This window comes from Diabrotica undecimpunctata, chromosome 10, assembly GCF_040954645.1.
Source record: "Diabrotica undecimpunctata isolate CICGRU chromosome 10, icDiaUnde3, whole genome shotgun sequence".
Taxonomy (NCBI): domain Eukaryota; kingdom Metazoa; phylum Arthropoda; class Insecta; order Coleoptera; family Chrysomelidae; genus Diabrotica; species Diabrotica undecimpunctata.
In genome coordinates, this window is record NC_092812.1 from 44930319 (window position 1) to 45074337 (window position 144019).

Below are 144019 nucleotides of genomic sequence, written 5' to 3' on the forward strand. Positions count from 1 at the left end.
GAGAGAGAAAGAGAGAGAGAGAGAGAGAGAGAGAGAGAGAGAGAAAGAGAGAGAGGGAGATAATATCCTACATTCTCGCCTCATCTATGTAACTATGTGTAAAGAGAGAGGTCCAGTAGGGTCTCCACAGCTGCCGTTGGTGTGTCCCTTATAGCGCCTGTAATTCCAAGGTAAGCAAGCCCTTGCACCTAGCTTAGTTTGAGTATGGCACCTTTGCTGCACCTTGGTATATATAGGAGAATGTATAAAAATAAAATATAAATGCAACAAATATATCTATTTAATATCTACATGATTGTGTAAATGGCATTACCTTAAAACTAATATAGGTATAAAAATCATCCACAGCCCCATTCTTGAAAAATAAAACTTAAAGTATTGGGATATGGTACTTATATGCACAATAAATATTATATTGATATAAATATATTGAATATCACGATCGCGTTTCTATGATATGAACATATAATTGTATGATCAAAACAATCAAAACAATTTATAAATAAATAGTAACAAAAATCACTGCAATTTTTACGCTTAATATATTATTGAAACAAAATTTTTACTAACGGAACATTCAATTTTATAAAATTCAGTAAAAACTAATGTAAAAGAATTGTTTAAACAGTTTCAGTTTCCAATAATTTTATTTGTCACTTTTTAGCACAAGTTTGAAACAAAATTAGTTACTTTTCTTCGAAAAAACTTGTTTTATATTTAGTTATATGTTTTTTGACAGCTCTACCTTGTTGATGTTTCTATCAACATCGTTTTTTGTAAATTTTAACAAATTATTAGTTTTTTTCCTAAGGAAATTTGTAAGAACTATAAGGGACAAATAAATACAGTGAGAAAAGCTAGGAGGGTCAACACTGTTCAAAAGTAGTTTTAGGTATGTAAATATCTTTTGAAATAATTGAAAAACTACAACGAAAAAACATACTAGACAGAAATTCAGAAATAATTAAAAATAAATGAAAATAACAATTTACAGTTATAGAGCAGTACAGTCGTGAGTTCGTAGAAGCCATTTTTAATGTGAATCAAAACGTGTTTTATAAACTAGCTCTACTGTATTACTTTTCATATTATAAGCAGACATATAAATCTCTATTGATACAGTGTACACTAACAAACGAAGAAATATATTTTCTTGTGCGCTGCTAATGATCGAATCCACTATTTTCGAGAATCCATGATTGACACGTGATTTTGTTTACGTTTGACCAGTTAGGAGGCGTAACTTTGGATGAATAATTTCATTATTTGTTTGCTAAGTTGTTAGAAGTTATGGTGAAACAAACACCTGTACTATAACTGTCGGGCAGTGGTGGAAGGGGGTTGTTAACGAGCTTGGGTTGTGACTCAGCCTTAGTTTACAGTTCGTTGACTCAATATTGTGAGACATTTTAAAACAAAACGACCTACTTCTTTCATTTTCGTCAATGTCAGAAGGCTCTTCTGCTATGAAGAAAATAAAAACAATGAAAACCTAGTCTTACGTGGAATTAAAGACGGAGTTGGTAGAGTGGATAAACCAAGTTCATAATATAGGTACACCCATATCAGGTTCAATAATTGCTGCAAAAGCAAAACAGTTTTTTGACGGAGGAGATTTTGATGCATCATCTGGGTGGTTCATCAAATGGAAGCTGAGGAATTTAAACGTGAGCTAGAAGAGTTTTTTATGATCTAAGCTACGAACAACTTTATAACACAGGCGAATTGTGAGGTTTTCTGGAAATATCTTCAAGGTCGGACGATTGCTTGTGTAAGTAAAGTTAAAGCAGAGAGCCATAAATCAAACAAAGTATGGATCACTATTCTGTCCTGCAGCGCCTCAGAAAGTAATAAACTGAAGTTAGCGGTTATTGTTAAAGCAAAAAGCCTAGATCTCTTAAATGCATTAGACCAAAAAAAACTACCTGTTGATTACTTGAACGAACAGAAAGGGTAGATGAGTAAAAAAATATTTGAAGGTTACAACACGAAGCGGCCTTGTGTCACGCGAATGAACTTCTAGAGATTTAGACGACCAGAATGACCACTCGCTGAAAAACTGATGCTGTGTAAACTGCACTGTAGCATTAGGAAACACGTTTTCCAATCAAAGAATCAGAAACAAGTGACAGTCTACTTAAAAAAGACTGTAACTTATTTATGTGTTCTTGTTTTAAAGTTCATATTGGAGTATCGAAAACACGCAATATCTTAGAGCTCCTAGATACTGTCAGTTTTAATCTAAGATCTTCGTTGTAGAGAATTGCTGCATTTTTACAAACGCATTTTTTGCTATTTCTGTTGTTTGATCATTATTTACTGAAATTCAGGTTCCTAGGTACTTGCATTTTTCAATTCTGTCTATATGTTGTTAGTATGCTTGTTTTTTTTTGTTGTTAGTATATTATACTTATATTTTTTTTATATATATATTTTTAGTCCATATTTTACACATAAGTCATTTGTCTTGTTTAGTAATAGTTTTAATTGTTCGGCAGAACTTGTAACAATTTATGGTGCCATCTGCGTATATTTTGTTTTTGATAATGTTGATAGTTCTTTCGTTAACTATTATTACATCACTTTCAGATAGCAACACTTCTCCAAACATGGATTCACTGTACGCATTAAATAGTAATGGGGACATAATACATCCTTGTCTTACTCCTCTTCTGATTTCAATATCTGACCTGGGTTAATTATCTATTACAGTTTGATCTCTTTGGTTCTAGTAAAGGTCTGTTTCTGTTCGTACATTTTTTCCTTTTTGGCTTATCTTGTCAAACGTTTCTCAAAATAAACGTAAAGATGCAAATCTACATTAAAACAACACCTCTCTGGTTCCTAGTACGTTTCTGAATCCAAACTAACTATAATCCATTCCTTCATCCAGTGTTTATACGACTATGCATTACTTTCAAAAACGATTTAAGAACATGCCTTATTTATGACGTTGTTCTGTATTCACTGCAGTTTTTAATGTTGGCATTTTTAGGTATAGCGCAAAAGGTGGAGAGCAGTTATTGTTTTGGTATAAGACTTGTCCTGTATATTGTGTTAAACAATTCTACTAGTATATCTAAGGGTTCGTAATTTATGTATTTTAAAGTTTCTATTATGATTTGGCCTCAGCCTACTGCTTTGCCATTGGACAACTTCTATTCTACTTGCCGTGGCCCTACTTTTATTTCCATTTGTTCTGTTTTATTGTTTTTAACTAACTCATTAATGCATTATGCCCCTTTCTTTAGTTTTTCGTTAGTATTCAACACAACATTCGCATCTTTCGATATTCTTGTTATACTACTTCTATGATTTTTCTTCTGTTGATGCCTATCTTCTATGGATGCTGGCAATCATGTTGACGTCTGCTCTATATAAATGCACTGTCGTCATTGCCGCCCCGTGTCTGATATTCTTCAGTCGCTATGTCGCCCTGCTCGAAGGACCTGATGCAATCTGGTTTCTGATAAGTTTTTGAGCACAGTCTATGTACAAAGTATTTGAGGCGGTAATATGACAGAACTATACGAGTTGATCTTCTCTATGATTCTTTATCCCAATCCAAAGTGCCCTATAGTATTGTCTATGACTCCCTTACCCACTTTGGCGTTAAAGTCTCCCATCAAGATATTTTCTATTGTTGATTTTATATTGGCTGAATATCTTTGTTATCAAGTTGACGTCTTTTATCCAATAAATCTAAAATTGTGAAATACAAAAGTTTTCAATTAGAAAATCAATTTGGGTGTATCCTCCATTTTTGTTTGTAAGCTTTTTCCGACATAACAGAGAAACACTTCTGAACAGTCCTGAACACTCAAAAATTGACAACCGTAATTTGAACTTTCATGCCTCATTGTAAGTTTCATGAGAAAGAGAGAGAAGGAGAGAGAGACAGAGAGCAAGCGTATGTTGTCATTAAAGTGCACCAAAGAAGTATGAGCACAGTATTAGTTGTAACATAGTTCCAAAATATCATCAATTAAAGTAAAACAGAGCGCCTCAACTAGTAAAACGACGTAATACGTAGCTAGTAAGAAACGAAGATGTAGATCAAGCAATAAAATAAAGAAAGGTAGAGGTGTTGAACCATATGAGTCCTAGAGAAGTATGGACAGTGTTTGGGAAAACAGGAACGACGGTGGTGAATGAAGAGTAAAGATAAAGAAAATACAAAAGGTAATAAGTTATAGAATAGGAAAAATACTAGATATTAGAAGATAGCAAAGCAATCATAATCATATCTTAACCACTAGATAGTTTTGGCTATTGTGAATATAATATATTAAGTATGTCATAGTTTAGGATCAGTTTAAGTGGTATTCGGGACATTTCGAAAATATATTTCCTTTTATATTAAAATTTTTTAACCAAATATATAAATAGGTAGTTTGTGCAAATAATATTTTTTGCACATTTTGTAGGACTCTAACTAAATTTATTCCTTAATAAAAATATTGCTTCAATAACGTATAGTAAAGGTGCACAACGACTGAAACAACTAACTTACGCCATTACGTTCATTTTTCACCGTAATGAACATAAAAATAATTTTTCTTATAAAAAAATAAATTACTTTATGCACTATGTACAATTCAAATGGACTTTCCAAACAATTGCCATTATATAGCGTGATAGTTTCGTAAGTAAATAACCTGCGCAATATTTTAAAAATATAAACAATGTCAGATTAGACTAGAATTTTTTTGAGCATTACGAGGTTTGAATTATTATATTTAACCATATCTAGAGGCAGCGACGGTTCATTTTTCTTTGCCTGTGTATGCCATACCAAGATCTGAAACAAAAAATCTCGATTAGTAAATACTCAACAAAGTCATTCTCGAATAAATTTTCTTGTAACACATTAATACGTAGTTAAACAATCACTGTTACATAGTCTTTAAAGAAAATGCCAAAGTATCAGCGGAAGCACGCTGGATTTAGAAGTAATAGAGGTTTAGGAAGAAGTAATAGAACAAGACCTTAAGTGGGCAGATAATGGAGTAATGGCCAATCTCACTACTTAACAGATAAGAACAGCTTCTTAGAATTTGTAGGAACCAAGATTCCTGAATAGAGAAGAAAGAATTTACTACCTAGAAAGAAGAAATAAAGAATTTGAAATAAGATATTTAAAATTGTCTAAGAATAAAGATGACAATCAAGAAAAGAATTGAGAAAATATATACGATAATAATGGAAAGCTTAAAGGTTAAAATTGAAGACGTTGAAGAAACTGAAAATTACATGGACGAATTCGGTTGTCGTGTTAAGACGCGGAAGATTTGAAGCCCTGGCGACTTCCTAGAAAGCAACAAATGCTATGAGCATACGCAGATAGTGACCTCCAAATGGTTAGAACCAAACTTAGGATTAAGCATAGTAAAAATAAAAGCCAGTTTAGGAAAGCTTGTAAATTGACGGCGAGTTCAAAAACTTGAAATCAGTAAAATATCGTGGTATATAACTCAATCCACAACAAAAATAGAATAAATAGAGGCTACTAAGTATAAAATGATGAAAATCTGACTTACCTTTGTACAATTAGACGCAAGTAACTCAACGTCAGCGGGCTCGAAGGGAGACAGACTTTTTAAAAATCCGTCCTCTTCAAATCCTGGTTTGAAAGGCATCGTAGCTTTAGGGCGTTTATATAGAAACTCTACAGAAACGGCAAAACCTGCCATATCTACAGCAAATTTCCTACCACCTATCCATCCGTCGTAAAAACCAGTAAAAACTCCGTGTTTAACAATAGGAGAACTTACTCCTGCTTTCGTTATTAAGCCAACAGGAAACATAGAAACTCTTTTTGTATATCGTATCTAAAATAAAAATATAAACATTGACATACCATTACTCTATCATATATCTTAATATACAGGATGTCCCACTAACGTTAACCACCATTAGGGAGTCATTTGACCCAACATGAATCACATATAAAGCAATACTATAATATGTAATAACCACTTTACTTAACTTTAGATTTGTCACCTCTGTTCTAGTCGAAATGTACGGTGTTGCAAAAAAAAATAATCTATATACCGATCTAACAGATACGAGGTACTTGAAAATGATAAACCTCGTGAAGAGGTTGAAATGCTGGGAGACCAAAGAGATGAACAGCCGCCACCTATATTTATACAAAATGTCGAGTATTTCAAACAATTACAGGAATTACTACAGCAGATAACTCGAGGTAAATATACTTTAAAATGTCTTGCTAATAACCAAATTAAAGTTCAAGCTGACTCATCCAAAAACTATTCAGTAATCGTAAAATCTTTAGCGGAAAAAAATACTCAGTACTATACATACCAAGTAAAACAAAACCGTGGATTCCGAGTTGTCATACGTAATTTACATCATTCAACAGATCCAGATGATATTAAAAATGCGTTGCTAGTGCACGGACATACAGCACTGAATATCTCCAACATTAAGAAAAGAGGCACAAAGAAAGATCTGCCACTATTTAATACAGAACTGTATATTCACAGTAATAATAAAGATATAAATGATATTACGAAATGAATTAACTATATTGTCACAGCTAAGGCATCGCATCCGAAAAGTGAACTACCCCAATATCAAATATGTCAACATTTTGGCCACACACACAATTATTGCCACAGGAGTCTGCGCTGTGTAAAATGCGCGGACGATCACCTATCGTCTCAATGCCCAAAATAAAAGAATATAAAAGATGTCCAATGTGTAAATTGTCTAGAAAATCATCCTGCTAGCTACAAGGAATGTTCAGTATACTTCTTCTTCTTTAAGTGCCGTCTCCCGATAGGAGGTTGGATATCATCATCACTATTTTTACTCTATCTACTGCTGCTCGGAAGAGTTCTATAGAACTGCAACCAGTCAAAAAACAACAACGCAAGTCAACCACCTCGTGCTGCGATAATAGAGACAACAACTCCTTAACACAATTCAACTAGTAGTACATAAGTTAATGGAAAGAAAGGATAAGATGTTTGATCTCAAAATCTCTCTGATATCTAAGCTTAACCTTCAATACGAAACTAAAGATATGCTGTTGGAATGCCAATGGCTTAACCAGTCATTTCCACGAAGTTAAAGCCTTTATTTACTCTCATAATCTAGATGTTATGTTTATTTCCTAAACACACATTACTAATAAGAGCCATTTCTATATTACCAAATTTTTAACCTATGTAACTCAACATCCATTAGGTAAATCACACGAAAGTATGGCAATTATTATAAGAAATATCATTATGCATTATGAAATAAATAAAATTAGTAGAGTTAACATCCAGCGACATCAGTGTCGATCGAAGATTCACAAGGCCCGATTATTTTATCCGCTGTTTATTGTCCACCGAATAAGATAATTAAAGCTGATCATTTTATTGAATACTTCAAGATGCTCGGACACCGTTTCATTACTGCTGGAGATAATAATGCCAAACATCATAAATGGAGCTCCAGAATTATAACGGCACCTGGACGAGAATTATTAAAAAATATTAATGAGAATCATTTAATTCCTCTCTCTACTAGACAGCCTACTTATTGGCCCACTAATAAACAAAAAATTTCTGATCATATTGATTTCGCTTTAGTAAAAGAAATATCACATATCTATGTCCAAATTTCTCATTCATTTGACCTCTCATTAGATCATTCCTCTTTCTTCATAGATCTACAAAGCCAAATTCGTAACTGTCCTAAACATTTAACACTTTCGAATAAAAGGACAAACTGGAACAGATATAGAGAGAAATAAAAATATCCATTAACCTAAATTTGCCTCTTAAAAGGGATAGCGACACAGAAAATGCAGTTGCACACTTAACTATAGTTATTCAACAAGCTGCTTGGACGTCCAACCCAGAAATTAAAAGACAATGGAATAAAAAAATATTTAAAGAACCTCTCACCTGCAGATGATATAAATTATTCGCTGTGGAAACTAACAAAAAAATTTAAACACAACGAACATATGAATATGCCAATCAGGAAACAAAATGGCACCTGGGCTAAAACTGACATAGATAAAATATATACTTTTACAAATTATCTATGTGAGGTATTTCAATCGCATCAGAGGGAAGTCTTAGTTGAAGAAGAGGAAGTTATTTATGAAGTCGTAAATACACCATATCAAATGGCTCCGCCAATTAAATCTGGTAGGAAATCTGAAATCGTGTTTAGGAAACAACGTGATACCGTCGAAAAAATTGATAGGGTGTTAAATACTATCAGAAATTCACTCGAACACAAAAATTACTGTAATGCTCTGCATTTCTAGATGTCTCTTCTCAAGCATTCGACTGTTTGGCATTTAGGTTTTATCTCCAAAATTAAATCCATACTTCCTCATCCCCTAAGTTCACTTTTAAGATCCTACCTGACAGATCGATTTTTTTAAGTCAAAAGGGGTGGGGAAGTCACTAACCTCTTTCCAATATGTTCCGAAGTTCCACAAGGAAGCATACTAGAACCCACTCTCTACTTAATATGCTCATCAGATCTCCCAATCACTACCAATACAACAATCGCTACATATGCCGATGACACAGTTACCATGGCTCCAAATTTTACAGCAACTGAAGCATCCCAGGTATTGCAAAAACACCTGCTTAAACTGTGACAAGTCCAAGTCAACAGTTTAAAATCAACACAAATATCATTTACTTTAAAAAAAGGTGGAGCGCCCCCAGTTTCTATAAACAACACTCCACTACCAGTTAATTCCGTTGTTAAATACCTGAGAATTCATTTAGATAGCAAACTTAATTGTGGCATCCACATCTGGAAGACATGCCTCCAACTTAGCTTCAATCTACAAGAAAATGTATTGGTACATGAGTCGAAAATCAAATCTTGCCTGGAGAACAAACTTATGATTTATAAATGTATTTTAAAACCGATATGGCTATATGCAGCACAAATCTGAGGTACAGCAAGTAATACCAACATACAAAAACTTCAACGATTTTAATCGAAAGTACTGCGCTAGATCTGCAATATCCCTTGGTATATTATGAACCACAGATTATAACACGATCTATAGTTACCAACAGTTAGCGAAGCAATATCTGCTATAAACTCCGCATACAAGATCAGACTATCTTACCATCCAAATTGGCTGGCCACGGATCTGCTCAACATTTCACACGAAAGAAGATTAAAACCTTAATTTAACATAAAACGTAAAATGTTTGATGTAAAATTCTATTATTCTGTTATTTTGTCAAATCCTATTATTTATTATCCTGCTGATATATTTATTTTATTTAATATTTCGTTAATTATTAACTTTAGTTTAAGGTATTTTATACCAAAATTCAGAAGTATTAATGTTTTTGTCTATTTTTTCTTCGTTGCCTGGAGTAATTGCTTTAAATCAGAATTATCAGATATATATTATATCATATCATATGATCATAACAGTCAAGAACCCTAGCCGTGCCGTTGTTTATATAACAATTCAAAATTGACAATTATATTTTTTGATAGATTTAATCAATCAATGTTTTCAAAAGTGAAATTTAAAACAAATTAGTTAAATTGGGAATCTTCCAGCGTTCTGTGTTTCTATATTTTTTGCTGTTATATTTATTATATTAATTTTTTGATGTTTCTTTGCAATAACAACATTGTAATGCTACAGATCTTTTAAAGGTAAGATCATTTACTTAATTGTTTTTTCATATTAGATGTATCGCTAATAACACTCTTTTAGATGAACTGATGATGCTTATTGAACAATAGGCGAAACGTCTTCAATAAATAGATAAAGTAGCACAACTCTTGTCTTTTTTATCTCCAGACCGATAACATCCCATTCACTTACGAGTGCACATTTTTATATATATATATATATATATATATATATATATATATATACATATATTAATAAATAATATAAACAATAAAAATTACTGCTAATACATGTATTAGCAGTAATTTTTACTAAACTAATTTTTATTTGGTAAGTTAACAAAAATTGTTTTTTCTTTTTAGTTCAACCTTGTAAGTATTTTGTCTTTTTTAGCTCTTGATAATAATTGTAAACACAATTGAAAGCTCGAGAATAAAAAAATAGTTAACCAATAGCCCTTTGTCACAAGTACTTCTTTTTTCTTATTCTTATATATATATATATATATATATATATATATATATATATATATATATATATATATATATATATATATATATATATATATATCGATTTGAAACTTTGTGTATGAATGCCGTACTGTGTCAAATGAAATGGGGAAAACATTTTCCGAAAATAAAAAATTTTCTCTGCTCCTGGTACCAATATTTCTGTACCGCATTAAGTCGTAGGCCATTATTTTTGTATAACCTACGTAAGTTATAAATGCCGTACAAATATGTTTGGCCAAAAGGTCCCTCCTCAGTGAGTGGTAAGTTTGTCTTACCTGTGACTCATCTGTACTGATAAGAACTGACGACATAGTTTCTAAAGTTATTACATATTGTAGTATTGTTTATGTGATTCACGCTGGGTTAAATGATCCATTAATAATCTCTCATAAGCTTGTAAACTATAACTATAAAATGTTAATCACTGATTGTAATTTTTTTTATTGTACATATTTTCATGTTTTCCTATTTTATTTTTACAGAAGCAATTTATAAATTGTTCTTTCTTAATCCTTCAGTGAAAATAATAAATTGATCATTTAAAATCGACATATACTGATTAACGTATTATCGATAAACTTAAAGCACAATTACTGGTAGTAAATCCTTTAATCTTTAATCTTTATCATAGTACAGTGTCAACAAATTATTATACAATGTTATCTATGCAATTTGGGAATTTATAATTGTAACGATTATTTACTTACTTCGTTGAATAACTCTAGATCATATGTATTGTCATCATCAGCAAAATAAATAACTCCAGTTTTTGCGTTTTTCCGTATCCATTCGATACCTTTGTTTCTATTTGATACTCCCCTGGGCTTTGCGCCTTTGGTTTTATTTTTAAATTCTGCAGGCATCGGCGCTAAAACAGTATTGAACATTGAGTATCGCAATGGTTAACATTCATTCTTTAAAGTGAAGATATACGTAAATATCTTAGTAGTAAGGGCAGCAAGGTAATATTTGAAGTAAGAAGCAAAACTAAACCAAAACATCTGAAAGGACCACAAAAATCAAATGGTGAATGTTAAAATTTGAGAAACAAGATGTTTTCAGTATTATTTATCTACTGTATTTAATGAAAATAAATCACAATTTTAAATGAAAATACGTTATAGTTGACGATTCCATTTCTACCAGGAAATCTAAATGTATTTGCAATTAAAATTGTGTTTTATTTCCATTAAATAAAGCAGATGACAAACTTAAATGAATAAGTTCAAATGTAGGATTATTTTGGTGGTGGTTAAACAAAGTTAAAGAAAAATGTAAAAGTGGAGAGAAAACTAGAGTTATAAGAAAATATATCTCCAAAATTATAAACTCAAAAAAAAAAATTAAAAAAACTCAAAGAAAGGCACTTTACATAGCCAAACATAGAAAAAGAGAGTAAAAGATTTTGGTCAGATTAGAAGCACCGAAAGAAAAAGAAACGAAGGGTTTGGCACATAACCAGTCGAGTCAGCCAGAGACAGTTGCTTTATTGTATTCATAAATACTTTGTTACTCTATTAGACTGAAACAAATACAGTATACAACAGTGGTTATAATAATATATTTACCAATCATGTAATGATATTTTATCCCCGACTTTTGCAAGACTTCATTGATCAAGTCGTTGGTTTTGTGGGCATCTTCGATCACTAACCACGTCAGATTCGGCACTAACATAAGAGTATGAGATAGCCTAGTCAATTCAGCTATTTGTTCAGGTCTCCTATAAGTAGGAGTAATGATATAGAGGGGTGGTAACTCAGACCCATCAGCTGTTGCTAAAATATAACACTGAAAACCAAAAAATTGTATTAGGAAATGAGAATTCTAGCTATTATTTAAAGATGTTAAAATGTTATTATTTTATTAAAAGTATTAAAATCTTATTATTTTATTATTTTATTTTATTAATTTGCATTGCACTGTAAGATACCAGACGCATGGAGAAACAGCTTAATGATACCAATATTCAAGAAAGGAGATAAAAAGACCCCCCAATTATAGAGGTATAAATCTACTGAACACCGCACTTAAGGTTACCACAACAGTCCTAACCAACAAAATCAATAAACTAACAACTTTATCAGATGAACAACAAGGATTCAGACCCGGAAGATCCTGCGTAGACGCCGTATTCGTACAATGACAAATCACAGAAAAAGCCATCGAGTACAATCAACCAGCATATCTATGTTTTATAGACCTGTCAAAGGCTTTCGATTGCATCCAAGTCGAAGACGTCTTACACATACTGTATAAAAGAAACATACCAATCAATATCATACAAACCATCGAAAACATCTACATCCATAATCGAACACATGCAAAGATAAACGAAAAACTAACACAGTGTATACCAGTACAAAGCGGAGTCAGACAGGGTGACTCGTTAAGCTCACTTCTCTTTAATATAATAATTGACGAAATAATACAAGAAGTACGTAAAGGTCATGGTTGCAGAATGGGGAACAAAGAAATCCAAATATTATGTTATTCAGACGACGTTGCATTAATCGTCGAGACAGAAGACGAGCTCCAAAGACTAACACACATCTTCAAGACAACAGCCAAGAAATACAACGTCTAATGACAACATCTAAATACCCACTACGATGTTAAATCGAAATTAATGGGAAAATAATAAAGCAGGAAACAGGGTTTAGATACCTGGGAATAGATATAACTAGTTACGGAGATGTTGAAGAAGAAGTACGACAACAAAGCTTAAAAGCAAGTAAAGCGGCGGTATCTCTTAATGACACAATCTGGAAGAACAAACACCTAAGAAAAGACACAAAAATAAAAATCTATAAAGCAGCAATTCGACCTATATTAACATACACGGCGGAGACAAGACCTGCCACATCTAAAACGAGACGACTACTAGAAACAACAGAGATGAAAATACTTTGACGAATATCAAGAGAAGCGAAAAGATAAGAAGAGCATGCACTATAGGAGACATAAATGGATGGGTGCCAAAACGGAAACAGAAGTGAAACGGACACATTAGTAGAATGGATAGGATAGTACGAATAGCACGAGATAAGTCACCAAATGGACGAAGAAGTATTGGCAGACCAAGAAAAAGATGGTGCGATAATTTAAACAATCTAGGAGGCTAATATTGAGAAACACTCAATATATATATATATATATATATATATATATATATATATATATATATATATATATATATATATATATATATATATATATATGCAATCCTCAGCGACTCAAGCCGACCGATGACCCAGAAGCAGACTCAGCATAACCGAACCAATAAATAGGCTGCAATATACATTTTTCAACGTTCTTTTTAATTTGTAACTCAATTGTTAAACAAAAGTTCCATAATTTGTAATTTTGTGATTTTAAAATATAAGTTTAAGTGTTCCCAACAATCTAGGAGGCTAATATTGAGAAACACTCAATATATATATATATATATATATATATATATATATATATATATATATATATATATATATATATATATATGCAATCCTCAGCGACTCAAGCCGACCGATGACCCAGAAGCAGACTCAGCATAACCGAACCAATAAATAGGCTGCAATATACATTTTTCAACGTTCTTTTTAATTTGTAACTCAATTGTTAAACAAAAGTTCCATAATTTGTAATTTTGTGATTTTAAAATATAAGTTTAAGTGTTCCCAACATTTCTGGCGATGCGAACAGGATTCTTCGTAGAGAAACCACCCGTTTCCTGGTCAACTTCAGTTGTTAGAAGAGAATCCATTGAACCTGGGATCAGAAGGAACAGCATGCAGAGAACATCGTCACTGATCGTCATCCTGTAAGTCAATATTCCTTTTTTCCTTTATGAGCATTTTAAACGATATTTCTAGAAATAATTTAGAAGTTTTATTTGAAAATCTTATCTTAGATACTACTAGTTTTAGTTCTAAATATAATATTGGTAATTCTAAAAAATCATTAAATAAATCAAAAATGCCTATGTCAAACGCTGATATTTCTAGCCTATGCGCTACTTTGCCTGAGTTTTCTACTGGAGATAATCTCTCCACATTTATTAAATCTGTTGATAATCTAATTGTATTTTTGGGTACACAAGATATTACCCAGCCACAAGAATTTGTAAATGAAAATCCTGCCACAGTTGCCTTAAAAACCCCTTATTTTAAGAATATTGCTCTTAAAACATTTTGTACCGGCATAAATGACCCCTATTGTGAATATTTGTCTCATTTTCAAATTAACTCTCTCGAAGAAGCCCTCCAAAAATGCATTTCTTATGACAATCATAGAAGTCAACAACAGTACATGAATTTCTTAAAAGGTCAACAAAATAAGCGACCTAATACATTCAGACAAAAACCAAATAATTCAAATCAAAATAATTCAGATAGGTTTAATAATAGAACTAATAATCAGCACAATTTTCAAAATAACTTCATGTACCCCCCTCGTAATATGCAAGGGCCCACATTCAATTTTCCGCGACAACCTAATTATACCTTACCAGAAAGAAATCCTCCACAGGCTAATCAATCCAGCCCTCCTAGAAATTATTCTCAGCCCAATAACTTCGGCAATAATCCAAATTTCAGAAAACCTCCCCCAAAAAATCTGTATAATAGACGAAATATTCCAAATCAAAATCAAAATTATACTTCCCCTATGAGTGGTGTACAAACAATCTCAAGCAATCAACCCATGACTGTTTCTACAAGAAGAACTCACAATTTTAACATAGATACTAATATTGACGAAAATCCCGAAAATTTCACACAAAACGTCGAATCAGATAGTTCTGAACATTCTCAGGATTTTCAATACGGCCTTTTCAAAGACGACCCACCTCTTCTATAAATTTAAATAATATTAATAACTATCCCCGATTACCACATTTTATCATGCCTAAAACTGGATTGAAAGTTTTAATCGATTCAGGAGGTTCTGATACAATTATTTCCCCTCAAGCTTTAAAATATTTGAATCCATCTCATATTTATGAAAAACCATTTACATTAACTTCAATAAATGTGACTCGCAAATATTTTTAAAATATAAAAACTCCTTTACTCAAATGTATGAACGTAAATTATATTATTGATGCACGAATTGCTGAATGGAATCGCGAATTTCATATTTTACTCGGCAATCGTGATTTAGAAAATTTACAAGCTGTTATAAACTATCAGACAAAAATGTTGACCCTTAAGAGTGTCGGTGTCATAATTCCATTTCAAACACTGTATAATAAAATTCCAGTAGACGTTGCGGAAGGTGAAATTTTATTCCCTGAAACCAGAATTAATCACGTAGTTATACCAGAGTCCATTCACATGGATAAAAGTATCCAACTAAGTTTTCCAAATCCTGACCATGCTAGTCTTGCTCTTCTAGTAATTTCCGCACTTTGGTTCTCTTTGTCAAGTTTCAGGATTTGGCCTAGGTAGATACATTCCTGGATTTGTTCTATCTCACTGCATTGATAGTTATACGTCTGGGGTCATCTGTGTTTGTCATTATTTTTGTTTTTTTCATATTCATTTTTAGGCCGACGTATTGGGAGCTGGCTGCTAGTTCCCCCATCATAATTTGCAGTTCCTCGAATGTGCTCGCTACAATCACTATGTCGTCAGCGAATCTGAGGTGGTTTAACTTGTTGCCATTAATGTTAATGCCATAGGTTGACCAATTTGTAGTTTTGAAAACGTCTTCTAGGGCTAGGTTGAAAAGCTTTGGCGATATTACGTCTCCTTGTCTCACTCCTCTCTTAATGGGGATGGGATTTGTATTTTCGTCTAGTTGTACTATCATAGTTACATTTTCATATATATTATGTATTAGTTATATCTCGAATCTATTCTACAATTATTAATAGCTTGTTCTATGGTCCACATCTCGATACTATCAAACGCCTTTTCATAGTCGACGAAGGCAAGGCTCACAAAGGATAATACAAATAATATCCTCACTATCATTCTATCTGTACAACCTTGCGTGGGTCCTAGCCTCCTCAAGAATTTCTCTTCAGTCGTCCCTATCCATCATCTTCCTACGCCAAGCCCGTATTCCCATATTTCTCATGTCTTTATCGATGTTATCAAGGAATCATGTTCTGGGTCTTCCTCTTATTCTCTAACCAATAAGTAGGTCTATCAAGGAGGGTTTTTCTAGCTGGGTCATTTTGTTCCATCCGAATTAAATGCCCTATACCAAATATACTTTTGAAAATACTAGACGGAAAATTGATACGGATGATTCGTCTTTCCAACTGACATTCTACAAGGGCATGCCTAACACTGAGTGGAACATTACAGTTTTCACATACAGGTAAGTTATTGTATCCAATTATTCGGGTATGTCCTAACACGAAGTTGAGTATCATAACTGTATGAGTTTGGTTGGGATTTTGATATTTCCACGGTTCTATGTACGTTTTCACTTCTCGAAGTTTTGAAGTTAAAACCTCTTACTTGTTTTGCCAATTTTCGACTTTCACTTAGCAAATGATTTACGATCAATTAGCACTGCATTTCTTACTTCACTCACGGTTTCACTAGTTCTTGCTTGTTATGCTATGCGATTCGCTGCTTTATTTCCTTGGAGGCCAGTGTGTGAACAAACCCATATAAGTTTCACAGTATGATTGACATTTTGTATGGTAGCTAGTTGTTAGGAGAGTAATTGGATGTGTCGTGTAAAGCGGATTAATGGTATTTGTGGAACTGAGGGAATCGGTAATTATAAGAGCATTGGGTTATATTACCGGAGTTAATACGAGCAAGATCTAGATGGCACATACTACTTAAGTATGATAGTTTATACTCAATTGTAATGTTTAAAGTAACGACAGCTGCCTCAACCCCAGTAGTTGTTTTGGAGACAGCCGTTTATATGTAGTAGAAATCATAAAAATTTTTCATTTTGTTGATAAAAATATATTTTTATTAAGGAGTAGGTAGTATCGTATTTTCTGAAAATATATAGGAACTTTGACGACGAACTCCTATAGAGCTGGAATATGTACTTTTTTATATCTATATTATAAGAAGGCCATCCCTTCGATATATGTTCTCAGAGAAATCGTTTGTGCTTCAAGTGTATGACTAAAACGACAAACATAAATGACCATTCCACCACTTGATTCTTCCTGATCATGTATATTCTTATAACAAATTGAAAAGTTATTTAAAGTATGGTAAAAAAAACGAGAATACACCACAAAGATAAAAGTTGAAAGCCTGAAGGATGACCCAATAAGGGGTAGATATCTGTTGGATGAATGGATGGACTCAAATAAGAAATAGTAAGTATATGTAAGTAAATGCATACTTACTAATAGAAATATTGAAAGAGCTAAGAGAAATGAGAAATGAAAATAAATAATATAAAGAAGAGATAATTGAATTAAGAATAATTAGAAAATACAAAGCACCACCTAATTAAGATTAGAAAGGCTCGAAAAGGAATCGAAAAGAAACAATATTGTAGTAACTGGATTAAAGATTAATGCAGATGAAGAGAAAATAAAAGAAGATATGTAAAATTTTATAAAAACGCTTCCAAATGAGTAAGTAAATATAGAAAGAGCAATAAAACGAGGACAGAAAACTTGTTTCTTACAAATAAGAGAACACGTGGAAAAAATAGAATTATGCAAGAAAGAGTCAGCTGAAAAAGTTAAAGGGTGAAAAGGTATTCATAAATGATGATCTAACAACCAAAGAAAGAGAAATGAGAAAAGACATAACTAAAAATTTTAAAAACTCTGTAGGTTTTAAAAAGATCATAGTAGATAGAGAGGAATGGATCTCGGAAAAGAGGCATTTTTAAAAATATTAGGATGCGAAAAACGGGAAATAGCTGAGAACGAACAGAAAGAAAACGAAAAAACGAAGACAATTAGTGACAAAAAACAAAGAATATGATAAAGGCAAAACTTACAGTACCTTGGCTATGACAACTGACATAAATAAATTAAATCAGAGAATAAAAAGCATATAACACATAGACTAATCAAGTAAGAAAACAATTTTTTGGCAAATTGGAGCGTGGAACATAAAAAGCATAAATGGTAAAGATACATTTATAGTAAATAGAACTAGTAGAGGAGCTTCAGGCTACAAAATTAAGTATACAAGCGATGTATTAGACCAAGAAATAAGGACAAGAAATAGTAAAAATGGAAAATAATTATACTTTAATATATAGCGGAGTATAAGCAGATAAAAGAGCAGCTGCAAGTGTAGGTTGTATAAAACATAAAAGACTGGAAAAACAGATATACTTCTGGTAAACATGGTCAGAAAGAATATTACTAATAGAATTGAATAATAACGAGTATAGCCGTAATAAAACTATTATAAAAGTATATGGACCAAACGAAGATGATACCGCACAAAGCAAAGATAAATTTTGGGGACAGTTAACGTTTGCAACAGAAACCGCAAGAGGAGAAATATACATTGCAGATAATTTTAACAGTAGGGTCCGAATAAAAGACAAAATCTGTACTAGATATATAGGACTATATGGAGAAATGACCAGAAACAACGATGGAAGGATATTGCTCTTTAAACAACATGACAATAACTAATATATTTTTTAAACACAAGGAAATCCACATGAATACTAGAGAAGTAAAAAGTCGAAATAAAAAATTCATAATTGACTATATACTAGTTGAAAGCAATGATAGAAGAAAAGTAATGGATAAAAAAGTACACAGAGGACCCGAAATAGGCAGCACTCTTCACATGGTAGTAACTAAGACACGAGAAAAAATAAAAAACAAGAAAAATACTAGCACAGAAAAGTAAAACTAATTAAAAAAGAGACGAGAAAAACGTGTATACTAAAAGATAAAGAAATGGCAACAAAATTTGAGAAAAAAGTAAACAAACAACTTAGAACAATAAAAGAAACAGACTACATTAATGATATAAACAACCGATGGAACAACTACAAGGACATGCTACTGGATGCAGCTAAGGAAGTATGCGAAAAAAGTAAAAAAAACTTAACAAAGGAACAGACAGCGTGGTGGTCCAAAGGAATAAAAAAGCAAGTAAAAGTGAAGAAAAATGCATGGAAACAATATCTGAAAGACAAAACAATCCAAATTTACAATAACTATAAAAATGAAATGAAAAAGGTAAAAATATTAGTAACCGCAGCAGAGACAATTGGAAAAAATTCGGAGATAAAATGGAAAAAGATAGCAAAAGTAACCAAAAGCTATTCTACAGAACCCTGAAGACGATAAGAATACAAAAAACATGAAATATGTAGAATTAAAAATAAAAATGAAGAATTAATAACAAAAACAAAAGTTAACCTAGTTAAAGGATGGAAACGACATTTCGAAGAACTGCCAACGGATTTAAACCAGAATGACATTAATGAAAAACAAAATAATATATCAGAAGATAATACAGAAAACTCAATAAATGGGAAAAAACTAGAAGAAACCATAAAAACGTTGAAGTATGGAAAAGCTCCTGAAGAGGATATAATAACAACAGAAATTATAAAACAACATGGGAAAAAATGGAGAACAAATATTACTAAACATAATGAATGAAATATACTGGAAGGTTGGAAAGTGTCACTAATAGTACCCATAAGAAAATATACGTTTCGTATAGTATTAGCATTTCTTGACATAGATAAAGCCTTCGATAAAGTACCAAGACATAAACTATGGAAAATACTAAAAGAAAAATGAATGGACAACAAGTTACTAAAAATGATACAAAACATAACAATGTGAACAACAATGCTGTAATTAGTAATAATACAATATCAGATACTTTTACAATAAATGGAGGCTTAAGACATGCATAACAAGAAAGCACTTGATAGACCTGTCCTGACTTAGCAGCGAATCATAGGTACTAACAGAACGGCAAACGAGCAAGATACTGGCTATAGAGATATAGTTTTTAAGAAGAGTTAAAGACGTTACCAAAATGGATAGAATAAGGAACACAGACATAAGGAACGAACTGATAATACAATCTACATTGGAGTTTATAGAACAGACACAGCTGAGTTGGTGGGGCATTTACAACGGATGAAGGATACCGTACAAGTGAGACGAGTGTGGGAACCAACAATATTGAAACAAAAAAGAGGAAGACAAAGACAGACATGGGTTGAAGTAATCGGGAAGATTTTGGAGAGAAGAGGAGTGACATGGACAGGCTTAAGGATGTTGACACGAAACCGAAAAGAATAGAAGAAATTTGTTAAGAAGTACATTAAACTTTACACCATCATATGGTAGAAAGGTTTTTGATTATATATATATATATATATATATATATATATATATATATATATATATATATATATATATATATATATGATTATCTACATGTTAAAATTTTCTTATCTTCATTGTATTCATCACTTCCTTTATCCTGAGTTAGCCGTAAGGATGATACACCGTCTTAAACACTATTCGACAAAATTCACACTATATGCGTCAAACAGACCAGTCACAGTCACTATCAAAAAGGAGATCGATCTTCCACTATAATATATTCCACCAATTTAGCACCACAACACCGAAAAATACTTGTATCTTTTTTCAACATATTTATTTATTAAATGCTCGTTACAATATGGTGATGAGATAATTCACTTTTACAATCAACGACACATTTACAACTTCATAGAAAATATTCATAAGAAGTTTGTCCTACTTACCGGCACTTGTGACTTTTTAGCAATAACTTCTTGTCGTATATCGTCATTACTGTTAAGAGTAGGTATCACCCAAGGATTGTAGATATGATATTGTACTAATATGATAAATGTGCACATAAATACTATAAGGTAAAGTTTAGTAGATATCCTCATAGTTTTACGAACCAACTTTTACTGAAACAAAAAAAAAACAAATAAAATAAAGATACTTTATACAGATTCTGCACATTCCTGCAGAATCTGTATATAAAGTCGTACGATTATATAGTCATTTATTTGAACTTTTATGGTTTATACGTCGATAATAAACTTCTGTCTTCCTTGCCATAGTAGGTTTTATTTGATATTGTGTAATTTGTTACTACATTGTTTGCCAATTTTTTAATCAAAAATTAATTAAATCTCCTATTTATGGTGAATAACAAATTCGATAATTTGGTATAATTTAATTGCCACTAAAATACGAAGATAAAAATAACGAGTTGTATATAAATATACGAAATTTTAGTAGCGTTTTCAAAGGATACTAGTTTTTATCAAACGAAAATAATTCAGAAAGTGTCAACAGTAATGAAAAATAACTCTGGTGGATATGTTATTCCCGTTAAACCTCAGAAGCAAGAAATGAAGAAATTGTATTACTTGAAGAGATTAGAAATGTTTAAAGTGGAAGGTTAGTGAATTTTATTTAAAACAACGGACTTACATTGACGGCAATTTTAAGCGAAGATAATGATGATCCGGATAGGGTAGATATAAGTTATTTTGTTATAAGTACATTTCGGCAAACACCTCGAGACAAAATGTAATCTCACAGAAAAGGCACAAAAATTCTACACTTGAAGACAAGAAGCAGATAATTTAATGGAAAAGAAGTGGTCTTAGAATAATATCCAGGAATCGTTAAGTTTTCTTGGAAAAGGTATGTACTTCAATTGAAATTCTAACAGTCAAACGATTACAATTACAATTAGGAAGTGATCCTTAAGTTTTGACTATAACTAGTAATCGGAATATGGTGGCACCTATAGACTTAATAGGTATAAAAAACTTTTTTAAACACAGTGACGTTTCAAAACAGTTATTCCAACACACTGAAACTTTAGTTAATTCCTATCGCACCCCTATCAGAAAAAAATTTCAAGTCCTCTTATCTGTAGCCAATGATTGTAGCCAAAAGATTTATTTCATAACAATATCTTCTGTTACAATTAACTTCCAATTAGTTCAGGGAAATATGCAAAAAAAGTACCCTGTTTGTGACACAAACGACAGCTGTTCTGAATAGTATGGACCTTCATAGCAAGAAGCTATTAGACAAGGCGAAAAGCTCGGGTTCTTTCGGAAAAATATTCCCATGAGATTTTTTTGCACAATCACTTTCATGAGATACCCTAAAATAATGATCAAGGGGTTACCCAGGCGAAAAGTAATTAAAATTTTTTTTTTAATTTTTTGGATAATTCTAAACAAAATAAATCTGCCATAGTTTTTCTATTAACTGGATCGTTTTCGATTTATAAATAATTTAAAACTGATAAAACCGCAAAATTACTATTTTCGAGGCTCAAAAACACAAGTAAAAAACATTATTTTTGCATTCTTCAAGCACCTAAATTCAAGATCAAACCTTGTTATATCATTTTCCGAAAGAATTTTGCACCTATTTTATTTTAAAACATTGTTTTTTAATCAGCAATGAAGCGCTTGTGATAGGACGGGCGCTCGAGCTGCGGCGTGTATAAGAGAGAAACAAGATCTAGGGCACACATTTTTGCTGGTTTAAATTCTCATCGTACAAATGAGCGCCTGCGCTGCCATACGAGCTTTACTATCAATTAAAAAACAATGGTTTAATAGTTATTTACGCGCCAAGGGTGTTATTAAGATGATTACGACCAGAGAGTATCATAACATAACTCGGGACAAAGGCCAGAGAGCCTTTGGCCCGAGGGATGGATGTTGCTCGATGAACCCTCTCATCTTAACAACCCTCTTGGTGCATAAATAACTATTAAACCATTGTTTTTTAATTGATAATGAAGCTCGTATTGCAGAACGGGCGCTAATTTGCACAATGAGAATTTAAACCAGTAAAAATTTGTACCCTAGTTCTTGTTTTTCACCCTTATACATGTCCAAAAATAGGTCCAAATATTTTTCGGGAATGGATAGAACAAGGTTTGAACTTAAATTTAGGTCCTTGGTGAATTCAAAAATAATGTTTTTTACTTGTGTTTTGTACACTCATGAAAGTGATTATGCAAAATATCTCATGGGAATATTTTTCCGAACGAACCCGAGCTTTTTACCTTGTTTATGTGTTTCCTGCAGTAGATTTTTTTGACTTAATTAGTTATTAACAAATTAAGGTAAATTTTTGCTTTTTTCGTCTTTTACCAACAAGTGAAGCATTTGAAACAAATTTGAGAGTAATAAACATAAGTCAAATAAAAACCTTCAAATCGCGTTTTTTAAAATGTTTATATCCGTATTTGTTGCTTATAAAATTGCAAAATAAGTTAGAAATTTCGGTTTTTTAATAATATTAATAATTTTTTAAAAAATAAATTTAGAAACTTCATATTATATGGAATTTTGGGACTTGTGGTGCTTAAAATATGGTCAAAATTTCCAAGCGAGTAGTTTAACAGTTTAAAAGTTCCTTTATTTTGTTGATCCCAAATTAAATTTGTTTACAACAAAATAAGTCAGAAAATAATGAAGCTACAGTAATTATACGGATAGCATATGAACACAGATTTATTCTATTAAGAAAAATAATTTTAAACCTTGCAAAATCATTTTGCAGAAACATATCGATTTTTTGCTTATAAACAATAAGAATAACTTTTTAATATTGCCTACAGGATATTGCCTGAATTTAATATTTTTGTTCATATTTGAAAAGTTTCAATTTTTTACAAATTTAAAAAGAGAAGTTGTCCCAGGTCAATTAGGATCGAAGTTAGTCCTGTTTTTATTTTACAACAGCTTTGTTTATAACAATTAAGAGATCTAGTGTGTATGTGTGTGGTATCATGGCATCAGACATAATCTATTTGCCACAAAACATGAAAATTAACTATTTGAAATGTTTCATGTTGTCTATTTATTTAAAGTGTACCACTATTTTTACTAGTCTGATAAAATTTATAATGAAATCAATATATCTTATTAGCACCATTTGAAAGAACATACTTTAAAGTTTTAAATGTGCCAAATTCGAAAAATTGCCTCTCAACGGAATATTTCAACAAACCTTTAAAATGTTCTCCTCAAAATGGGCCGGCTTTGAAGCTCGCGGGGGCGAAGGAGCTGTTAACTTTATATCTGATTCTTGCTTATGGATTTCGACGTTTATTTTTTTAATTTGTATGTAATTTTTGCGTACAGTACGAAATTTCATTATTTAAATAAATGACGTGTTAAATATACCATATAATTTGTTTAAATATTTTTTCTTCAATTTTTAATTATATTCAATAACATTTGAGGTAATTTTAATGGTAAAACATAAACATTTATTATTAATATATACTTCTTTAATAAACTTCGTAAATAATTTATATAAAAAAACACAAATCATCCTTGTCCATTGTTTCTAAAAGTAGTATTGGTTTATGTTGCTTTGGAAATAAAAAATCTCAAATAATCTAGGATTTATTTCTTGCTAAACATGCTGTAAATGTTTAGTAATCGTTTTCTTTGAATCTTTGAAAGGAAACCATATTCTATTCATACATAATTTCTACCCAATATCTTAAACCTATTATCTATTACAATGTAAACTTTTTTCACTGAATTTGTTTACACACAAATTTTTACCGTAAAGTTCCTTTTAATGTTAATATGTGCAACCTAATATTATGTGCTTATATGTAGAAATAACAGTCTTTGTCAATTTTCCTTTTCTCTGAATTTTAAAACCCCCGTGTATATTTTCAAATCATAACAATATATATATATATATATATATATATATATATATATATATATATATATATATACATATATATATATATATATATATATATATAGGTTTGTTTACATAAAATAAAAAAAACTAAAATTGTACATAATATTTTATTATTATTGTTTTATTACTATATTATTTCCTTACAACTATAAATATTTATTACATTATTAAATTTGGCATATTTAACAAAAAAAAACAATTTATTTTGTTAATTTCACTTGTTTTAAATAAATAAATAAAAAATATACGAAATTATAATGCTTTTACCAATAATTATATAGAATAGCTTGTGGTTTAACATAAAACATCACAGTTATCAATTATTTATAAGTTATTATAAATTCAAGTGTAAATGATGCATTCCTATGTTTTCCAATAAAAATCATCCTAAAAATATCGTAAAAAATTTCCAAAAATTGTTTAAACAATTTACATGGTTAAAAAAAATTAAATTTATTAACAAAAGACATATTCGTAATGTACGCAAAGAGTACATACAGTTTAAAATAGGAAACATCAAAATCTATCAACAAGAACCGAAGATATAGTTTATAGTTAGCTTGAGTTTTTCCCCCGTCACAACTCCAAGCAGACCCAATTTGAGCTCCGCATTTTGAAGCTTTGTAGACGAATCTGTTCATAGACACAATATTACCTTTATGCAAATAAGTTGTGCAATGTTTGAAATGGATTTTTCTCACGTCTTTTAAATTCATTTTATAGAATAACTCTCTCTCTTGCTTATTAATTATTTATAATTATTCATGTCTATTTTTCCGACTTGTTATTCCAAAAAAAGTTCTTCTTCTTCTTCTTCTTCTTTTTATATAGACATGAATCTGTCTGTTTTTCAATGTGCCTCCAGTAAGTTGTCGTTTCATCGTTTTCGTGGCCTTTCTAATGATCGTCTTCCTATTGGGAACCGTCTCTTGCCGTCTTTACTACTCTATTTGTTGTCATTTGGCTTATATGATCGTTCCATTCTACTCTTCTATTTCTTACTCTTCTTTTGATTATTCCTAGAGGTATCTCCCTTGCATACAGTAAGTGGATAACGTCTTTTAATTTGACCATGTCAAATGCCTTTGTAAGGTCCACGAAACATAGATATGCTGGTTTGTTGTATTCTAATGATTTCTCTTGCACTTGCCCCATTATAAATATAGCGTCGGTGGATGATCTTCTCGACCTAAAACCTTATTGTTCTTCTGCTAGTGTTATAATTTTATTCAATTTATTTGTTATCACTTTGGTTGTTAATTTTAGTGTGTTTAATAAATTAATTCCTCTGTAATTTTTCGGGTCCGATTTGTCTTCCTTTTTGAAGAGAGGTATTAGGATGCTTGATCTCCATTCTTGAGAAATTCTGTTTTGTTCCAATATTTTTTGGATTAGTTTTAACAGTTGTTTGGTCAGATCTGGTCCTCCGTACTTTAGGAGTTCATTCGGTATTTTGTCCTCTCCTCGTAATTTTCTATTTTTTAATTTCCTTAATGCTTCCTTTACCTCTTCCTCCTCAATATTTATTTCTTCGTTTGTCGTCACCTCTGGTGTTGGTGGTTCATTATCGTCAGCTTTAGCAAATAGGGATCGAAAGTAGTCTACCCATGGGTCCTTCTGAATGTGTTTTGTTTTTATTAGTTCGTTCATCTTTTTTCTTTGTCATCTGATCATTCTCCATATTTCTTTTTGTGTTCCGTAGAAATCGTGTTCCATCTGTTTTGAGAAACTCTGCCAGTGTTCCTTTTTTTATTTGTCTTACTAAAGTATTCGTTTAATTTCTGATTCGTTTATAGTGGTTATATGCATATTGTATTTGTTTTGTTCTGTATTGTAAAAAGGCTTTCTTCTTTTCTTCACATTTTGTTTTCATTTCCTACATTAATTATGTTATTTTTGAGTTTTTTCCAGCTTTCATCGATGTTATCGTTTTAATATATTAAATATTATAATATAATTTAATATTTCATTCTCAGCGATCTTCTCTGATATTCTTTTCCTGTATAAGTATTCCGTGAATTCCGTATTTAGTCCTTCGACTTTGATTTTTGTTTGTGTTGGCGCCGCTCTCCTGGGTGGAAAGTATTTCAGGATGAATTTTATTTTACATAATACTATAGTGTATTTTTATGTATGAGAGAGTAATAAAACAATAAATTATGTATGCAAATCCCTAAACTGTTGATACGGGTGACTCAATGAAAAACAGATATTTGTCAACAAGTTTACAGAAGTATATAGGAAAACAATTTTAAATTGAGTATGACCACCAGGTATAAAGGTTGGAGCAGAAGAGAATACAATAGTTGTGAGAGTTACTAATCCCTAAATAAGGTTGCCAGTGTCGGAGTGATGGAGGTTAACAGGTACTAATGAATTTGCAAGAAATGTAAGATGTTTATTTTATTGGTTATATATAACCAATAAAAGTTTAATAAGTACCTACCTATTTGCAAAATAAAGTTTAATTCTTTAGATAAAATAAAACGTTTTATTTTATCTGAAATGAGTGCATTCCACGAAGTAAGGGTTTCAACAATCAAACATTTAATTCTTTAATTCCAGGAATCTACGACAGTAATTGACTAGATAATTACCTTCTAAACTTATTCCACAGAAAATGTGATAGTGGGTTTTTCCATTTTGTAGGAAGGTCCAAGTGGCGTATTCAAAATTCTTAACAGTTCACTAAAAGTAGGTACTTCAGTTGCAAGGTGCAGTTTATTGTGTATACTAGTGTTATGGAAAATTTGGAAGTGCCGTGTAAACGCCGAAAAATTGGTCCTCTAACAGTTAATGAAAAAACATTAATATTTAATTGTTTTAAATCATTTACAGACAAACGTTTATGTGAAAGTGTTGATGAGACCGTTGAGTTAGTTAGCAGTATACTTGGTGTTGGGAAATCTACGATTTACAGAGTTATTAAAGAAGAGAAATGTGGTAGTTTTCAAATGCCACGTAATGCTCCAGGGAAACCAAAATTTCAAATAGAATATCATTTTAAAGAAGGACTTCGACGGAAAGTGCATGAATTCTTCTTTAGACAAGAATTTCCAACATTGAATAAAGTTCTTGTCTCAGTTCGAGATGATAAGGATTACCCAGAAATGAGTCGAAGTACGTTATGAAAACTTTTAAAAGAAATAGGCTTCCGCTGGAAAAAGAATCCCAGAAAGTCTATTTTATTAGAAAGAAGCGATATTGTCATATGGAGAAGACATTTTCTAAGAACCATAAAGGAAATGAGAAACCAAAAAAGAAAAATATTTTATCTTGATGAAACATGGATCAACGAGGGTCATACACCAAATAAATTTTGGCAGGATGAAACTGTTACAAGTCAAAGGCACGCTTTTGTAAATAACTTATCTACTGGTTTAAACCCACCATCAGGAAAGGGACGCAGGCTGATAATACTACACATTGGCAGTTCAGACGGTTTTGTTGAAGGTGGTTTATTAACTTTTGAATCAACTCGTACCGGTGACTACCATGAAGACATGAACGCTGATGTTTTTCAAGAATGGTTCGAACAAATGATAGATCTTCTTCCTAAGAACTGTGTAATAGTAATGGATAATGCAAGTTATCACTCCAGACTTATAGAAGGACTGCCCACAACCAAGTGGTTAAAAAAAGACTTGCAGAATTGGCTGAGTTCAAAAAATATTACGTACCATTCCGGATCTATAAGAAAGGAACTTTATTCGTTGTGTGCCCTTCATAAAGAAAAATTTAAAAAATACGAAATTGATGAAATTGCCAAAAATCGTGGAATGACAGTACTTAGATCCCCACCATATCATTGTGAATTAAACCCGATTGAACTGGTATGGGCACACATAAAGAGTGAAGTTTCAAGAAAAAATACCACTTTTAAAATTCATGATGTTAAACAGTTGTTTTTGGAGGCCGTAAATAATGTAAAACCTGAAAACTGGGAAAAGGCAGTAAATCACACTATTAAAGAAGAGGAAAAAATGTGGAAGCTGGACAATATTACTGATAAAATGATCGAGCCAGTTATTATAAATCTTGGTTCTGAAAGTTCATCTTCTGAATCTGATTTGGATTTGTAACAAGTAGCTGTAAGTTTTATATTAATATTTTTATTCATCTATTTAACATACCTTAGACGGTTTTAAAAACTCATTTTCTCTTTTATAATTTTTAAAAATTAAAAAAAATGTGAATTTTTTAAAACCCTTTTTAATGTAGGCCAGTCAGTTCTAATATAGTGTGTGATAAAAGAGGTCACTTTTGTTTACATACACATAACACTTTATAACACTGAAATAATTCATTTATTTTTTACAATTATTCAAAGTAATTTTTCAATTAATCTTGAGCACGCCCATGGAGTGGTCGGAGATACCAGTTAAAATTATGCTAATTACTCTCTCGTTCATAAAAATAAACTATATATAGGCTATGGTCACTATCTACATCTGCTGAGGTAAGGCATCTTACGTCGATTATTTTCGATGGATGTATATCTCTGTTGGTTATAACATTATACATCATAGCTCTTTGTCCACGGGTGTTATTAAATGTATATTGGTGTTGGTCTTTGTGGTCAAAAATGTGTTGTTTATTCTTAGTTCGTTATTCGTGCAGAACTTGATCATCAGTTCTCCATTTTCGTTTTAAACATTTTCGTTATGTTTTTGTTTAATGCCGGGTATTACTTGATTGCCTATTCGAGCGTTAAAAGCCCCCAATATTATCATCTTTCCTCTGACTTGATCTACTAATTGTTGTAATTGGTCGTAAAACGCTTCCCTTGTTGTTTGAGGCTTGTTATTTTCTGGGCCGTATACTCCGATGATGTTTAGGTCTTCCTTATCTATTCTTATCCTTGCTGTTACAAAAAAAATTTGTTTGGGATAAACAAATTAAATATGTTTTAAAGTAATCGATAAATCATTCTGAAATTTCATCCACATTCTTAAAACTATAAGATTTAATTTTCCACACAATATCAAGGTTACCTTTACAATATTTATTAACGATTATTGAAACTTAAAAATTCTTAGTTCCAATGTCACCGAATTGGAACTCCACATTTTGAAGCTTTTTTGACGACTCTGTTAGTAATCAATATTTTTTAAACTTTGTACATTAAAACTTCAGTAAAAATGCAAGCTTTCTAAATAAGAAAAATAATTTTCCAGAAGCCAATGTTTAAAAAGTTCTTCTAATTATTTATAAGCATGTATTTGCAAAAATCATTTTGCAGTATTTAAACTTATTTCTTCTTATGTTTTTTAATAATATTGATGAACTGTCCCTTCATTATTTTTAAACTTATTGTTGCAAAAAAAATTAGATTGAGATAAACAAATAAAATAAATTTTAAACTATTTGACCGATCGCTTTGAAATTTTATCCATATTTTAAGCACCACCACGTTTTTTGCCTTAATTTGTTAATAACTAATTCAAAAGTCCAAAAAATCGACTGCAGGAAACATCTAGTTTCTTGCAATAGAGGCCCATACTACTCAAAATAGTGAAGTTTGCCTGGAGGGGTCAGTGCCACAAGAAAAATTTTATTTCCCTGGACTAAACATAAAATTAAAAAAAAAACAATTCCAGCAGCATGAAGCAAATACTGCACGAGCAATATGTACTGCATGAGCAAAGAACAAATTAGACTCCTAAATGTACAACTTTTATAATATTTGGTATTATGCATTTGTTAGGATGTAATATTTATTGTCACTATTTTTTTTTTGTTGTATAACGTGACTATTTCCTTAAATATTTTTTTATAAAATTATCATCCACGTCAATCATTTACCCCCTGTTTTAAATTTAAACAAATCTTGAAATCAAATAATGTTATTTGTATTGCTTACCACTTTTAATATACCACTAATTTAAACATGAAACTAAGTCACTTATCCTAAAAACAGTAAAAATCGTGAAGGACTTGTTCTAATCACTTTACTACTACTCACTTGTACGGTCATTCCAATCTAAAATAGAATTGAAACAACCGATAATACTGAATAAAATTATACTATATCCTTAATATTACTTATCGTTTTGCTTCCCGTCTCACTGAGATCGTTTTAACTCGTAAACGGACAACATGTAACTAAAAATCACTTTCATTGATGCGGAGGAAGTAGTTGTTATTTGGCACTTTGCAAAATACACCAATAAAAATTAACGCAGTTTTAACTGCAGTTTGTAGTACTAGCAGAATTATATTTTTCATGTACCTATAGTGCATCTAGTCCTAATTGAACGTGCGATATAGCATACCGCTGCCGGTGCTTTAATGTAGTAGCATGTTCAGCGGCGTCCACAATTTTTTGTTGGATTATTGTTGGAAACTTTTTTTAAAAGTTGTAAATAAATATGACTTAAATAGAATATTTTATATACAACTTTCAAAATATAATCCAAAATATAAATTTGTGACAAATTGAAAGTTTTGCGAACCAAAAAATACTTTAGTAAAATGATTAAGACTGTAATGGCGTGGATATCCTAAAAAAGCAGAAAATTCTTTATGGGAATATCCCAGAAATGGAGTCAAAAATGTGTTAAATTTACTTTTGACAGCCATCAACAGCGTCTGCTCCGCAAAATAACATTGAGTTACAATTATAGAATCTTGGTTGAATTTCAATTAAAATTTTATTGCTCTTTTCATTTTTCGTTGATCTATTTCCATTACCACCTCTTTACTTAATTTTTCAGTCCATTTTTATTTCTGTTAGTTTTTGTAACATCCCACAACTTGGAACTGTAGTGTCAGCGAAGAGAGTTAAATTTTGGCATTACTTCTTTTTATACTTATTCTTCATCGTTTGAGCGCTTTCAAATAATTTCCGAACATTTACAGATTCAGTGATTAGCTCCAAACTTTTTCCTTCGAACCTGTATATTTATTCTATTTCAGTCGTTTAATTGCTTGTTCCACTTTTTTCACCGATAGAACTATCCTTAGTATTTCACTTTTCTCTTCTTCTTCCTCTTTATTGGTGTTGACACTGAGGAGTAGGAAGATTGAAACCTCGGTGCCGTTTGACGGTTCTTGTATTTATACAGAACACGATACTGGTACGTCACGACTGAGGAAAGTAGGCAGATAGGGACACCGAACTCGAACGGAACCGTATCCCTCTTTATAATAGCTCTAAAATGGGTGCCGAAACGTCGAGTATTAAATTCCCAACGCGGTTCTTCCCGAGAACTTAGTAATTTTCATTAGGGAGATTATGTTCACTGTAATACCATAGGGGTCATTCAAGTATTATGTTATGTAACGCAATTTGGGGATTTGTAAAACGTCACTGTGCGTTATAGGGATGGGAGGGCCGTTCGAAAAACGCGTTACGTAACATTGTTTTTTATTTAAATAAAAAACCTATGGAATTAACATCTCCCAAGTTTTCAATCCTTTTCGTTTATGTTTTACGGGGAATCTCTCGGTTGTAATTTTGTTCCTTTTGTTTATGTTTTGCGGCGAAACCTCCGACTGTATTCTTACGTCCTTTTTATTTTGTTTTCGTTGTTAGTAATACACAGAAACACGTTGCTCTAGTCAGTGTTGACAACTTGAAAATTGACAACTACTATGTTTCAGCGGAGCATAGAAAGCCTAGACATAGCTTGCAGGACTCTTAGAATCTAATCTGATATGGTATAGCACTCACGTCCGAGAATCGCAATATTTCTTGTAAGTGATTAAATGCTAGATCTATTTCACATCGCACAATACTGCATCCTTCAGCGACTTGCTACCAAAAGGGCAATGAGAGCAGGGCATACCCTAGAGCAGATATTGGATATGATCACAACTCTTTAATTGCCGATGCAAGAGTCGGGCTAAAATAAATAGAGATAAAACATCAACAAAATAATTTTACTACTTTAGATGTCAACAAAAGTATTTCGTGAACAGATGACGAAAATAATAGAAGAAATAATATACCTAATATATTCAGTGAATGACGAAAGAAATGCTAGATCTTATGTAACTAAGAAGATAATACAAGTACAAGGCACACAAACACATAAGAAAACAGAGAGCAATAAAACAAATAAAGAGATGTTCAGAAACAAAACAATTAGAAAAGAAGCACATGTTCAATTTGCAGCACAAGAAAGTTCGTAAAGTTGCTGGCCTGGAATAAGAAAAACATCTTAATAGAGATTACAGAAAAAATTAACATGGAGTAACTATATAACTGAATTGTTCCAAGGTGACAGGCCAAACATACAGAGCAATGTAAATAAAGAAGGACCTAAAATTTTAAAATCTGAATTTCTCCATGAAACTGGACCAGACAACATCCCAGCTGAACTCTTAAAAATAATACATGATGACCACATCAGTGCTCTAGTTTAGCTTTTTAATGATGTATATACTACTGGTATAATACCTGAGGAGTGGCTGAAGTCTGTTTTTATAGCCATTTCAAAGACACAGCGGACAAAAAGATGCTACGAATACAGTTAATTGGTCTGATGAGCCACACATTCAAACATTTTTTTCTTCATATTATTCATTGCAAAAGAGACCTAGGTGAAACCCAGATTGGATTTAGAAATGCGATGGGTACCCGTGAGACACTTTTTGGCTAAGGAAAACGTAAAAAATTGTTAAATTGGCAATACAAGTTTATTATTGCGAATTAGAAATCTCTTGTTTATTTATTATTACCGCAATTACTTTCCGCAACGTAATTGTTACTTTTAGGTAAAAATGATCACTTGGGTGTTACGTAACGTTAAGGTAGGTGGAGGGGTGCAGAAAAACGTTACGATGCGTTACATGGGGGGAGGGGAGTTACACATCTTCAAAACTTGCATTACGTAATACATGAACGCCTCCATAGTTACTACGACGCGACGTTGCTTTTGTTTGGTGTTAATATATTTTGTTATTATATGGTTAGTTTCGTATTTTTCTATTTTTACGTTTGGAATTATATTAAAAGAAGTAAAAATTAGAAGTAAAAAATTGAGACGAAGTCATCGATAAATGATGAAATAACATGGTCCGAAGTTGAAAGAAACATGAGACATCTATTTCTGTTCCTTATAATGATATTACAGATTTATCGTTAAAAGGTAGTGCACCAACAAGAAAAACTGAGGAGTCCTACAAGTATTGCACGCATTTATTTAAATTTATAATCTGACGACAATTTAACACTTAATAAAAGTAGCAAGGTCAGTAATAAATATATCAGTGGTAATGGATATTCACGGTAATAAGAACTAAAGTTACGAGGGCACGCAGGAGACGACATTATATTACATAAATTGCAAATAACTATAGAGAACAGTATTACAACTACGTATTTAAGGAAATAATCAATAGTAATATATGTTTATAATTCAACAATGAGCGTATTGAGTTGTGAATCGTATCTTAAGAAATATTATTCTAAAATGTCTAAATAATGACAACATCTCTCAGTAATACTAATTTCTTTGATTTTATTATATCTGGGATTATATTTCAAAACCGCGTTTTAAATGCAAATTTAATGTTTTTTTAAGCAAACCGTAGAAATGAATGTAATTATTTTCGATTTATTACTATTAAATAAAGCTTTCAACATGTATACAGTCAATAACGATTTTCTAATATTTTGAACAGAAAATAACAAAAATTATTACAATTTCAAAGTGACCTAAATGTTATGCTGGATAGCTTATTTATAGTCTAGGTGCAAGGGGAGATTGAGTATGCACTTTTATATCCAATCGGTATCTTGACGTTTTTTTTTTTGGTTTTTGGTGCGTAGATTCGATTTTTCGAGGTTACCAGGCTGAAACTTCGTCAGATAATTTGTTGTTAATAATTTAATTGTTTAGTTAATTGTATCTCCTTAAATATTCGAGATATTTAATAATACCAAAATGAAAATTGTTCCTTTTGAAAAAATTAACAAAATAGCGTTTGGTAAACTTTAATCCCATTGTTATATCAAATTTCGTGAAAAACAATTCCAAAATCGACATTCGATGGGGCTTTTCCAAGAATAACTTAGCTTTCATACGTGCGATTAACTTCCAAAACCCTCGTTTAAAAGGTAAGTGTTTCAGCTTTAAAAAAAACTTTGCAAAGTTACTATTAAAAAAGTCATAACAATTAAACAAACATTTCGCTATAAACTTTAAAAATCTGGAACTTATAGGACAACTCAAAAAACACTTTAAGCTTTAGTAAATGTTTCTATATTAAATTTTGACACCGATGTAGAACTTTCACTTACGCGCTCTGAGGCGTACGCTCAGCTCGCAGCAAATATGAATGCAAGTAAACCGAACGCGTAAATCAATTTTCAATATCTCGGCAAAAAATTAACATAGAAACATTTAGCAGAGCTTAAAATGTTCGTTTTTAATTGTTCATTTATCCTCTTTTAAGTTTCTATAGTTTCTAAACTACTTACTAATCTAAACTATTCATTTTTATATAATTTTAATACTTTTTACGGCGACGTATGCTGGATAAATTTCTGTAAGACATGTATCTAAGTGTTGCTACGGCACTGGTAGCAATTAACTTACACGTCTTAAATTCTACCTAGGTAAATTCTCCAGCAAATTCTCATAAAAGCCGAAAATGTATTCAAAAGATATTTTTACCCACAGATTAACTTTCTCCGACCAATTCCAAAAATTTCCCTGTTAGAAAAGAATTCAAAAGTTGGGTTTTACCTACCTCTGTATAGAAATATCGAAGTTGTCCTCCGTTCCCCGCAAATTCCTTGCAATAGTCAGGCATTGCAATCAGAATTTTAAGTATAGTATAAAATTGTATCCCAGCTGAGCTGGTCGCTTCTTGTTTAGAGGTTGAACTCTCGCATATTAGTTATTGTTACATAGCTTATGTCGCTTGTTTTACATGCCGCTAAGATTTTTATGCGAATAAATTATAACCGAATTCACAATAAGTGTGAAGAATACCGAAGTCGTTCTCAATATAGTTTTAGAAAGGGTACAGGCACTAGAGAAGCAATTATGGGATTGACACTGATGGCAGAAAGGTATCTTGAGGTTCAAAAACGGCTGTATGTATGCTTTGTCGATTATAGAAAGGCCTTCGACCGCATCAAACACGAAAAATTGATTAAGGTGCTAAAAGAAGTAGGGTTGGACGGACACGACATAGCTATCATAAGTAATACACACTGGAACCACACAGGATGCGTTCGAATAGAGAACGGAAACACCAAGTACATCAACATAGAACGAGGAGTGCGTCAAGGGTGCATTTTATCCTCCCTATTATTTAATATATATGCCGAAGATTTTCGTGAAGATCACCCTGAAGGTGCCACAGCCAATTGAATCATCATTAACAATATAAGATATGCCGATGACACCGTAGTATTAGCAGAAACAGAAGACCAACTAAAAATATTGATGAACATATTATCAGAAGAAAGTCACAGGCTGGACTTGGACATTAACTTTTCCAAAACCAAAATTCTGGTATTCCACAAAAACCCCTATGAACAAGTTACACCTAACATACAAATAAATGGTATCACCCTTCAGATTTCCCAAAGCTTCATATACCTGGGCAGAGAACTAAATAGTCAACTATACCACTCAAAAGAAATTAGAAGACGCATTGAAATAGCAAGATCTGGTTTCATGAATATGCGTAAAATGCTCTGTAACCCCAAGCTATCAGTCTCAATAAGATTGAGAACACTCAAGTGTTATGTGTGGTCTCTATTACTATATGGCTGTGAGACCTGGACATTAAAACAGTATGACGTCAAAAAATTAAATTCATTTGAAATGTGAATGTACCGCCGAATGCTAAGAATAAGCTGGACCAGCAGAACTACGAATGAAGAAGTACTGTGAGCAATGAACACATGTCCTCATCTGGTCAATACTATCAAAATTAGAAAGACGTCATATCTAGGATACATAATGCGCCACAGGGAATTTGAGCAGCTCCAGGTAATATTAGAAGGCAAGATTGAAGGTAAAAGGGGCATAGGAAGAAAGAAAAAATCTTGGCTACGAAACATCAGAGATTGGACCCAGAACGTCAAGCCCAGAACAGACAGAAATTTGCCATATTGGTCGCCAACCTCAACAGAGAAGGCACTTAGGAGGAGGAGGACATAGCTTATAATTATAAGCTGAACGCTCATTTTTAATCAAGTATTCTAATATTGAAGAAAACATCCTTAGTTGAAGTGATAACTATTAGTAATATTTTAATCTGTCTCAGTGCGCGTGTAGTGTGTCGCTGGTGTAAGGTGGACAGTGATCGGCGGTTTCAATAAAAGAACTTGCGCTAAAACTTTGGCTAGATATTAACTTAGTTGTAGTAACATTCAATGATTAAACTACGTGTTGTTTAAACTGCTTGTGTTCTTATTTCACACGCCAGTGGGTGGTCCTTCAACTTGGAAGTAATTACATTACTTACTACGCTCTAAATGGTAGGAAGATCGCCATCCTAATTTGTTGAACAAATGTCCGTTTAATTCTACCATATGCTAAACATCGAATGCTAATTATATCTATAGGTTATGTTCATTGCCCCAAACTCATATTTAACCGAAAAGGTTATAAAATAATAGTAAACTTAAATACTTATGTATTACAGTTATAAATAATATCTTTTAACACTAAATTTGCCACAAAAAAAATTTATTTGAACATCAAATATATACGTGTTATTATTTCTTAAATTATGCTTAATATTTTTACAATTACTTTTTCTTAAAAACAATCATTCAAATATATTTTACACAAATTAATTCTTATAAACTTTGTATAATTATAAATAAAAAGTATGGAAATAATCTGTATATATAATTAACATATTTTAATTGATGTACTTAATTTTACTATTTTTATTTATAATTATACAAAGTTTATAGCAATTAATTTGTTTAAAATATATTTATAATGTTTTTTTAGTCAAGAACGGTTCTTTGTAAAAATAATAAGCCTAATTCAATAAAAATTATTACGTATAGATTTGATTTTCAAATAAAATAATTAATTCTCTTGTAAAATTTATTTTAAAAGATATTTATAACTTAATACATAAATATTTCAGTCATCAATCATTTCATAATCTTTTCTACTAATAATAACGAGAAAAAAGCAAAATTTTGCAAAATAAATATTTATTTTAAAATTTTTAAACAAATTACTCGGTTAAATAAACAATTCACAAATTAACTAATTGAATTTTTATAATCTATGCAAAAAGTCACACCGAATTAAAAAAACACCAATTTTCGTTGATTAGAACCGGAGATATTGCGACTTAAAGTTGAATTAATGAATTCATTGAATTAATAAATTCAGTTTTTAAAATAGTAAAATCGAGAAATAAGAAAAGGACTAACTAGGGTTTAAAGATAGGTTTAAGGGTAGGTAAAAAAAATTCAGAAATTCCTCTGATTGTAAAAATTGTTTGTCTTTAAATTTGTCTGGTTAATTGGCTCGGCCAAGGCCATCAATATAAAAAAAAAAAAAAAAAATTCAAAAATTCGTGTAAAAATGTCAACATTTCGAATAAAAAAATTAATTTCTTATATGTTGATGCGTCTGTGGTATTTTAAATGTATATAAGCTTATAATCACAGTACTTTCGTAAACTTAATTACAAATATTTTACATAAATTTTTTAATTGTTAAAAATAAGCCTTTCTCTTCAATTTGGTGTTGTCAGAATTCATGCAGACCTAATAGTTTTTCGCATAATAACGTTGTAGGTATATATATATATATATATATATATATATATATATATATATATATATATATATATATATATATATATATATATATAATAACATAAGTTCAGTCTGCACTGAACTATTTAAAATGGAAGAGGAACACACCACACAGCAATACATGAATTGAGAGAATTATTTTTTGTAATTTTTCTATTTTACTCGATATAAATACAATGCCGTCTGCTTATCAGAAGTGATATGGGGTTTGCCCCTTTCAGTTGATACTTAAGTTGTTTCAGTCTTGTTTTTTAAATATATCTTCAAGTACTCTGTTCAACACTTTTCAGGATACGATATCTTCCTGTGTGATTTCAGATGTATTGTAATGGGTTCAATTTTGAGTGAAATTCTGAGAGGTTCGATTTTTATTGCTGACTTCTTCTCTCAGTATTAGTAACCAGACCTGCTACGTTCTGATGATGTGTTTGCTACACATTTTTCTTCATTTAGTAAGATGAGGACTGCTTCTTTGATTTATTTTCGTTTTGCTGTCTATTTCCTCCATAAATATTGGAAAAAATAAGTATATACAAGGAAGAGCAAGACTTCTTCATTCTTTTTTGAATTCTTAAGGACCTTAAAAGGATAACCATTGAAGAACCAGCTTTAAATATATTAAAATTGTTGGGTAATAGGTAACTAAATTTCTGTCGAAAACATAGACACCAATCAAGACTTATCACATAACTTAGATATGTAAAGGATCCCATAGTATCCTGGTTGTAGACAGCCTCCTTGTAGTTCTAATGAAGATATGTCTAGATATACTAATTCCTGGAAAAGATTATTTTGTTTTCAGACTTGATATATTATTTAAATTAAATATGTTACTCTCATACGAATTTAGATTCATATCACGTATTTGTGGCTTAAAAAATGTTACAATTAGCGAAACAACTTCATAAAGTGATGGTTTAGTGTTTTCTAAGGGCTTAAAAGATTGGTGAAAATGACGCTACACGGTCTGTTGTTACATTCAGGCCTGCAGCTCACATCCCTTTTTGAGACTTAACCAATTAAATTTTGTATTAAAGATTATTATTTATTGATAAATGAAGTGGAACAGCATATTATTGCATATATATATTTTAGATTTCGCAACGCTGTGTCTGTAATAAACATTTGATTTTATCTCTTACATAAACAGTAAATTGTGCAGTAAACAAAGTTTAAAATTTAAATAATGTATGTGGAACAATTTTAAAGGTTAACTACTGACGTAAAAATAAAAACAACAATAAAATAAAAGTTTGCTAAAAAATAAGACAAAAAATGGTAAGTCATAAAATCACAAATAGGTAAATAGGTTAGATGATAACGATATATCATTCGGCTAGAACTTCGGACGAATTGTAAAGTTCTGTTGCCGGCCTTATAAAATATAACGGGAAGAGAGGAATATAAAAAATATTCAACAATTTGAAAAAATGGAAAAAATAATATAAAATAATATTTGAAAATTTTTTAGACATCCACCTGAACCTAAAAGTAAGTGAAAATGTGCATAAAATAGTCTATAGACACTGTCATACGGAAATAACTAATGGCAAAGAGAGAATATTTCTAAATAATGATTAAACGACAGAAGCAAGAATCATATCTGCATATCTAATCACATTAAGTAGTTCCCCGTTGATTTTTATTCCATATGGTTGTATCTCAAGTGCCTTTTTAAATAACTGGTCCGAGTAAACATTGAACAATGTTGGCGACAAAATGCAACCTTGTCTGACTCCTCGTTGTATGAAGATTTTATCGGTGTAGTTATCTCCAATTTTTACGATAGCAGTTTGATTCCAGTACAAATTTTAAATGACATGAATATCCTTGTCATCTATTCCGATTCTTCAGTATTTGCATTAATTTTACATGCTGTACTTTATCGAATGCCTCTTCGAAGTCTACGAAACATGCAAATACATATTTTCTTTGGTCACGGCATTTTTGTAATAGGATGTTAAGCGCAAAAAGTGCCTCCCTGGTTCCCATAGTATTTTTAAAACCAAATTGGGTATCTTCGAGATCTTCTTCGGATTTACGTCTAATTCTGTTGTGAAGTACTCTTAGGAAAATTTTAAAAGTGTGGCTCATTATGCTAATTAATCGATATTCTGAGCATTTTCTCGCATTGTGTTTTTTAGGTATTGCGACCCAATCTGTGGGAATCACTCCGGTGTTATATATCGAATTAAATATATGTGATCAAATTGTTAATTTTAGCTGTGTAGACCGTCATATTTTATTAGCCAGGAGAAGTAATGTTGTAATGATGTTATTTTTCATTAATTTCTTTATAGCAAAATTAATTGTACCACTAAAACAATAAAATTATTTAATTTTCAATTTGAATTATTAATATTCTCTATGTTTAGACGTAATATTTTATTATTTTTCATTGTTAGTGTATATTATTGTAATTTATAAACATTAAACCAATTAAATTAAGATGTCAACTTAGATAGGGAGACACAATATCACAAAACTTGTTGAATTGTTCAACTAGTCGTTGAATAAATACATAACCAATAAAATACGGATCAACTACCTACAAGAAAAAAAAAATAACATAATTGACATCTTAGAAATATCAACAGAAGCCCAGGAAGCAAATACATAACGGGAAAAATATTGAAATACGGAGAATCGCAACTAACAAATGCAAATCAAAAATACTTGGAACCACCAAACATACAATACGAAAATTCTAGCACAATATGTTGGCTGTATTACTGTACATATCTAAACATGTGGTCATGTTCATTCGCTTTTAATCAGACGGTTTATCAAGTAAAAAGAAATAAAATAAATAAAGCAGTACACGTTTGAACATATGCGCAAAGCTCATCAGGTTGATAGTGCTTGATGAAGTGATGAAAGATGAAAGATTCCAGAAAAAAGAATGTGCTAGATGAGATGACCCTTTGGTATTAATTCTATTTAACATTGTACTAGAAAAAGCAATAGAAAAAGCCAATAAAAATGGATTAATCACCTTATATCTTAAAAATATCAATGCCTAGGGTTTACTGATGACTTCTTAGTTAAGACTGAAACAGAATAAAAGAAACTATAAAAAAATTAAAAGAAAAAGCGATAACAAAAGGACATTTCATAAATAGGAAGTAAACAAAATGGATTGGAAAAAGAGAAATCAAACGATTTCTACCTGCGAAAATGGATTGGATTGACAATCCTACAAACTACGCAGGATAACATGTTGAAAAATTAAAATGGAGCTTCGCAGGACACAATGCCCGACTTAAGGATCAAAGATGGAAACACGAAATACAACAATAAGGACCATGGTTAGAAAAACAAAGCAGAGGAAGACCACAAATGAGATGGGCTGATGACATTGAGAAGATCGGGGGACACAACTGGAAGCAAGTGGCGCAAAATAGAAAACACTGGATTGATTTGGGGGAGACCTATATCCAAAGTTGGATTAATTAAGGCTGAAGAAGAAGAAGAACATATGGACAATATATCAAGATAATAAAACAAAAAGAATTAGTTATAAATTGAAAAATGTAGGATTCGATTACCTACCTTGGATGGACTTTCAGATATAAACCGTACCCCCGTTGAGATGGCTTCCCAGAATTCAATTTTTTTCATTTTTTTACGTTTCCGCTTCGAAAACTTCCCGTTTTCGAAGTGGAACTTTTATAATGACGTTGTATTACTTTTTTTATTTAATCAAATGCTGAAGCGAGCGTCTCGGATTTAGCGCCTTGAGAAGGCGTCACTGGTAGCGTCACGAAATAGCGGTTCTTCACATCGATTCACTACTCTCGATCAATTCGTTTCTAGTCATCATATATTTATTCTAAGTAGGTTTAAATTAAAAACTGCATAAAAAATAACTTAATAATTAAATAAAATAAATGAAAAATGGAAAATTAAAAGAATATCTGTCAATACAAGATGTAGTATAACAAACAAAAAAATAAAATTTCGAGACTAGAATTCGATTTGTAACGATTTAATTAATTTAATTTAATTTAATTTAATTTAATAATTTAATTTAATTTAATTTAATTTAATTTAATTTAATTTAATTTAATTTAATTTAATTTAATTTAATTTAATTTAATTTAATTTAATTTAATTTAATTTAATTTAATTTAATTTAATTTAATTTAATTTAATTTAATTTAATTTAATTTAATTTAATTTAATTTAATTTAATTTAATTTAATTTAATTTAATTTAATTTAATTATTTCATTTAATTTAATTTAATTTAATTTAATTTAATTTAATTTAATTATACCATCTAATTCTCTGTGCTTTTATTGTTCTCTTGACTGTGTTCTCTTGACCCATATATTCTTGTATTTCGTGATTCATCCATTGTCTTGCATGCTCTTCGTTTTTCTTCTTTAGTTCCAGTATTTTTCTCATAATCTTTCTCTCAAAAACTTTAAGTTGCTCTTCTTGTCTTACTGTTAATGTAAATGTCTCTGCAGCATGTAATACTATTTACTAAACTGCATAAAAACTCAAATTATGAAATGTGTTTTAAATGTTTTTACTGTTTGTTTTAATAATCATAAACAATTGAAAAATGCTTACTTTCGGGTTTTATTTGCAATAAATTTTTTGTTTATAAACATTTAGAAAATCTCATTTTACAAAATAAGTGTTTTCAAGAAAGTCGACTGTAGAACGTTTTCATCAAGAATGCTTGTTTTTTCGCAATATTTTTTTGCTAAAATGATAATAAAAAAAAACGGGTGTCGGTAGAAGTTATACTTCTATACACGCGTTCACCGTTAAAAATTTATATAGGAGTCAATCTGCACAATCATTACATATGTAATGCTATAGATAAGAGAGAGAAGAAAGAGAAAAAGAATTAGTTATATAGGTATATGGTGCATCGTTTGCTGTATATAAACATTTGACCTGTAATAGGAGTATAGTAAATGAAGGATTGTATCAATATTTTAATGAAAATATATATTTTTATTTTTATATATGTATAAAAGGAGTTGAATGCAAAAAAAAATTTACATATACTGTGCAGTAAAATTCATTGTTTATTTTGTTATTAATATAAAAATTACAATACAATAAATACTGCAACATATTTCAATATAATACAATATAAATTAAAATGTAATATTCTCATAAGGATTTAAAACTGCCAATTACATAACTTACTTTACGAAGATAAAAATAAAAAACCAACAACTCGGATTATGTTGTATATTTTCATTTTATTTTAAAATTTATGTTTTTTGCGTATATTACATATATTTAATAAGATTAACGTGAGTTTTTAAATATTTCAAAAATAAAAAGGGAAATTCATAATTGGGATTCGAACTCACAACCACCAGCGTATGAACCAAACACGTAAAGGATTTGCCAATTAGACATGACACTAACGGATTTCAAAATTGACAGTTCTCGTTAAAACAGTGATTATTTTGAAATAGAAAAGCCTAAAATAATTATAAACGTTTAATTTTAAATAATACAAAACATATCACATAAATAATAATATTAATAAATATTATATTATATTATATTATATTATATACGTATATATAATATATATACTATTAAATATATATATACAAAAGGAACATTTTTATTCTCGAGAGAGGAAGAGAGAGAATATTTCTTCTGTCTCTCTCTTACTCATTAACTTACATATGTAATGGTTTCACAGATTCACTCTCATGCAAATTTCCAACGCCGACCGTGCGTATACAAGTATAACTTCAATATAACTTCAAAAACCGCGACGGAAAAAAAATTTTGATGCTCACGAGATGATACGTCTCTTCTATTGACTATTTTATTATCCCCCAGATATTTCAGATGAAAAATAGCGCCCAGTAATTTTTCGATTTTTATATGCTACGTTTCCCGAGGTGTATTAAAACTGCTTCTTATTTTTTAATCACATAGAATGCAAAAAAAATATAAAAATTGAATTCTGGGAGTAAGGGTATTTTGCCTAACTTAACGGGGGTAACCTTTGAAAAAAAATCTTACATATAATTACGACGGGTAACCGCGCTGTTTATATGCTTTTAATAAGGGTTTACGAAATACAAATATATCTAAATCTAAAATAAAAACAGGTAAAACAGCCAGTGCCATATGCCCCGGAGACTTAAACTATACCTAATAAAAAAGAACAGGAGAGGTTATCTGTGGGGAACAAAAAAGTTATTTGGTAAAATAAAAATAAATGTACAACAGATAACAATAACAAATGAAGAAATTGCGAACCTATATTAACAACTCAATATTGTAGCATAGTATAAAAAAGAAACGAAAGAAAAGAAAGTTGTGGTTAAACTGTGATTGTAGCCATAATAAAAACACAGCGAATAAGATGTTTAGGTGATTTCTGCAGAAGAAGGTCACAATCAAGAATACTTACTGAAAATGATCATATACGATAAATTGTTAGGAAAAAACGAAGCACCTAAATCCATAAAATAAAGAAAATATAAAGAAACTCAAAATTACAAATTGAAAACATGTTCAAATGGCAGATATCAAGAAAGAATGAAGACATCAGTAAACTCAACTATGGGCATATTAGTTATTATTGTATTGATATTATTATATAGCATCAATCAAATTCTTTTTCAAATTTTTCTTGTATAGATAAACGACAAAATATTTTTTGTTTATGGATACATTTTGTAACTATATGTATGATAATTTTTTTGGCAGTTTACACATAATAGTCTAGACAAATCTAAGAATAATCTTAAAATGCACTCATTACTCACTGACGTTACTAGCATGAGGAGTTTGCACTTTGTGCCGATCTATTTTTTATAGTTCATAGTAAATAGCTAATAATATCACATGAAATAATCAAATACATAAACTTACAGCACATGCTCGTTTGAAATATTCAGGAGAAAGCACGTAACTCTTCGATTTATCAATATCACTCTAGGATTAGCTTAATTTCCTAACACTACACCGAAGAATATCGGTTTTATTTCGGGTTAACTGCAAACATTTTATAAAAGTTAAACTGACTGATTTTTTATTAGTTGTCAACATTTAAAACTTAAGACTGGTACTTAAATTCAAGATAAATTCTTAATTACATAAGGATTAAAATGTTCATTGAATAAAATATTTAAGAGAAACAGTGCCGTAGATGGAGGATGTAATTAAATATCTATGGATTAATTATTATAACATATGTGTATACCCAGTGCACAACATAAGTGGATATAGAAGAGGTTGCGAGGGAACTATTAACCATATTAAAACTGCATTAAAACTGTTGGCTATACTTAATCAATAATACAATAATTTTTGATAAATTTTATTTGTGAGCCATCTTCAGAAAAAAATTAGACATGCTAATTTCAAAACTTTAGTAAATTATCTTTAAACTTTATTAAAAACAAATAATTGTTAGACAACTTCTTCTTCTTCTCATATCCTTTTCCCTCTCAGGCATCAGATTGGGATTCCGGTTCTTCCTTTACCCATTTTTTCCATGCATTTCTATTTTTGGCCTTCGCCTTTAATTGTTCTATACTTTTTCCTTTATTCCTCCCTATTTATATGATCTAATCTATCCATTTCTTTCTGGGTCTTCCCTCTCTCCTTTTCCTTCTATTTCCCAATTCTAATATTTGCCGTGCAATTCTTTCTGGTTTCATTCTATTAATATGTCCGAACCAGAATAGTTGCTTCTGTTTAATGCACTCAGCAATACGTTCCTGTTTAATCATTTGTCTGATATCTTCATTTCTGATCCTGTACCATTTTGTTTTTTCGCACATTTTTTTCAATTTTTTATTTTATTTTGTTATTTTATTTTTTTTTTTGTTATTTTTGAATAATGTTTTTTCTGAATTGTCCAGTTTTCACTTGCGTACGTTATTATTGGCACTATTATCGTATTGTGGATTTTTCTCTTAACTTCCATTTTTGTAGCATGTTCTCGTTTATAAATATCACCCAGTATCAGAATCCTCAGTAAAAAAATCTAAAGGATTTAGATTTGCAGATCTAGGAAGCCATAAAACAGGTCCTTCTCTTCAAATCCAGCGTCCGGGGAATTTTTTTAATTTGATAAAGTAATGTGCAGAAGCACCATCTTGTTAGCACCAACAAATTAAATCTAGTAGCTAATACAACATGATCAAGCAATAACAGGTCAAATTGTCATTTAAGAAAATGAAAATATAACGCAAGTGGTTAGGTAGAATGTTTGGACCGATTACATTATTTAAGAATCTAGTCCAAATATTAACTGACCATCATCTTTGTGATATATTTTAACTCTTTAATTTAGTTTTAATTTTTATAACTCCATTCACGAGTTATTAGCATTTATGATCCTTGTCTGGGGAAATGTTCACTTATCAGTAAACATAATATTTTTTACAAAATGTGAAATAATTTTTACAAAATCCAATAACCATCTACAAAAATGAATCAAAAGCTCCACAGCTTGGTGGAACAACGGCTTGAAGAAGCTAAGGGCAGATGCCCGAATCCTATTTAACAAAGCCAAACGTATCTAAGACGGATAGCATGCCTATAGGGATATGCTAACACTATACAATAAAGAAATTCGTTAAGCCAAAAGGAATTTATGGAGAGACATTGCAAGATTACAGATATCCCGACCAGCTCTCGATTTCATAAAGTTCTGGCAAAGGATAGTTCTACCGTTATAGAAGTAGGTTTTCTAAAGAAAGCTAATGGCAAATTTACGGAGACCAAAGATGTAAATCTTAAAAGATGTAAATCTTAGATAACTCAGAAACACGAACTTTCTGGCTTTAACAATTCTGAATGATACAGACTGAATATATTCTGAACCAACATAGACCAAAGGCCGACTAGGCCAAGTTCTTTAGATTGGAAAATAGCCACAGAAATAACAACACCAAGCAGAATTAAATGGGCTATAAATAAATTTCAGCCATATAAATCTCCAGAGACAGATGGTCAGATGTGATAGAGGTATTAATACCACACATATACAACATCCTCAAAGCCAGTTTAGCATAAGGGGGTTGTACCGGGAATATGGCAACAGGTTAATAACGCTGGAAAGACTTCTGGATAGGTACATAAAAGACGAAGTGGTAAAAGATAATCCTCTAAGACTCTAAGCAATCGTCAATACGCATACCAACCTGGTAAATCTACTGACTCAGCATTGGATGATAAAAGAGTAGACGGGGCACACCTGTAATAATATGCAGATGAATAAGGGCATCCCTGGAGAATAGGACAGTAATATCCACTTTGAGTAAAGCAACCATTAAAGCAAGCGCAGATGGAGGCTGTCCACAAGGAGGAGTTCTGTCACCTCTACTTTGGTCAACCCTGGTAGATGAACTTCTTTAAAATCTGTCCACAAAAGATTTTTACTGTATAGGATACGCAAATTCGCCCAGGTTGTATCTGAGAGAATACAAGTAGCTCTAAATATAGTTAATAACTGGTGTAAACAAAAGAGACTTGACAATCAATGCTCAAAAACACAAATGATTAACTTTACAAAAAAGATAGCATTACAAGTTTTAAAATCATCACCTTTGGGTGGAACTGAGGTTCCATTTGACAAAAAAACAAAGTATCAGTAAGTGCCAAAAAACTTTTAACTATTTGGATCATAGACCTACATGGAATACTCGTATACGAATACACATAAGGATGTGTGGTAAACATTGGGGGTTCAAACCTAAAATTACCCTTAGGTTATACACAACTTACACAAGGGTCATTAGACCAATGCTAATTATCTATGGGTCTGTGACGTGATGGTTTAAGACGCAGCAAGTGGGAACAATTAGTCTGCGAAGTAATATGCAAAGGCTAGCATGTATGTGTATTACGGGGCCATAAAAACAACTCCTACAGAAGCATTGGAAGTCCTGCTATCACTTCATATCTTTATACAGGGCAAAGTTAGATCTGTGATGTACAGATTAATACATAGTCACCAACACATGAGTCAATCGAAAGCTACGGAGGGGCGAGCTAAAAGCAGATGTAATGAGGCAGCCCATCGATGCAACAACTACAAGATATAGCTTTGACAATAAATTCAAAATTTATATACCAGGTGCCAGACAAGCGCTATTAACCTTGAATAGACCACGTGTCACATCAGGGTTAGTAATGGAGTATCACGAGTCACTAACTCAAGCTTCGGATCGTAATACTATCATACTGAGGTGGGTTAAAGGATACAATAGGAATAAAGGCAATTGCTAAAACTCTTAGGACATGAAGATCCTGTTGGTTGGTCAACTACAACAATCGCGGAAATTGTCAAATGTCACTCCCATATCCAAACCGTGAAAAGATGGGAAGAAAAGCAAGGATTTAGACTTGCCAGGTTAACACCAAGTAATTTTGAAAAGTCAGCATCAAAGAAGTACTTGTGAATGACCAGGAAAAACCTACGCTTGACAGTTGGTTTTTTAACTGATCATTGTTAACTATGCAATCATCTCCATACACTGGGGCTAGTAGACACACGTCTATGCAGGAAGTATGAACAAGAAGACGAAACTGTTTAGCATGTCCTATGTGACTGCGTTATCGTTAATACGTTAGTTCACGTTCGGCGAGTCCTGGCCCACATCTCCCCACATAAGAGAGATGTGGGCTTATGCATCCAGATCACTTATATGCATCCGGATATATAATATAAATTTAGTACAATCAAGTTTTTAATTGATAAACATAACATAAATAATTTAAAAATCTGTGGCAAAAGGATGTCTCCTGGTGACTTTTCCACCTTCCTAGAAATAGCAGGATGGACAATGAACTAAGGACAACAGCTCCCTGGGAGGATGCACAATGGGTCAAAAGTGCTGTGGAACTTAACTCGCCCTCTGTACTCTACAGATACAGAATATACCAGGCAGGGAAGTCTGGAAGAAAGGTGTACTCATACAAGTAGAAGCTACCTGGTACATTTCTTGATAAGTTTATCTAAGAATATCACAATTTTCTAGGTGGAAATAACGGCAATCCGTTACTAAATGGAAGAAATAGAAAAGCAGAAAAGAACGCACCGTTCAATTGCCATCTTCACAGATAGCAAGGCATCGCTTAAGGTACTCAATTCTGAAGAAGTGAATTCTAAGCTAGTATGGGATTTTGTGGGTACCCTAAATAAACTAGGAGACCATAGCAAGGTTACGGTAGTCTGGGTACCAGGGCACGAGGGTTGCAAAGGCATTAACAAGAACGGTTACAAGAAAGTGGTTAGCATACAAATCTCCGGAATGGTAGAGGAATTCACCGGAACAAAGACAGGGAAACAGTCAAAGCCATAGTAGGTATGTTAATAGGACAGCTGTATGTAAGCTAATATGCAGTTGTAGCTGATGGGATTGGCACTCGATGGTCTATGCAACAAAAACATGAAAACAGTCAAAGCCATAGTAGGTATGTTAATAGGTCAGCTGTATGTAAGCTAATATGCAGTTGTAGCTGATGGGATTGGCACTCGATGGTCTATGCAGATTGTGTCAACTAGAGGAAGAAACAGTAGAGCACATTTTGTTCAACCTTGTGGGTTGAAGTGGGAATTGTACTGCATATGTTCTATGCCATGAATTTGTATTAAGTTTACTCTGTTCTAAATATAGTTTAAAGATTTAATTTTAGATTTATGTTAAATATCTTTGACATCTAGCCATACAATATACAGTGTAATCACTATTCTTTAATACAAGATTATCTCATTTTTTTTTTAATCAAACCCCCTTATATAAGTATTGTATTTTGTAGAAAATATTAAAACCTTTCTATCAGTATATGCTTGTACATACCCAGCAGAGAAGAACTATAGATTTTATATTTTTGCAGATGTTTTATTGATAAATTTTGTGTACATGCTCATAAAAAACAAATAAAAAATAGGAAGATTACAATCTAATTTTTTAAATATAAATCAAAATATTATCAAAGAATAAATAAAACGTAGGTATGATAGTAAAAATTAGTTGAATTTAATATCTTACCATGTTACAAAATAATATTTACCTAACCGATAATCTATATTAAAAAATAATACATTGTCTATCTTAATCTAAATAAATGTTCAAAATGTTGCCGATTATGTTCAAGGTACCGTCGTCGTATACGGTTGTTAAAGAACTGTCAAATGTCTTGTAGATTTTCAGTTCCAACGCTGACAAAGTATACATTACATGCATTTTGTATATTAATTGTCATATTTATATATATATATATATATATATATATATATATATATATATATATATATATATATATATATATATATATATTAATTGTCATATTTCCCGTGTTTAAGGTTTGTCGTATATATTTTTGATAACCCAATTTTTTAACCCAAAAAAAATAGTTCAATAAAGTTAGCCCTGGAGATCTTGGGAGAGATCTCATTCCATAGTACCACTGTATCCGACTCCGTTGTAGTTATTATTTAGCACACATCTTCTTCTTTTAGTTTCATCTTCTGCACTACTACATTCAAACCATTTTCTCAAGTTTTTAGACCAGAATATTCTTTGTCTTCCCATATTTCGCTTTTCTCGAATTTTTCCCTGCATAATAAGTTGAAATAGAATGAAACATTTTTGCTCTCTTATCACATTTTTTAACTACTCAAATTTTCGTGTTTTGATAGTTAATATTATTTCCGCTTCATTTTCTGTCCTTCCGGATAAAGAATTCGGACTTCTTATCAACGGAAAAACAAACATATTGATCGTAGACAGAAAATAAAAATCCCACACCTACATCAAGTGGCGCATTTCAACGTGGAAGACAGATTTGTATACTTGGGGTTCCTGATAACCAACAATGGCGATTGCTCCTCAGAAATCAAGCGTAGACTAGCAATGGCCTAAACCACAACAGCTAAACTATAGAAAGACCGAATAATAACAAGGAATACTAAGCTCAAGTTGATCAATGCCCTTATTTTTCCCATTGCTACACACGCAGCTAAAACATGGACACTCAAAAAAATCGATAAGAATAAGATCGAAGCCTTCGAAATGTGGGTGTATATAAAAGACAGACTATTAAAAAAAGTAAAACGAGCATACCTAATTTACTTCGGCCACATAGCTAGAAGAACGGGGACCATGGAACTTGGTAGTAGAATGTAAGGTAGAAGGCCGAAGACCAAGAGAAATATCTCCAACACGATGGGTAGACCAAATAAAAACTCTGGTGGGAAAATCCTTACATGAAGCCGTCCATATGGCACAGGATCGCGGCCAATGGAAGCAGCAAGCCGATAATATTTTGATTGTCACCACCCCCTGACAAGGGTTCAAGGAATGAGGAGGAGGAGTTACTTCTACGTTTGACATTCTTTGAATCTATAATATTCGTAGTATTCTTCTCTAACACCTAAATTCAAAGGCAGTCAATTATTTATATGCGCTTGTTTTAGTGTCTACATTTCCAAGCCATAAAGAAGAGTAAAGAACACGTAACACCGAAAAATTCTTAGGCGTAGCTCTAACCTAGTATCGTGAAAACAAAGAAACTTTTTAAGCGTAATGAATGATGCACATGCTATTTGAATACCTGTCTTAATTTCTTTGGTTTTATCTACGTTTGATGTTATCCATGTTCTTAAGTATTTTTTACGTATACACACTTTGAAGAAGTAAGCTCCAATAACATATGATTCAATAATGCCTCCCCAAACATTCAACGACCACCTGTTCTGAGACGTAACTCAAAATAGTTGAAGATTTTTATCGGAGTGATAATGATAATTATGTCTATTAAAGAACACATTGCCGTAAAATGTCGATTAGTAAAAAAATTACATTTCAACTTAACATTTCTTCCTGCGCATATAAAAATTCATTCTTTTTTTAATATAATTTTCATTTAATTCGTGATGCAACTTTTAAATTTTAAATGGTGACATTTGTTTTTCTTTATAATTCTGGGAACTGTCGTTACAATTAACACACTCGTATTATGGCTCAATTGGTGCCTACCAATTTGTGGGTTCTCTATTACATGTATCATAACTCGAAATTCATTTTCATTCGGTAAAATCCTTTCTGGTATTAATGAGTTTAAATATTGCACATTTTCCGAAGAAACAAATCCGCAACAGTTTTTCAAAGATTTTTTGTAGGATGTGTTCTCTGCGGATATCTCTGATTATACACTTTTGTAGCTAGTAAACAGTTTCTAAGGCATTTGACCAATACAAATGGCATATCTACAAAAATTTTCAGTTGAAAAATTTATATTTAAAATACAAAAATTTGTTACAAAAAATGCAACTACAATAATATTATAACTTTTGGTGATAGAAGTGGATACTATTTATTTGAATAAATAATTTGACAAATACATTTACCGTTTCTTATCGAGAAAATTTTGTATTTAAAAATAGTGATCACACTGTATATTGTATGGCTAAATGTCAAAGATATTAAATTATTTAAAAATAGTACTGCACTAGAAAATCTTTGATATGCCATTTAAATTTTTATTAGCTTGTAAGCGTAATCCACAGACCTTTAAATATTAACATTTTTCTCTACCTCTCCCTCTCTTTAGTTCCATCTCTTCGTGCTGTGATTCTCCTTTGAATTTTCTTTTCATATTATGCTTACTTTAATGCGTCCCTTTACTTCTACTGCCTTTTAAATAACCATCAAATCCAGACATTTGTTAGGATTTTCAAAACAATAAATTTCAATAATATAAAACTCGTGCTGGCTTTATAAATTTTAGAAATCAACTGTCGAGTTGCATGTTCATAGGTGAAGTGGGGCGCGTGGTGTTGTATACCAAGCAGTTTTAGCTGGTGTATTCAGCTATAACTTCGTTTTTATTTCTAATTTTTACTTTCTCGTTAAAACCGATTATAGTAAAAAAGCACTTGTCTAATTTCTGATCGTATCTCTCTATAGAAAATTAATTACCTGTATTTAAAGGAAAACCATTAAGGTTGTCATTAGAATAATTTATTTTCAAATTGAAATGGATTACATACTAAATTTATGATAAGGGTAGGTAGAAACATTGGGAAGTATTGTCAATTTATCTGTAACAATTTAGCAGTTCCTGTGTTAAAGTGGCATCAACTTTTCAATTTGCATCAGCCTAACTTAAAAAAGGCGTCTATTCTCCGAGTGAAAAAACTCTTGTTTTAAATGTTAAAAATATAGTGACTATGTGCTCAGTATGACAGGTCTCGAAAGAACTATATACAATTTTTTAAATGAAATAAAATAAGGAAATATTGCTCAGCCAAAAAAACATGAAGGAAAACAATCAGTTCACAGAAAGGTGTTTCGAAGAAAAGTTCATTCGTTCTATTTAAACAAGAAGATTCCAAAATTGGACGTAATTAGTGATGATAATTTTCCTCACTTTGACCGAGATAAGCTTTGAAAATTACTTAAAGGAAATCGGTTTTCGCTGTCAAAATCAAAGTGAGAAACCCATATTGAACAAACAATACCGAAGAAATTATTTGCTGGTGAATGCAATATTTAAGAACTATCAAAACTTTAGAACAGAAACCTGATAAACGAAACATTGTTTCAAAATATGACTTGATAAAAACAATCTATTTACAGTCTGTCCCAAACCCTTCTTTCAGTGCGTCACTAATTTTGACGTCATATAGGATTTTAAGAATGTCGAGAATTATTGCATGACATTTTAGTTAAATTTGACAGTTGCAGGATCGCAATCTCTCTTTTTCTAATTGAAAATAATTTATTAATTTTAATATTAGTCTTTGTTCTTTCTCGATATATCTCGGAATATTTAAAATATTTTTATTACAATAAATACAAAATTAAATTTTCACTGTAAAATGTCTGATAATACTAACCTGGAATGACAGTAATCATTTTATTAGTTGACATTGTGAAAGTACTGTCACGATCGAGACAATCTGCGTCAAATTATATTTATGCGCATCATTGATTGGATATTTATTTAGCGTATTCTAAACTCCAACCAATTATACATCCGTAAGTAGAATTAGCTTTACGATAAATACTTTTCTAAGTTCTATGTATAATAATCACAGTCTCACATTTTTTTCTGTCACTTCTAGCTTAATGTGTTAGAGAGAATTCGATCAACTATGACGCACTGAAAGAAGGGTTTGGGATGAACTATATGCGTAGTTATTTACATTAAAATTTGTATAATTCGAAATAAATTTCTGCACATTATTCACAGTTTTCCTCTCAGCAGTCGTCAATGTGTTGACTTATTTTTTAAATATTATGAGTATAGCATTTCCTTGAGATGTTTACATATTTTTTGTTTCACCAGAAAATGTTTTTCTTATTCAAATAACCAATGTTGTTTGAACGCCGTGTGTAAACTTACATTATCATGACTTAATATATCCGGTTGTTTTTTCCTGATTTTAAGCGATTTATGATAAACAAATTATTGTGTACCATTCAACGACGACGAATTTTTTATTCGTTAAGTAAATGTTTAAGTTATGTTCTTTATAATTGTCAAAAAACATTTTTTAATCGTTCAGTAATGGCCCAGAGAAATAAGGTAAAAAAGTACCCTGTTGGGGACTTTGTCTGGGCCAGATATTTGACAAGTTCTTTGAGTTTTAAATTATTAACAATTTAAGACCAAAAATGTACCTATCAATTTAAGAACTTACGTCTACCAGTAACGAGTAAACCGTTTTTAACTATTTTGGAGGTAATCATTTGATAAAACACGTTTAAACCTTTAAAATGACGATTGTTGAATGTTGATTTACTAATTTGTTATTTAGCAAAATGTAAAGAATCTAAGAATTCTTAATATTCAATACACGGTAATAGCTACTGTAAAAATAAATATACAACCTTAATATTGCGTGAAAAATTGGGTCTTACAGTGTTAAAAATATAGTCAAAATTTCAGAGTAATTTATGAATTAGTTTAAAAATTATTAAATTTGTTTATCCCAAACAACTTTTTTGAAATAACATAGGTCAAAAAAATTAACTTGCAATGATTCTACGGCTAGAATAAGCAAGAGGGATTCTACCAAAAGGATTAAAAAAAAAACATTTCAAGATTGCAAAACATTGCAATTTTTTGCTTATAAACAATATAGATACCTTTTAAACTATCAGATAAGTCACACTAAAATTAACCACATTTTAAGCACTATAAGACCCATCTATCCACGCAATATCATACTTGTAGGTTCATTTTTAAAATAGTTATTACCATTTAATGAAAATTAAGAATCCTGAGGTTGTTAACAATTTTCTAAGCAACGAATTAGTAAATCAACATTCAAAAATCGCAATTTTAAAGCTTTAAATGTGTTTTATCAAATAATTACCTTCAAATGTATTATTTTTTTTAAATTCAGCACTTTTTCCATGAATTGTTAATAATTAAAAAAGTCCGCTGAATCCACTGTAGGATATGTAGTGGTTTGAGCTATCTAGGTCCATAAAACTAAAGAGAAAAGTCAGATACCTTGTATTTCTCTGGACTAAAAGAGATTTCTAACATTCCTCATTTAATAGCTTTTTTCTTCTTATCGAACGAACAGCCAAAAATGTTTTGCTCTTATCTCAATTATCAAATAAACCAGTGGCGCTCTATATATTCGATCGCATTTTCTTGGTAACAATAATCTAATGAGTTTTATAAAATTTATATCACATTGTCTTATTTTCAACGTTATTCAACGGTCGTTAAAGTGACATCAATAGTAATACCTGCAAATTTTGCATTAAACAGATGCCAATGCTTTATTTTTCTTTGCGTATAAATTTCTACACGAATTTGGTAAAAAGCTGAAACAAAGAAATTTTTGTCTTATATACAAAAATTAGACAATCGAAATCGCTAAAAATACAAAAATAATGAAAAAAGAAAAAGAGTATCAAAAGCCTTTTCTATAATATTATAAATCGACTACCTAAGCTCTGACGTCACAATGGACAGGGTACATTTCTAATCTGTGTGTATTTGTCCCATAAGAAGTTGGAAATATTGGTTTTTTTAATTGTTTGAAGAATAAATTAATTTTTTAATTAATAATTAATTTATGTAAATAATGTGATGAATAAAGGCCTTTATTATTATTATTCCAGATTTAGCCATACGGCTCACACTCCCTCTAAGGGGAAAATACACTCATCCCAGATACCTACGGTATCAAAAGGATTGAGCTCTGGTGGGACTCTTTCCATGTTATCGAGTCCTAGGTGACTTAGTACGTCGGTGTATCTCCCAAAAATTTTCGCACGCATCTGGACGTCGAAAGTAGCACAGCTTTCTGCATGATCTTATGTAGATGTTCATTTAGACCTAGCTTTTTTATGTTTTCTTGGAGGTTCTTCGGGATGACTCCAGTGGTAGAAAGAATAATAGGTATCGCCTGGGTACTTTCCATTCTCCATTGTCTCCTTATTTGTATTTCCAAATCTCTTTACTTGGCGATCTTTTCGTTGTACTTAACACGTAGATTATTGTTGTTAGGTATCGCCACATCGATTAGTGTTGTTTGTCTTGTTATTATTATTATCCAGATTTAGCCATACGCCTCACACTCCCTTTAAGGGGAAAATTCACTCATCCCAGGTACCTATAGTATTAAAAGGATTGAGCTCTGGTGGAACTCTCCGTGTTATCGAGCCCTAGATGACTTAGTATGCTGGATTATCTCCCAAAAATTTTCGTACATATCTGGACTTTGAGAGAAGTACAGCTTTCTGCATGGTCTTGTAAAGGTGTTCATTCAGACCTAGCTTTCTTATATTTTCTAGGAGGTTCTTCGGAATGACACCAGTAGTAGAGAGAATAATAGGTATTGTCTGGGTACTTTCCATTCTCCACTGTCTTCGTATCTGAATTTCCAGATCCCTGTACTTAACGATCTTTTCGTTTTGTTTAACACGAAGATTATTGTCGTCGTGTATCGCCACATCAATAAGTCTTGTTTGTCTCTTTAGTTTATTAACTAATATGAGATTTGGTCTATTATGTGCCACTGTTTGGTCTGTGAGCATAGTGCGGTCCCAGTATAGCTTGTAGTTATCATTCTCAAGTATACTTTCAGGATTGTATTGATAATATGGGAGATGGTTTGTTTGGAGAAGTCCCAGTTTGATGGCTATCTCTTGATGAAGGATCTTTCCTACTGAGTCGTGCCGTTCCTTATATTCAGTTGCAGTAAATGCCTGGCAGCCCCCGGTAAGGTGTTGGATGGTTTCTTGAGCTTAACATCCATATCGGCATTTGTCATTTTGGGTTTTGGGTTTTGGGAAGTCGAAAAGAGTAGGCATCTGTTAGTTTTGTCCCAACCCGACGAAGCTCGTGAAGGATATTTCTCAGTTGTTGATTTTTCGAAAATTAACAAGCCGATTTTCTGTTATTCCACCGTTTCTACAACCCAATCCTCTTTATTTATCTTTTTCTCTTGTTTATATTCGCTATTTATTCTTTATTCTTATGCATATCTTCATTTTGTATGCTAGAGAATCGCTTCAGGAAACTTCCAAATCTCAAAGAGACATATGTTGCATTCATGGAAGATTTTGTTACTTCTCAACATATGATGTCGGTTTCTGAATCCGATTTTAAATCGATTATTTCTTATAACTCACACAGTTTTCAAAAAACAAATTTTTATTTCGCTTCTTCTATCCAAAATTCGTACTAGCTTCGACGCCAATCTATATGACGTTCGAGGTGTGTCGCTAATCGACGCTTTTGATACTGGTCCTAAAAGGGCATCTCGTTCTTTGCTTAATTTTCGATATCTTCGTTGTTGTTTTATTTGCGATATAAAGCAAACGTATCGACAAATTAAAGTAAATAAGGAATTTTGGAACTATAAAAGGGGTTCTCTGGAGATCGGACTTTTTAAACCTCTCCAAGAGTTTACTACGTATCGCTACTAACGGTACTTATTCGTTTTATTTTGCTTATAAACTCTACAAGAGTAACGCTTAGTTTTTAATGCTCGATGGTTTTCCGCTAGGCAGTGGGCCAGCAGCCATCTCGACACACTTACGTCAGAATCACGCTACAAGTGATTCTCTTTGATCTACTCACCTTCTGCAGTGAGCACTCGCTTAGCTTTTAAAGCTCGATGGTTTTTCGCTAGACAAATCGACAACGTCAGCAACCATCTTTAATTATTTTCAGGCTTTGGCTTAGGCATTTTGACATGTTGCTCATTGACAAAGAGGAACCTTTCATTTTTACGGTACTGGGCCTAAAATGGAATCCTACGACTGATTTCTTTTCTCATTCTTCTTGTCCCTTTGACAAACCGTTCACAAAGCGGGCCATTCGTTTGTAAATCAGTCGTATTTTTGTTGCTATCCTCTTGTTTTTATTCATTTTTCATGTCTTTTTGCTAGTCAAACGTCTTCTAAAACCGTTGTGGTACTTCAATGTATTCTGGGATGATGAAACATCTGAACAGATACATCGGATCTCTGTACTTGTATGTGTTACATTTCTGGTGCTATTTCTATACAGGAACAGCTATTGCAAGATCGGAGATCTTGGCAGCTATACTGCTGACAAATCTAGTCACTTTTGTCAACGAGTCTAGTCCAATTTTCATGCTCGCTCTGTCTCGACAAGATTGGAACTCCTGGCAGCCATAATGCTGGCTGATCTAGTCACTTTTGTCAAAGAGTTGTTCGTCCGATCTTCCGATATTTCGATTCCGATATCGACGATTGCGCTCTCTTGAGCTAATTTTTCTACCCCAAATTGGCAAATGTATTAAACACATACAAGAACTGATACCACACTCTACTCGGCATCAAATGCCTTCTAATCAACACCTCTCTGATTGTGTTAGTCGTGTTTTATCACTGGCACAATTATTACAGTTTTCACCAAACTGTCATTTTCCTTCCGTGGAACTCGTCGAAATATTACTTCCTGGCTGTCATTGAAGACTTAAAATGGGACACCACGCCGAGATTTCGACACTATTCTTCTTCTTGTCTTTTCGCACCCCACGGAATTCTTATAGGAAAAGGGGCCAACGGTATAGTGTATGACACAGTCTTTCTAGTTTAGTCGGTCGAAAAATTCTACTGATTCGACGCTATTCTTGTCTAATTGAGGGCATTGTACGCGTTGTTAATCTGAGCACAGGGTCAGATGACATCCAACAATGTTCTGTGGTCAAAATATGACCGCCGCTTATTTGTCAACTAATATTTTATTTTTACTTAGTTCTTTATTAGTATATCGATCTTTTCATGTCTATTCTTTACACTTATATTTTCAGCTTTTCTTAAAAACATTCGTTTTTGGCGCGGGAGAATGTTTGGGAAAGTATATACTATTTATTTCTTATTTTTACATATCTATTTACGAACATTTGCTATTTTTCGCTAATTTACTTACAAACAAATTATTTTATTTTTTCGTTATTATTATTTATCGATTATCATTTAACCAGCGACCTCATTAAGTTTTATACAAAACACAGTATTATTAGCAGATAAAGCGTTTTTCAAAACTACTATAACTTTATTTGTACCAATAGATTTAATTTCAGCAATGCTACTTTTAAACAAGGCGGATTCGTTCGGAAAAATATTCTAGTGAAACTTTTTTTGTATAATCACTTTCATGAGATACCTCAAAATAAGGAACAATGAAAACAGTGTTTTTTAATAATTATGAACTTAAATTTAGGTCGTTGGTGAATTCAAAAATAATATTTTTTAACTGTGTTTTTGAGCTTGAAAATCGTAATTTTGCGCTTTTTTCAGTTTTAAATTGTTTATAACTCGAAAACGATCAAGTTTATAGAAAAATTAGAACAGGCTTATTTTGTTTATAATGATCCAAAAAATTCAAACAAATTTGTCCAAATATGGATTTTTACAATTTGTTCAAAAAAATTTTTTAAGACAATTTGAACAACTTTTCGCCTGGGCCACCTCTTGAACCGTATTTTGTAGTGGGTTTTCATCTCATGAAAGTGATTATGCAAAAAAATCTCATAGGAATGCTATTTTCAAATGATCCCGAGCTTTTCGCGTTGTCTATTTTGAAATTATTTAAATGTAAATAATGACCAACTCTAATCGGATGTAATTTACCAACGTTTTATCAGTAGATTATACGTAAACAATAAATGGGACGGTATCGCTTAAGTGATAACGAATGTTTTTGTCACAATGTTTTTTCTCAGAACTAGAAATATTATTTTTATTACATATAAACATCTTTAATTGGAACAGACTCACCAGGAATATCCATAATTGTTCTACAAGGATCAGCAATCTCCTTTCTAACAGCAATAAAGCTATAAAATACGTCTGAGACGGCCTTGACAGTGGCATGTTTTAAACCGCTCTGTTATTTTTCAAGTTTTAAATGTAAAATATGGAACAAAAATTTGATATTCTTAAATACTATCAACAAATAATAGTGCAGTGTTGATGCCAATCGACTCAACCCGATGTGAGTAACAAAAACCTTTATATAAGATATTACAATAGTAAATATAACCTATACAATTCGAATCAAGTTCAACCTACTATTTGTATCAACTGGTTTTTTAAAACCATTCTGAACTGATCCACGCCGGTTCTTTGGCCGGTGACAGGACCGGACCTGCGGCAACGCAGAAAACAAAATAAAAATGACTTCGATTAACAAGATGACTACTTCTACTTCAAATACACCAAATACACCAACAAATACTTATTCCAATATAGTAAATACGTTCAAGCACCCAACAAAGTACCAAGCAGTAGTTCTCTCCAGTATCGAAGGCATCAAAATCCACAATTACATCGCAGTAATACAGTTTTTTGAACCGGCCACAGGCTCAACTTCTGATCAAAAAAATTAATAAAATGACTTCATACAACAATAATACTACACACAACTCCACTAAACACAGTTACTCAGATGTCGTAAATTATTTTAAAAATCCAATAAAATAACAAGCAATAGTCATTTTCAGCAGTGACGGTACAAAAATCTATGATTACGTCGTAGCTGTTGGAACACTAGTGGGTCCAATTAATGTACTTTTTGTCTCCAGAATTGCTAACAATAGGATATGCATATACGTCTCTTCAAAAAACACTGTTGATGCTCTTCTTCATTTTTATAAATATATCGAAATAATTGGATGTTGTGTAGAAGTAAGAAGATTAATTTCTCCAGCCCAGAGACTTCTAATATCTAATGCATGTCCTACAATCCCGAACGAAATAATTGAACAAGAATTACAAAAACTTGGTATTCACACTGTATCCAAAATGACTTTTCTTCGAGTAGGTATGTGTGAAAGTGAGTACAGTCATGTTCTGAGCTTTAGAAGGCAATCACTCATTAGACCCCTGGAAAATATGTCTATTCTTGACTCTTTTACCATAAGTCATGATAATACTTAGTACCGAGTATTTCTCTTCATAGACGGATACAGTTGCTCCAAATGTAAAACCATTGGTCATCAAAAATCAGAATGCGCTCACATTTCAAAACAAGCTAATTCAACTACCCTCCTAGATTCAACCCAAACCCCATCATTATTATAACAACAACCAAAGTGATAACAAATAAACTTAATGAAATTATAAGACTAGCAGAAGATCAACAAGGTTTTAGATCGGGAAGATCATGCACCGACGCTATTCTTACAATGAGACAAGTGCAAGGAAAATCATTAGAATATAACAAACTGGCATATCTATGTTTCGTGGACCTTAAGAAGGCATTTGAACGGGCCAAATTAAAGGAAGTTATTCACTTATTATATGCAAGAGATCTCTAGGAATAATCAAAACGATCGAAAATATCTACCAAAATAACACGATAAAAGTTAAAGTACAAGAGGAACTAACCGAACTTATTGAAGCTGGCAATGGGATAAGACATGGAGATTCCCTGAGTCCTTTATTGTTCAACTTGATTATGAATAAAATAAAAAAAAAAGATCTAAAAAAGGATACCAAATGGGAGTAAAACAACTTAAAATAATCTGCTATGCAGACGATGCAATACTACTCTTTCAAAGTGAAGATGATTTACAACGTATAAAAAAGACAGAAAGTGTAGTAACAACAGCAAATTTACTAAGATGTAATTTGGAGCTGGAAGGTTAGATAATAGAACAAGTGATGGAGTTTAAATATCTAGGCATCACATTATCTAGCTACGGAAAGCTCGAAACTGAAGTGGAAGATCAAGTGAATAGAGCAAACAGAGCCGCAGGCTGCCTGAATGAAACAATATGGAAAAATAAAAATATCGGAAAAGAAATGAAAGGCAGAATTTACAAAAGAGTCATCAGACCAATAATCACATACGCGACAGAAACAAGACCTGACACAAAGAGGACAAAAAGGATGTTAGAAACAGCAGAGATGAAAACACTTTGATTGATGGTAAGATACTTTGGAACAGAGCTAGAAGTACAGATATACGACGTAGATGCAAGGTGGAGAACATCAAGAACTGGGTAAGAAATAGAAGAGTAGAATTGAACGATCATAAAAACAGAATGCCAACAAATAGTGTAGTAAAGACGGCAAGAGACGGTTCCCCAATAGAAAGACGATCAGTGGGAACACCACGAAAACGATGGAACGACAACTTACTGGAAGGCACATTGAAAAATAGACAGAACCATGTCTACATTAAATGAAGAAGAAGAAGAAGAAGTGCTGACTTCATCCAAAGTAACATTTGTTCTTCTAAAAGTTTACTATTAAAGGGAATGCTTTTGGTACTATTTTTCTTTGAATCTCTGCTGCCCTTTAATATGTATGATCATCCATGAGAATACAAAAGTGTTGTATAAGAATGTGATTTATTTGGGTTCTACTGTTTTATCTGCCGAGGTCTCGTCATATTATGGACATTGGTGACGAATATTCCATCATGGATATCATTGTATGCGTCATTAACAATGCTTAGAAAGGAAGTAAATGTAAATATTGCTAACATATACATAACTAGTACTTAAACGAACAAAATATTCAACGAAATTCTGCTGCATTGACGACTAGTTGTATTTAGATCGAATAATTTTGGTAGTGTACGATTAAAATCTTTTGTTTTCAGCTTTTTAAGAAATTAATGTAGATATTTGTACGCAAAGGAAGATAACGCATATAGTTATTGGCAACTGTTTAAAGCAAAATTTACAGGTATTACTATTGACGTCACTTTATCGACCGACATCTAAAAATATCTACTGCATTAAAAATTAGTGAACATAATTGCAAATGAGACAATGTGGTATTAGGTTTTATAAAACTTATTGTATTGTTTTACATATAGAAAACGCGTTAGGATCAAATATTAACTGTTTATTTGAGTACTAAGATAAGATCAAACAATTTTGGCTATTTGTACGATAAAAGTAGAAAACAACTATTAAATGAGGAATGTTAGAAATCTCTTTTCTGTACGATAAAAATTTTATTTATTGACGGTTGTAAATAACGTAATTGAATCATCTACTTAACGAATAAAAATTCGTCATTGTTGAATTGTACACAATAATTTAATTATCATAAATGGCTTAAAATCAAGAAAAAACAACCGAATATATTAAGTCATGATAATGTAAGTTTACATGCAGCATAAAAATAACATTGGTTATTTGAATAAGAACATTTCCTGATAAAACAAAAAATACATAAATATTCAAGGAGATGCTATAATATTTAAAAACTAAGTCAACACATTAGCGACTGCTGAAAGGAAAACTATGAATAATTTGCAGACACGTATTTCAAATCATACAAATTTTATTGCAAATAGTTAAATAGTCATAAATAGATAAAGTTTTTATCTAGCCATATTTTGAAACGGAATTGTTTTCTTTTGTCCAAGTGTCATTTAAATAGAAAATACCGCTAATAATTTTCATCTTATCTTGGCCAAAGTGAGGAGAAATCATTTCTAATTACGTTTAATATTTTGTCCAATTTTAGAATCAACTTGTTTAAATAAAACGAATGAACTTTTCGAACAAGTCATCAATTCACATTGATTGTTTTTTAGGGTTTACAATATTTCCTTGTTTTATTTCACTTAAAAATTTGTAAATAATTCTGTCTATCATCAAGGAAAAATACAAAATAGAATGTATTGATCTCGTGTATACCGAGGATTCCAATACACGTACCATTTGATTTTAAACGTTTGCAATTTCCTGTGCTTTTGGCTTTTGCAATGACCTGAAACAAATCACAAAGCGAACCGTCGAAAATTTGCGGAATTTTCTTTTCAATGTTTCCAGAGTTTCCATGTTTCGCGCATGAATCTTAATTTGCGTTCCGGAAAACCGTCATCGTTGTTTATTCAACGCAAAAAAATAAAAATATTTTTATCAGAAAGCATTAAATTGATTCAACTTTTTACATGCATAATATGTTTGAGTTTTTTTTTTGTTTTATTTCCTGTTAATTTTTAAACACCTTATTTAATTCTAAGGTAAGAAGTTATATATATATATATATATATATATATATATATAAATATATATATATATATATATATATAAATATATATATATATATATATACATATATATATATATATACATATATATATATATATATATATATACATATATATATACATATACATATATATATATATATATATATACATATATATATATATATATATATATATATATACATATATATATATATATACATATATATATATATATATATATATATATATATATATATATATATATATATATATATATATATATATATATATATATATATATATTTATTTATATATATATATATATATATATATTTATTTATATATATATATATATATATATATATATATTTATTTATATATATATATATATATATATATATTTATTTATATATATATATATAAATGAAATATTGCGTTCCTCTTAATTTATTTTTATTTCTTATACTAAGTTGTTTATCCTTGAGGGTCTCCAGTTAGACTACTGCTATTGGTGGTTTTCCGTTCATTACCTTGATTTTCTGAACGTCATTTATTTTTATTTTCAAATTCAGCTTATCTTCTAAGAATTTTGTAGCATCTTCACTTTCTTCATCTTCCTTAACTTCGAGGCCTTTGATTACAACATTCTGTTTTCTGATCTTCTTATCCATTTTGTCAATCTTGTTCTCCAAAAAGTTTACTTTGTGCTTCAGCTCTAAATTTTCTTTTTTTAAATTACAAATTTCCCCTTGAAAAATTGCGTTAGGCTTTCACGGCCATCGTCTAACTTATTAAACTGTTTATTCGGGCTGTTGGGCCGTTGTCTTCTGTTGAGATTTGTTCTCGACGTTTCGCCAACACTAGGGGTTGGCATCTTCTGGAGATGTTGATGCTTCGCTTGTAAGCAGAAACTGACGACGCGTTGTACTACGGAGGCAATATTTATAATTCCCACTCGCCTCCCCTCCACTGGTTTCGGCTTGAGGGGGCGTGTCGTTGTTTATAGTAGCTTTTCTATCTCCGTGTTTGGCGGGAAGGGCGTTTGTGGATTTTAATACTGGTATCCATGTTTTGTTGATTTTTAGTCCTTCTTCTATCCTATTGAAATTGTTTGGGTGCTTGTATATTTCCACCGCTTCCCGATATAACCGTGGGTAGTACTATGAAGTTTTGTCCAGCATCTGTGTTTCTTCAAATAGTATTCGATGTTCTCCGCTTCCCAAAGCGTGTTCGGCAACGGCAGATTTGTCGATATGTCCTAAACGACAATGGCTTTTATGTTCATTTATCCTGGTGTTGGTGTGTCTTTTTGTGGTTCCCACATATACCATTCCACATGTGCATGGTATTCGGTATACTCCGGCCGTTGCTAATGGGTCGCGTTTGTCTTTTACCGATCTTAAACAATCCTTGATCTTCTTTGTAGGTCTGAAGATGGTCTTTATGTTGGCTTTCTTGAGTATTCGCCCAATTCTGTCCGTTACCCCCGATATATAGGGCAAGAACGCTTTCCCTTTACATTCTGTTTCTTCGTCCCTTCTTCTAGATACGTTGTTCATCGCCTTGTGTATTTCTCTTCTGGTGTACCCATTAGAGGTGAGCGCTTTTTCAATATAAAGAAGTTCACTTTGGAGATGTTGTGGTTCACAAATTCTCTTCGCCCTCTCTGCCAAAGTTTTGATGATACCTTGTTTTTGGCTAGGATGATGATTTGAGTTCCTGTTTAGGTATCTGTCTGTGTGTGTAGGTTTTCGATACACTTTATGTCCTAAGTGACCTTCCTTTCGATTTACTAATACATCCAGGAACGCTAGTTGTATTAGTAAATCGAAAGGAAGGTCACTTAGGACATAAAGTGTATCGAAAACCTACACACACAGACAGATACCTAAACAGGAACTCAAATCATCATCCTAGCCAAAAACAAGGTATCATCAAAACTTTGGCAGAGAAGGCGAAGAGAATTTGTGAACCACAACATCTCCAAAGTGAACTTCTTTATATTGAAAAACGCTCACCTCTAATGGGTACACCAGAAGAGAAATACACAAGGCGATGAACAACGTATCTAGAAGAAGGGACGAAGAAACAGAATGTAAAGGGAAAGCGTTCTTGCCCTATATATCGGGGGTAACGGACAGAATTGGGCGAATACTCAAGAAAGCCAACATAAAGACCATCTTCAGACCTACAAAGAAGATCAAGGATTGTTTAAGATCGGTAAAAGACAAACGCGACCCATTAGCAACGGCCGGAGTATACCGAATACCATGCACATGTGGAATGGTATATGTGGGAACCACAAAAAGACACACCAACACCAGGATAAATGAACATAAAAGCCATTGTCGTTTAGGACATATCGACAAATCTGCCGTTGCCGAACACGCTTTGGGAAGCGGAGAACATCGAATACTATTTGAAGAAACACAGATGCTGGACAAAACTTCACAGTACTACCCACGGTTATATCGGGAAGCGGTGGAAATATACAAGCACCCAAACAATTTCAATAGGATAGAAGAAGGACTAAAAATCAACAAAACATGGATACCAGTATTAAAATCCACAAACGCCCTTCCCGCCAAACACGGAGATAGAAAAGCTACTATAAACAACGACACGCCCCCTCAAGCCGAAACCAGTGGAGGGGAGGCGAGTGGGAATTATAAATATTGCCTCCGTAGTACAACGCGTCGTCAGTTTCTGCTTACAAGCGAAGCATCAACATCTCCAGAAGATGCCAACCCCTAGTGTTGGCGAAACGTCGAGAACAAATCTCAACAGAAGACAACGGCCCAACAGCCCGAATAAACAGTTTAATAAGTTCCCCTTGAAAGTTTTTTGGTCTTGGTGCATGAGATCCATCATCATTACTTTTAATTCTTGGATTTTTACACCCCTTCTTAATTGGAGATTTAGAGACTTTTTTTAAAAGGATCCTCACCTTCGCCCTCATTTGTCCACCATTTTCTTCTACTATCTTCAGTGGATGATTCTTTACGTTTATATATCATTCTTCGTAGCCATTTCAGTTTGCTATTCTTATAATAATTAATTTAGACAATAAATCACCTACCTTGTTCTAGATGGGATGTTACCTGTTGTCAGATCTCAGTGTATGCCTATGTACTGTTTTGGTAATATTATCAATTACCTATCACTAATTAACGTTTGTATCAACAGTTCCCCGCACTGCAAATACTCCCCGTGTCTACCGCTCGGAGCTTGTAATGCTGATTAAACTTATAAAAACTGAAGTTGTTTGTAAATTGTTTACTAGCGATTAATTCCAAGTTTTTAATATTTCGTTATAACAGCAAAATTAATTGCTTTTAAGACACAACACTGTGTGACAAAACAACTCGATATTACCCGAATTTTTAAGCTAAATAATTGGAGCAGATTTAGACACGTCTACCTCGTCTGCAGGTTGATAGCGAAATCCCTTAGACACTTTTAGCAATGAAAAAATTAGAGCAAAATTTTCAAGGTGTTTTATCAATAAATTTTATTTTTTTTTTAACAATTTACATTTCTTTTATTTCCTTCTGCTTCTGTTGTGTTTTCAAACTTTTATAAGGCAAAGGTATTTCAGAACTCAAAGAGGAATCCTGAGATTAAATTTAAACATTTCAGGAATTAGGGTAATTACCGTTTTTATCTCAAACGCTTATTGAAACAGCAACAAAACAATTTTTTTCAAGTAATTCATTAGTAAACTAAGTTACGACGGAAAATAGTGAAAACAGAATAATAATTACTTAAATGAATTCGAATTACGGAGTGACCCTAATAAGGTGTTTAAAAATTAACAGGAAATAAAACAAAAAAAAAACTCAAACATATTATGCATGTAAAAAGTTGAATCAATTTAATGCTTTCTGATGAAAATATTTTTATTTTTTTGCGTTAAATAAACAACGATGACGGTTTTTCGAAACGCAAATAAAGATTCATGCGCGAAACATGGAAGCTCCGGAAACATTGAAAAGTAAATTCCGCAAATTTTCAACGGTTGGCTTTGCGATTTGTTTCAGGTCATTGCAAAAGCCAAAAGCACGGGAAATTGTAAACGTTTAAAATCAAATGGTACTTGTATTGGAATCCTCGGTATACACGAGATTTTTTTTTTGTATTTTTCCTTGACGATCGACACAATTATTTACAAATTTTTAAGTGAAATAAAACAAGGAAATATAGTTAACCCTAAAAAACAATCAATGTGAATTGATGACTTGTTCGAAAAGTTCATTGATTCTATTTAAACAAGGAGATTCTAAAATTGGACAAAATATTAAACGTAATTAGAAATGATAATTTTCCTCACTTTGGCCGAGATAAGATGAAAATTATTAGCGGTATTTTCTATTTAAATGAAACTTGGACAAAAGAAAATAATTCCGTTTCAAAATATGGCTTGATAAAAACTATCTATTTATGACTATTTAACTATTTGCAATAAAATTTGTATAATTTGAAATACGTGTCTGCAAATAATTCATAGTTTTCCGCTCAGCAGTCGCTAATGTGTTGACTTAGTTTTTAAATATTATAGCATCTCCTTGAATATTTATGTATTTTTTGTTTTATCAGGAAATGTTCTTCTTATTCAAATAACCAATGTTATTTTTATGTTGCATGTAAACTTACATTATCATGACTTAATATATTCGGTTGTTTTTTCTTGATTTTAAACCATTTATGATAATTAAATTGTTGTGTACAATTCAACAATGACGAATTTTTATTCGTTAAGTAGATGATTCAATTACGTTATTTACAACCGTTAATAAATAAAAATTTTATCGTACAGAAAAGAGATTTCTAACATTCCTCATTTAATAGTTGTTTTCTACTTTTATCGTACAAATAGCCAAAATTTTTTGCTCTTATCTTAGTACTCAAATAAACAGTAAATATTTGATCCTAACGCATTTTCTATGTGTAAAACAATACAATAAGTTTTATAAAACCTAATACCACATTGTCTCATTTTCAATTATGTTCACTAATTTTTAATACAGTAGATATTTTTAGATGTCGGTCGATAAAGTGACGTCAATAGTAATACCTGTAAATTTTGCTTTAAACAGTTGCCAATAACTATATGCGTTATCTTCCTTTGCGTACAAATATCTACATTAATTTCTTAAAAAGCTGAAAACAAAAGATTTTAATCGTACAATACCAAAATTATTCGATCTAAATACAACTAGTCGTCAATGCAGCAGAATTTCGTTGAATATTTTGTTCGTTTAAGTACTAGTTATGTATATGTTAGCAATATTTACATTTACTTCCTTTCTAAGCATTGGCATACAATGATATCCATGATGGAATATTCGTCACCAATGTCCATAATATGACGAGACCTCGGCAGATGAAACAGTAGAACCTAAATAAATCACATTCTTATAAAAGCTAGACACTTTTCTATTCTCATGGATGATCATACATATTAAAGGGCAGCAGAGATTCAAAGAAAAATAGTACCAAAAGCAAAGCATTCCCTTTAATAGTAAACTTTTAGAAGAACAAATGTTACTTTGGATGAAGTCAGCACTTCTTCTTCTTCTTCTTCTTCTTCTTCTTCTTCTTCATTTAATGTAGACATGACTCTGTCTATTTTTCAATGTGCCTTCCAGTAAGTTGTCGTTCCATCGTTTTCGTGGTGTTCCCACTGATCCCACTGATGCCTTTTTCAAGAAGTAATATTGACTAAAAAACATTTTATGATAGACATAATACGATTTAAAAGTTAAACTTTTGACTTACCAAGCATGTAAAAATTTGTTACTAACAAGTAGACGTCACAATTAAAATAATATTAAAAACATAGGACATACCCACTAAGTCACTACATGTAAAATATATTTTAGATCTAATGTGTTGTTTATTGAATAATGCAATAAATGATAAAAAAGATGTCAAAAATTTGAACAAAATATATTTTAACTTAATTTAAAAACACATAAAAAGACAATCTCAGAACGCCTATGATGTTAAAATAACTGGTTGTTTAAACGATAAACTAACTTCAATAACATATATAAAATTATATATAAAATCTTGTATCTTGGTTATTGAGTAAGACATATTAAGTATCGCCTTTTTGCAATCGCCGTTCTATCTGCGGTTAACATATGTTAATTCTGCAATGAAACAACCTGTATATTTATAATCAGCATGTTTAACTCTCTACTCTTAGGTTTAACCCTTAAGGAATAAATTGTAACTATATTCATTAAAGAACAATACTCACACAAGGCGTTTCTTTAGGTTTGTTATCACTGTGGAAGATCTTAGCATAACACAAATTTATTATTCACGTAGGCAGATATTTGCGTTCTTATCGTAGAAATATACCTGGAGTTTTTTTATGCGAAACAAAATAGCCCTTGTTCTATTTTCGTAAAATTTAGTTCCTATCATACCGCATAATTTATATTTTTAATCCCTAGTGTTTATGGGTTGTCATGGTAATATGAAAAGCGTGATAGAACCGCAGCGTTCACACAAAGGGGGAGGAATAATCACCGTCATGTAATGCATTACCTAGTAGCAATTATCATTAAAATTTATATCCACTGAATACTTTATCTAATAGTATCTATTATTATATTGATTTCAGTAATTACATTATATATTTTATTTTTCAGTCGTACCCAATTAGTTAATACATAAACCCCTACCGGTTATTGAAAAGAATGTAAAACCCATTTCAACGATTAGTTTAAAATTAAAAAAATCAAATAGTTGGCACAATTTAGTGTTGGGTAATATATTTTATTTCAAATTAATTTCTAAAATGATCTACAATTTAAATCTTATTAGAATTTAGCAGATATAAATGCTTAACCTGAATATATTGATCACACATAGGAATTGGCATGTTGCACCAAAATCCCTCAGTAGTACATTAATTAAAAGCTGTTAAAAAAGACACACAAAAAATACAGTACCAACACTTACCTTGATTTGAAGTATTCTTTTGTATTTCCTCCAAATCCATTAAACATTATTAATAATCGGTTATTAATAGCAATGTTGTATTAGTCAAATAATAATTACTATTGAGCTAGCTGTCATAATTTTTAAACGATAAGTGACTTGTAATTTGATTGATCGCTTGTCTGGAGTTTCATGTTTTACTTGCCACTAACTATTGAATCGGGTTTTGAACCATACTCTAGATTCACCCTATGCGGCAAGTAGGGCTGTCATCCCTTGTTTTATAGCATACACTGCCATCGATACAAAAAAAGCGTAACTATTGTGGAACGTAAAATCTTTTCCTATATTAACTGGACTATCAACATAATACTGCATGGATTTTCTACCACGTAGAGAATAAACTTTAACTAGATGGCACTACTTTGCATGAACTACGAAACGTACAAGAGATGTCTCTCAAAGCAACCCTTTTTAAAACCATTATTTTAAACAATGCCATTATCAATTGTGGTAGAAATATATCACAAATTTTAAAATACCTTCTTTATTTGATGTTTTTATTTTGGATTTTTGGAAACAAACCAAACTGCCTCACTTGTATCGGTAATTTGGACATAATATAATTATGTTAAGTACCTTTATACTCTATTTGGAAATAATATAATAGTACAGTAATATCTACAGAAACGCCACGAATTTGAAAGTATAATATTAAAGTCTAGTAGATTACAATTAATGGCTCATTACAAGGTAAGGATGGTTTTCAAGGCAATAAACCGTTGCCAAAGGTAGGGGAGAGGTGGGTACAGTGACACAGAAAAATTTGAATTTCTGTCATCGCTAGACCATTAATAGGATTTTACTTGCAAATATCAATTTGGACGTGTTATTGTGTTGCAAATACATCATGAATGACTACATTGCTATAAATTAAGAAAACAAATAGATTTAAAAAAAAGTCTGAAACTTTGCATTGTGTCAGTGTTCCCTGGTATGAAGGGTACACTGACACAAAGACATTTTTCAACTGTAATATGTAAGTATTATTATTTAGGACTAATTAAACAATAAAAACGTATCTTTATTATTGATCTATAGAAAAATATTATAAATGCTTGTTGTTTTCTATGAAATCAAGTCCGTTTTAACAGGAAAAAAGTGTCGACCCCTGCTAATTTTTGGATGGTCCAAAATTTTTATAATCTGGTTGTTGAATATAACACCAATGTCTGTGACACATGGAAACACAAAGCATGTGACATTTTTTGAATTTTTACGTAAAAAACTGACTTCCATCGTACCAATGGTGTTTATCACCACAACTTTCCCAATATAATATTTTTCGATTTCTTTATTGGAATGGGCTTCATATTTGAGTCTCACTAATAAGAAATCATTGATCTTAATGTCGCAAATTTTGGCTGGATCTAATGTCAAATCACATAGGTCTTCATCATCACTATCTGAAAATATTTCACTTCCCTCTGACGTGTCAGAATTATGGAGACTATAAGTTTTACCATCTTCGTCTTCCGACTCAATAACATCATCATTGTTTTTAATGTCTTCTGAGATTATGCTTCTTTTAACTGTTTTCGCTTTTTTGGCTCTATTACTTTCAATTTCGTTTTTCTCTGGAGTGTCAGTAGCAATCATAGTCTTGCCTTTTTTTCTTCTAGTTTTAACCGAAATTGTCAGACTTTTTTTTGGATATTCACGAATAGCTGATGGACTTACAAATGTCAATTTTCTTCCACTTGTGGATGAAGGTGACAATTTCTGTAATGGAGTTACGTCCTGGTTCTTGATAGAGTTATCTGTGGTACCTCCTGTCGAGGTAGATGGTTTTGGATCAATATTTGGTGAATTAACTAATGGTCGTTCTGTAACTTGGCTTGCGAAATAATCACCATCATTAAATACGTGACGGTCAAAGGGAAATATTCCAGTTTTTTTAAAAGCTGCCGATATATTTACAGGTGTCATAGATCTGGGGTAAGCGAGTCCCACAAATGATGCTACATGGTAGATTGTCACAGGTGTGCCCGGATTAGCTTTTTCCCACGAACTTAAAGCATCGTTGTAAAATATATGAAACGGTTTTAGCAGACCCACATCTAATGGTTGCAACCGATGGGTGCAATGAGGAGGCACAGTCAAAACAGTGACCCCATTATCTTTGCACAGAATGATAGCTTCAAGAGATATATGGCTCTCATGGTTGTCCATGATTAATAGTGAAGGGTTAGCTTTTGAACTACAAGTATGTTTAATGAAATGTTTTAAAACTTCAATAAAACATTCTGTATTCATCCATCCTGCTTTCGTAGCCAAGCCTAACGTCCCACATGGCGCTCCTGCCAACATATGGCTTTTAAAATGGACTCTCGGAAATACCATTACGGGTGGGATTGCACTTCCATTTGCACTTACAATGCAGCATGTGGTAACAAGTGTACCTCTTTCACTGCTTTGAATTTTAGACACTTGTCTAGTGCCTTTTTTGGCTAGCACCTTTGTCGAATTGTTTTGAACTGTCAAAGTTCCGGTTTCGTCTAAATTGTAAATTCTGAATCCATTTGAAAAATTTGGATGTCGCTGCAAAACTATTTCCAACTTATTAAAAAATAAGTTTACATTTTCTTTATTGAATCCTGCTGCTCTTGCTAGACTACATCCCTCTGGAGTTCTTAAGGATATTGTACGATGTCTATGGCGAAATCCTTTATACCAGTCGACTGAAGCTTTTTTTTCGTCCTCCCAATTTTTTGGAATTTTTAATTTATTTGCTTTCGCCAAGTCATATGAAAGTTTGCGACAATCGGTAATTGTTAAACTGTAAAACATTTTTGAACACGTTATGATATAATCAACGAGAGCTTCCTCTAGTTCCAAAGAAAATATTTGGTTTATTTTATAGTTAGGAGCCATTCGGCATTCGGGATCATCTCTGTATTTCTTTACGTATCTGCTTACGGTTTTAAAGCTTAAGTTTTTCTCTCTAGCAGCTTGACGAATTGATATACCACTGATAACTAGATTGAATGCTACCCTCATAGAATCTTCATTGAATCTACCCACTGTCTTATCCGTTTTCTTCTGACGTACCATCTGTAATGTAAATTCATAATTAACAAAAGCTTCTTAGACCCTAATATGATTTTCCAGCACTCATTTGCTGTCAAGATTTTATGAAATTCACAAGAAGGGTACAGTGACACATCGTGTCACTGTTCCCTATCAATATTCGGGTCACTGTACCCACAATGCTGTTTTATACAAAAATTTGTAAATTTTTTGTTAATCTACAAAGATTTTAAAGAAATTTTATTGCTATTACTTACATTTTATACGACTTTTTTACGACCCAGAACACAATCCAATAACTCAGGTTTGTTTCCTCGTAGTAAACAACTAAAAACACCCTTGACAAAATACTTCTGCACTAACAAAACACAAACATGCGATTTTCTCCAAACACAACAGATTCTGTCAACTTTTTATAAGACAAGTAGTATTCTTATTATACCAACTGTAAAATTCCACAATATCACCAACTTGCTAACATATTTTCTACTAGGATTTTAAATGTGTCACTGTTCCCTTGTGTCACTGTTCCCGCCTCTCCCCTATATATTTATATTGCCGGATATAGTTGAAACCATTAAGGGCTTTTTGAAAAATTTTGAGTTATGTATTAATTTGTTTAGTATAAATATATTAAAATGCTCAATCCTCGTCTTCTCTGTACACTCAAATATAAAAATAATGTTGCTACAGAACAAAGTGCTTCCGGCAAGATCAACATTAGACAATATCATGGGCTTAGAAAGCACTGTCCATCAAGCTGTATCTCTGAGTCAAAAATGTATTGGAATATAATAGGTACATTGAATGAGCTTTTGACACAGCTTGGCGCTACCGTGGTATATGACTTAGGCACAAGAGGATATTGCTTTGCTTTTATAAAAACTCCTTTCCTAAAAGATATATTCAAGTTCGAGCAAACGAAAGCTTGTCCTAAGAGTAATATTAGAAAATATAAGCTTCTTATTATTCAATATTGCCATAAATGATGAATTACGAAATCTAAAATTTCCATTCAAAGGCCGATTAGGTACATGCTGACCATGTCGTAATAACCAGTGGCGGATCTAGACAATTGCCTTGGTGGGAACTTCCAACTTAAGGGGGAACTACTAACTTAAGGGGAACTTTCAATTGATCACCAACCAAAGGACATAAAAAGGTAAACCCAAATTACATAAAACACATAATAAATAATAGGTTGTCTTCAATTTTGGACTTTCTGGGGGGGAGGGGGGGGGAATTTCCCTCTGTGTATATATCGGCCGTACAGTCACAAAAAAGATGGAAAAACCGGTGGAGGGATGCATAATTCATTTGTGGCTTAAATTACAGGTTTGTCACGGTTCCGACAAATATTTACTGATTTCATGGTATGTACAGTAATTTTGTACACGAATCATTGTTTTCCAAAATAATGATTGTATAACGAGTGACATTTGATTATTTAAAATTTTTAAATTTTGAATGTTTGTTTATTTATAAATTCGCATCAACTCGAAAGTTATTACCGAGAAGAAAATATTTATAATATTAAATATTAGATATTTAAAAAATATATTGCCTTTAAGTAATTTAGCATATTTGTAAAGGAACAATTTGCACCAAGTGCTTTCTCTAGGTCTGTTGGGATACCGTAATTGCTTCTTGCTACGGAGAAAACTAGACAGTCTATAATAATATGTTTCACCGAGAGCTTGACCTTACACTGCTCACATTTCGGTTAGGATTTTTTTGTAATTAAAAACTTAAGTGTAACACTAGTATGACATAATCTAAGACGGGTTATTGTCACTTGATATCTTCTTTTGATGAGGGAACCATCTCCAAGGTTTAATGGTCGGTAATATTCCGAGGATTGGACACTGAAAATTGCTACCGGTTTTACCACTCTTTTCATCAGGATCAGTGATTTGGTAACAAGATTATCTCCTTATTAAGATTGTAATTAAATAACTTTAGTAAGTTGTACTGGTAAGCGTTTAAAGGTAATTTTTTTATAAAGTTTACCGGAATATCATCAGGTCCCGCTGCCGAATTTTTAAGGGCTTCGTTGTATTCTTCCATCAAAAAAGGGAAGTATCTTTTATCTATTTCATCGAAGTCAATTAGATTATGTTCTTCATGTTGCTAGTGTGATAAAACTCTGTTTATACTTCATATCACTAATCAGATCACCAAGCAGATATCGATATGAAAATCTTCAATTATGTTAAATACTAATTAAATGTTTTCAGTGGAATTTACAGTAAAAACTGTATTTACAGATTAAGAAAATTGAGTTCAGTTGATCACTAATAACTTTACAAAGATTGGTTAAATTTTGACACTTAATTTGAACTATTTTGGAGAGTCAAAGTTCCGATATACTATCAGGACCTGCCCTTATTGTTTATTTTACAATGTTCCTTTAATATAAATTCTTTATAGGTACTATAGAAATAATCTAAACAAGCTAGAAGCTAGAAGCAAACAAGTAAAAAAATGGAATTTGGAATAAAATCAAATCCTAATCGGTGTCATCAGTATCTGTTTCTGAATATGAGAATATATCTTTGCTATGAGAATCTTTACGTAAATTAATAATGCATTATTACAGCATCAAATATAATGGCTCATTTGAACTGAAATCATACTTATGCCCCATGATACAATGAACACAATGTATGATATTGCGCATGACATTTGACAGCTGAGCCTGGCGTGTGACGTAGTGAAGAACCATCGGACCCATTATTTGTAATGATAGTTAACGAGTTTCTTGAATTGTAGCAATTTACCGCGTTTTTTCTTCAGTTAAAGCATTATAGTGTCTTAAAACGTACCTGTGGTATTTAGTTGCTGTTTAGTTTATTATATTGTATAGTAGTTTTTTTGTAAAACTTGTAGTTCACTTGTTTTTAGCGCTTTGATGTACGGGATCAAATCATATGGATTGTTTACGTTTTTTCGTTGATGTTTCCTTCACACAAGATAAAATCTTTACAGTACCTCTATGTACAAGTAACTTAAGTATTTTTATATATATTTGGGTACCACATGCAGCAACTTCAACTTATTAGTTCGTAATGTTTTATTATACAATTTGCAATTTATTTAAATTTTGCAATGAATTGTTTATTTTATTAACTCTTATTTTGTGATATTGAGGATTTATGTAATTTCATTAAAATTTAATTATTATTATTTTCTGATCGAAGCTATTATTATTTTCGCATCGAAGTTAAAGAAGATAGGAGGAGACTTAACGTAACGAACTGGGAAAGAAAAGGGAGTGGCACAGGGAGTGTTTAAAATATTGTGCAATAATGTGTGACCTCGCTACACTCATATTCGATGACCAGCTAGCTCATCCAATCTAAATAAAGTTGACTTTATCATTATTTAATTTGGTTTTGTGTTTAGTTCAGTACCTAAATTACAAAGTAATCATTAACAAATTAAGAAGTGGGAATACCTTGTATATTTGTAAATTTAAAAATTTTTAGCTATACTCGACTCATTTTTAGGTAGATACCACTTTTTTGTATCTTTTTAAACAACTAAAATATCGAACTCTGGAGTATAAGTTGATCCAGCTGTACCTAAAAATCAATAAAAGTAAATTAACTACAAAATATTTTTTATGATTAAATATTAAAATAATACAATTTTATCATCTATTTATAATTACTATAATTAAATTAGCCAAATTATATAAAAAAAAAAACTAAAAATTAAAAGTCTTTCCTACACAAATACATTCAAATGTTGCGTGAAGAAGGGTTCTTGAGTACGTCATGCGCGAAGTGAACCGATTTTGGAACATTATGTATCATACCTTGTGTTTATTGTACCATGCTTATGCCTGGTATACACGTCAATGAGGTATCGTAGCGATGTGACTGCGCAGTTCGTTTGTATTGTTATCGATGGTGTGTACGAAAATTGGCGCAGATTTTAGGTTGGAGCAAAAGATTGGCAGGTAGAAACAAAATTTTTCGATAAATCGTTGTCGATCGGGTTGCACAGTTTTATCATAGTGTTGGTAGTGTCGTTGATTGAATATCCGAATTCAGATATTCAATCAACGATCGTGTGTAGACGGAAGAAGATTGTAGCGGATTTCGTGAGAAATTGGAAGAGTTTATCCAATGCTATAGAAATGAAGTTTGCTTGTAAAATAAGAAAAGTAAAGATTATCATGACCGCAGTAAGAAAAATGCTGCCTACGATAGGTTTATTATTAAGTACGAACCTATTGATACTAATGCCATTAGGGAGACGGTAGTAAAGAAAATAGATAACTTCTTGACTTCTCACCAGAAGGAAATCATTATCATCATCATCATCATTTTGGCTTTCTCTCCAGTCGTCCCTATCCATCGCTTTTGCCATCACTTCGCAGTCATCCCTATCTTCGCCAAGCACGTATTCCCATATTTCTCATGTCTTCATCGATGTCATCAAGGAACCTTGTTCTGGGTCTTCTTCTTCTTCGCTGACCAATGAGTCTATCAAGTAGCGTTTTTCTAGCATTACATGCCCTATCCACCTATCTGATAGGGAACTGATATCTGGTTCCTGGTATATTCTATAAATTTCAAAGTTGTATCGTTTTCGTATCGTTTTCTCCACACTCTATTGTCATTCACCGCTCCATAAATTCGCCTCAGTTCTATTCTTGCGAAACATCCTAACATGTTTTTATTACTTTTTGTTAGAGTCCAGGTCTCTGAACCATATGTTAGGACTAGATGTATTATTGTTTTGTAGAGTTTTAGTTTTGTATTTCACGATATAATTGAGGATTTAAGAAGGAAATTGAGTCCAAAATAGCATTTGTTGGCCGTGCAAATTCTGCGGTTTATCTCTGCGGTAGTATTATTTTCAGTGTTAAGGAGCGCTCCGAATAGGTATACAAATTCGTCCACTCGATTTTAGTTTTTCAAAATGGGTTTGAAATCTTCTATATATAAAAAAATGTTCAAGTATCTAAAAGTTTTAGTTTTTGACCTGCATAATTTTAAAAATCATTGATTTTTAAAAGAAATTTAGATTGCAAAATTAGTTTGCAAAAACTATTAAGTCGGTTTTAATGAAATTGTGTGTGACAAATTAAATTAAAACAAATTAAAGAGTTTTCTTTCTTAGAATATGAACGTCTTAAGTTTGATTTTAGTCTGGGAAATAAACCCACAAAAAAAAACCTTTGTAAAACTTACACTATTTTGTAGTGACATATGAAGATAAAGGAAGGTTTATAGAATTAAACAAAGGCATCAAGGTTCTTGCATCCAACCTCATCCAGCGTCTCGAATACATAAGGTATCACAACTAAATTTAAGTAAAACTTTAAAGAAGGCGCCTCCTGGATCAGTTTCACTTAATGAGCTTAGATTTGAATTAGATAGTCTAGCTGAATCATAAATTCTAAATATTCAAGTTATAGGTAGCACTGCTCGGGTGAGATAATAATTCAAAAACCGAGTGAATTAGTGTTATGATTATTGTTATATTATTATTATTTTATATTTTATATGTGTTTAGATATTTTCTATTGGTCGTCTGTTTCTTTTATATAGTGGCCAATATGTTCAATCACAAATTAATCCCTTAATTTGTAATCTCACATTATTCTTAACTTCTTAATATTTTAAAGTATTGCCAAATAATATATTTTCCAATTGAACTTCCTAAGTGTTGCAATTACGGCCTAGATTAAATTGTATTGTAAGCTCATAGTTCAAAGTTTTTTAGTATGATAGAAGCAATAACCTCTGTGCTGAGGTAAACAGTATTTGTGAGATTATTAATTGGGGATTTCAGCCCATTTGAGTGCAGTCTATTGTAGAAAGTTACCTAACTAACATCTATAGTATAATTATTAGTAGCTGTCAATAAAACCATAATTTTTACTCCACAACTTCAACGTTTTATTGTATTTATCATCGTCGATCGAGAAGAAGCGGACAAAGGGACATTACAAAACGATTCGATCCTTATAACTACGTTCGAATCTGTCCACGTAGTGAAATTTTCATTTGTAGTCATATTTTGGGGCGATTTATGCAAAATTCTGCTATTATATGCTTTATATCCAACTCAAAATAGATACCTAACGTCTGTACTATTTAGTTTTATTACAATTCACCAAAAAGATTATGGAAATCTTTAATAAATTTTCATAATTTTAGGTTTTTTCCGTTTATTTTAAGCTGTATTCCAATCTAGTTTTTTTTTGGCAAAGATGGCAAAGTGGTGAATCCAGCTTGCTCCTTTATCTGGTAGATAGCTGTCTAATTTATATTTTAGTTAGTAACCATAACGTTTAGTAACAGCCATACTTCGATCGTCTACGTATGTCTGTAGATTTTTAGCATAAAAAATAAATAATAAAAATAAAATGTCGATTTAAGCTTCTCATTTTAATTGTTTTCTCGGTAAATTTAAATAACCAAAGACATTTGCATAAATTTTCTGTTTCCCTTAAAACGACCCGCCACTGAAGTTAGAATTTAAGGAAGAATGAACGCCATGCACACAAATAGATAATCCCTGTTTGGACTGACAGTCAGTCGTCCCCAGATTACTTATGAATGCCAAAGGTGTCGATCCGAATAAAGGGGAGATGAGCAATTAATGAACTTTCAACTTCACTTATCCTTACCCCGATGCCGATGATCATCTGTGAACACTCAGGCTCACTTCCCACCTTAATTTTCAATCTACTCTGCTAATTTGTTACTTCTTAATTGAACTCACCTTGCGATGTGAGGCGCATCGACCTTTAACAAAAAGCTGTAGTTAAACATTAATTATTAGAGCAAAAATAGAACTGATAAAAATGAAGCCGTCTTTTTTTTGTACAAAGGAGACTAACTAAATTCCAATCAAATATTTAGTAAAAAATTTATACGGAAGTATAGCAAAAAATACTAGGAAAATAAAGAGTGGCTATCAAAAAATAGCACTAATATACGAAAAAAATAACAGAAAATATAATGGAGGACGCAAAAATAGACGACGAAAACAAAGATGAAATTAATAGAAAAATTTAAAAACAATAACAGCGCATACAAAAGCTTAATAACGGCGGTAAACATTGAAAATTTGCAGAAAACCAAAGTATACAAACTTATCAAAACAATTTGGGCAACGGATCAATTACCACAAAATTGTAAAGGCGCAATTTTACTACTAATATACAAAAAAGAAACCAATACAGATTCAAACAACTATAGACGAATTTTCTTAAACGACATAGTCTACAAAGTGCTTGCTACGATACTAAAAGGTTAGATCATTTTTCAAAATAATACTTAAGTGAAGTAAGTAGTAAAACAACTTGTATGATGAAGAATTAAGAAGGAAAAGGAAGAGAAATGAATAGAAAATTGAAAGACAGTTAAAAGATATTGCTTGGCAAAACCTGGCCCAAAACGGAGAAAAGGAAGGTCCGGAACAAGATGGTCAGAGATGATTACGGATGATCTAAAAGAGAAGCAAATTAGACTCAGGAAAAAAAAGGTTAAAGACAGGATGGAGTGGAGAAAGATAATATTTAGCAAATGGGGATTCGCTATACACATGAACTCATGTGACCTATCGAAGTGCGAAAAGTTCAACTGCTGGACAATTTATTAATATATTATACCGGATACGAAAGGAGATACTCTAAAAATATTTTCATATATACAGGGCCACCCATATTGACGAGGTGGCACAAACTTATCTTTGTTTTAATGAAACACTCTGTATATTTTGACGTTTTTGGACTTTTTTCGATGGTCTCTTTCTTTCAGTATAAGGTTTGGCAGTGTTTTACGAGGTAATTTAAAAGATAATTACGTTTTTTTATTAATTTGATCAATCAAATCAATCAAAATGAACACCCTGTTGGGATTTGATTTGAATTGTAGAGATTTGATACCAAAAAAAATATATTTATGTTCAAAAGATTTTTAATATAATCTACTTTATTTTTTTCTTAAATGGAACACTCTGTATTTTAGTATTGTAATGAATTGGTATTTTATGTTACTTTATTATTTTTATTAAGTATTCTTTATACCTAACTGCTCTAATTTGTGATTTATTCGTGATTTTATGCAATTGCAACAAAAATTAGGTAAAATTTTATCAGGTTGGCCGTGAAAATATTTAATTAAAACAAATTAAAAAAAAAAATACATAATAATCTAGACTGCTCCTTAATTTTTTAGAATTGGATGGATGAGATATCAAAATACCGAAGTAGTTAGGATTGTCGTCGGTGTGTAAAATATTAATAAAACATCTACCTAGTTGACTATGACTTTGACACAAAATTTGCTTAAAACTTTAATATTAGACTATTTTTATAGTTCCTGTTGCTTTATTACTAGTACTAATATAAATTTTTTAAGAAGGATCGTACTAATATGACTTATGCGCCAGGAGGGTATTACAGAACTGTTCTACTAGCAACAAGAATTTATCATCAGAAATTCCCAGATAGACGACAATCAAAAAGAGAAGCTTTTTAAAGTTTACTAGATAGTTTCAACGGACTATACACGTAGATTACGAGATCAAATTTTTCGTAATCTACATGTCTAGATTACGAAAAATTTGATAGAACAAAAACTATTGCAAATGAAGAAAATTCATTAAATGTAATCCTTAATATCACTGAGAATCCGCATATTAGTACGAGCAAAGTTGCTCATGCTTTTGAAATTGGTAATCGTAGGGTAGGAAGAATTTTAAAAAAGAACAAGCTGCATCCATGTTATGCACAGTTGCATCAAAGGCTTAATGAGGATAACTATCCTAAAGAAGTAGCATTTTCTTTTCTGGGATTACATAAAATATAAGGTGTATGAAACACCAGCTACAACTAAAGAAGATATGAATGAAAGCATTAGGTCTGCTTGTCATTATGCTAAATTCAGTACTGAATTTAGTTCCGAAAATATTGTATATACAAATTAGATGCGCGCACTGATTCAGTACTAAAAATTAGAGCATGTTCTAATTTCTTGTACTAAAAATAATTAAATATTAACTAAAAGTGAGGTCTCAACTGATCGTAACAATGTTTTAAACAAATTATTATTCATTCGTAAAACGTTTTTATATGCCGCAAGGTCTTCTATTAATAATTCCTCACTTAACATATTTAATATTCCTTTGCGTAACCTTCTTTTCTCCATTTATTTTTTCTCCACAGACGCTTTTTTTAAAAAGTGTATGATTTTTTTTCTTAAGCATCATTATTACAATTAAAGATACTGCACATATAATTTTAACTTCTTCTTCACCATAATTATTTAACTGTGTGTTTTGTTTACTCTGATCGCATAAAACAAACTTTATTGTTAGGTTATCAATAAAAAATTTGTAAAACGCATGCCTACATGCTAATTAAAATTAATATAAACAAATGAAATAAATTGCCTGGGGTTAACTCTAGATTGCACCCTAAACTGGAAAAGTCCTATACATACCTTGCAAAAACAATGTCAACCTAGAATTAATCTCCTGAAAATTCTCTCAAACCGTACGTGGGGAGCAGATACAAGAACCTTATTAAACTTATACCAATCACTTATACGTAGCAAATTAGACTACGGCTCAATATGTTATGGTACTGCCAAAAAAACTACATTAAAAAAAAACTAAACTCAATTCAATCAACGTCACTAAGAATTGCTCTGTGCGCATATAGAACTAGCCCAACCAATAGCCTTCAAATATTAGCTAACGAATTACCTTTACACTTACGAAGGCAACAATTGTCACTAAATTATGCAACTCGTGTATCATCAAATCATCAAAATCCCATGCATTCAAATATCTTAAAACCTAAATTTATCAATAATTACAAAAATAAACCTATGAATACACTCCCTTTTCATGAAAGAATTAAATTTAGTGGTTACGATTGTGAGCAGTTTAGTGCCATCATAAATCCAACCCAAAACTTTCCCTCTTGGTCAACTAGTCCACCAATTGTAAATACATCTCTTACTCGCTATCCCAAAACAGTCACTAACAGAACAGTAATACATCAATCATACCATAAAATAATATCCCTATATCCAAATTCTGAACATATCTACACTGATGCATCAAAAACTCAATCAGGACTAGCAGCCGCTTACATACATGGAGCAGACCATTTTAAAATACGACTCCCTCCGAGTTGTAGCATATTTACTGGAGAAGCATTGGCTATTTAAGAGGCACTGAAAGTTTGCAGAAGAAAATCCGCACGTCATTATGTTATAATATCTGACTCATTAAGTACACTAAAAGCTTTACAGCAATTGTATCAAATGAAATTATAATGCTAATAAAAAATGAACTCATACTACTATCAACAAACAACATAGATATAACTTTTTTATGGGTGCCATCACACGTGGGAATCAAGGGAAACGAAGCAGTGGACCAACTTGCGAATAAAGCTGCACTAGATGAAAGCATCCCTGTATCACACATGCTAACAAGAAACGACCACATAAACTCCATTAAAAAACATATTACCAACTTATGGCAGAGTAACTGGAATGCCACATCCAACAAATTAAAAGATGTCATAGAAACTGTCGGCACCACCTTACCACTCCCACTCAAACGTTGTGAACAAGTGATAATAACTCGACTACGAATAGGACATACTATACCAACCCATATACACTTAATAAATAAAATAGCCATCCCTTTCTGCCACAACTGCAAGACACAAATCACTGTGAAACATATTCTGTTAGAATGCAAAACATACACCCAAGAAAGAAGAAAAAATAACCTCTCTACCAACATGAAGGATCTACTAAGCTGCCAGTTCAACCAAGTGCTGAAATATTTGAAAGACATTAAATTCTACAGTATCTAATAGAATATATTTAAGTTATATAATACATTGATGAAAAAAGTAGAGGCCTTCGAAATGTGGGCTTACCGACGTATATTACGTATATCCTGGACTGAGCACGTGACCAACGAAGAGGTACTACGCCGGATAGGTAAAGAGAGAGAGGTAGGAATAAGTATAAAGAAAAGAAAGTTGGAATACTTGGGTCACGTTATGAGACATAATAAATATAGAGTACTACAACTGATCGTTCAAGGGAAAATAGACAGCAGAAGGGGTCCAGGGAGGAGAAGACACTCGTGGCTCCAAAACTTGCGGCAATGGTTCGGATTATCATCTGCTGAACTATTCAGATCTGCCGTAAACAAAGTCAGAATAGCCATGTTGATTGCCAACGTTCGGAACGGACAAGGCACATGAAGAAGAAGAATACATTGTAAGAAATTAAATACTTATAATTTGTGTTTGTACCCCCTGCTAATAACTCTTAGTAGTTGATGCAGGGTCATTTTTGTTTAAATAAAAAAAAAAATTAATATATTTTCAAACACAAACCCACATTTTTCATACTAAATCGACTTGCGCAACTAATATTTTTAGTACTTAAATCAGTACTGAAATTAGCATAATGGCAAGCGGATCTTAGACACGAATGTATGAGATTAAACAGAAATGTGTCGCTCGTTTGAAGATCGCTTGCAATTATGTATTGACGACAATGGAGGCCATATTTTTTATTACTTTTTGTTTAGTAAATATTTTGTTTTGTATTTAATTTTATTTGTAGAATTAACTTCACTTTAGTTTTAATTACACAGGTATTTTGATATCTTATTAAATATTAACAAATTAGGGATCAGTCTAGTTTATTATGCATTTTTTCACGGCCAACGCAATAACATTTCCCCTAATTTTTGTTGCAATTAATATTTGACACAAAAATGACAAATACCTCACAAATTAAAGTAGTTAGGCATAGCGAATGCTTAATAAATAATGAAGTATTATAAAATACCATTTCATTACAATACTAAAATATAGGGTGTTCTATTTAAGAAAACTTAGAAAATACTCATTCCAAGTTTCGACCAACTCTGTATAGCAAAATTAAATCAGTTGGCTGGCACTAACCGATGCGGTGGACGAAGTTGTCCTGCGTTCGAGCAGGGAAGATGTATGTTCCTCTTTAGGTGAAATCCTATAACATCGACCACGTGTCAGTAGTTTATCACATTTAACCATGTTTGTCATGTAATCCAAAAGTTTTTACTACACTTATTTACGTAGCTAGTTACAATTAGACTTAAAATGTTTTACTGATGATGGTCCGACTGCATCGAAAATGTTTTGAAAAATATTGTAATCCTTTTGGATAAATTTTAAATAGTTTTAATATAACATACAACACCGTACAACATACAACATACAACAACGTACAACATACAATACAACACCAGTAGTCTTTACTTCTATGTTAAGTTTTTTTAATTAAATATTTCGTTATGTTAATAATTTTATACAACAGTAGACTATATTAAAAATCTTTTAAATATAAATATATATTTTTGGATTTCAAATCTCTACAATTCTACAGGGTGTTCATTTTGCTACAAAATTACCAAAAAACGTAATTATCTTTTAAAATACCTCATATAACACTGCCAAATGGAGAATATTGAAAACACGAGAATATCGAGAAGAATCCAAAAATGTAAAAATATACAGAGTGTTCCATTAAAAAAAAGATTAGTTTAAAAAAGTTTATTCCACCCCGTCAATATCGGGGGTCTTGTATGTTTAATATATTTTTAGACTATGATCCTAACTTTACCTAAATAATTGTTTTCTTATATGTTACAACTAATGAGTAATTGGACTTCCTTGCACTAATGCCTCACCCGTATGTTGTAACGTTACAAACGTCACATCTCTATTAATTTATATTTCAATAATTATTTCATTTTAATTTCTTTATTAATTTATTAATTTCTTTATCTTCAGTTTAATTTTTACTATTTTTTTTTTATTTATAAAAATAGTTGGCGCCCACAAAATGTATTTTCTTTTCTTCCTCTGTCTTTATTTTCTTTCTCTTTCTGTCCCGTAGAATAAATATTCGCCCTCTCACTTTTGTTCGGCAGACTATTCTGTTCCGTGTTGACTGACAAGCTAGTTTCATGATATCTATAGCAACATCCTATGACATCTGTGCTAACTTCATTCAGTCTCCCACTTTCTGTCAAAACAACTTTTCTGTAGTGGGATTATTTTTTGCCTCTTTTGAAATTTATAAAAGAAGGCAAAAATTATTATAAGACTCATTTGTATAGTCTACAAATTCTCTTGAGGTAAGTACTTTCATTGTGATATTTATTCTATAATTCTGACCACATTTCCAATATTTCTAACCTTACTTTCTTTCGAAAGCACGTTTTTTTTTATATATGCATTAGGACTCTTTAACAGAATTTAACTAAGTAGTAACATTCATATTTCATTTTATCCTTGCCATATGCTATTTTTTTTAAGTGTAATTTTGTAAGATGGCAAGGAAGTTAAACCTTTCTTTTTGATGTGTTTCTAATGCATGTTGTTTCTTATCCTTTTAGTTTACTGGACAGTTTATTTTATTGGACATATCAAAACTTTACTGGACAGTTTATTTTTATTGGACATATCAAAACTTTACTGGACAGTTTATTTTTATTGGACATATCAAAACTTTACTGGACAGTTTATTTTTATGGGACATATCAAAACCGTATTGGTTTATTGAACATATCAAAACCTTACTGGACATATCGAAATTTTATTGGTCTTATTGGCATATTTGGACATACAGCCACGTGTGACTGCAGCTCTCCAGAAGCCACAACTTCTAATTGGAGGATCCAACAGCTAGAACACACAAGCCTCCCATCGAAGCAATAAGTAACACTTATAACTGTTAAGCTTTGGCAGGGTTAATTATTGTTTTTTTTTTATTGATTTAAATAAATATGATTGGTTAAAAATTTGTCTTATTTGCTATCAACTGAGAACTCAGGTTCAATCCCTAGTTTAAGACAAGACGAACTCACCCTTGAGATACTGAGCTAGGCAAGGTATAGACGATAAGCTCCCATGGTTGATTGAGGTATTATTTTTACAATAGTATTTCAATTCTCTTTGGTAGTCTTATCGTTACAATGTAAAAATATGGGTCATAGTGTTTGTTGCATTCCATTTTACCCTAATACTGGTAGAAATAGACTGATTAGGAATTAAAATTTTTGATTAAAAAAATCAAATGTTTCAGAAGAGTATATTTTTAATAACTTTATTAATACAATTTATTATACAATCTATTGATTTTTACAAAATAACTTAATTGTTATTCTTAGTTATTTAAAATTTTTTTTAATAATCACTTGACTTCGGCAGATGTACATACCTAATTAAATTGAGTACAAAAATTAAGTTACACTTATTAAAAATATGTAAGTACTATATCTCTGAATGTGCTTAAATTTATTTTACCTTATCACATTTTATTTATCAGATGTCTAATTTTTATAAAAAAATTTTTTTATCTAAATTAAAGTGTCGACAACTATTGGCCATTGACACTGGTACAAGTTTATTACAATATGTTTACATACATGGGTAAACAATATATGTATACAGGGTGAGTCAGCGAATATACTCGTTGCCATTAAAAACTGTCTGCTTCCATTGCCTAACAATATACAGAGTGAGTTGTGAATTTTGACCGAAATTTCTATTCGTCATAACACTGATCATCAAGTTCACCTTAAATCAATGTATTATGGTCAACAGGAGCACCGTCATGCAAAAACCACATTTATTTACGTACACTTTACAATTGATTTACTAAAACACCTAAATACATCTTACCATTTAGATTTTCTTCAGAAAAATATGGTACCACGACATGGTTACTAACAAGACCTCCCCACACATTCAGCTTTCATATAGTTTTACAGGGTATGGATAACTATGTGGTATGGATTAGTTGTGGCATAATAAATAAAGTTATTCCTATTAACAGAACCGCTTTTTATGAAACGTAGCTTCACCTTCAGATATCAAATTATCGAAGAAATCTTTCTGTTGATTGATTTTATCCAAGACCCATCTACAAAATACTTTTTTCCATTTTAAAATCTTCTTAAATTAATTCTTGGTGCAACTGAATACGGTAAGGGTGGATTTTGTTTTTGCAAGAATTCTTTGCACAAAGTAGTAAGTTAATTTTTTTTCAGCCAGAAAAATATTTATTTTGTTTTCTTCTGTCACATTACTTTTTGTTCGTTCGTGTTTTTTATATATAACTGAACCAGTGCGGTTAAACCGATCCTTCAATCTTTCAAAGCTTGCTGTTCTATGTTGCTCTCAGGAAACAGTTCATGATAAATTCTTACTGATAATAACACATTTTTATTGTATTCCGCTAATATCCAGATCATATCTATTATTTCGTCAACAGTAAAATGCATCTTAACTATTTAGTAAGTTTATACACTAACAATTTTATGGTGAACTGTCAGATTTAGACAATTTAGTCACGACTTACTTAAAATTTGTAAAAATTTATCATTTGCTTTGAAAAATGAAAATACCTCAATAACTAATACATTTATAGGAAATATTCAATAACAATAAAAGTATGGTAATGGTACTTTTCGATAGGGGCATAAAATATAGGATGTTTTATTTAAAATTACTGAGACAATATTGTACTTGCGTTTTCACTCAACCTGTATTCGATATAAAGAAAATTACCAATATTTTATTTTTGAAAATTTGGATAATCAACAAAACGTCTATGGCAACCATAGATTATTGTTATTGATAAAAGGATGTTTCATTTAAAAAAACATAAGTTTGGTCTGCCATTCTGTAATATTTTAACTAATTTTGTAATATGAAACCAGAATTTTTGTAGAATTTTTGTTATTTTGCTATCTTTTAATATAGCGGATCTACTGGGCTTTATCACACAAATCAATCATCCCGTATATATATATATATATATATATATATATATATATATATATATATATATATATATATATATATATATATATATATATATGTATATATATATATATATATATATATGTATACATATACATATATATATACAGGGTGTCCCAGACTAATTTACCCACGCTATATCTCTTAAACAAATAGAGATTTACGAATGGGACAAAAAGTGATCTATTCTACTTGTAATACACTTTAATATGACTTAAAAAAAATCATCCCCTAAATATTCATCCCTTAGTTACAACCCCTAACTTTAATTTTTTTAATAGCACCCTGTATATTTTTTTATAATTTTGGATGTGGTCTTCTATCGTCTATTCAACAGATTTATTAAAAATAAAATCGGTTTGTAATCAATCAAGAAATCAATTTATTTTTTATTTTTGTTAAGTGTCCCAGACTAATTTATCCAGGCTATATTTATTAACAAAATAGAGATTTTTTAAAGGGACAAAAACTGGTCTATTCCATTTGTAATACACTTTAATATGGCGAAGAAAACATCATCCCCTAAATATTCATCTCTTAGTTACAACCCCTAACTTTTATTTTTTTAATAGCACCCTGTATATTTTTTTATAATTTTGAATGTGGTCTTCTATCGTCTATTCAACAGAATTATTAAAAATAAAATCGGTTTGTAATCAATCAAGAAATCAATTTATTTTTTATTTTTGTTAAGTGTCCCAGACTAATTTATCCAGGCTATATTTATTAACAAAATAGAGATTTTTTAAAGGGACAAAAACTGGTCTATTCCATTTGTAATACACTTTAATATGGCGAAGAAAACATCATCCCCTAAATATTCATCTCTTAGTTACAACCCCTAACTTTTATTTTTTTAATAGCACCCTGTATATTTTTTTATAATTTTGAATGTGGTCTTCTATCGTCTATTCAACAGAATTATTAAAAATAAAATCGGTTTGTAATCAATCAAGAAATCAATTTATTTTTTATTTTTGTTAAGTGTCCCAGACTAATTTATCCAGGCTATATTTATTAACAAAATAGAGATTTTTAAAGGGACAAAAACTGGTCTATTCCATTTGTAATACACTTTAATATGGCGAAAAAAACATCATCCCTTAAATATTCACCTCTTAGTTACAACCCCTAACTTAAATTTTTTAATGGCACCCTGTACATTTTTTATAGTTTTGGATGTGGTCTTCTATGGTCTATTCATTCGATTTTTTAAAAAAAAAATGGGTTTTTTAAGGTATCAAGAAAATATTAGTTTATTTTTTATTTTTGTTAAATTAATCAAGATAGCCTTAAAATATAGAATAGAAAAGAAATATGCTTTATTATCACTGAAAATTTTACTATTTTAACTAAGTAGTATAACTTCTTACGTGCGTACGAAGTACACACTCTTTTTATTTAAACATTATTTTTAATTTTTCAAAATTTGGTCTTTGTAGGAGCATACGTTATCTTCCAGTGTGCAAAATTAAGTGTGCAAAAATTTACAAAAAAGTCTCTTATAATAAAGTCACAATATTTAAAAAACTTTTGGGGTTATTTTACGTCTTGGATATTAAGCTTAATTCAGGTTGCCATGATTTGATCTGTCAAATCAACAATTATTATTTTTGACGTTTGGTATTAGACCAGTAATAATTATATTTGTTGTAATTGTGTATCTATAACATTTCAATATGCCTTATTTATTTTCGCCTGACGAGTACGTTGATATGATTTTGATTTATGGAGAATGCCTAAAAAATAGGAGAATTTCCCGACAATTATATCAAGAAAGATTTCCAAATCGAAACATTCCAAGCGAAAAAACCTTTAAGAATTTGGAACGCTCACTTAGACAGGGACATTTTCCTAATAATAAAAGAGGTACAATTGAACGCACAGTAAGATGTAACCAAAACCTTATTAATGTACTAGCATATATTAATTTTAATCCCAAGGTGTCTGTTAGAACCCTCGCCAGTGAATGTGGTATTCCAAAAAGTTCTGTGCATAAAATTCTCAAAGATTTTAAGTACCGTCCTTTTAAAGTGCACCTAGTTCAAGGATTACAGCCTGGTGATGACCAAAGACGTCTTGAGTTTATTGCAAAAATGATGTTAAAAATCAGTGATGATCCACTTTTTTTATCAAAAATATTGTGGAGTGATGAGGCTAGATTTCACAATAATGGTGTTGTCAACCGTCACAATTCCAATTATTGGTCTCCCGTGAACCCACATTGGATGATGGAAACAAGATTTCAGAATATTTGGGGTATAAATGTGTGGTGCGGTTTATTTAATGACCGTGTTATAGGTCCTTACTTTTTTAACGGCGCTCTAACAGGTATTCGATATTTAGACTTTTTAGAAAACATTCTACCCGATTTGCTAGAAGATATTCCTCTTCATGAGCGTCAAGAAATGTGGTGGCAACAAGACGGAGCTCCTCCACATAATGCAAGAATCGTTAGCGACCACCTACAAAACCGTTTTGATAACCACTGGATAGCAAACAACTCTCCAGAAATTATGTGGGCCGCACGTTTATGTGATTTGTCACCTCTTGACTCTTTCTTTTGGGGAGCGATAAAAGATATTGTTTATCAATCAAAACCGCAAAATTTAGAGGAATTAAAAGAAAAAATAAGACAAGCATGTCGCCAAATTACTCCCGAAATGATTCGAGCCACATGTACCAGAAATCTTCTGGAACGATTCGAAATGTGTGTTGCAGCAGGTGGGTTACAATTCGAACATTTAATGTAAATAATATTAGTTAGTTGGTGTTTTGATTTATTTTTCCATGTAATTTTTATTGCATTTATTTTTATTGTTTGTTGCTTTAAGTTTTATTGTTCCTAAGGTTGTATTTTATTTGTACGAGTAGTATGTTCAATTTGCAATTTATTTAAAGTTTGCAATAAATTGTTTTTGTTTTACTTTCATTCTTTTATTTTGTAATATTGACGATTTATCTAATTTCAGTGACAATAAAGCATATTTCTTTTCTATTCTATTTTTTAAGGCTATCTTGATTAATTTAACAAAAATAAAAAATAAACTGATATTTTCTTGATACCTTACAAACCCATTTTATTAAAAAAAAAAAATCTGTTGAATAGACGATGGAAGACCACATCCAAAACTTTAAAAAAATGTACAGGGTGCTATTAAAAAATTTAAGTTAGGGGTTGTAACTAAAGGATGAATATTTAGGGGATGATTTTTTCTTCGCTATTATAAAGTGTAATAATAGACCAGTTTTTGTCCCTTTAAAAAATCTCTATTTTGTTAATAAATATAGCCTGGATAAATTAGTCTGGGACACTTAACAAAAATAAAAAATAAATTGATTTCTTGAGTGATTACAAACCGATTTTATTTTTAATAAATCTGTTGAATAGACGATAGAAGACCACATAAAAAATTATAAAAAAATATACAGGGTGCTATTAAAAAAATTAAAGTTAGGGGTTGTAACTAAGGGATGAATATTTAGGGGATGATTTTTTTCTACGTCCTATTAAAGTGTATTACAAGTAGAATAGATCACTTTTTGTTCCATTCGAAAATCTCTATTCATTTAAGAGATATAGCGTGGGTAAATTAGTCTGGGACACCCTGTATATATATATACAACGATGATGGTTTTTCGATACGTGAATGAATCGTCTATGCACGAAACATCGAAACTCGAAGTTAATTCCGCAAACTTCCAACGATTGGCTTTGTGATTTTTTATTATCATTGCAAAAGCCAAAAGCACGAGAAATTATAAACGTTTAAAATCAAATGGTACGTTCTTTGGAATCATCGGTATACACGGGATCAAGACATCCTCTCCTTTGTATTTTCCCTTGATGATCGTTGCCTTAATGACATTATTCATTAGCCTTTTCACAGTCAGTCTGATTGCACAGTCGTGGTTAATTAATGTTCTTCTTCTTCTACTTCTTCTTCTTCTTCTTCTTCTTCTTCTTCTTCTTCTTCTTCTTCTTCTTCTTCTTCTTCTTCTTCTTCTTCTTCTTCTTCTTCTTCTTCTTCTTCTTCTTCTTCTTCTTCTTCTTCTTCTTCTTCTTCTTCTTCTTCTTCTTCTTCTTCTTCTTCTTCTTCTTCTTCTTCTTCTTTACAATCAATTCTGCTTCTTCATTGGCAAATTAATACCTCTATGTAATGTTGTCACTCCATCTTTTGCGCGGTCATCCAATACTTCTTCTGCCGATTGGTGACTTATCTTTTGCTATTTTGACAACACGGGTCTCCTCCATTCTGCTTATGTGGTTATTCCATTCTTTTTTTCTATTTCGTGTCCATTCATTTATACACTGTACGTTACATTTTCTTCTAATGGTTTCACTTTTCTTTCGATCTCTCAGCGTATTTCCTGTAATTCTTCTCAGTACTCTCATATCTGCTGTTTCCAGTAGCCTGTGCGTTGTGGTTGTGTCCGGTCTTATTTCTGGGGCCTATGTCATTATTGGTCTTACACTGGTTTTATAAATTCTTGAGTTCATTTCAGTGTTAATGTGTCCGTTTCGCTATATAGTGCTATTAAGGCATACTGCCAGTCTATTTGCTTTTTGTACTTGATCTCTCACTTCTTTGTCCAGGTCTTCATAGCCAGACAATGTAATTCATAGGTATTTTTTTTATTACTTGTTCAATACTGATGCCATCAATTTTTATTTTACATCCGGTTTGTTCTTTGCTGACTACTATTGTTTTAGTTTTCTGAGATGAGATTCTCATAATAAATTCTTTTGCTCTTATGTTAAATCTGCGGACCAGTCTTTGCAGACTATCTTCATCTTGGGCTATCAATATTGCGTCGTCTGCGTAACAGAGTATTTTTATTTCTTTGTTTCCCATTCTGTATCTTCTTCCTTTGTTAACGCTTTTGATGATTTCATCCATGATCAAATTGAAGAGCATGGTGCTCAATGAATCCACTTGTCTTATTCCTATTTCTATAGGTACTGTAAGTTGTCCATCTATTCTAACTTCCATTTTGTAGTTTTGCTAGATGTTTTCCATAGTTTTTATAATATTTAGGGGAACTTCTCTATTATACACAAGATGGATTACATTTTTGAGTCTTACTCTATCAAACGCTTTCTTTAGGTGAATCAGACACAGAAATGCTGGTCTATTATACTCTAGTGATTTCTCAGTAATTTGCTTTATAACGAATATTGCATTTGTACACGATCTTCTACTACGAAATCCCTGTTGTTCATCTGCTAAACTTATCTTATGATTTATTAGTACTTGTATAATTTTTGTTGTAAGTTTTAGCGTAATATTTAACAAGTTCTGGCTGTTTTTTGTCCTCTTTTTTGAATAGTAGAATTAGTTCGCTTGTTCATTTGTGGTCATTTGTGGTCATTTCTGGTGTTTCTGCTTCTAACGTCGTTTGTTCTTCCTCTGCATAGAGCTTTTTTAGGTAGTCAATCCACGTATCCTTTTCTATGTGTTTTGGTTCTATTAGTTCCTTTACCTCCGTTCTTTTACCTCTTATGAAGCGCCATTTCCTTTTGCAGACCGTAAAAATCATGTTCCCTTTCTTTCGAAAAGCGTTCCCAGTGATAATTTTTTATTTTTCTTACAAGTGTATGTGTTTCGTTTCTAATTATCTCGTAATTATGGTATGCCTCTTGTGTTTTGGTTGACATGTATTTCAGGTAAGCTTTTTTCTTTTCTTTACATTTTTCCTTTACTTCTGTAAAACACCATGGAGTTCTTCGCCTTGGGAACGATTTATTTTTATTTATATTTCTTTCACCAAGAACTTTCTTGGCCGAGGCTAAGATATTAGACTTAATTTTTGCCCAGCTCTCTTCGACTCCATCACTTTTTGTGATATATGTGTTTCTCCTTTTTTTAGTTATTCTTTTTTGGAATAGATATCTTGTGGAGTCATTCTGTCAGCTTTCGACTTTTATCTTTGTGGTGTATTCTGGTGTTTTGTTATCACATATAAGTGTTTTTATTCGGATTTTGCACAATACCAATTTATGATCGCTTCCTATTTCTGCTAATGTTAGTGCTGTTACATCCAAGATTTTAGAGGGCTGTATCTCTCTATTTGACAGAATATAGTCTCTCATAGATCTTTGTCGTCTACTGTTTTGAAAAGTATATTTGTATTGTTCTTTGTAGGGGAAAAATGTATTATTAATACGCATTTCGTATATGCTGCAGGGGTCCGTGAGAAGGTCTTCGTTTTCATTTCTAATAATATTTTCGTTATATCGCTGTTTTATTCCTGGAACTATATTATTGCCAACACGGGCATTAAAATCACGGGCATAATGATTATATATTCATCATTTGGGGTCTCGTTTATTACAGTCTGAAGGTGTTCGTAGAAGCTTTCCTTGTGGTGGTATCTCTGTTGTTCTCTGGTGCATTCTCATCTGGTGCTATCACATTCAGAGGTTTGACATCTAGTTTAATATTTAGACTTACTATTCTTTTAGAGGTATATTTATATTCTCGTACTTGGTGTAAAAAATTTCTGTGTACTAACAGGGCGACTCCTTCTTTGGCTCTGGTTTCTTTCGTAACACCACTGTAAATACTCAGATAGTCATCTAGCATAAATTGACCCTTTCCTTTTTTCTTCGTCTCTTGTAGTGCACATATGTCTATATTTTTTTCTACAAGCTCTTTTGTAATTTCCTGCTCTCTTGTGTTTAGAGACTTTACGTTCCAAGTACGATGCGAAGTCTATTTCTCGTTTTCCATAAATTTGTTGTCCTCTTTCTCGCGTTAGTTGTCGTAATGAAATCATTCCTGTTCCAAGGCATAATCCTGTTTCTATGAGCTGTATGGTTTTAAAGTCTATCAGTAGGGTGCTAACCTGGCTGTAGACCCCCTCTTCCTTTATCCGGGATTGGGACTACTCCATCCAACCTATCAAAACTGCAGGCGGAGTTGTTAATTAATGTTACGCAGCAGAATGACAACTGATACTACTTTTATTTGTAAATTGTTAGGTGGAGCTTCAGTTATCATAAACAATAAAAGTTAAAATGTTAGGACGAATTAATCGCTTGATATTTAGTGGGTTCAACAATGACAAAACTTGTACTGTTTGCCACGTTTCAGATATTTTGGATTCCTACCAACATTTATTTATTACATTTAGTACTCTTAAATAACCAAACTATTACCAAGTTCCATGATTATTTGGTCTGTTCCTGTTGCTAAGCTATTCTTTGATGTTGTGATCGTCTCCATAAGTTCTTACATTGTTTATATGGTCTATTCCATATAAAGTTCAACTAATAAACTTTTTCCATGATTGCGGATGCTTGATTTGTAGTATTTTTTTATTTACTTCGAGCTTTTCCGTATATTTCTTTGTTTTCACTGTTTTATTTTGTAAGTGATTGTAATATGCCTGTGTCTTTTCAATTGCTGCGTTTTTCACTTGTCGATAGTATTGTTCAAGGAAGAACAACTAGCGGAAAGCTCCATAAAAGATGGATGAAGATATTAAAACTACGAAAATTATACGATAGAGCAGGAAACTATTGACAACAAACATTTTATAACACTATGATGGATATAATAAAAATCACGTAAAAGATTTCTTTGGAATATATTTAAAAAAGCTTCATCCTAAAATATATTTTGAAAACATGAATGAGTGTAAATTCTGCAAACTCCCACAGCTGTCAAAAGGAATTTGTGCATCCTTTACGATATTTCACTTGTGCAACTAGTCATAGAAAAATGCTGGGCGGTTAAGCCACTTAAAGCGATCGCACAATGCCCAGCGGATCATCACCGTAAAGATCTTGCCGACCTAGGTAAATGCTGTATTTAGTATAGCTGTTAGCCCAAGCAAATTTGGTCTATGCTAAAATAAACTATTTCGCTGTGGCATTTTTGATGTAATATATTTTTGGGAACAAATCACAAATTGCCAAAAGTGTTTATTTGATGACTACGAAGATCTGTCTACAAACTTTATCTAGTAAGTAAGAATTTCAATATGAAAATATCAACAAAAATTAAAGTATCTAAGATGATACACAAGCTTGGAGAAAGATCACATTGATCACAACATTGATAAGGATTATATATATATATATATATATATATATATATATATATATATATATATATATATATATATATATATATATATATATATATATATATATATATATATGGGAAATATGACAGAACATTGAGAACAAGATAAGAAACGATACAATGATAAAACTTTATAAGACAATTGCCACAACAACTGGAATAAAGAAAAATATGTTTGGCTCTCATATAATCGTTTTCGTGGGCTGCCTGTTTTTCACTTGCTTGGTTTATAATTGTTTGCCGTCTTTCTTATATAATACTGTCTACATTATCTCTACAAACTCGCCTGTGATTCTGTGATGTACGGTATTCTAGGCTTTACGTATATTTGATATTTGATATATTCTGATAATATATTATCTGTAAATATTATTTGGTTTTTTAATATGATATCTCTCAGTTATTTGCTAACTCTCGACTTCTTTCAACATTCCTTTAGAACCACCATATTAAAGTCGGAACGTGGATGGATTACATACAAGTATTGTTTGCTAAAAATGAAGAGGAAAATAAATCACCTACATCAGAAATAGTAACAGACGAATCACTGAATATCAAAGAAAGAAAGGTAAAGCACTAAGAGAATTGAAGACTAGAACATTATACAGCCAGATCAAGAAGACAGGATACCAAATATTAATCAAACAACTAATTAAAGTTAATTCAAAAAATCGTAGATCACTTATTTTAATACCCCTTATAGTTAATCGTTAATAATAAATAACTTCATTTTGAAGAACAATAGTATATATACAATTGCAATAAAGCTATCAAATAGTGTCAGAGAAATAGAAGATACCTTATTTTGTGTTACCCCGAGTAACATTATGTTAGACTGTGGGGCCTTATATCAATTACAGCTCTACACAAATATGGTAGCTCTATATTAAAATTTTAGTTATGTTAGTTTTATAGCTTGATGCAGTTTGTTGAATAACTTTATACATTTTTATAAAACACTATGTTCTGTAACATAGAACCTACCTGGCAATTCTGGAAGACAGGCTATTAAAAAAAGTAAACCAAGCATACCTAAATTACTTCGGCCACATAGCAAGAAGAACAGGGACCATGGAATTATTGGTAGTAGAAAGAAAGGTATAATGCCGGAGACCAAGAGAAAGATCTCCAACACGATGAGCAGACCAAATGAAGACTCTGGTGAGAAAACCCCTAAATGAAGCCGTCCATACGGTACCGGATCGCAGCTAATGTAGACAGAAACCTAATAATATTTAGAGGTCACCACGTCCTGACAATGGCTCAAGGTGTGAGGAGAGGATGCTAAAAAGAAGAAATTTCTATATTTAATTAAAAGCATTAAACACCTCTTATTAAAAGTTCTTTAAACTAAGTTCAACATTATTCTTAATACTTTCTTCTGAACTAAAAATACCCTTTCTAAACAACTATTGCCCCCATAAAAAAAATAATTTCATATCTTAAATTTGATTTAAAGATTCCATGATAAACTGATTTTTTTTAATATTGATTTTTACTTAACTCTTATTATATACACAGTCTGATTTAATTTTTTTACATGTATGTTTCACATAGCTTTCTCACACTAAAAGCTATAAGGCTAAGGTCGTGTATAATCGCAGTAATAGAGTAGATTGTACACTAATCTCGATGCTCTGCATCGATGATATTATTACAAGTATTCTAACTATAACCACGGAAATACGCGAGAAGAAGCTTGTTGGATATTCAGCTTACTCTCCGGGTGATGAGGCTCTAAGTCCACCAAGTATTATAAGCAACATACTTACATATTACATGTCTAGGAAAGGGATTGCAATTCATTATAGAATGTGATGCCAACGCATACCATACCATATTGGGCAGCACAAACATTAAAGCAACGGGTGAATATATTTTGAATTTGATCTAATCTGAAGGTTTAATAATATCCAATATAGAAAATACTACGCTAGAACTTACAACTAAAATTTTACAAGTGCTAATAAATCAGAGGATAAGTTTAGCAGATGAACAACAGGGTTTTCGCAGTGAAAGATCGTGTACAGATGCAATATTCCTTTTAAAGCGAATTACTGAGAAATCACTGAGTATAATAGACTGGCATTTCTGTGTCAGATTAACCTAAAGAAAGCGTTTGACAAGCTTCGAACCAGATCATTATGGAACATTCAAAAAAAATTACGACGGACATAATAAGCAGAGACAAGAAAATAGTCAAAACCATAGTTGGTTTTAAAGGGCACTGTAAGCTAAATAGGCAGTTAAATCTGATGAGATTAGCAGATGATGACCCACGCAGATTCTCTCACCTAGTAGAAGAAACAATAGAGTACATTTTATATCAGTGTGGCAGCCTAGAAAATGTGCGGTTCTTAGTATTAGGCGAAGAAAAGCCACCGGCAAAGACTTACATTCAGTCTTAAATGTATTAGACTTTTTAAAAAGGGTCAGGCTAAAGAATGTAATCTAGGACTAGATAACCACAATAGGCCTGAAGTCTTGCAGTGGAATAGTCCAAAAGACACCTCATTGAATCATTCTATCTATCTAGCTATATGAAAATAAAACTAGAAATTATTAACGTATACACCTAACACCTTAGTACTATCTTCGATGTCTAACACACCTCCATTTAAATTTACAGATTTGAGAATTTCACGTTTGACATATCGTGGTTTTAAATAGCATTATATTTTTTTCTACATTGGTTTAGTATTAATCTAGTAGATAGAAAGCACTTTTTTCTATGCGCAGTTATGCTTCTGCATTTGAAACTAGTATCAGCATATCTATTGAATTTGTTGCAATATCTGTATCGCCAACATACCATCAGTATCCTATATAAAGTACGTGCCTCCTAGTGGTGAGATACGAGCAACAATACATTGGCTTATAGTACAGTCCTTACATTAGGGATCTTGGCCTGTACAGAAAGATTTAACTGTGGAGGGTAATGCTGCACTTTCATTGCATTGGTGGTGTTTTGGCTAAGTCGTGCAGGATATAATGCTGATAGAAAACGCATTCAGGCACCAAATATTCAAAAGACCTTGGGGAAGAATATAAATTGTGGTATGCAGATAAAAGTAATGCTAAAAATGGAATTGGTATAACTTCAAATAAAGAAGTGAAAGATAATGTAATATAAGTTGTAAGAACACGTGATAGAATAATGATAGTGAATTTTGTACTTGATGAAGAAGTGTCGAATGTCATGTATGTATGTGTATTCTTTCTATTCTGGTGAGAATGAAAGGAAAGCTTTACATTGTTCCGCTTCTTTACAATAACTTTGTTCAAATCACAACTTGTTTACAATACTTTAACAAACTGACAACTTTAAACTTCAAAATCTCAATTACAACTATTTAAACTGACTATCAACATCCGTTTATCTATATTTTCTGACATTTTAGACTTCACTGGACATTTCAGGATTTTTCGATAACATCTGCAAAATTCAAGACTTCTTTTTTCTTCAAGGGAACTGTCGTAACACTGCTCCCTACTTTATAGTTATTTGTCTCGAATAACTGATCTATCAGGGACCGCTTGAAGCCAACAGGGTGGTTGGCTCCATGGTATGGAGCTAATCTCTCAATATGAATTACCTTGGGTTTATTTCTAGATGAAAACTGGATGCGGTAGATAAAATCGTTTATTTTCTGCAGGACGGTGTATGGAACTTTCTAGTTTCGTTACATTTCCGGACAAAGTCTTTGCTTACGTATAGGATTGGATAACCATACTGGGTTAACTCTTTGGAAAGTTGTACCTATAGCATGCATGTCGAGCCTGGCTTTGGCTTTATTACTGTAAAGCTTCAAACTTTTACGAGCAAATTCGTAGAATTTTTCCAATTTTTCTTTCAAATTTTCGATGTACGTCATGGATTCTTCTTAGCAGGAAGGCAATCTTCCAAAAATAAGATCTTTAGGAAGTTTCATTCCTCTTCCGGTGATCATCATTGATGGAGAATTACTGGTTGGTTCATGTTCGTAACTTCTATAGGTTAACAGAAATAGATGAATTAAAGTATCCCAATCTATGTGATTATCAGCGAAAAACATTGAATAGTATTGCCATTGGAAGGTGTTATGTCTTTCGACCATTTCGTCTGATTGTGAATAGAAAGGCGTAATGCAAGTTTTCTTAATAGCCAAGATTTTCATTAATTCTAGCCATAATTTTGGTTCAGAATTTCGTCCTTGATAAGAATGTAACTCTAAAAGAACTCCATGTCTTGGTATGACGTTTGTTATGAATGTTTCTGCTACTGTAGTTGCTTCTTGATTGGGAAGAGGAGCAATTTCAGGCCATTTTGAAAAATAATTCATTGCGACCATTAAGTACTTATCCACGAGGAAACTAAGTTCCTGTATCTGGCTGTATCACCATGTATCACAAAAAAATGATTTAAAAATCCTTTATAAAAGGTATCTAATTAAAACACCCTATCGGGCTATATCACAGAACGTTTTAGGAATTAATATTCCATCATCAGTGTATCCTAAAAGTATATAACCACTTTAATTAAAGAAAACATAAAATTTAAAATTTTGACCAAGGTTAATACAAAATGTGGTTAATACTTACTAAAATACTTGGGTAAAAACCCGTCAAATGTTTTCAATTTGAATTTAAGTTACATTATTTGATCTTAGATGCTATGATATTTAAGTTACAATTGGAATTGATAACATGGCAAAGTAAAACTACACTGGAGGTTGTTAGTCCTGAGACAAAGTGTCTAACCCTACGAGAGGATTGTTGATGGCAACTGATTAAAATGACAATAATGACATGTTAGGACGGAAGTCGGAATAAAGCAGTCAATGTAACTTGAGGTATGTGTCTAAATATGACTAGCCAGCAATGTTTAAAATTGAATAAGTTAAAATTATAATAAAATAAAAGTAGCAACCATCAATGTTGTAGTTTGAATTATGAATTTATCCTAAATTTACGTTAAGCAATTTGAAAAAAAAAATTTTTATTAATGTAGGTGGACTGAAGTTTGGTAAAATTTTTTGGGTACTGATAGGCAACCAACAAGTCGTTTTGATGTTTTTGCCATTTTTTTTTAAATCATTTTTTAAATCGTTTTGTTTTTTATTTACAATCAATTTTAATCACCTGGCTCATTAACAACATTAGTTATTACATTATATTAAATTTTATAAAGATGTACCTTTAAGAAAGCTAATTTAAATCACTGGAAATATTGCTATTTTGTCTGTTCACTGTATATTTTCTACATTTTGTTAGGAAGTCTTTAACAGTAATGTTGACTTGGCATTATTCACACACTGGACTATCTTCTTAGTCATTAGGTACTTATGCGTAATATTGGTATAATTGAAGTCGAGAAATTTTGACTTAGTGAGTTCTTTTTATTTACTAGGCACCACGGTTTCACTGTCGATTAGTCTAGATAGTCTTTGACACTATTACTCCATGATCATTTTTGGTAGCTTCTCTTGCTTATAGGGATTCTTTTTCACTACCTTGTATTCCAATGTGAGATGGAACCCATATAAATTTAACTTCGGAACCAGATTGCTGTGAGGCTGCAAGTTCTTTCTTGACAAGTAAGACTATAGGGTTATTAGTATATTGTTGACCAGATGACCAATTATTGTTAGCGAGTTTAAAGATATTTATATAAAGATAACATAGCTATGGTAAGATGTAAAGGAAAACTATCGCAACTTATCAAATATGAAACTGGCATTAGACAAGGAGATTCGCTGAGCCCATTAATATTTAATCTAATAATGGATAAAGTCATAGAGAAAGTTAAAAAAAGAAGAGGATATAGAATGGGAGAAAAGGAAATAAGGATAGTATGCTACGCCGACGACGCCATAATAACAGCCGAAAATGGAGATGATCTACAAATATTAATTAAAGAATTCGAAGATACGGCGCTCATATACAACATGGAGATCTCAACAGAGAAAACTAAAGCGATAGTGATATCAGCGGAACCGAGAAGATGTAAACTAGTCGTAAATAACAAAATAATAGAACAAGTGATGGAAACTGAATACTTGGGAATAAAACTGTCAAGCTACGGAAAAGTGGAAAAAGAAGTACAAAAACAAGAGAACATGGCAAACAGAGCAGCAGGATGTCTCAACAACACAATCTGGAGAAACAAATACCTCACAACGGAAACGAAAACCAGGATATATAAATCAACAATAAGACCGATAATGACGTACACAGCGGAAACAAGAGCAGATACGGCGAAAACACAAAGACTACTGGAAACAACAGAAATGAAAGTCTTACGAAAAATAACAAACCAAACTCTAAGAGACAGAGTAAGAAGTGAGGAAATACGAGCGAGATGTGGTAAAGAGGAAATAAGCGCGTGGACCAAAAGAAGAAAAGTGGAATGGAATCAACACATCGAAAGAATAACAGAAAATAGAATAGTACGAATAGCAAGAGACAAATCGCCAAATGGAAGAAGATCATTGGGACGACCGAGGAAAAGAGGGCCAGACAACGTCAATTGAGGCTAAAAACCGAAGTAAAACAGGCATTTTGCCTATTTATAAAGTAGGAAGAAGAAGAAGAAGAGTTTAAAGAATCTGTGATAATGATGGAGGGAGAATAGTTTGTACTTTTGATATGAATATTGCATATAATTTTGCTGTGTATATAGAGGTGGTTGAAATTAATTTAAATTGGGAAGAAAGTTGAGTGACAAATGCTGCTCTTACGCTGTTTATTCAAATTTATTCGAATTTTACCGGACTAAACAGTAAGCAATGAACTGTAATAGGTGAGCGGGATCCTGTTGTTAGAACGAAGGACTGCAAGAAATTCGGATATGGACGTACGCAACTTAGAATCAGGGATGTAATCTGCTTAAGGATATTAACGGAGGCCGCCGTTGTGAATGAGCATTGGAGAGGAATAAGATATCTAATCTCACTGACACAAATGCTGTGTTTTGTGTCCTGCTGCTTTACACATGTTCCAGTTTTGTCGTTTTTACTTTCAAGAAAATACTCACGATAGTAGAAAGCTTGGCCTTTTGCTGATAAACCGTCTCAGCTGACCCTTACGCTTATTTTTATTGAAAATACCGGTTCATTGAATTTTATATATTTCGATAATAATAATAATATTCGAAAATAGAAAAGATTTTGCAGAAATTGTTAAACAATAAAGACTATTTGATAAAAAGTAAATTAAAAGTGTGGTAAATGATTTAACTGTCAAAATCAAATTCAACCAAATAGTTAATTCCAGGATATTTTTATTTAACTTTCCCAAAGACGAAAACCAACAGAGCTAGGATTTTAACCAGAGCAACTTACGAAATCCAAAAATCTAGTTATTCAAACGGTATCTATCTACACATTTTTATTATAAATAAGGACTCTTCCATTCGCTTCCATTTATCCCTGTATCCAGTTTGTTTTTGCACAATGGGACTTGCAATTTGTTTGATAAGGTTGCTCCTTATTTACAGTCTTTTTGCAGTAAATGGTCCAATCTCTGAGTAATTATAAATTAAGTAATAAAATGTATATATATATATATATATATATATATATATATATATAATAAATTAATTTCTAAATTACAATCTAAAACTACCTGCTCATCTAAATACACACAGTAAAACATTTGATGCATTGCATTTATATATATATATATATATATATATATATATATATATATATATATATATATATATATTGTTATGTTTCTTATTTCCCAACCAAAGAAAAATAAATAAAAAAATCCATCGAAATAAAATTTTAAGATATCAATATAAACAAATTGTATATAGTAATTTAAGATAAGATTTAGTGTAGATAAGAATAGAAATTTGTTTGGCGACCTTTTTCCGTTTCAAACAAAATTATCAAAAAACGTTTGTTTAGAATTAGAAGACATTTTACCTGTAAGTTAATCTTTTCATTGTTTGTATAATCGAGTATTAAATGACCATATTCTAATCTTTTGAAATATGTATAAATTGTGTATTGACAAAACCAATTTTAAAGTAAGCTATTTAGTTTTTCTCTGAAACCGAAATTAGGCTTTTCCAAAATCATGGTAAACACACTTTGAGTTTTTGATTGGACGGTCGTTTTTAAATGGGAATTTGTGAGCCGATCATGAGAACCGGAGAAGTCAGTTATAATTTGGTCATCGAAGGAAGCAGTCGTTTTTCTCAAGATAGGGTGTGGTTCGTGAATTGGATACCGGCATTGTGAAAAGAATTGAATAGTTTTGCGGAAGGAGATAGCAAGTAGATTGAAAGAGGTCCTTGTATCTACCGTTGGCATTTTCTGAAGATTTGTGAAAGTAGTTTTACGGCATCAAGTTGACAAAAGGAGGTCCTTGTGTCATTAATAAGTAGTTGAGTTTTTGGAGAAGTGCATCAGGTGTTTTTGGTTAGTGCAGCAGGTTTGCAGAGACGGTAGGAAGGAGCCTAGGTGCCAAAAAGGAGAGATCACATCGTTGAGGAGACTGGATTTTTCTGGCTATGTTCCAACATACAATTCAATAAGAAAATAAGCTGTAAGTGTTTTGTACAATTGAATTTTATATCTGCGAAGGATCGGTTTTGACATCATGGTCATTAGCATTCAAATTTAAGAGCTGAAGTTTTGTTAGGCTAATCAAAAGTTTAAAGTTTTGTTGTTTCTTGTTTCAAGTAAAGAAAAATTTAAGTAAAATTGGTTTTCACTTAATATAAATGTATGGAGATTTAAAATCTTATTATTATAAAAATTTGATTTATTTTCTTGTATGCTGATTGACAAGATAACGACAGAATTTGATAATTGTTTTATTCGTTCATATAAAATAAAGAAACGTAAATTTTTGTAATATAATATTTTTTTTATTCTTATCCTTTCTTCTCTATCCCGATAAAAGACAACTAGAAAATCTTTGAATCCATCGAACACAGGTAATATAAGGAGTTCATTTTACTTTTGATAACAAATAAGTTATATTTTTTTTATTGGCTCAATAAACTAAGATTAAAGTCAAAATAAACAATCATAACTATATATATATATATATATATATATATATATATATATATATATATATATATATATATATATATATATATATATATGTGGCTAAACACCCCTTTAGGAGTTACGCCGCTTACGCTCTCTAGATCTATGTTTTGAGGTAGATCAGTCCTCATGTTCCTTATTTAATTTTCTCAGTTATTTTTCTCCATTGTGTCCTATCTCTGGTTTTTCCTTTCCACTGTCGTATGCCCGCCTTGTTGAGATCATTTACAACTTCTTGTAACCATGTAGATCTTGGTCTTCCACGTCTTCTTTTGCCAGCTGGTGTCCATTCCAATATTGAGAATATCGTCGTAGTTGATCCTGATCTCCATACGTGTCCTAGCCATTTTGCTCTTTGTTGTTTTATTTTACACACTATATCTTCCTTAATTTCTTCCAGTAGCTCAAGGTTCGTTCTTTGTCTAAATTCATTTTCATTTATTTTTATTGGTCCCAGTATTGCTCTTAGTATTTTTCTTTCTTGTATTCTAAGGTTTTCCTCTTGTTTTTTTGTCATGCTGAGGGTTTCGGCTGCATACATCATCGTCGGTCGAATTATTGTTTTGTATACCTTCATTTTCGATTTCTTACTCAATAGTTTATTTTTTAGTAATTTCTTATTTGCATGGAAGGTCTTATTTGCTGTAATAATCCTTTCTTTGATTTCTGTTTCTCTTTCTCCATTGTTTGTTATTAATATTCCCAAGTACTTAAATTTTTCGACTTCTTCAAAAATGTATTCGCCTAGTCTAACCTTTTTGTTTTCGAAGTTTTTATCTAATCTCATTATTTTTGTTTTTTCTTGGTTTATTTTTAATCCCATTACTTTTCCTTCTGTTACCATTTCATTTAACATTTTTTCCATTGTTTTTCTATTTTTTGTTATTAGCACAATATCGTCAGCGTATGCTATTATTTGTCCTTCTCTAGTTCTAAGGGTACCTTTGTTTATTTTCCTGACGATGTATTCCAGGGCAAGATTAAACAGGGTTGCTGATAACGAATCTCCTTGTCTAACCCCTTTATTTATGACAAATTCTTCTGTGTCTCCTACTTGAGTTTTTATACTCACTACAGTTCTACTCATTGTCATTTTTATTAATCGTCTTAATTTGTTTTGTATTCCCATTTCTTTCAGAGCTACCATTAATTTTGATCTTTTTATTGTATCAAATGCTTGCTGAAAATCTATAAAAAGCAGTTCAATTTCTATTTTATATCCATGAGCTTTTTCCATAATTTGTTTAACTGTATGTATGGCATCTGTTGTAGACTTTCCCTTAATAAATCCGCATTGATAGTGTCCTATGATATTCGTCATAGCGTTGGTCAGTCTTCGATGTATTAAGGTCGACATAATTTTATATGCTGTGTTTAATAGCGTCAGTCCTCTGTAGTTATTACACATTTGTTGGTCTCCTTTTTTATGAATCGTGATAATTTGTCCTTTGTTCCATTCTTCCGGCATTTTTTCTTCGTCCCATATGTCTTTTATTAAATTGTACAGTTTTTCTTTTAATTCTTCACCACCATATTTTATAAGTTCCATATTGATCCCGTCTGATCCTGAAGATTTACCATTACGGCTGCTATTTATAATTTCCTCAAGTTCCTCTTTTGTTGGTCTTTCTAGCTGGTTTCCTAACATCATTGTCTCTTCTTCTACGTTTTCATTTGGGTCTTGATCTTCTTGCTCTGTTAATAATTCTTTAAAATAGTAAGTCCAAATTTCTTTATACTCTTCATCATTTTCTGATACTTTTCCATTTTTATCTTTTATGCCTTTTATCTTTCCTTTAAAAGTTTTGTTTTGCTCGCTAATTTTCTTATAAAATGCTTTTGTGTTTCTGTTCTTACTTTCTTTTTCTATTTCTTTTATCTTATCATCTAACCAGGCACGTTTAATTTTCCTTATTTTTTTCTTACATTCATTCCTTATTCTATTGTATTCTTCCCTATAATCCTGTCTATTTGTTCTTATCCACATTTGTCTAATTTCTATCTTCTTTTTTAGCATGTTATGGCATTCTTCATTATACCATTCTTGTTTTTTTTTGTTTCTTTTTATTCCTATGTGTACATCCGCTGTTTCATTTATACATTTTTTTAAATTTCTCCATTCTGTTTCTATATCCTTTGTATATTTACACTGTTCCTTTAGTTTTTTGTTCATGTCATCAGCATACTTAATCCTTATGTCTGGAGCATTCAGTTTTTCTACGTACCATTTGTCTTTCATTGTCGTGTTTTTTAGAGTTCTTTTGACTTTTTGTTTTACCTTTGCAGTCACCATAAAATGATCTGTGTCTGCATGCGCACCTCTGTAAGTTCTCACGTCCGTAACCGATGTTTGTTTCCTTCTTGTAATCAGAATATGGTCTATTTGGGACCATGTTTTTTGGTCTGGGGAAATCCATGTTACTTTATGGTATTTAGGATGTTCGAAATTTGTACTAATGATAATCATATTGGTACTAGCTGCTAGGTTACATAATCTTTGACCATTGTCATTTGTTTTTTCGTGTAATGTGTGTTTACCTGCTACTTGGTTAATGTAGTCTTCCTTACCTACTTGGGCGTTAAAATCTCCCATTACCAGTATTGTGTCTTCTCTAGGTAAATTCTCCATTTCTCGTTCAAGTTCCTCATACATTTTGTCTTTTTCCTCCGCAGCAGCACTTTCAGTTGGAGCATATACGTTTATGATTGATATATTAAATGGTTTGGCGTTAATTCTCAGGTAAGCCATACGTTCATTTATTGGTTTAAATTGCATAATGTTATTTTTTATTTTTCCCATAATTATGAAAGCAACTCCATATTGACCTTGTTTTCCATGTCCCGAATACTGTAGTGTGTAGTTTTTTTTATTTATTTCTCCTTGACCTGCCCATCTAATTTCTTGAATCACTGCAATATCAATTTGGTATCTTTCTAGTTCTGAGACAATCTCCTGCATTTTTCCTGGTTCAAGCATTGTTCTGATGTTCCACGTACTTATTTTTAGTTCATCGCGTTTTTTCATTTTTCTATTATATTTTTTCCTGCTCGTCTGTTTTATCTTATCTAATCTATTCATGTCCTTTTCCTTTGTCATTTTCGTTTCCGTTTTTTGTTGTGTGTACGATATTTGTTGTTTTATCGGTTTTTTGGCGTGTCTTGGTTTGCCTTTTCCAGTTCATTCTTCTCTTTGTTCCATTTCCATATAGCCCCGTCAATATTTAATTTTTGATAACCTACTCTGGTGTTCATACCTTTTTCTTGTTGAAATTTTGCAATTTTCCGTATTTCTTGTTGGATCTTCATCTCTTCTTGCGTTAGATCGTTATTGATGTATATTTCTGGCTTTGATGCCCTTAGTTTGTTTTTGTTCTTCATGATTTTAATTTTTTCATTTCTGTTTTTTAGTTTTACAAGACATGTTTTGTCGCCTATTTTATAAGCATCTTCTATTTCTACTTTAATGCCTAATTCTTTTTCCACGAAATTTGCCATAATCTCGTTGACTACATTTGGGTTATTTGTATCCATCGGTAGACCCTGGACAATAACATTGTTAGCCTTTCTCTCTTTCTCGAGCTGTTCTACCTTCATTTTCACTATCTTTAGTTCCATATATATATATATATATATATATATATATATATATATATATATATATATATATATATATATATATATATATATATATGCAATGCATCAAATGTTTTACTGTGTGTATTTAGATGAGCAAGTAGTTGTAGATTGTAATTTAGAAATTAATTTATTCGTCGAAATCAAGAATCAAGGACAAATTTGTGTAGTGCGAATAATAATTTTTTTTTAAACCCTAATAACGAGAAAAGACTAGACAATCAATAGTTTTAGGACAAGTATAGGAATTGGGAAAATACGTCTGTAGATAACTAGTAAAATCAGTATTGTAAATAAAATAATTATTGTTTAATTTACATGGAAATGTAATGGAATTTGGTTTATGAAAAAAAATTGAGTTGTATGCTAAAGGTCCGGCGGGGAAAATAATCGACTCGGATTGGATAGAAAGTAGGATAGGAGGAGCAAAGAGATATAAAAAGCTGGGAGACATAAGAAAAAGGGTTTTAGAAAAAATATTTTACAAAAATGAGTTCGTCAAGTATCAAATATAGTAAACCAAGTATAAATACTACAGTAAATAAAGATCTATTTCTAATTACTTACAACTCTATTCAGTCACTGTCACACACTATATCACTGTCATCACTGGTATTGTCTACAGTTATAATTAAATTAGTTAATGTTGCCAAATATTTAGCATATTCGTTTTCCACCCCAATTACGTATTCAATGACATTTTTCCAACTTGTTGTCGCAATTTTTTTTACTTCTTCTGCAATTAATTCGAGAACAGCCGATGAAAATTTTTTCCACAGTCACATTTTTTCTTCTTATATTTCCTTTCAATTGCGCCCATATTAATTCTGTTGAATTTAATATATAAAAATACTGTAAATCTAATTGATAAGAATCTTCTTCTACTGGTCCTTCAACCTCATGCCCGGAATTATTGTTCTCCCAAGGACGCCACATTTTAAAAGTATCTACCTACTTAATGTCTTTAATTAAAAAATTTTCACTACAACAAGCACAGACAACTCAATCTACCACAGGCTAAGTTTGAAATATAACTGAATAACATTATTTCTTTTTCACAACTGTTTTCAGTGATAAGTGAATATTAAAACATGGTATATCTACGACTCACAAACTTTTCAATTCGGGTAAAGTGATTAGCAGGCTAAACAATATTCTTTCTTAATAAATCGTCGTCTATAAGAACAATTACGTCCGTAAAAGTTATTGTAAGTGTAAGTCCGGACCTTATATTTGCATTCATCGCTTGTATCGGTAATATGACTCAGGGAGTAAAAGCTTAAATTACGTCTGCACAATCTGACCGAATTCCATTTGTACTATAAAAGTTGTAGTACTATACCACTTGTAGTAGAGGGAAAATTACGAATAAATCCCAGATGAACGTCTACATGTTGGAAGCATATTAAAATATCAAAAGATCGCCATGTGGTATGGAAGTGATATCAGAGGGTTTATTAACTATTTGCCACTATTTTACGTTTTAAACACTGTATTAATTTCTATATATTAGGTTACGGGCTCTTCACAATATCAGCCGTAACGTATAAACAATAACAATATCGAGCTATGCTAACGGTTGTGAAACAATATTCTAATATCCCTCTACGATCCGATACGTAACGTAGTTATACCTCTATAAATATCTAAATACTTTTGTCCTTTCTATGTCAGCTTAGATGTTAATGAACCGAAGACACTGTCTAGACCAAAAATCCGTACTTTCAACTCTGGTCAATGGATTAAATGTTAAACATTTGTTTCTTGATACTAATAGTGAATTATTTTTATTGTAATTTAAAAATATTTTCCGTTTTAATACTTAGGGGTTAAAACCCTAGTTCAATATGGCACTTCACTGGTACAGAACGATCTGTCGTTTAGTCGGTCTTTATATGTAAATAAAATTATAAAACAGTGTTACTTACCTGATTATATTATTCTCTACTGTAAATACTTTCCGGTCAGAGAGGAGTATGGTTGTGTTGTTTTCCTCTTCCGGCAATAGAGCTCGCATGCAACGCCCCCAAATTGTTTTAAAGAATTGAAGTTATGATCAAATATATAAAATTTAATTATATAGCTTATCTTTCAATCCGTTTCAGATTTTGCTTTTTATTTACTGAACTTGCTCAATTATGTTAAAGTATGAAGGGGATTTCATAATCCAAAACTGTCAAAATCAAATTGATCACCGATTTCTATTTATTTGATATTTACAGCAAATGTTTGTTTAATTTTATCGATAAAAGAAATAAAAAAAAAGAGAAGTTCAAATCCAAAAATGCAAAAAGATAAAATTTAGCCACTTGTTAAAATAAAAAGTTTGTTGCATCATTTTATAATAAAGTATAGTAAGTAATAAAGAAAGTACAAATATCAACACAAATGACAGACATAATTTTTTTCATCTATTTTTCACGTGAATCCTTATAGTTTTTAACATGGAATTGTTTATTTTAATATTGGTTGCTTATCCACTTCTTCCAGATATTCCGGACTGCATTCATTGCTCCCATTTCATCAATCGTCTTTCCCCTGTTTGTACCGGCTCAACTGTTTCGGCTTAATTTGTCTAGTAGAGGTTCTTGATTTATAGGCTGTGTAATTTTTTCATTTCTGTATTTATCCGTTTTAGTCTTTTCACCAATCCTTCTTACATATTTCATTTGCATAGCTGTTATTTTTGTCTCTTGTTTTTTTCGGTAATTTCTATGGTTCACTCGCTGATGTTGTAGATGGAACAACTATTGTGTTAAAAACTCAGTCCAACTCCTGAATTTATTTCTTTTTTTTCTAATATTGTTTTCTTTAATGCAGTGGGGGGCAAAGTTTTGGAATAAATTCATTTTGGAGATAAATCATGAATCAGGTCGATTTTTAAATTATTTTTTTTTTGGCATATATATCAAACTAGTGACGTTATCCATCAAAGCTTGATGAAGTAATCTATAATTTTTTTAAATAAGAATAGGAGCCGTATGCAAGCTCATATTCCATTCTCCATTCAGTGATATGAACATTAACATAATTATTCGTACAGGGTGGCCAAAAAATATTTAATTTTTGAATTCAATTAATTTACACATGGATAGATTCAATAAGGTGGCTTTTGGCCTATTCCACTGAGACGTTTTTTACATATTTAGTCTGGTGCTTTTAAAAGGTCTATTAACTTCCAGACTGAACCTTTCATATAGCTATTTGCCGGTGGCTTTTATTCTTCTTCTTCTCGTAGCACTACAACCCGGGGTGGGTTTTGGCTGACTGCACAACTTGCTTCTATCTTGAACGGTCATCCATAATAGTTGAGTCAGTGGGTAGCCCCATTGTTCTTAGATCTGACTATATATTGTCTCTCCATCGCATTCGTGGACGTCCTAAGGGCCTTCTTCCTGTGGGACCTTCCTCCCATATTAACTTGGCAATGCGGTAATTAGGGAGTCTATGGACATGACCAGCTTATCTTAGACGTTGAGATTTAATCTCTTGGACTATATCGCTCGCTCTATACATCTGCTTGACCTCAGCATTTGTTCTCATTCGGTATTGGTTGCTATTAATGTCGTGATAAGGCCCAAATATTCTTCTGAGGATTTTTCTCTCAAAACATCTAAGTTTTCTTTCAGTTTCTTTGGTCAGGGTCCACGTCTCACATCCATACATGAGCACCGGTCTAATCACCGTTTTATATATTCTAATGTTCGTGTAAGGCTTTTAGATTTAATAGTATTGTGGAGGCTTTACATACATCTGTTTGCTGTCTGAATTCTTCCTTTAATCTCTTTCGCGATATCGTTATCTGCAGTGATTGTTGCTCCGAGATATTTAAAACTCTCCGCTCTTTCAAAGTTATATGGGTCTATTGTAACATTTTGTCCTATTCTATCTCGTCCCTTTTGTCTGTTGATGCACATGTATTTGGTTTTCTCTTCGTTTACCCTTAGACCCGTTTTCTTTGCCTCTAGCTCCAATTTATTAAAAGTCTCTTTCACATTGGTGACTGTGTTTCCCACAATGTCATCTGCGTATGGTAATAGTAATTTTGGTCCATTTACTGTCAGTAATTCTGTTTTAAATTGTAATGCCTAATGCAAAGAACTGCACATTTTTCAGGCTATCACACTGACATATAATGTGCTCTGCTGTTTCTTCTTCTAGGTGCTACAATCTGAATAGGTCATCATCTGCCAATCATATCAGCGTTAATCGTCTATTCAGCTTAAAGTGCCCTGTTAGCAGATCTACTATGACTTGACGGTTTACCTGTCTTTGCTTATTAGGTATGCCGTAAATTTTTGCAAATGTTCTGTAATGGACTGTTTCGCCTATGAGAATATAAATCGGAAATCGAATTCAGGATTCAGCCGAAATCTGTGTTTTCTAAAGATTGAACAACAAGAAGACGACGAATGCATTGGCAGGGGGATTTATAATTGTATATATACCATGATAATTCGACTAGACAGAAATCCCTTTGTGAAAACGATTTCATAATACTCTATACTAGAATAAAATAATAAAAATAAAATAGGTTTAGATTTGATATTTCATTACAGCTTACCACCATTCGCTGATATGCATATTTCTGCCTCTTGGCTTCATCAGAGCAAACTCATGGTAAGCTATAACGAAATAAAACCTTTTTCGACTATAAAAGTAAATATTTAAAAAAGATTTACAAACAGACGCTGCAGCGACATCTACTAATGAGAATATAAATCGGAAATCGAATTCGGGATTCCGCCTAAATCTGTGTTATCTAAATATTGCAATACAAGCAGACCACGAATGTATTGGCATGGGGATTTATAATTGTATCCACGTCATACCAATTCGTCTAGACAGAAATCCCTATGTGAAAACGATTTTCTAATACTCCATATTAGAGTAAAATAATAAATATAAAATAGACGGTTTCGGTTTGATTTTGTTACAGCCTGCGTGGCTTTCGGAACATACATTTCTTGAAGCACATTCATTTCTTGAGCCTTGGAGGATATCAAGGTTGCTGCTGCTCCCCAAAACTGGGCAGAAGTATCGCCCCATATGCCTCCTCCCGTGCAACGGGAAGTTGTACAGGAGGATGCTGCTAGGACGGATCGACGATACGATTGAGAGATTAGGAGGCTTATTTCCGAGACAGTTGGAATTCTGCAAGGGGAAGAGCACGATTGAAGCAATTTTGAATGGACACACAACATTGTGTATAACCCTAGGGTCATTTTGGGGTTAAGCCTCTAATTCTTTTTGTTTCTTTGGCAAATAAAATTTGTTCCTCCCAGCACCAGCGGTTTTTACCTTGTAATACTTTTTTGTGAAGTTAAGGATTTGTGGGTTTTTGAGAATTGACTATCAGTCTCTATATACCAATTATATTATCAACTCTATTTGGGGCTGCTTATATTCTTCAGACACCACCTGGACAAATTTACCCCCAACGACGATTGCAATATCTTCAGCGTTAAAGTCTTTTGTGAGCAGATTTTTGAGAAGATCATTTACCAAGAATGCCCAAAATAGAGGTGACAGAACTTTTCCTTGACATGGACATACCCAGATCAACAGACTTAAAATCAGATAGACCAGGTACTGATTGATTCAAGACATGAATCAAATGTACTAGATTGTAGAAGTTATAGAGGTGCTAATATTGAGTTCGATCACTATCTCATAGCTGGGAGTCTCAGAGCACGCATATCAAAGGTCAGGAACGTTTAGACTAAGTCAAAAATAATTAAATATAACGTTTATAAATTAAAGTGTGCTGACGCGGTAAAAAACTTTTACATATGTTTAGAGATCATTAACTAACAGAATATCCCAGAAGTGAAGTAAATCCCACTGAATTTAATACAACTTTGGAGTTTATAAAAACCATGCTTCAAAAGATCGCAGGTAAAGTGTTGTGTAAGGTACCTAAAGGGCAGCAAAACAACTGGTTTGATGGGAAATGCAAACGAATAACCAAAGAGAAGAATGACGCTGATCTGAAAATGATCAACAGAAGGACTAGGAACAATAGCGGAAAGAAATAAAGAGAATAGAGGAACAACAAAAGCACAAACAAAAAGCAATAACGAATAAATAAAGAGTTCAAAGAAATGGAAACATTAAATAGAGAATACAAACGCAGAAAACAAGTTTTACAAACAAGTTAACACAAAAAGAAAAGTTTTCAAATCAAGGCTCATAATGGAATTCTTTTGGACGACAGAGTAGTTCTGAAAGATGGCAGGAGCACTTTAATGAAGAAAGTAGGGCTGAAGGTAGAGATGATATAGAATTAGAACAAAAGGAAACTGAGCTACCAAGTTTGGAAGAAATGAATAAAGCAATTCAGTGTCTAGCCAGAAACAATTCACCCGGAGTAACAAGTCAAACATGTGTAACCCTCTTCCATAAATTATTAATATAGGTACGGCAAGAACGCGCTTTACCAGAAGATTTTAATACTGGAATTATATGCCCCATATACAAAAAAGGAAACATGCTTGGCTTTGTTACAACTTTAGAGGGATTTTCCTTCTTAATACGGCATGAAACATGTACCTGATACTTAACGAACGACTGGCACAGTATACTGACAATATAACAGGATCCTACAAAAGGTTTTTTGAAAAATAGATCTATCATTGACCACATATCATCCATGAGACAAATAGAAAAAACGACTGAGTACGACATAAACTGCCATTATATCTTCGTAGATTTTAAGGCTGCTTAAGGCAGTCTGTTGACAGACCCTAATTATGTTCGGCTATGATCGAATTTGGAATACCAAAAGGATTGGTAGAATAACTTAAATTACAATGAGGAAAATTGAATGTAAAATGCGAAGTATAAGGGGATATTTCAGAACCATTTACATCCAACATCATGCACTCTGTTTAACCTATATTGGATATTATTAAACCTTCAGATCAGATTAAATTCAAAATAGATTCCATCCTTGCATTAGTGTTTGTGCTACCTCATATGGTGTTGTGTGCCTTGGCATCACATCATATAATGAGATGTAATCCGTTTCCTAGATAATAATATGCAACGATGTCACTTATAATGCTTGGTGGACCTAGAGCCTCATCATCCGCAAAGTAGGCTGAATACACCACCAGTTTCTTCCCTTCTACTTCCATGGTTATAATTAGAATGCCTGTAACAATATCATCGGTACCGAATATTGGGATTAGTGTACAATCTACTTTATCACTGTGAATTATACACGACCTTAACCTTAAGGTTTAATGTTATTTTAGTATAGTTAGAATTATTATTTAATGATAGTTCTTGAGAATGGATTAAAGCCATGAAAAATACGCGTTAAGATGTTTTTTTTTTCACAAAAACGGAGCCTCATATGAAAAAAAAAGAAGAAAGACTTTTTATCACAAATTAGACGAGGGATTCAAATATGTTTTTTAATTTAAAAAATCTCAAGGGCGCATCATATTTTTTTCTTTAAAAAAATTGAGACTATTACCCGTATGCACGCCAATGATAAATATAAAATTTCTAATTGTATATCAAAAATACCTTCTAATAACTGCCTCCTAAAACCTAATAAATTTCATTATCTCAACCGGTTTCAGGGCAATAAATAAAACTTTAATTTGTAAGAAAAATTTCAACACCCCGTATCTCGGTAAAGGGAGCATTTGAGGATATACGTTTATATACCAAACTGTCATTATTGTTACTAGTTGTACGTATTTACTAAAACTCTGTATACTTTACAAATATGCATTATTCAAAAGGACTAAAAACGGACACTTTGAACCTCTGTAACTCAGAAACAATTGAATTCTGAGTCTTGGCCCAGTGATAAGTTTTGATCAGCATGACCAAAGCTACCATTCTGCAAAGTTTCAGCCAATTTAACTAAAACCACTTTTTCAAGAAAAGTGTAGGGGTTCTTTCTTTAATAAATTACATTGTTCGGAAGCTAACGGGAACAAATTGGTTATCAAAGATTGATCAGGTACTTCTTATTCTTTGGAAGAAGTGTTTATTCAAGAAATTCTTCGTCACTGGTTTATGACATTACATTAGGGATTTTCAGCAGTGCCATAAAAACTGCGCTATCAATGATTTTTTAAAATGAATTATGACTAAATGGAAGACAGAAGATCAGGAATAATGTTCCAAGAAACGGCAATAGGCTAAAATATAGTGAAAGAAGACAATAATGTTTTATTATTCTATTAATCAATGTATTAACAAGAAAATGTAACAAATCTACATCATACTACTTATTACACAAATCCGCTAAAGATTTTCACCTCTTTTGCACAAAAGCTAAGATTTACTAAAATTACGTGAACGGCTTCTTTGAACTTTTTGTTCAGAGGTGTCGGTTCACACCTTTATACGAGCATTACATTATTGATGGATATATTTAAACTTCCCACTTACAAAATATAAAAGTATTAAAACCCATTTCCTATAATCCCATTATTAATGTACAATAATTACGAGACCCCTTGTACACCGCAACTCTGTGAATGGGCATGCGGTTAGTGTATTAGTATTAGTAAGATCAGTAGCCACAATAATTCTTTGCTCCATTCATGCAAATATTCACTTTGAATAAAACCGAAAACCGAACGAGATGTAGCGGTAGCAGTGATCCATTCGATGGCGGTCAACTTCACTTAAGGTTTCGGCATTTTTGCTTGGGTAAATATCAAACAAGGTAATTGAAGGTATATAATAGAAAATATTGTTAATAAATAGTATGCTGTGTTGGTTTCCTGGTCTGCTCACTACGAATCAAGAAAGATCATCGTCAAATAAGAGAGAAAAGGGATTTTGTTTATGGATGTTTATAAAAATCTAAGATATTATTTATATTGCTGAGTTGTATTTATTATGTTGAATGGTGAAATTGAATGTTATATGCAATAAAGAAATAAAAAAATATTATTATACATGACCATTTATCTTTACAGGAAAATAATGATAAATATTAGATGATTTTTATGAATAATGTCAAAATATATGGGGAGAACAACAATGCATATAAGAACACTGCAAATAGAGGAAAACTCTGTGGAAACTCATGACTAAAAAGGTTGGAGTTTAATTGAGTTGAGATCGTCACATTCCATTATTTTGCTCTTACAATTAATCCGTGCTCTAGTCTCTGTCGACTATCTTCATCTTGGACTATCAATATTGTGTCGTCTTCATTCTTCTTCTTCTTCGGCTTTTCCCATTATGAGTTCGCCGTTTTTGTCCTCCACGGCACTCTATATTCTCCCAGTCACCTTTTCTGAGGCCTCTATCTATCATAGCATTTCCTATGTACGTTTTCCATCTTCTACCAGATCTTTCTCTCCGTCTTCTTCCCAGCGGGCCTCAGTACAATATTATTTTCAGACAACTGTGCTCTGGCATTCTTTGTACCGCTAGGGAGCTCTCTTTTCCAACTTTTTTGTAATTGAGCATTCTACTTCCATTCTGTTAAAAATTTCCTCTGTTCTTATTTTATCCTCTCTTGTGATTTGTACACTTAAAATGTAAAAGGAAATAAAACATTACTTACTTATTTATTTGTTTATTTATTAATTCATTACAGTTTAATAGACTATTTTACCAATTTGTGGGTCTTACCTTGTCTGCTTAAACATCTTATTCATTTTGGAAAACCACAGACATGTAATATTGGCATAATCACTGTAATTTATATAATTTATATTATCTATCTTTATTTTATCTTTATTAGACAACACCCTAATATGGGTTTATTATTTTTAGCATTTATTTAACTTTGTATCGTGACCTGAAGATGATTTGCATATTGTAGAAAGCGAAACCGGTCGTCTGATTAGTTAAATTAAATTGATTGTGAGTAAGTCTAATTTATTATTTCTTCTACCTTTTGAAATTGACTCACACAAGCAACACATTCATGATTTAGTAGAATATCTTCTTTTTCCTTTGCCTTGCCTAACACATATTTTAGTGCGTTAAAAAAATCTTCGTGTTCACTTAAGGTCGTATTATTATTCATTGCATATACTCCAAAATTATTGTGGGTTGTCGAAATATGTTCATCCTAATTTCCATTATTCATTCATTTATTTGCTGGCAATCTTGTATGTGTTTTCTTCACTTATTTTTTATTAATATTGATACTCCTTTTGCTGCTCTTTTATGTTTGCGAATCCTACTTCATATATGTGTATATTTCTATAATTTCCTCTCTTTGAACTATTTTTTTGTGTTACTTAAGACTATAATGTCTGCGCCTAGTCTTTCGATTTCTGGGAGTACTTCACTTTGTTTCGTTACGATTCCTTTTATATTCCACGTTTCTATTCTCATGGTCCTTTTTCTTCGTCCAAGTCGTATATCCTTGTTTCCCTCCAAATTCCGAGTATATGTTGGATTATATTTTGCATAATGATTTTGTCCGAGTGCCGGGTAGCAGGCCTGGCACCTCAACCTCCTATTCTTCGGAAAATAACAGTTTCTGTCGTTATTCAAAATAATTTTCAATTTAAACTTGAGGTCATTCGGTAAATCTATACAGGATTCTTCTTCTTTAGGTACCGTCTCCTCTAAGGAGGTTGGTAATCATCACAGCTATTTTCACTTTTGAGATTGCAGCTCTGAACAGGTCGACGGAGCTGCAATTATACCACTTTCTTAGATTGTTGATCCAGGAGATACGTCTTCTTCTAATACTTCGTTTTCCCTGCATTATGGTTTCTAGCAACACATATTTAACCCCTCTCATAACGTGGCCTAGATATTGTAACTTTCTTATCTTAATCGTATTCATGATTTCCATTTCTTTTGTCATCTTTCTGAGGACCTTAACATTTGTTATTCGGTCTACCCAACTTATTTTTAATATTCTTTGGCAGGTCCACATCTCGAATGCTTCAAGTCGATCGCTCACCTCTTTCTTTAAGGTCCACGCCTCCACCCCATACAGCAGCACCGAAAACACAGGATCCAAAATATCCAGGATACTGGATACATTTGTTATTCGGTCTACCCAACTTATTTTTAATATTCTTTGGCAGGTCCACATCTCGAATGCTTCAAGTCGATCGCTCACCTCTTTCTTTAAGGTCCACGCCTCCACCCCATACAGCAGCACCGAAAACACAGGATCCAAAATATCCAGGATACTGGGATGGAAATCATAGGTTTGGATATGGACTGAGGGTAGGACAATGATTTCCCCTGTATAATATTAAGAGATATGTTGTTTAAGAATATTTTGTAGAATCAGAATCTGCAATAAAAAATGGGGCTTCCTGTTTAAGATTTCAAAGGTCGGGTTTGGTGTTATTCAATAGATTTTTGAAAAATATTGAACAATATAGTTTTTCATTTAGAAGTTCATTCTTCGAGATATTAGACCGTTTCCATAGTTTTCCTAGGGTATAAGGATAAACAGTTTTTATTTCGATTATAACGCCATTTATCAACAATTCGAAAAAATGTTGCAAATAAAAGTAACTTATTTTACATAAGGAATTCAAATCTACAATAAAAATGGGATGGGAGGTCGTATTTGGTGTCATTTGATAAATAATCTTGAACGCGTGTTTTTCTTTCACACCCTATATAATGAAGAGTTCAGAATAGAATATGGTTTAATATATAGAATAAATATAGAATAATTTTATAATCTATAAGATGTTTTTTGTTTTAAGGCTTGTTGAGTTAAATACAAAAACACATTGAGTTTTTCAGATCCCCTTTTCAATGAAAACTTATTGGAACGATATGACTAAGTAATCAGAAATAAATACCCAGTTCAATAAACAATGAATGAGTTAAATATTTCTTCCAAGAAATTCACGCTTTTATTTAAAATGTTATTAGTACAGACAAGTCAAAGTTTGGTGTATTGAAAAGGACTGGAAAATTAAAAAGAAATTATATTTCCAGCGCTAAAGTGAAAGAGGGGACAAAGTTCTGTGAACACCTGCATATTTTCTTCGAGGGAGGGGGAAGTAGGTGTACGGAGAATTATGGCTTAATATCAGGACAACGGCATTGACGTTCAGTTTCCACATCGACACCCCCTAACAATATTTTCACAGTTCAGCAAATGCGTAAAGTATGAAATATTCGCATCATCTCTCTCATAACAGATATCGCGCCCTATGTCCTTTAGGATTTGAACATATTTTATTAACAGTGGCTTAAACTTCCTATGTAGGATTATTAGGTTCGACGAATTTATGTCATCAGGGGTGCGAATCTTATATTACATAATGTTTACAAACAAAAATTGTACAAACCAACAAATAAATTACTTTGGAAACATATTTTTGATTGATGAAATTATAACTAGTATCTTGTATGTTTCAACCACAATATAATATCAATGGTATTCCAATTGGGAAAAAATTAGATACAAAAGAAACAAACTATATATATATATATATATATATATATATATATATATATATATATATATATATATATATATAATTATGATCTGCTTTCCGTACTTATGGTATGATGAAGCTGTTTTTTATTAATTAACTTAATTAATTAATTACTTTAATTATTAGAGATATAGATTAATTTTTCAGGGCTAATTTGACATATTAATTACCTTTATTTTGTGGCTTCTAGCATTTCCTAGTTGCGTGCTTTATCCAGGATAAACAAGGGAAATAAACATAAGAAAACACAAATACTATAAAACATAAAATACCACATATTTATTATACCCAAAAAAATCAAATATTCTTTCTAACTTTTATCGTGTATAGCTTTCTTATCTAATCGCCAATAAAAAAGAAATTTTCAATTGTTTATCTCCTTTTGAACCAAATCTATTTAGTTTACTATGAAATTAGCTCTAATAATACTTTCTTAAAGAAAACATCTTTTACTTCTGTACAAATATTCTGATATTAACTTTACTTTTAAAATTATCTTATTCTGATGGATGAAATTTATTTTTAAAACAATTACATTATAATTCTAGGAATGCATGGATAAATTATTTATATTCCAATATTAACAAATTAATATGGCTTTCAAAAATAAATATGGTATGCACTATAAACAAACATTCTCATGTCACAAATAAGTTGAAGAAACCTTTAGGGCTCTGCTACGTTTTCTGACGGACGCTAATAATTCTTCCTTGACTGTGTTATTAACCACCGATCCCAATTCTTCAACAACAGCTATGTTTCAAAACAGCACTCGTTCAGATTCTCTCCACCAATCAAATCTCCGACTCGTTCAAAATTAAAAACAGCAATCTTTAGGTCCAAGGATTTTTCTCCTCGACTTGATGCCTCGTGCTAATTTTACATAATAATTTTGTTCTGTTTCTAGTTTCTAATTCTCCAATTGGTTTCTTTTCAACTTCCTCGATTCTGCTATCACCAAAGATAACCACTCCAACAAACACACTTTGTAACACAACTTTTAACTGGACTCTTTGATCTCAATGGTCAAAACACAATGCTCCAAACCTTCTCGTTCAAAATTCACATTGACTACTACTCTTCTCCCACGTTTTTTACCACCAATCAAAAACACCATTCATCCTTCCTACCATTTTCCAAAAATCCCTACTTTATTTACTATTAAAAATTCATGTTATCGTACCCAGCTTGGGTTTTCCAAATTCTCGGAGACAGTCAAATTTAAAAAATTTACCTTTCATTTAAGCAAGGATTCTTATCTCTAAATAAATATTCAAACTTTTTAACTATTGTCATCTGAAAAAAAACTATTATCTCTGATAAACCCGATGCATTGTCTAATTAAATATGTTTAGGTCTAATGAGTTATATTTTTCTAAACAACGTTTACCTAACTTTCTACCGATTATTAATACTTATTCTTAGAACGTAAATCACCATAAAAATACAAGTTTCTTTGAACAAACTTTTTAAAATCCCGTGGTCCCGTGGTCTTTTACATGAGAAACATTATTTTATTTTTAAATAATTATGAATTACAACAATACATATATATATATATATATATATATATATATATATATATATATATATATATATATATATATATATATACATATTATTTTAACATCATAGGCGTTCTGAGATTGTCTTTTTATGTGTTTTTAAATTAAGTTAAAATATATTTTGTTCAAATTTTTGACATCTTTTTTATCATTTATTGCATTATTATTTTTTTTTATTTGTTTAGACTCTAGAAGCTCTCTCTTCTTCTTGTTGGGTTCACATCCCAGGATCTTGGTTTTCTCAAAATCAAATTTATGTTTTTTTTTTCGTTTTCATGTTTTGTGAGGGCGGTTGAGTTTTTTTTTTGTCATATTTGTGGGAACGTATTCTTGAGTTAAGTAGCTGACTGGTTTGTCCAATATAAACTCCATCACTATTCGAGCAGGGAATTTCATATACAACATGCGATCTTTTTAATAGAGGCGTTTTTGTTTTTAATCTTGTAAAATTCTTTTTCAAAAGATTGTGCCCTTTATGAGCAACCGTAATATTATGTTTGGACAGAAGATTTGCAATTTGTTCTGATAATCCTTTTATATAGGGAAGAGACATATAGGTTTTCTTTACCGTGTTGGTTTCATTGTTATTATTGTTATTGTAAAATTTATGCAGTCGCGATTTGAAAGTGTTGTCGATAAGGTGGTGTGGGTATGAATTAAGTGTTAGTGCTGTTTTTGCTTTTTTAATGGCCTGAGGTCTATTGATAGGATCGGATAATCTAATAGCTCTATCGGCGAGTCCGATAACTACTGATTTCTTTTGAGACAGGGGATAATGAGAGTTGAAATTTAGATATCTCGACGACCAGGCTTTTTTGGTGTACCATGAAGTAGTTATAGTACTGTTTTCTCTATGTAAGGTCAGGTCCAGAAAATTAATTTGATAATTTTTTTCAATTTCTAATGTGAATTTTAGTTTTTGGTGAAAGTTATTGAATTCATTTAATAAAATATCCATTTTATCCTCTGGTGCTGCGCTCAAGCAGTCATCTATATAGCGATAGAAAAAAGGTATATCAAAATCTATTTTATTTAAAACAATTTATATATATATATATATATATATATATATATATATATAAGGTTCATTTTTGATAATTAGTAACACAACTGAGTTTCTGAAATTAAAGATTTATTAAAACATGTTCTATTTACATTATTTACACAAAATTTTACCTGAAATTAAAGAAACGACATTTAATGTCACTAACTCTGGATGTTTAACATTCTTAACCACAAAATAAAATCTGACAAGGTGACAAGAAGTTTTTAAATATAAAGATGACAGAAGTGGTTGTGTCTAATATTCCAGATAATGTGCTCGGTAGAGCGCGGCAATGTTTGAATGATGAAATTATTATTTCATTACATCCCCTTTCCCAGAGGAGAAAATATTCATGCTTTCAAAGTTTAGTAATCGTCTATGTCTTCTTCATCTTGTTTTTCATCTTCAGATGTTGAGATTGGAGTCAGCTTGGATATGTGGAACAGATTGGACTCTGATGTTCTTCGGTTCAGGTTTATTCTGTAAATTGAATTTGACAATTTTTCCGTAATTTCATCGGTCTATTTTCAGTTCGTCAAGTTTGTTCCTGTTTAATTTGTTTCCATTTTCCACATATACCAAATCACCTATCTTGAAATCAAAATGTTTACGGTTTTTGTCATAAATTTGTTTATTATAATTATGAGATTTGATCGTTCTATCTAAAGCAATATTTCTATTATGAATCCAATCTTTCTCAGAAGTTAATTTTTTAGTTCATTTGGCAACATTGCAACATTTTTGCCATACATTAAGTATGATGGTGCGAAACCGGTGACAGTATGTTCTGTTTCATTGTATTTGCGCACACATTCTTGTGCTATTGTTGTCCAAGCAGTTTTTTGTTCTTTTTCGTTAATTTTACATCTGATTTTATTAATTAGGGTCTGATTTAATCTTTCATTTAAGCCATTAGAAAATGGTGAATTTGTGGCAGTAAAGATTATTGGTATAAATTTTTCATTTAAAAAATTTTTAAAATTGTTTGAATTTATTCCTGGGTATTGGTCTGTTAGAATCATACTAATCTGATCTGTCTCTGATATGCTTTTCACAAGTTTAATAAAATCATTTGCAGTTTGAGTTTTCGATGTTAGGATATATGGATATCGAGCAAAGAAATGGACTCTTGACAATCTCTTTGGATATGCAAAAAAATTTGCCACTTCCAAAAGTACCTGATCAAATGGCATATTACAGTCGACAGCTGTAGTGCTATAATCTTGCTGTCATTTCTGGTAATTAGTCAACTTCACTGAATCCAGACTCTGTCTCAATTTATACATAGTGTGAAAACGACATGCAAAAATCGTCCAACCAAGTTGCCTCTGCTGTTTTTAACGAGCTATGTGAAAAAACTAGAAATGAAGATGTTGCAGAAATTAATGTGGTTCGTTTGGTTGCTGATGGTTGTGCGGGCCAAAATAAAAACTTGAATGTACTAGCAGTTTGCGTGTTTTGGTTAAATAACTATGCTCCTAATAATGTGGAATATTTAGAACTTGTATTCCCGGCAACTGGTCACTCTTTTCTTTCAGCGGACAGAGTTTTTGGTATGCTGGAGAAAGAGTTTAAAAAACTGACAACGATAATTGAAGTGTCAAAGTACTTGGAGGTGTTTTCCAAATATGGAAAAGTAAAAAAACTGGGTGAGAATTGGTCTGCGCTAAATTGAAATGATGAAGCTAAAAAACTTTTGAAAACCGCACAGGGTGTGAGGGTGTGAATCCTGCGAATGTGAGGACCTGCGGGATGAAACTCAGTACGACTTAGTCCTTAATGTATTGTAATGATCTTATATAAATTATTACTTAAAAGTAATTTAATTTTTTAAATAAAGATTTATGATGGAGCGTATTTTTTTGTTCACTAACACCTGCTTTAAAACATGTTAATTACTGTAATAGAAATAATACCCAGTAGAAGTTTTCCGATGTATTGTTCCGAATTTGAAGGTAGTCTTATTTATTAATATGTAGTCAAAATCAGACAACTCCAATTTTAAAATGGTCGACATCGGGTTCAAAAACGGACAGCTCCAGAGCTTGGTTGCAAAATCGGCCAACTCCATTTCCTTCATTGATTTTAGAGAATAAACCATAAATATATTTACATTTTCGTTATTCAGAAGTATTCAGAGATGCTAGAAGTATATTCATAAAAAAACCACAATTGAATGTAAAGAATATAAGGCGCTACAGTTTTTCAGCTTTTCTGAAAAAAGTACAAAATGGAGTAGTCCGTCTTTGATACTCAGCTCCTCAAATATGGTTAATAATCTAGGTGCTTTAATTCATTAAATTTGTATGCCATTTGCAGCATTTTTTCGGGCAGTGATGGTTATTATTAAAATTAGTTTAAAAATAATAAATTTCATGACTATTTGTTGATACAGGGTGTTTTTTGGTGACTCGTAGCTTAGTGATAAAATTTTAAATAGTTACAACTTCCTTATTAATAAATACATATTAGTGAAATTATTGTCATAACTATTTATAGCCACTCGAAATTCACTGAGATAGAAATTTGTCATTTTAGACTTAGAAAAAGTATAATATTATTCCTAGAAATTTTGATAAACTTTTGAGATTATGTGCCTCGAAGTAGACCTTTTATGACAAGATATTTAAAAAAATTGGTTAAAATCAGTTACTGACTTCAAATTCTGGATTGATTTTCATGAAATTTTTATTTTTATATTTTTATGATTAGACATTAAAAAATACCTGCAGCCCTTAATTTTCACCCTTATATTACTAACCTCTATTTTTTAATTGCCATACTAGTGTCGCAGAGTTTAGTTGCCACACTCCTTCGTAACCGCTTGAACAATTTTTATGAAATTTTATTTGAATTCATTGGAATTGCCTGGACTCTCACCTAACCATTTAAAATTAAAAGTCGGATATGCTGGGGAACCTTAATCAACCTCGACTGTGCAATGGAACGAGACCGACTGTGAAAAGGCTAGTTTATAATACGATTGAGGCAACGATCATCAAGGAAACATATAAAGGAGAGGATGACTTGATCCGCGTATACCGATGATTCCAACGAATATGTCATTTGATTTTAAATGTTTACAATATCCTGTGCGTTTGGCTTTTGCAATGACAGTAAACAAATCACAAACACAACCGTTGGAAGTTTTCAAAATTAACTTGGAATTTCCATTTTTCTCGCAAGGACAATTATTGGCGCGTCGGAAAACCATCATGGTTGTATACTTATGCAAAAAAAAATAAAAATATTGTTTATCAGAAAGCATTAAATTGATTAAACTTTTTTTATACATAATGTTTGATTTTTTTTTTTTGGTTTTTTTCGGTTAATTTTTTAGACACATTATTTAATTAAAAAACCGTACGCCGGCTAGTATATATATATATATATATATATATATATATATATATATATATATGCTGTCACTATTTTTCCGGGTTTGACTCCGCGTTGTAAAATGCTGGTTTTCTTGAAAACCATTGTTTTCAATGGTTTTCAAGAAAACCAGCATTTTACAACGCGGAGTCAAACCCGGAAAAATAGTGACAGCACATATAGCTCCCGCGGAAACCTCAAAACAAACATATATATATATATATATATATATATATATATATATATATATATATATATATATATATATATATATATATACGTAATTTAAATATTTCAATGTTTGAAGCCTTGTTTAATATTTGATTTTAAGTTTTCCTCATGAAAGTTTTTCGTTCGATGAAAGTTGAAACGATGTCAAACACTTTGCATGGCCTAATCCCATTCCACGCCAAGAACCAGCATCGCTGAAGTGACAATCTAAAGCAGAAATTTTAAGGGGAAAATTGATCTATTATTAATAAGATCGATTAGATGGGAATTATGATGGAAACGTGTTCAGTATAAATTTCCATTTAAGCGTGAAAAGCATTTTGGTGATTAACATGATAAGGTCGGTAGAAACCGAATAACCCTTAAAGAATATAATGGTCTGGACGTTGATAACCCATGTCAGGGTTAGAGCTGATTATACAAGTTTATGAGAGACAGCGACGGGGAATTCTCTTTTTCCTTTAGAGTATTTTCTAATCAATTTTTGAAAAAAAAAATTTTAAATATATTTATTTGGGGCATCTTTTTTAAAATTTGTTACAGAAATATATTTATATTGAGAACTTCATTTGCTCACTAAATTAAATAATTAATGTTAGTGTGATGTAATGTAGTGTAATGTAGCGTATTCCACCTCTATTTTTTCGTAACAAACCTAAGTGTTGAGATCTAATTGTAGAAAAATAAGAAAGAGCAAGGGATTATGTTTATAGTGTTCGTTTCAAAAAGTTGGAAACATATGGAAAGCAGTTAAAAAAAGTTAGAACCGCGTTTTTATAGAACAGGATAAGTTAAAGAATTTAATAAAAATGTCAAGAAAATATACGTTTGTGCTATAAAAACATCTCTGTAAAAGAATATTTATCTGGCCACCGTTTCAGTTCAGATCTTGATGTAGGCATCTTTAATATAATTTATGATTTATTTTATGAGACTACACAGACTTGATACAGTAATCTACAGGATTGAAATCTGGTGAACTGATAGGCCCACCTTTTCTGTAGCCCCGATTCTTTGAGTATACGATTTTTTAACCTGATTATGGCTGAAACTGTCAAAAAAATAAAAAGGAAGGAAGGATACAAGACGAGAGAAAAACAACTTAAAATAACATGTTACGTAGGTGATATTAATGGTTTAAAGCAAAAATAAGTTACAAAGAATCCTTCACAAAGTTAATATAATAACTGCTAGGAAATTTTAATATGATAATTTAACGAGAAAAGAAAACACAGAAAGAATCAGAGAGAAAACGCAGAACTGAAAACCCTTTGAAGAATTGAAAAAAAATACATTTAGGAATAGAGGCACAGACACAAAAAACAGATATAAAATGGAAAACGGTAATGAATGTGTAAAAAACGAGGAGTAGAGTCAAACGACCATGGAGACAGAATGATCAGGAACAGAGAGAAATCATAGGCTAGTAATAATCGATCACCGGAATAATCACGAAACGCTGTAATGATAATGTTGCACTTCTTTAAAATAACAATATTCAAACACCAACTATATTAGAATATTTTAAATCAATGACAACTATCAACTTCAAAAACTCAAATAATACTATTATTTAAACTGTTAACTTTCTTTCTTTGTTTATATACATTTTCTGACATTCCAGACATTTCCACATATCTACTAGACATTTCGGGATTTTTCGATGACATCTCGAACATTTTAGATTTTTTTAATACTTCTTCTCTTTCGTCAAGGGACTTTTTCTATATGGAATAAATTTCACGGAACTGTCGTAACACTGCTCCGTCCTTTATAGTTCATCATCATCCAGCCTCAAAAGTCCACTGCTGAAAATAGGCCTCTTCCTTGTGTTTCCACTATGCCACGACCCATAAAATTCCTAAAGACACCTTCATTCACTCCCCATCCTCCCCAACAAGAATATGGAGGAAACCAGATGCAAAAAAATCCGTAAGTTAAGATAGAAGATATCGTGTTAAAAACTAAATGGTCGCACGTCACGCGGGCGAAATCCCATTGAATATTGGCCATGTTTCTGTACGCGAGGTTCTACAGAAATCGACCAACGGTCCTCAGGTACTCGTGGGAATAAATATGAACACTCACCAACATTCAAGGCAAGCACGATGTTTAAATGCCAAAAAACCCTTTATAGTTATTCACCCCAGATACCTGTTCTATCAGGAACCGATTTAAGTTAGCAGGGTGAATCAGTTCCATAATATGGAGCTAATCTTTCGATATGAACTACCTTGGGTTTACTTCTAGCTAAAAACTGGAAGCGTAAAATAGATATTTTATTTTCTGTAGGACGGTGTACGGGCCTTCAATGTTTCGTTAAAGTTTCAGACAAAGTCCTTTCTTACGTTTGAAATTGTATAACCATACGGGGTCACCTCTTCCGAAAGTTGTCCCAGTAGCATGCATGTCCACCCTGGCCTTGGCTTTATCACTTTGAAGCTTTAAACTTTTAAGAGCAAATTCGTAGACTTTTTCAACTTTTTTCCAAATTTTCGATGAACGTAAGTGAACGTTCTTCTCCACAGTGAGGCAATGTTCCGATAATAAAATCTTGAGGAAATTTCATTTCTCTTCCGGTGATCATCATCGATTTGCTTCGTTTTCGGAACTTATAAATTGGAAAAGAGGAATTATTAAAGTATCCCGATATTTTTATTATCAGCAAAACACATTGAAAGGTATTGACAAACAATACTATTATGTCTTTCGACCATTCTGTCTGATTGAAGATGAAGAGACGTAGTGTGAGTTTTCTTAATAACCAAGATTTGTATTAATTCTTGCCATAATTCTGATTCAAATTTCGTCTTTGATCAGAATGTTACTCTAAAGGAACTGCTTGTCTTGATACGATGTGTGTTATGAATGCTTCAGCTGCTGTAGTAGTTTTTTAATTAGGAAGGAGTGCAATTTCAAGCGATTTTGAAAAATAATAGATTGTGACCATTAAATACTTGTTTCCTCTCTCTGTCATTAAAAGTGGACCGAGAATATCAACTGCAAGTTATTCAAAAGACTCTCCAGAAAGATATTGTACCATATTACCACGATTTCTTGTTCAAGAGCCCTTTCTACCGGTACATAAATTGCATTTCTTAGACAAATCTTCTACATCTCGGCGACAATTGATCCAGCAATATCCATCTAGAACACTGGCTAGTGTTTTTGGACTCCAAAATGTCCTCCAGAAAGGCTTCTATTAAGTCCTTGCAACACAGTTTTAATGTATGATTTTGGCAGTTACACTTGTTGAACTGTACATACTCAACGATACAGAGATTTACATTGAGCCCAATATACTTTTATAGTTTCCCTATATTTAGTTATTTCCTGCCAAATAGGTTTTAGGCCATTTTTACGACATTCTCGTATGACTTTTAAGTCGCTATATTTCTTTTGATTCTTTTGACAAAATTATAATCGTTATCTTCTTCTTGTTTAACTGTAGTTACCTGGAGAGTTACTCCTTCGGTTGCATTTTCTTTTTCTTCTAGTCTTTTACAGTAGTGGCATTGTCGTTCCAAACAGGGTCGTCTAGAAAGAATATCGGCATTGTTATGAAGACGCCCTTTACGATGTACGTAAGAGTTATACTGTTGGAGTCTATCTATCCACCCAGCAACTTGTCCCTCTGGCTTTTTAAAATTCATTATCCACTAATAAGCGCTATGGTCAGTTCTAATTTTAAAATTTCTCTCACAAAGGAAAGTATGAAAATGTTCTAAAGCTAGCTCTTTTCTGGTAAGGCAATAATTATTGTCAGCCTTTATTATTGTTTTACTAAAATATATAATAACTTTTTCTTCGCCTTCTTATTCTTATGATTATACTGCGCCAGTACCTAGGTGCTACGCTACAACAGGTGCTGTTGTAATTAGTTAAATTCAATGTTGTTTTCGCTTAGTCAATAAAGGGACTTAGCAATGCGGTCAAAATCTTTATTAAATTGTCGGTAATATGAACAAAGTCTAAAAAAATTCTAATTTCCGTTTTATCAAAATCTTTAATAACTGAAATCTTTCCTGGATCATGTTTAAGTCCTTCTACTGAAACAATATGTCCTAGATAGTACGCTTTTCTTTGAAATAGTGAACATCTCTTATAATTTAGGTTTAAATTGACATTTCCATATCTGTCAAATACCTCGCTTAAGTTTTTTAGATGTTCATCAAATGTTTTGGACAGACTACATCACTATATCATCAATATATACTAGACATGTTTTCTAGGTAGATCCTGTTAAAACCATTTCCTTTTAGATTCTTTCCAGACTTTTTTAATACTTCTTCTCTTTCGTCAACGGACTTTTTCTGTATGGAATAAATCTCACTGAATTGGCATAACAATAATATTGAAAAATAGGCAGACCTTATGCTGTACAACAGAAGAAAAAGAAGATTTTCCCTCTTTGCTCAAAATATTACAAAATTGGTTTTGCCAAGTTTATTTCTTCTTCCAGTGTTTGAACCGTCAACAGCAAATTCCGCTAACTCTGGTCCTGATATCTGAACTAAAAATTCATTCAAAAACAAAATCAATAGGGGCCCAGTACCTAACTGTTCTCTTTGGCAAATAGCTTTCGACGGTTTACTTTACATTCAAATCATTTTTATTATTTCAATAACATTAATTTTAGAATTTTTTATTCTTATCGTAGTTATAGTTTTTTGCCACAATCTCTCTCACAAGTTTTATAAAAGAGCTTGAATTGTATGAATAAAAATTATACTATTTTCTGTGATTTAGGGATATATTAGTACGGTCCTGACCAAAGCTCCAGAATGTCTAGTACGAAATTATCAGTAGGTGAAATCCCATTGTATGGGCAAACCCAAATGTGTTTGGTTGAGCAAGCAAACATCCGCCTTTAGATATTTACTACTGTTAGTGCTGCCCCTTGCCATTCATCTCTCAAGTATCTTACACAGGATTAATGATCGATACTACAAACTATTAAATAATACAAATTGGAGATTATCTTCGTGCCGGTATATGCCGGTTGCTACAACTTTGTATTTATTTTGTTTGCACACCAGGTAGTTACCTTGTTTGGATAAGTGTTTTGCTTTAAGATATGACCTAAAAGAGGCACTCTTTATAAATATATCTATCAAGTTTATATTTGAACTTGACTATTGAATCTCGTAAGCAATTCAAAGATTAAAACAAAGTTCTAGTATATCACTAACGTGTTTTATTATATATATATATATATATATATATATATATATATATATATATATATATATATATATATATTTTAATTTTCGACCACTTTTGTAGAGGGGGAGTCCGCGGATTTTTACCAAATTTTAGTATATCATTTTACCTTTAAAAAGTAGCCTATGGCTGTTTTTTAGCCCTCTAGGTACCCTGAGCCCTAGGCCTAACATATGCCCCTCGAACAAGCCAAAAATAGCCCTTTTTACCCTATATTTGAAAAGCTATCTCTGAGCGCAGGGGACCGATTTTAACTCACAATATCTCATTTTTTTATGTCAACTTTTTTATGAAGTAATTTACAATTTAATTAATTGTTAAAATTTAACCCAACGATCATTTGTAAACTGATAGTACTTTTTCCTGAAAATTTCAAATTGCATAAAAATTTAAGTAAAGGTATATATCTATATGTATAGAGCAATGTCTACCTAACGATTTTCTTGACTCTTCTTCTTTACCTTTACCTATTTTTTTAACGCCTAAAAATTGAGCTTGAGCCGTTTTATCCTATATTTGAAGAACTATTTCTCTGAGTCCAGTGGACCGATTTTAACTCACAGTATCTTATTGTTTTGCTATAATGTCATATTTATTGATAAAATAATTTACAAAATCGCAGAAGATGAGTTTTATTTTCTAGGTCAAGTAGAACGAAAAGAAAACTTTTATTGATTTTAAATTTTATGATTTTCAATTAATTGTCAAAGTTTAACCAAACAAGGAAAACAATTTAGAAACAGGTAAATTAGAGTATTTTTAAATACCTTTCAAACTAGTATTGGTAAATTAAAATCCATCTCGTCGTTTCAAGGATACAGTTGTTTAAATATAGTCAGTTTTTCGAAAATTAAATTTTTTATCATTTGTTTAGTACTTTTTCCTGACAATCTCAAATCTGACATAAAAATTTAGATCAAGGTAGGTCTATATGTATACAATAATGTCTACTTATTGAATTCTTTACCCCCCTTAAATTGAGCCTTTTGCTTCATAAGTAAGCCAACGCGTGTGATCGTTAAAGATTTAATAACACCGGCTTTCTTAGTGATTTCCGAAGCCACCGCAGATTCTCAAATAACTTAAAAACATCTCTAAAAACCCTAAGACAAAAATTTTGAAACAAATGTTATCGAAAGCGGCAACATTAAAAAAGTCTACAAATACATACGTTCCTCCATGACATCTAAAGTTTCCATTCCTCTACTTCAAAAATCCAACCAGACTTTATGCTCTTCTGACAAAGAATCTTCCGAAACTCTCTCTTTAGCATTTTCACAGGTTTTTACTAAAGAATCGAATGATGGTTATCTACCTGCTATTAACTGTAATCGTGTCGGCGCATCCTTACAGCAAGTTGAATTCACAGTGGATCATGTCAAACAACACTTAATTAAACTTCGCACAGCCGCTTCACCCGGTTTAGATGGTTTAACACCAAAACTGTTAAAAAGGTGCGCAGACACGCTTGCAATACCCTTAACGTTAATTATGCAAACTTCTTTCATCCAGAACTCCTTACCCCCTAGTGGGAAATTAGCTTCCGTTACCCCTATTTTTAAAAAAGGCAACAAACTCGATCCCAACAATTATCGTCCTATTAGCTTGCTGCCAGTAGTTGCCAAAGTTATGGAAGCCATTATCTCCGAGGAGATGACCAAATTCCATCTCCAGGAACATGTTATTCCAACACAACAACATGGATTTGTCTCTGGTCGCTCTACTCTAACCAACCTCTTACATTGTGTTAACGACTGGGCGTCATCCCTTAACAGTTCGCAGTCGGTCGACGTTGTTTATCTAGATTTCTCTAAAGCCTTTGACCGTGTACCTAAGCGCAGACTTCTACATAAGCTAGAACATTTCGGAGTTCGCGGATATTACAAAGTTAGAGTTGGCGAATCCTTCTCATAGGACAGGTTAGTGGAAAGTGGAGTGCCTCAGGGTTCCGTCCTTGGACCTCTGCTGTTTACGGTTTACACCAGCGATGTTCCTTATTATGTCTCAAGTAAAATATCGTTCTACGCTGATGACACAAAAATATATGCCAATCCAATCACAAACCAGCTAACACTCCAAATGGACTTGGACTCTATTTTAACTTGGTGTTCCCAGTGGTTACTACCCTTAAACGCCGAAAAATGTGTAGTGCTTCGAATTGGCAAAAATAACCCACTTGTGCCGTACTTTGTTAACTGGCAGCCATTAGATTCAGTGTTTTCGTATAACGATCTTGGTGTTATCATAAACAGCAGCCTAACTTGGTCCGACCATATTACCTCTATTTGTAGACGTGCGAACTCCAGACTGTATCTTATTCGGAGGTGTTTTTCGAGAGTTTCAATGCAATCATTCTGTAAACTTTACACTCTTTACGTAAGACCCATACTTGAATATGCTGGACCAACGTGGTATCCTGATCTGGTTCGAGACAAGACTATGTTGGAAAACGTCCAAAGAAAAGCCACCCGAATTTCTTTGGGACCGAGAAGACCTTCCTATGCAGGAAGACTAAGTATGGCCAACCTAACTTCCTTTGAACTTTGCCGACAACGTGGAGACTTAATTACAACTTTTAAAATATTAAAATTCAATTTTGGAAATCTCGATGAAATTTTTATCATTAATCAAGATGAACGGGTCAGAGGTCATCAGTTCAAACTGAAGAAAGAAAATTTTTCTACAAGATCAAGGCAGAACTTTTTACCTAATAGAGTTTTTGAGTGCTGGAATAACCGTAACGATAACATTGTCTCTGCTCCCTCTACCAATTCGTTCAAAAACAGACTTGACCGTTTTACATTATAGTTAAAATATTGTTTTTCTTTTAAACCAAAAATTGTAATTTTATTTCTTTTATTTGTAATTTTTGTTTTTTTTTTTACTAGTAGGTTATTAATGAAATTTCTTTGTTTTTGGGCATAATAGGGACTTAGTTCCTCTGCCCTCGCTTATGTATAATAATAATAATAATAATTTCTCTCATTTGTTTGATTATTCTGCAATATTACAACTCAACGAATTATTAAAATTGATAACAAATCCTAAATTTTAGGCGTTTATAGAAGCCTTTAAGTGGTCGAGAACCAAAGTTATGATAGTTTTAATTTTAACTTTAATCTAAGTACTCTGGGGTGCAAAATTAACCGGACACTTGGATTTTTCTTAAAAACTGGCGTTTAAAAAAGTTTAAGATGTTCCCAATTAAGTATTTAATAATAAATAAAATTTAAAAGTCAAATTTATTACAACTCGCATTTATATTTGCTAAGCATGCTAAGCTTATCATACTTTCCAAAAATATGGAAATTTGCTGAAATCATTATGATTCTTAAGCCAGAAAAAGAGCTCAATGAAGTAACATCTTATCGACCCATCAGCCTACTCCCTACCGTAAGTAAAGTTTTTAAAAAATTGCTGCTACAAAGGATATGCGCAGATCATGAATTCCTTACATTACTACCTAAACATCAGTTTGGTTTTCAGTCTGGTAACTGCTTCTTGCATTTCAGCTACTGAAGTGGGGGTTGTTTCTCTGGTATCCGTTTGATCCAGTATAATTCCATCATATAGTGGATCTTCGTTTTTTTCAAACTTTTCTTTGAAGAATTCTGTCCATCTTTGTAGTATTTCACTCTGTTGAGTTACTATATCTCCTTCTTTGTCTGTGTTCATTATTGTTCTTGGTTTAAATTCTTTCCTACTTTTGTTAAGTTTTTAATAGAATTTTCTGTTTTCTGATGGTTTATTTAGTTCTTCCATTTTTTTCTATGAGTTCTTTTTCTATGTGTTCTGTTTTCTTTCTGCTATGTATTCTTCTCTTCACTCCTTGGCGTTCTATATTCCTCCTCTGCCTTTCGTGTTCTATGTCGTTGTTGTAGTCGTTGATATGCATTATTTTTCCTCTCTGTTATGTTACGACTCTCTTCATCGAACCACTGTCCTGCAGTTGATTTGAGACGCTTTCCATTCTTTGTTTATATCCTCGTGCTTTTGTCTGTTTTCTAGCCTTTCTTTTATATATTCTTTCTATTAATTCTTTGATATTAATATATATATATATATATATATATATATATATATATATATATATATATATATATAATATATACATATATATATATATATATATATATATATATATATATATATATATATATATATATGAAAATTACTGAGTTCTCGGGAAGAACCGCGTTGAGAATTTAAAACTCGACGTTTCGGCACCCATTTTGGAGCCATTATCAAGAGTGATACGGTTCGGTTCGAGTTCGGGGTCTCAATCTGCCTACTCCCCTCACTCGAGACGTACCAGTATCGTGTTCTATATTGCAAGAACTGTCTCTCGGCACTGAGGTCTCAATCTGCCTACTCCTCAGTGTCGAGTGACAACCGGTCTTACCCTGTGTGGCTGCTTTTATACTCGCTGTATGCGCGGGAACGGTATGGGCTGACGTGGTCTGGACTGACGTGGCCTGAGCGGTGTGGGCGGGAGGTCGCTGAAGCAGGGGTCGCCATGTTGCCGGCAATCGTTTCGCGTCATCGCGCGTGTTCAAGCTTTTAGGCCGTTTTTCGATTTCGATAGCTTCACGAATGATTCTCGCTTTTAATGAGCGGATGGGAGCGATGGTTTTTGCTTTTTCGAAATCTATTTTGTGGACGTCAGTCCAGACCACGTCAGCCCATACCGTTCCCGCGCATACAGCGAGTATAAAAGCAGCCACACAGGGTAAGACCGGTTGTCACTCGACACTGAGGAGTAGGCAGATTGAGACCTCAGTGCCGAGAGACAGTTCTTGCAATATAGAACACGATACTGGTACGTCTCGAGTGAGGGGAGTAGGCAGATTGAGACCCCGAACTCGAACCGAACCGTATCACTCTTGATAATGGCTCCAAAATGGGTGCCGAAACGTCGAGTTTTAAATTCTCAACGCGGTTCTTCCCGAGAACTCAGTAATTTTCATTTATCTGACCGCGGAAACTTATCCGAATATATATATATATATATATATATATATATATATATATATATATATATATATATATATATATATATATATATATATATATATATATATATATACAGTAAAACCAAAAAGCAACCCAGTAAAACTGGGTTGCTTTTTTACCAACGGAATGTATTACTTCACATGTAAGTCACCTTTTTATAATAATTATCTCTTCTTACTCTATATTAAGATGCCATTTTTTTAATCGGCATTCTCCTTTTAATTTAAAAGAACTGTTTTTCCTTCTAAGAGCAGCTTTGTTCTTACAGATATGGGTTGATGCTGTTTTGTAAATACAATACGAAAAATTGCCGCGAATATATGAAATGGTTAACATCGTAACTTGTTTTTCTTTTCTCCTCTTATCTGACAGATCTTCAAGAGTTACAGTGTGAAAGGGATTTCACCCCATCTCATTGTTTTTCATTGCTTCGTACTATTATTCTACTTTTATAAATCCGTATCCTTACCACATATTTAATAGACCTTTTTCATATAAAACACACCTTTTTTTGTTTTCTATTTTATTTAAATACCCATTTAATTGATCTGGTATTGCCAAGGTGTAAACATTTGAAAAATTTATTTTGGTAAAATTTGTGAAAAAATTAATAATAATGAATCATAATTTAATATCTTAGTTGGACCATGCCTAAATTATCGCCCTAATTAGAAGAAGGCCATTCAAGGTGTAACGGAAAGAGTGTGTGTTTCGCAGGGTAATATCTCACGGATATGAAATAGATTTCTGGAGACAAATTCGATACAAAATAGAGCTCGATCTGGTAGACCCTGAGTTATCAATGAGCAACAGAATAGATATATCAAAATTTCTATTCAAAAAAATTTTTCTATGTATGTACCAGCCCTCCAAAGAAACTTCAGACATGCTAAATGAGTCAGAGTATTATTTGCTACAATAAGAAGAAGAATTTTAAGGTCAGATTTGAGAAGTCGTCGAAGAACAGTCTCTCAGCTACAACCTAGACATGTTTTGCACCGCCTCCAGTGGGCTCAAGAACACATACAGCTCCCTAAACAGTTTTAAAATTTTGTACTTTTTTCAGACGACATCAGGATCTGTTTAAATAGTGATAGCCGGCTAATTCGTGTTTGGCGAGAGTCAACAAGAGGACAAAAGTACGTCACACTAATTTTAGAGCCTCATGTGAGATTATGGGGAGGAACTGTAGGGGAAATTTTTGTATTTATGGATGATAACGCCCGCCCAGAATAGGATTTAAGCGGTTAATGATTATCTTGAGACATAAGGTATTCGCTATTTAGAGTGGCTTGTGATGTCTCCAGACACCATTTGATGTCCTGAGAAATCCTCCTAAAGCCCATACTGAACTTGCCTATAGAGAAGAATGGAAAAATCTGCCACAGGAAATGATTGATCGAATTGTTAGCAGTATTAGATCTCGAATCTAAAATTATTCATTACTTTTTAATAAAAAATAATTTTTTTCCTATATATAGCGATCCTTTCCCAATTTAATATGCTCCTATTCTAACTTGGCTGCACCGTACTGAAGACGACCAATAGTCAGAAATACGTATATACGGTTGCCTTCCATCGATATACCATTTTTGGTTTTCTGTTTTGCGAGACTTGCCATTACTTTTTACTTTTATTATTCACTCGCATTATCCTTCTTTTCCATTTTCTATATATATATATATATATATATATATATATATATATATATATATATATATATATATATATATATATGTATTACTTTGTAATTAGTCTTCCGTAGTATTTTAAGTGTGAAATTAAAAAATCAATGACGAAAAAGAAGAACTATTACCTTAGGGTATGAAATATATTCTTCCTCCTCTCCTAAATTGCCCCCAATAAACTGGCGTACGTTTCAATAAATACATGCTTGAACACAATTTATTTATGGGGGTTTTTTAATTTTACTTCCGGATTATTGCGGAGGCGGGCAATAACTTAATACAGATGCAGCTTCAATCAAAAGTTGATTAGTGAATATCCGTTTAAAAAAGATACTATTAACTCGTAATAGCACACGCACCCTACGGTTTAAACCAGGAACAAGCAAGGGGCAACGCCGGAGATGCTTCAAGAGGCCACTTATGATAATTTAATATCCTGATTGAAAACATCATATACCAGTCAGATAGGAGATTATTCAATGAGTGATTAATATTCAAAATGTATCCCTTTTTATTATGTTCGGAAATGTTTGTTATTTTGTAGTGATTATATGTTACACCACTCAATTAATTTGACGTTGCATCGAGAATTATTTATCCCGTGATTTTGAAGTTCACTTTTAATTCTGTGTGGATATTGCAACAATTTTTCCTCTTATTCTTTATTTCAATGATTACACATCTATTGCCTCCATCTTTATAAGTGGCATTCTACACTTCTTCTTCCTTTCCGATTTGGAAATGCATAGTAGCACAGTTTTTATGATAGAAGATTACAGCGGTCTTTATGCGAGAATGTTCAAGGGGATTATTTTGACGTTTCGATTTCCAATCCGGAAATCGTTTTCAAAAATATTTTAAAATAGAAATTATTAATGATCTTAAATTATCAATGTTCATAATTGAAGGTGTGTGTTAATACCAATTTGACTTGGCCTCATGGACTTAGATCAGAGAAGAACAAGGAAAATATCCAGTTTTACAGAAAATTCGAAAAGAAAATGAAGAAAACCGTCTTGGCACAAGACATGTCAAATCTATGCTCAGTAGTTAAAACGTATTGGGCCCAGTGGGACTCCTTTATCATGTAAGACGGCTTGCTTAAACGAGTACTGGAAAATAGAACACAGTTGGTGATTCCAGAGAGCAGAATAGCCGAAGTACTTCGTCAGTGTAAAGAAAATAGCTTTAGACATGGTCGTATTGGATCCCTTGACAAAGTGGTTCGAGATCTACCTAATTCTAGACCAGAAAGCCGCCACTATTGCAGATGTGTTGATCAAAGAGTACACTAGCTGATTTGGGGTGACTTTGGATCATAGTGACCAAGGAAGAAACTTCGAGAGCGATCTACTCCAGGGCATCTAGACAGACTAGGAATGAAGAAAACAAGAACTACAACATATCACCCGCAATCGGATGGAATGGTAGAGCAAATGAATTGGCAATCTTTGCCAAAAATGGTGTCCAATCACCAGCGAGACTAGGACCTATGCCTTCTGTTCTTTGCAATGGCCCACAGAGCCGCTGTTAATAAATCATCGGGCCAAACACCCGTAAAAATCCTATTTGAACGCAAGATGGGACTACCTTGTGATCTAGACTTTAGATATCAAACTAGAGCTAGAGAAGATGTAGCTGGTGAAGTTTAATGATACGCACTAGATAATCCGTTCC

At 32.0% G+C, this 144019-nt stretch overlaps 2 protein-coding genes across 5 annotated transcripts; both read right to left on the reverse strand.

Moving 5' to 3' along the window:
* Nucleotides 1–262: 262 nt before the first annotated feature.
* On the reverse strand, nucleotides 263–78718 carry LOC140451891 (galactosylgalactosylxylosylprotein 3-beta-glucuronosyltransferase P-like). 4 transcript variants are annotated; one of them, XM_072545839.1, is made up of 6 exons: nucleotides 78579–78718; nucleotides 20875–21048; nucleotides 11733–11955; nucleotides 10872–11032; nucleotides 5541–5831; nucleotides 263–4801 (listed from the first exon to the last, which is right to left on the reverse strand). In XM_072545839.1, exons 2-6 carry the CDS (start codon nucleotides 21025–21027, stop codon nucleotides 4694–4696), a joined length of 936 nt encoding a protein of 311 aa, XP_072401940.1. In that variant the 5' UTR covers nucleotides 21028–21048; nucleotides 78579–78718; the 3' UTR covers nucleotides 263–4693. The 4 variants fall into 4 exon arrangements, with proteins under 4 accessions (XP_072401940.1, XP_072401939.1, XP_072401938.1 ...); XM_072545838.1 differs by lacking the exon at nucleotides 78579–78718 and adding an exon at nucleotides 72053–72274; XM_072545837.1 differs by lacking the exon at nucleotides 78579–78718 and adding an exon at nucleotides 45485–45655.
* Nucleotides 78719–102981: 24263 nt separating this feature from the next.
* Nucleotides 102982–103419, reverse strand: LOC140451699 (uncharacterized). The gene has a single exon (XM_072545542.1). The coding sequence runs from the start codon at nucleotides 103417–103419 to the stop codon at nucleotides 102982–102984; it is 438 nt and encodes a 145-aa protein (XP_072401643.1).
* Between the last annotated feature and the right edge of the window lie 40600 nt (nucleotides 103420–144019).

What these genes read in the sequence shown, in the direction of transcription:
- LOC140451891 (XM_072545839.1), bottom strand. Translation starts at nt 21,027, where the DNA reads ATGAGGATATCTACTAAACTTTACCTTATAGTATTTATGTGCACATTT. An exon ending in CTAAAAAGTCACAAGTGCCG is followed by an intron (nt 11,956 to 20,874) that starts GTAAGTAGGACA and finishes TTTGGTTTTCAG; the next exon opens with TGTTATATTTTAGCAACAGC. An exon ending in TTGCGTCTAATTGTACAAAG is followed by an intron (nt 4,802 to 5,540) that starts GTAAGTCAGATT and finishes TTTTTGTTTCAG; the next exon opens with ATCTTGGTATGGCATACACA.
- LOC140451699 (XM_072545542.1), bottom strand. Translation starts at nt 103,419, where the DNA reads ATGAATTATTTTTCAAAATGGCCTGAAATTGCTCCTCTTCCCAATCAA.